Below are 144179 nucleotides of genomic sequence, written 5' to 3'. Positions count from 1 at the left end.
CCATCCAGCGGAAGCTCTGTCATCAGGATGCAGCGTCTTGGCGATCGAGCGAGAGCGGACTTGTATGCAAGTAAATTTAACATTGGCTATACATATAGTTTGGAACAAATAGGAAATGATCTGCATGTTCATTGTTCACCTGGACTTCGAAAGCTGGGAATTCGTAGGTTAGGCTTAGGTTAGTCGCGGAATGCATTTAGGCCCAAGTGAATTCAGAACCGTAACAGCACTTCGTCGCAGCCCTCCCCTAAAACGTTGGTCTTGCCCCCCCCCCCCCCCATAGTGTGATTAACCGAACTTCTGGGGGCTTCGATCTGTGCATATACAATATACATACCACGATGTGCATAAGCCGCTGAACAAGGAATGTGAAGATATAGCCTTACGGCTTTCTAAGTCTTGCACCACTCATACATGCTATCCCAGTAATGCATGAGCGCCAAGCAGGGAAGTTATGGATACCAGTGTTACCAATCAGGTCTTTGGTCTGACCCGGCTGTGGATCGAACCCACGACCAACCGATCGCGATGCCAGACGCTTCACCATTACGCTGTCTTGTCGTCGGAGGACGCCCAAATATCATATTTTTTTCTGAATTTGTTCTCTTTTTCCAAAAAAAGTATTAAAATACGAGCAAAAATTGGATTCCGAACGCCAGGGCTGGCAAGAAAATACGGCCCGACATTATTTCGGGAGCGAGATCGGAAAAATGACCTTTTTCTTTCAAAATGATCTGTCTTTTCCGGGCCTGACAGCCGGCTAGCTTTCCAATATTTTTGAAATGTGTCCTTTTATCGGATCTCAGAATATGGTAACCCTAATGTATATCATGTATATATAATTATATATCATTGGCATGTAGTATATCATTGGAGAGATGAGTAGATTTAATAAACCCAGTAGTATTCGGTCCGTCAAAAATTTCATCAATGGCTCATCGGCATAACAAGGTTTGTTTTGTCACCGCAGCGCGAATTTCGAATGTTGAATTTGCAGTATAGTCGGCTACAGTTCTAACCGCGCTTGACTGCGGCCTGCTGTGCGGGATGATTGGATAATATCTGAATCTGTACAAAACAAGCATGATTGCGATGCAACGAATATATGGGAGGGAGCTATATCATTGCCAAAGTATTGTGGTAAAATGAAAAGATAGTAGGTATGTACGGTGAATGAAAAATAATGGTATGAGATTACAGGAACTGGGAAAGCGATGAAAATGAAGGTGCATTTGTCGGGAGGCGAAACAGATATGTCTGATCGTAATCTTGGGTGCACCCTAGTATTTACTATTTATTATGACCCTGTATGAAATCGGTGGCCTGTGCTCACACTATATGTTTCATTTTTTATTAAATTACTTTAACTTGGAGAATCCTCTCTGCTCACCTGAAATATCAGGCAAAATGGCAAAATGTACTGAGATTCCAGTAAGGATTATGACAGGGTACTGATGCTGTTGCTGTAGCCTGCGAAAAACCACGAAGAGACTTTGATGCCACGAACCACGATTTTGTCTTCAATCTAACCCAAACCGCTCACAGACTCTAATCCCTCTCATAACCCTGATCTCATTTTTGATATGGCTATGCTATACTCAACCAATCAGAATTCTAGGCAACCTCTAGCTACCATCTAATCCTGCATAACATAGTTGCACTTGAAAGTATATATGTGGCAGTTAGCAGTAATATTAACTTGTAGCTCCCTTGCTGTCCAATATCCAATTCTCACAATTTACTAAATTTTGGTAAAAATACAATACTGATGTACTGTGATACAGTCAATATAATGATTTCGAGGCTACTTTGTAGGCTATACTCAGTTTGCATATTTATTAGATGTGGCGACTTAATATACGACAGCATTCTAATCATAACATAGCGTGCAACTGCGTTTTTTTCAGTCTGAATCGATCAAACAAGACTATTCTGTGAACATGATTGGATCAGAATTAAGCACTACTTTGTAAATTGCTCATTTATTCACTTCTGGGGTGTTAAGCAGGGAATGCTGACCTGTAAATTAGCAGTAGAGAGTCTGGAGGTGCAGAACTTTCAGCATATTCATGACTAAGTAAACCCAAATATTTTTGGCTAACACTTGTCAGGGGTAATCCTCAGCAACTATTAGAGTAAATACTGTGCTTTTATATTCGCTAAGGGGTAAGTCCATATCAGATCAACCAAAAAAATGAATTTGGTCACCACATAGTTTCAGATTTTGCTGAAATTTGGCTCAAAGCATCATAAAGTATGTCTGACTAAATCACAATTTATTTGAAATGAATTACTTGTGTAGTTTTCAAGATACGGCATTATGAAAAACAAGGTTTTCCTGCTCACTCAACCGTGAAATTAGTGAGATTTTTTCAGGCATATTTGAAATGGTCTGTAAATGAGCTTTTTTTACCTCAAGAAGTTATTCCTCTTGATATGTGGTAGATATTGATCTATTCTATTATGCAAGTGACAATTACTGATTTCTTGTGTACTGTCCTAGCAAATACCGCAAGTTAAAGGTCATGGCTCATGGTGATCACTCAAGCGTAACAATATTTCAGAAGCCTCCCTCTCATTTCTGTCTACTTGAAAATTTTTGTGAATGGTGTCATATAAAAGCTATTGTGATATAGATTTCAAAGAAAATGTGTTTTTAACTAATATTTACTTTCAAAGTTATGAAATCAATGTATCTTTCAGGTCATCGAAATTCACTGATTTTGTCAAAATTGTTGTTTGAGATTTTTGTTGCTGAGTACCGTAAGACATATTCCAGAGCTAATCATACCGTTAAATTGTTCTGCAGCGTCATTAGAATTGGTTTAGATAGATTGGTGAAGATGGTTGAGCTCCAGAATTGCAGTATTGGCCGTCTTTTAGAGAAAGCGAGTGATTGTCATAAACTCCATTTTGTGACAAAAAGGTCTCTGATTCAATTTGAAGATATTACTGATGAAGACAAAGACTTGGTTTTATACAGAACAAAATTATCAAGTTATGTTGCAGAAGTCACTACTGTATGTGAGCATCATAAGGCAGTTTTTTTAGATCACTTTGAAGCTTTGCAGAAGGCCTGTTGTGATCCGTTAAAAAGTCACAAAAAGAAAGTGCGAGCACACTTATATCCAGTCAGTGTTGACTTTGCTAAGGACTTGATGGAGCGTCACATCGACATACTTCCAGGTCAAAAGCTTTGCAACAATTGCAAAGCCAAGCTGAAAATCACCATACAGGACTGCTCAGACATCAGTGGAACCGATGAAGATGGAGAATGTTCAGAAATAATTTCAAATTCCGAATTGAATAGTAGTGTTATTCAGATTGGTCAATCGCCGATAAAACTGCATGCCATACCCAAGTCCCGTCGTCTGCAGTACGGTAAAAGGAAGCTCACAGAAATTAGCGATGCCGTCTCTAAACGGCTTACAACAGCATTGGATGTACAGATACCAGAACTTGAGAGAGCGGACAACATAAGTCTTTCTAAAAGCACAATAAAAAAGGCTGAAGATTTGGATATATTGATGGAGAAAATCCGGGAGAAAATTAGAGATGTAGATACAACAAGAATAGTGAAGACGCAGTTGCTGACGCTAGTTCCCAATTCCTGGACAAGAAAGGAGACATCAGATTATTTTGAAGTGAGTGATTATCAGGTCAGAATTGCAAGGAAAGTGGAAAAAGAGTATGGAGTTTTAGGAAGACCATTACCATGGAAAGGAAAAAAAATGAGTGAAGTTACCAAGCAACAGATTATTGATTTCTATTGTGATGATGAAAATTCAAGAGTAATGCCAGGTATGCGTGATAAAGTTTCGGTGAGGCGCAATGTATATGAACAGAAAAAATTGATTTTATGTACTGTGAAAGAGCTTTACCTGTCTTTCAAGGAAAAACATCCAAATGTAGCAGTAGGATTTTCAATGTTTGCCGCATTGAGACCGAAATGGTGTGTGCTGGCGGGGTCTTCTGGCACTCATTCAGTCTGTGTATGTACCATCCACCAAAATTTAATTTTGATGACCAAAGCGGCGGATTTTGAAAGAACTTATCAGGATTTCATCAAAATGATAGTGTGTGACCCAACCAGTAAGAACTGCATGCTGCAGCGATGCACCAATTGTCCGGGCCTAGAATGCGTTGTGGATTTCTTGAAGGCAAAATTTGAAGATGATGATGAGTTGATCACATTTAACCAATGGACTGCTACAGACAGAACAGAATTGATTTATCGGGTTTTACCTGCAAGTGAGTTCATCTCTGTCTTCATTGAAAAACTGACTAAGCTTCTTCCACATTCCTTTATTGCCAAAGAGCAAGCCAGATTTTTGAAAATTCGGAAGCTTTCTTTGGAGGAAGGAACCGTAATAGTTATCATGGATTTCAGTGAAAACTATGCATTTCATGTGCAAGATGAGGCTCAGGGGTATCATTGGACACATAGCAACTGCACTGTCCATCCTGTTATATGCTACTATAAGATAGATGACCAATTGAGGCACAGTTCTCTTTGCTTCCTGTCCAGTGACTTACGCCATGATGTGTGCATGGTTTACGAAATTCAAAAGGGGACTATTCGATTCCTAAAGGACAAATTGACAGTTCTCAACAAGGTGGAGTATTTTTCTGATGGCTGTGCGGCACAGTACAAAAATTATAAAAATTTTGCTAACCTGTGCAAACATGAAGACGATTTTGGTGTTGCGGCAGAATGGTCCTTTTTTGCCACGAGCCATGGCAAGTCAGCTTGTGATGGAATAGGAGGCACTGTTAAGAGATCTGCTGCCCATGCGAGCTTACGAAGAAGACCTTCCGAACCTCAGATTTTGAATGTGGGGGAAATGTTGCAATATTGCAAGTCAGCAATCCCAAGCATTCATTTTGAGGAAATTGAAGCTGCAGCACTGGAAAGGTCACGTTCCTCTTTACAAACAAGATTTGCAAGCGGATCAACCATTAAAGGAACCAGAAGTTACCATAATTTCAAACCTTTGTCGCCCAGTAAAATTGAGATGAGACGAATCAACTTTGATGAAAGTGCAAGTTATAGAATAGACTTTGTTCACAACAATTTACTGGATATTCATCCTGTTGAGGTAAAGCTTGGTAGCTTTGTAGCTGCTGTGTATGATCAGTACTGGTACCTCGGTTGTGTTTTGGAGACAGACGTTGAAAATGAGGACGCAAAAATAACGTTTTTGCATCCTAAAGGTCCAAGTGTATCTTTCCGATTTCCAAGAAGTGTGGACGAGTGCTGGGTGCCATATAAGCACATTTTGTGCAATATTGAAGCTCCGACACTATCATCATCAAGAGGCCAGTACCAATTGACTAAGGAGTCAGAAAATAAAATTTCAACATCCTGGGAGATATTCACTTCATACCTTGAATGAGCTTTATTACGGAATCAGGTGGTTATGAGACTCCAGCAGATTAATACCGTACTTTTTATCCTGTTTTGTTGGTTTCTTGTGTTTCAGACTATGTCTTCGTTATTCGTTACGTAAAAATCTTCGAAAGAAGTGATTGAAAAACTTACCACTAGTGTGTGTGATGAAAAATGCCTGACTTCTGAAAAGTTAATTTAGACGCACTAACAATCAAATATTAGTGAGTAAATCATGTCAGTTAAGTTGCTCTTGCAGCCAGCTTTCATATGATATATCACTTTCCAATTTTGGTGTAGACAGAATTGTGCTAGAAACATTTCAAATTGACGTTACGCATGAGTGATTTTGAAAACTATCAGGGGTTAAGCCTGGTTTTGACCCCTGACCCCAATTGATCGAGAAAATATTTTCTCCTAAACATCAAGAGTTTCTCCCATTCTATCAGTAGACACCATAATCTAGTCTTAATAACCTGGCAAAGATGTTTTATCACCGCTACCATCCCAGGCAATGTAAAAGTAGCAAAACTTCACGGTTGAGTGACCACAAAATCTCCATTTTTTAAAATGCGATAACTCCGCAAAAAGTAGACCGATTTTGATAAAATTAAGTTTGCTGCACTCTGGGCTAGACACCAATTTAACTCCTGGATCTTCATTGCAATCTGAGACCTAGTGGTGACGCCTCTGGTTGATTTGACATGGACTTACCCTACTAGTTGATGATGAATAACCCTGACGATTGGCAGCTGAAAATATTCGGGTTTATTTTGATATATACTGTACAAATTTGCAGAAGCCGTATTAATGGGAAGTTCATTGAATCCCTGTTTTTTAGCTCTCACCTTTGCTTCATTTATGTGATTGATTATGTGATATTTGGCATTCTAGCAATAATCTGATATTCAAACACCTATCTAGCTATAATCCTAGTTCTAATCTAATATGCAGCAAAATCATCATTTGAAGCACTTTATTTGACGGCAGAACTGGACTAAATATCACATTAGTACAAGACATTGTTATGTAACCAATCTCCTGAATGGACTACAAAGAAAATGCAGAAATACCAACCGGAGCACCGAAGCCGCCAGATGTGAATGACTTTCTCATTCTGAAGCCGATCTCGCAGGGCGCTTTTGGATGCGTCTTTTTAGGCAAAAGAAAGACAAACAATAAGCTGTATGCTATCAAGGTAATTATGGCTGGATTGCAGAACTTGTACTCCCTCCCAATTTTTCAAGTAGTTCTAGTTGTGATCGCAGTTTTTGAAAAGTGACTAGTTCAGTGTGAATTTTTAAAAGTCAGTAGTTCTAGCTCTATTTGCATATTTTGGAAAGTCAGTAAGTCTAATTCTAATTGTAGATCTTGAAAAATCAGTAGTTGGTATAAGTCTGTGTAGTGCGTGTACTTTTGTGAATAGTTTTCAGTTTCATTTATTATCCTCCGATATGAGAATTATTGAAGCCAGCCATCATAACCTACGTACGAATATTACAATGATAGCCCAGTTGTGGTTTGTTTATATTTTTTAAAGTCTCCAGTCTGGCACAACTACATAATTCTAGTTGTCTTATTATAGTAATTAGAATGGAATACAAGTAATAATTTGTGACATGCTCCTATGCTATAATTCTAATCTAGTCTCTGGTTTTCATGAGAACGCTACTGGAGAGCTGTAGCGTGCCAAACGAGCCAACAGCCAAGCTTAGTGTAGGCCTACAGATATTTGAGATTCTCTGATTTGAGTTTTGTTGTATTTATTTCTAATTCTGAATTCAAATTGATTTACAAGTCTTTGTGAATGCAGTATTTCTAATTCTAATATAATTTGCAAGAAACTGTAACTCTAATTCTAATTTAATTCTGTAGACTTTGTCGGCCTAGCTATATTTCTGATCCCAATTCAATTTTGAAAAATACTGTGTATTCTGATTTTAAAAAAAACTGCAGCTACCATTCTAATTGTAATGTAACTTTGAACTAATCTAGCTGTAAATTTTCTAGATGTCTGACTCTGCTCTCAAGACAACATTATTATGTGTATTGTTGAAAAAAGCTTTACTGCCAGCTAAATCTAGAGACCCAATATCATCACTCATTAACATATTTTTTCTGCAAGATGATGAAAAAAATCAACATGATCCGAAAAAACATGACGAAAAATGTTGTCTGTGAAAGAAATGCGCTTGCCCTTAGTAAAAGCCCGTTTATCGTTCATCTGTTCTACTCGCTGGAAACGCTCGAGGAAATCTATTTGGTGAGTGTGATTTCTCATTCTCATTTTTTACGCTTATCATGCTTTTTAGCAGGATTGTAGTGTAGTGACTTGAGTCGCAATTTTTCGATGACTCGACTTTATTAAAAATGGAAAATGGCTCGACTCGACTACATTTGTGTGTTGACTCGACTTGTACTCGGGTATTTGCGCATGGCTTGCCAAGTCATATGACTCGAGACATTCGGTATGACTTATTCAAGTCTCGTATATCAGGACTAATCACTAATCAGGTTTGTAGCCAGCCTGAGGGGGGGGGGGGCTGTCAACGAGTCCGTAAGTGCTGTCAATTAGCGAGTCCCAATCTCTCGTGAACAATTAAATACACGCTCTTATCAACGCGTATTCGCGTATTACGTTACCTCGGCGACGATTTGCGCAAGCCAAAATGTCCAAGTTGTTAAGGAATCTGTTCTATAAAGGCACCGATTTCAGGTGGTTCAAATCTTTCTCAACTTTCATAACTCAAGCCTTGACACGCATCTTCTGATGGTTATGTTTAAGTATTAGCGGAAATCAATCACGCATGCTCACACGCACATGTTTCTGGTCATTCGATGTCATACAGTTTTGCAATATCACTCTTTAATCTCAAATCGCTAATCAGTATACATGTAATCGGCATGGTCTCCGGGGTGGAGTGAAAAAAAGAAAAATTTGATATTTGTTCCCGATTCTCAAATGAATTACTTATATTATCATTTCAGGATCCTGCACATTCTAGTGGCCGTGCAATTTCACAGAACAAGCCTAAAATAGCTAATTTTGCCATATCTTGATAACCGCTTATGCTAGAAAGCTAGTTTTGGGCTTAAAAGCTGCGGAAGCAACATGTATCTATCTCACTTCCATAGAACTTTGTCTTGAAAATGTATGGAAAAAAATTTACAAGCCAATTATTGATTGTCCCTGACTTGGACTTGACTCGATGGTGAATTGAAAATGACTCGAGTCAAAAGTCAAAACTATGAAGGTCAAATTGACTTGTGTCTCCAAACCTTGTGACTTGGTTACAACACTGACTTCTACTTCTACTTTTTTGAAGTGCCCAAGTTGGTTTTGCCTACTTGTATACCATTTTTGCATGCTAGTTTTCAATTTTTCGGCTGGAAGCAGTTTTTACATGATTGTCATACAATCTATTCCGCTTAGATCATGGAATACGTCATCGGTGGCGACATCAAAAGTTTGCTAAAAATTGCCGGCTTTTTCGAGGAGGAAATGGCCGTTTTATATGTGGCGGAAGTTACCGTTGCGCTCGAGTATTTGCACAGCCATGGCATCATTCATCGGTAGGTTTATTCCCGAATATTGTAATTAGGGCTGGCCGGAATCGAGTGCCTGAATGATTGGATTCTAAATCGAGCACTAGGCGTTGAGTAGCACTCATTATGACGTTGCAAATGAATGACGTGTGATTTTCAAATCAGAGTTTGGCAACTAGAAAATTTTCGGCGTTTTCAGATTAAATTGGAATTGAAGATAAACCGTTTTTTCTGAACTAGATTGGAATTAGAATTATAGTTACAGCTACTCAGATTTTTCCAAATTAGAATTATTGAATTCGCAAAAACTTTTCAGTTCATATCATATCATAGTTGATACTCTTAAGCATGAGAATAGCAAATGTCAGATATTAGATGAAGAATCACAATAAGAGCACAGAAACATTTCATGAATGTATACTAATGTCACTTCCAGTACGGTAACGTGTATATTGTATAGCTTTTGTACTACATGTTTCGTATGCTGTGACACGGCCGAGGTTTCTAGCCTTCCACAGTGGAAAAAAAATCGAAACTCTAAATTTTGTTGATGAATTAACTCGAACTCAACACAAATCATTTTGTCCAGCCCTAATTATAACAGCTGAACACTCTTTAAACATACCTAACTGGCAGGGATCTGAAACCTGACAACATGCTGATCACAAAGGAAGGTCACGTCAAGCTCACAGACTTCGGACTGGCTTCGGTTGAGTTGGATCACGGTGAGTTAGATTATTTTATTCATTTCAAACTCATTTGTAATAAACAGACCACCAAGTAGCAGAGTCGGACAAATAGTAAATTTTCAGTTTTTCCAAATTAGATTAGAATTAGAATAAATTATAATTGCAATTATGGCTACACATTTTTTCCAAATCAGAATTTAAATTTTCGAACTTGGAAAACTTGGAAATTGCATAAAGTCCAGTCCAGTTATCGTTTCGCACTATACAGATCTCCTGTGGCATTTTCAGGGAAACCAGAATTTAGCTTAGAATCAAAATGAAAGCATTGAATTTTGAAACATTTCACTCATTGTAGGGCAAGTTTTTGCAACTTTTTTTACAGCTTCCTGCAGCTTCCTAAATACTCGTAAGATATGTAGAATGATGTTTCAAGCTGTTTGAAGGAATCTTATAGTGCAACTTTTTTCAACTTTTGTCCATATTTTTCATGCAACTTTTTGCAACATTTTGCAACTTTTTCGATTCTGGTGAAATACACGGCCAAATTCAACTGAAACACCGTAAAGCAGCACCGAAGTAACGCTTTTACGGGTATTTCGGGAGCTGAGCCGGAAAATTGACCTTTTCTTTTAGTCAACCGAGCAAAATGTGGTCAAAATGCAACTTCTGCAACTTTTTTCTAAAATGAATGAATAAATGCAACTTTCCACAGATTTAACTGCAACAAAAACTTACCCTACATTAGATTATAATTAGATTACCTGTATTTCGATCTAATTAGCTCAATTTGACAACTAGAATTATTTAATTACCCGAGTGTTCTTAGAACTTGTATCCAATCGTTTTAGAGCTGTGTAGCGCTGACCTCGTGAAAACACCGCCTGTAGGGGGGAGAAATACGGAATATTATCGGACCCCTGGTCAAGTCGTGTCTCTCACTTCAAATTTCCATTTTGTGAGTAGAATTTAGCCCCGCGTGTCGTAGCGTGTATTGAATATATGTATTTCAGGCCAATCCTACCGTTACTAGTCCGGAACTGCGTGGAACAAGAAAGCCATCACACGAGAACTCGCGATACGCGCCAACCGTCGACAGCCCACTGATTATTTTGCAGAGAAAAGTGAGTCAGTCTACCACAGACTTTACCAAACCAATGGATTTTTAAACCTTACAACTAGAACTAGACCTAGTCACTTTTCAAAATACTAAAACTACGACAACTCGCTTTTCCAAATGCGCAACTAGAACTATTCGGTTTTAAAGGCTCGCAACTAGAATTAGAACTGGTCAATTTTCAAGATGAGTAAATAGAATTAGAACTAAGCTACTCACTTTTCAAAATTCGCAACTAGAACTAGAACTAGCCGGTTCTGAAAACTCGCAACTAGAATTAGAACTAAGTCACTTCTCCAAATGTGCAACTAGAACGATAACTACTCACTTTTCAATATGTAGAATTAGAACTAGTCCGTTTCAAAATTAGCAACTAGAACTAGAACTATTCCCTTTTCAAAATGCGCAACTAGAACTAGAACTCTTGAACTACTCGCCACTAGAAGTAGAACTACCCACTTTTCAAGATGAGTAAATAGAACTAGAACTAGGCTACTCACTTTTCAAAATGCACAATTAGAACTAGAACTAGTCGGTTCTCAAAACTCGCAACAAGAATTTGAACTAAGTCACTTCTCAAAATGCGCAACTAGAACCAGAACTTATTACCTCTAAGAACCTGCAACTAACTAATTAAAAAACACAACTTTCTCATGACTGATAATTACGAATTTCTGAGTTGCAAATGAGCTAAGACTCCTAAGAGATATTGGAGATAGAACTGGCATTCCAAAAGGACAAGATTTCAAGTTTGATATGGGAGAGGCTTTGACCCTTGACACCCACCCCTGACTACGCCAATGTTAGTAGTAACGACTGAGCTAGCAATGGCTACAGATAACCGCCGATACTAAAAAGTTAGGTTTGGATTTAAAAGCTGCCGAAGTAACATGTGTCCTTATAATATCTACAGAACTTTATCTTAGAGATGAATAGAAAAAAATCTTGTTTGAAGTGTGATTTGAAATCTTTCCAGAGACCCCATTCCCAGGAAAGTGAGTCATCAGGCAACGCGACCCCTCCAATGACCGGGGCCAGCAGCGAAGTGTTTGAGACGCCGCCCTGCGGGGAGATAGCGAGAGAGAGAGGTTCAAAGGGCAAATCACGTGTTTAGAATGAAATTTAAGTCATTATTTTGTTTTTTAGCAGGATCGATGAACAGGAGCTGCATTCGGGACCTACGCGCACCCCTTGGGGATATCACGGGTGATTAGCAGGGGTCTTCAAAAATGACTTTTATTCTCAAATAGTACTGGTTACTTGATAATATTGTTAGGTTAAACCTAATTTAGGCCTACACACTAAATTTGGTTCAATTGCGGCCAGTAGCCGCATTGCTACAGGAGAAGAAAGTTTCTATTTATTTTATAAAAATAAGTAACAAGAAATTTGAAAATTTTCTGTTCACTCCATGAAAGTGTTAGGTTGTCTATAGAAACGATATTCACCAAATTTGGTTCTATTTCAACCAGTGGAAGCGGAGTTGTTGCTGTCAAAAACTTTGGATCTGAATAAAATAGTATTTATGGTGGTCACCACTATAATAAATCATTTAAGAATTGGTGACCATAAATACTACTTTATTCATAATCCAAATTTTTCGACGGCAATAACTCCGCTTCCACTTGTTGGAATGGAACCAAATTTGGTGAACATCGTTTCTATGGACAACTTACCACTTTCATGGGGTGAACAGAAAATTTTCAGATTTTTGTTACTTATTTTTATATAATAAATAGAAACTTTCTTCTCCTGAGGCAATACGGCTACTGGCTGAAATTGAACCAAATTTGGTGTGTAGGCTTAAATTAGGTAACCTAACAATTTTATCAAGTAACCAGTACGATTTGAGAATAAAACTCATTTTTGAAGTACCCTAGTGATTGGGTGTTTCGATTTAGGGAATGTCGCCGACTATTCTACTTAGCAACTCGTGTCTACCAGGAAATATTTGACTAGTCTACTTGATTAGCATCCATGGTGACTACTATCACTACTCAATATAGCAATAAATATTGAAACAATTCAAGTAAAATATTAAACAATTTCTTAGTAGAGTCGAAATAGATACGCCCGGTGATGGGTGTGTTCGTTTTCGGGCTAATTTTGCGTTCTTATTTTGAAATTTATCAGATGGAAAGCACCGATTGGTTCGGAAGAAATCGTTCGATTGGGGCGGTTCTGGGGATGATAAAGAGGTGACCCACCAGTTTTTAAATTTGCAATAGTTCTTATTTCTTCTACTTTTTATCAATGCTCAAGTGAGTTTTGCTGTTTGAAAAGTAGAATTCATTTTTGTAAAAATTTCACATCACTTTTAATACACAATTACAAAAAAAAATTCATATCGAAATGAACCCGAATTATTTTGGGCTGACACTTGTCAGGGACAATCGTCTGCAATAGTGGAGAATTGGAAAGAACTTTGTAAGTCAGCAATCTTATTATAAAATGTGACATCACCGGCATGAAATTTCGAATAATCAGGGCGCTTATGCTCAATGTACTATTTTTATACCTTACATGAACTCCTGTTGGCACAGCCTCGGTTGGTGGCTTTGCGCAGTGTAGCGCACCAACATTGGAATTCTGTTGTGATAAGCATGACTCAACGGCAGGCACAGATGATGCAGATTACAATATCCATGGTCAAGGTGACATGCGAGGCAATAATGCACTTTCGCATTGTAGTATGTATTGCCTACAGACATCAACGCCGTTATTGGTCTTGTATATCCAATTGATAGTGCACAACTAACTATATGTGTAATTTGCAGTGCATAAGGACAATGTAAGTAAATATGTATTGCCTTATTTGACACCACTCAAACGCGTGCGAGTTATCTTTTGAGATAAGGTATTTCTTCATTTCGTATCAATCTGAAACATCTTGCACACAACTGATGTGTCATATAAGTGATACAGCTATTCATTGAAGTCTGCAGTAACTTGACATGACATCTAAAAGGAATGATACGACTGTCTGTATGATGTTGGTATTACAGGACGCAGGTACGGTACTTGCATAGCTCACACATCCATTTGTGCAGAGTTATAACTGGTGCCAGGGAACTTATACAAGACCATAATCCGTGATAACGATCTTGTTGAAGTGGTAAGGACCCCCATCTAGCTATATGTGTAATTTGTACCAAATATATATGATAGCCAGCGCCCGTATTAACAACATCATACACACAGTTGTATCGTTCGATTTAGATGTCATACAATCTACTGTTGACTTCAATGAATAGCTGTATCGATAATCAAATTTTTGATTGGCCTTGCAAGTTTATAATAAATTACCTGGATAATTTATTTAGTTTATAATACATGTAATTTCAAGAATCGCCTCACAACTACTCATAATCTTCTCCCGGCCACTGTGAGTTATTTACCCAAAACTGTGCCTAAAATAACGTTTTTTACTAATTGAAAATCCCCGTTTGATTAGTAATTTATGTTACTTCTACCAACAATTACTACTTTTCACAGAACGAGCGGCACCCGATCTCAAGAAGCTGCCCAACCTCCCCGTTCAGCGGCCCACGTTTTCGAAATCGCGGTATGCTCATTGTACCGTCATAATCTCGCCTTTAACTCGTCCTTTTTTTGCCAAGCCGCCACAAGAAATCTGAAACCTCCGTCAAAGCGACGTAGAATTCTGCCGCTGGGCCGGTCCGGTCTGACCACCGAGATTCGAGACTTGAATATCAAGTCCTGGCCGAAGGAAGACTCGACAAAATTTCAGAATGACAGCGAGTTAAAACCGCATGCTGTGTCAGGTCAGCTCTTGACTATTATTGCGAATAAAATTCAAACCAGAAGTGGTCAGAAACGGATCATGGCTACGTTTTTTGAGTCTTGAGCAGGTCTTGAGCAATAGTTTAGTGCAAGAGATATCTAAAACTGATATCCCTGGTTTTAAAAAAAAATTATATCACTGTTATGTGTGAAAGGACATAGGAAACACATAAAGCCCTTTATCACGATAGCTGGAACTAAGTTACTAAAATTTTCATATTATCATGTTTATCAGACTGTTTCAAAGTTGATCATGGCCAAGATATGACCGAAAGCGGATAAAAACTTCGGTTAAAGTTAATTTTCTCAAAATATGTAAAATCGACATAAGGTGCTCAGTAGGGTGAAGTGAAAAAAAATGAATTTTCAAAAAGTGGTCTTCTGCATCTTTCAAGCCCACAACTAGCTTTCTAGTGTAAGCTGTTATCGAGACATGACAAACTTAGCTGTTTTAGGCTCGTTCGGTGAAATTGCACAGTAGGGATATTCAAAAATGACTTTTTTCTCAAATTGTACTGGCTACTTCATAAAATTGTCAGGTTACCTGATTTAAGCCGACACACCAAATTTGGTTCAATTCCAGCCAGTAGCCGCATTGCTACAGGAGAAGAAAGTTTCCATTTATTATATAAAAATGGATGAACAAAAATTTCAAAATTTTCTTTTCACACCAAGGAAGTGTTAGGTTATCTATAGAAACGATGTTCACCAAATTTGGTTCAATTCCAACCAGTGGAGGCGGAGTTATTGCCGTCGAGATATTTGGATTTGAGTAAAACAGTATTTATAGGTGGGCACAACTAATAAATAAGTAAAGAATTGGTCACCGTAAATACTATTTTATTCAAATCCAAATTTTTCGACGGCAATAACGCCGTTTCCACTGTTTGGAATTGAACCAAATTTGGTGTGTAGGCTAATATTAGGTAACCTAACATTTTTTTCAAGTAGCCAGTACAATTTGAGACAAAATGTCATTTTTGGGTCCGTGAAAAAGTAGCACCTCGCTAAGAAAGGAAAACCAGGAAATTCTAAGTGAACGATCATGAGAGCATGATAACAGTTCCCAAATTAGATTAGAATCAGATTACCGGCAATTTGCAACTAGAATTATGTAGTTGTCGAACTCTGCAATGCTGGCTACTTAGATCCGAATTTTGTCTTCCTTGCAGTGGTTGAAATGTCAGCCCACTCTGCGTCGGACGTCAGTTCCAATGCAGAGGATCTCTCGTTCGAAGACGCCAAAGGTTGGTTCCGGTATCATATCCTCGACGGATTATTGACGCGCTTATTTTTTGCAGAGAAATACGATTTGGACGCTTCGCGGAGTCCGGCCTCTTCCACAGAACTGCCTTTCTCCTCTTACTCTGGTGAGTCACCCACAGGGTTGTAGCCAAGTCGCAAGGTCCTGAGGCGCAAGGCAATTTTGACTCGAGTCAAGTTGAGTCACTTTCAATTTATCGTCGAGTCAAGTTCAAGTCGGGGAGCAGGGTCGTCGAGTCCGAGTCATAGTGTTAAGACTCGAGTCCGTATCGAGTCAGGTTTAACTCACTTCCTTGAAACTCTCGAGTGACATCGAAGGGCTCAAATGTATACTATCCTCATTTTTCTCACTCCAAACATGTTTATTCAAATAGATGAAGACATTTTCTGGGTCCATTTTTCAATTACAGGTCCTGCTATATGAGACATGAATATGTCGTAGAATGTCTCGAGTCATATCACTTGGTCGAGTCATGTTCAGCTATGAGTCGACTCGATACACAATATGACCCGAGTCGCGTCGAATCAGTTTAAAATTGCGAGTCTGATCGGGTTGTGACTCGAGTCATTTCATGGGCGAACTGATTAGAGCAGGGGTTCTCAACCTGGGGGGCGCGCCATTCCATATTCAAGAAAGTTTGCAAAATACAAACTCTAGCAACCGCGCTCAACGGAGTATAGTCTGATTTCAACTTCATTTGAGCAAGTTTTTGAAATTCTTTGGAGATATAGAGAGCAATTCCCACGTGTAAGTCATTTATTGCTTCATAGCTTTGACAGTAGCCTAAAGCTTGTCGCGCCGGGCAGCTCTTGTTAGTAGCTTGCGAACTGCACTGCCTAAGACAGACTTAGATGCAACATAGGTTGCCCAGTTTCGCCCTCAATTAGGCTACTCTAAATGAATACAATTTAATTAATTTCCAAAACTGATCAAATTTAGCCTGGCAGGACGGAACGACGCCTTGCTCTCTGTACTCACTACCAGCATCAGGATTAGTCTCGGGGTGACCTACCATGAAATTAATTAATGGATGTCTTGTTCAGTGTTTTTTTTGTTATTTTCAAACAAGTTTGGAGAAATTTGTCAGCAATGTAAAAGACTCAACAACTGGAATGCAGATTCAAAATTGGCGTAAGATAGACCTTATGTATACTATTAGATCAGGGGTGGGCAGCCTGCGGCCGTAAAAGGGAATTGGAGCGGCCGTCGACGCCTATTTCAATTAGTATGTGTTGGCGGCCGTAGACATGCAAATTGCAATTACGAATTCACTCCCGCATTTCCGAGAGATTTTAATTAATCTTGAAATTTTCTTCGCCCTCTGCGCAATTCAACAAGACTTCATTTTTCGATTTTAATGCAGTAGCGCCCTTCTTAATCTGAGCTGGAATGGGAACTGGCAAGAAATAACAATTCGTTCGCGGCCCTGAAAAATTGGAGCGCGACAATATGCACCTCCCGGCAACTATTCATAACATTACCACTCGCGATTTCGGTGCGTACAATAGGCCATTGTGAAAAGTAGATGTCCGGAGTTCACCGCGAATGGATATGGACAGTTTTCATAGGTATTTTGCGTCCAGATCGTTCATTGCGGCTATGCCCTGGAATGCGGCCTTACGCTACATAAGCAATCAAAATGCGGCCATGATTATCAAAAACGTTGCCCACCTCTGTATTAGATGATGTGCTCTTTTTGACATGACGATAAATGCAAGGGGGTCAGGGGGGGCGCAAATTTTTTGACCATCTCCAAGGGGGGCGCGTGTCAAAAAAGGTTGAGAACCACTGGATTAGAGCGATGTCTATTGTTAATTGTAATTCAGCAATTCTAATTGTAATCTAATTTATAAAAAAACTAGCTATTATTGTAACTCTACTATAAATTGGAAAAAATGGTAGAGCCATAACTCTAATCGTAATGCAATTTGGAAAATAACTATTGTACTAATTCTAATCTAATTTATCAAAGCTGAAAATTTTATATTTCGCTAGCGGGTCAATTTTTGTGTCGCAAACATGCATATTGTGATTTTCACCGCTGAGTAGCCGCAGAACTGCTTGATTGAAACCTGTGTACTTTTCAGACCGATCTCAATTTCTACTTCCAATAAAGTAGTTTTGACAAGTATTGGAAATTGCTACTTCTACTTCACTCATTTATTTAGCTCTATTTGAGTAGTAGCGTTAGTCGCTTTGACCACATTCGAATTTGCATTTCAGAGGAAGTGACTCAAAGGCCGACTCATTCGTCTCCTTCTATGAACGCGTCGATGGAAATCGCCCGAGGGGTCGGGGAGGATGAGTCGTTTGGTGCCAGGTTTGAGTCTTGAGTCATTTTAGATCGCGACTCGACTCGTTAGATTATTTGACTCAATAGATTCGCTGGAGCGCGTCGTTTCAGCATGGAGAGTGGATTTGTGCATCTGGAATCGTCACGGTAATGCAACCTATAATGCTCCGAGGCCCCCGTTGTCACAGACTCGGATTGCTACATAGTCTAATTAGACTAATCAAGAGCAGAATGACTGTAATCTGATTTGTGAAATGTTACTGTGGAAATTTTTCGTTCTCGTGCTTATGGACTGAACTTGATTCATTGTCCCAACTTTTCAAGAATTCAGTAATTCTAATCTAATTTTTAAAATATGCATCTATCCTTCTAATTCTAATCTAATTTGAAAAAACTGTGTGGCTATCATTCTAGCCTAGCTGTAATCTAATTTGGAAAAAACTGTTTAGCTGTCATTCTAATTGTAATCTAATTTGGAAAAACTGAAAATGTTCTAGTTGTGCAAGTCTGCGTTAATCCGTTTTTGCCTTTCAACAGGCTTTTGTTCCACGACGAGTCAAAACGAAGACTCAGCGTCGAAAGCGGAATCAGCCGACTAGAGTCTTCCAGGTGAGATTTCTTGGCCCACCCCAGTTTTTAATTTCAAATTTCTATTTTTCAAATGCCTGGGTCCTCTTAGTTAATTTTGATTTTTTTTAAATTCTTTACCCATCCCAGTTTCTCCTTTTTCAGTTTATTTTTAATAAGTACCGAAATACTTCTGCTTTATTCGAGAAGTCAAGTAGGTTTTGCCCCACTTCTACTATTTTATAGCTGAAAGTAGCTTTGGGGTAAGTCAGTCACTTTTACGAGTGAGATTGTCATAAAAACTAATCAACAAAAAACTACTTTTCCTCAAATAAGTTGGTGATTGCCTTTTTCCAAACGAGACTTCAACCTTTATTACAAATTTCAGGTAAAACTTCGGACTTTTAATCATAAGGATTTTGAGAATTACACACAATTTTTTTCTCAAATTTTAATTTAATTCAAATTTAATATTTATATTTTCTCCCATTGCCAAATAGTTGATTCCCCATTTTAGGTCGGTTTGAGTGCACACGTAGGTTTTGCGCTTGGTTTTTAGACAAATTACTTGATTTTAATAATCTGGATTTTGAATAGTATAGATTAGTTTTCTTTTTTTTATAGTATTTTTAATTCAATTTCATTATTTTCATTTTTCAAAAGTTTGATATTGTATCGTTTTAGGTCACTGTCTAAAGTGGATGAAGAATTGAACTCGTCTCTGGCCGTGGAACCGCAGAGCGTGGCCAACTTTCCCCTGCCCCAGGACATTCGGGTATCCCCGATCCGACCCCAACTCTCCCCCATACATCGGGGGCCGGTTTCTCCAAAACGCGAAAATGCCGAAAAAACACCCGAAAAATTTACCATGGCGACTAACAAAAGACCGAAACGTCCGCCCAAAGTGTCTGTGACGTTTGCCGACGAAAATTTGGTCCACTCGCCTGAAATTTCTGAAAGCAGACTCTCTCACTCGTACCATACTCCAACTCGGTCCGTGCTCGAGCACACGCAAAACGGGATCCCGCTTGCCATGATTACCTCGAGATGTTTGCCGGGTTTCTACACACCGGGTCACAAGGTGGGTTCGAGTCATTTTGACTCAAGTCGAGTCATTTCAAAATTAAATATGTTGAATCACGAGTCAAAGTCATTTGAAATTCGTGTCATTCTTTTTCAGGTTGTAAAATTTATAATGATATTTTCGTAAATTTCGTGTCTTTAAATCGTAAATTTTGACTCGAGTCGCGAAAATCTAAAAGTTAATTCGAATTTCATGTCGTCAAATTGCAAATTTTTACTCTAGTCTTTTCAAAACTATTCAATCTGAGTCGTCAATCATATCCCAAATTTTTACTCAAGTCAAGTCGAGTCATTTCAAAATTCAATATTTCGAACCATGAGTCAAGTCATCTGAAATTCTTGTCAATCTCAAATTCATTTTCAGGTTGTAAAATTGCGCATTTTGAGTCGAGTCCTTTCAAAATTATTCAATTCGAGTCGCAAGTCGAGTCGTCTTAACTTGGCGTAAATTTTGAGTCATCAATCAAATCCCAAATTTTGACTCGAGTCAAGTCGAACGGTTTCAAAATTTTCCAACTCGAATAAAGTCATTTGAAATTTGCGTAAATTTCGAGTTGGCAAATCCCAAATTTTGACTCAAGTCGAGTCCTTTTGAAATCTTTCTGATTCGAGTCGAGTCGGTCTGAATTTTAGGTAATTTTCAAGTCGTGAAATTACAAATTTTAACGCGAGTCATTTCAGAATTCATCAAGTTGAGTCACATTTCAAGTAATCCGAAATTCACTTGCATTTCAAGTCTTCAACTCGCACATTTTGACTCAAGTCAAGTCGAGTCATTTCCAAATTTTTCAAGTCCAATTTTTTCAGAACACAAACAGAAGGATACCGGCAGTAGACCGGGTCAGGTCGACACTACCGACACCCCAAATCGTCACCCCCGCCCGAAACGTGGGTCAGATGCGAACCCCCAAAAGCGTTCGCAGGAAGCAATCTGTCGCAGAAACCCGGATTTGGGGTCAGCATCCCAGACACAAACCTCTTCAGACCCCACTGAATCCTCTTTTTTGCAGGCACCCCGGATTATTTAGCCCCCGAACTGCTCCTGCGTAGAGACCACGATGAAGCCGTTGACTGGTGGGCCCTGGGGGTATGTTTTTACGAATTTCTGGTCGGATTCCCCCCCTTTTCCGACTCTACCGTGGAAAAGATATTCGATAACATTCTCCGGAGAGGTGAGAGATTTAATCACAATGTAGTCTAATTGGAAAGTAGAAGTAATTTACATTAGTCCAAACAGGCAAAATTGGGCTTATCACAGCAAATGCTGGTAATCGAATCTGTGAAATGTTTCTTTGCTGTCATTATTATTATTATCTAATTTGTTGAATGCTTCCTTGCTCTCATTGTAATCTAGTTTGTGTAATGATTCTTTGCTCTAATGCTTATTGTAATCTAATTTTTAAAGTTTTTATTTGCTCTAATTCTAATCTAATTTGTGAAATCTAATGCTAATTGTAATCTAATTTTTAAAGTTTTTATTTGCTCTAATTCTAATCTAATATGTGAAATCTTTCTTTGCTCTCATTCTTATTCTAATCTAATTTTGTGAAATGTTTCCTTGGTTTCATTCTAATTGTAATCTAATTTGTGTAATGTTTCTTTGCTCTAATTCTAATTGTCATCTAATTTGTGAAACAAAGGACGTAGTTTATTTTCCCTAATTCTAATCTAATTTGTGAAATCTAATGCTAATTGTAATCTAATTTTTAAAGTTTTTATTTGCTCTAATTCTAATCTAATTTGTGAAATGTTTCTTTGCTCTCATTCTAATTGTAATGCAATTCAAGCCAAGTTTGGTGTACTTATACAGACATTTCTCAATTTATGACCAACGTTTGTCATTTTTAATAATCGCCCTTATTATAACAACACCATCTTTTCTTTCAGAACTCGAATGGCCGGAAGGAGACGAGGCTTTGTCCGAACAATCCACCTCTCTCATTACGAGGCTTCTCTCTCTCAACCCAACTGATCGAGCCACTTCAAAAGGTTTGCGCCCCAATTTAGGGTGCCCCGGTCCGGTCGATTTCAAATCTTTTTTTCAGACATCCGGACCTGTCCAATATTTGGGACACTAAATTTTTCGAACCTCACCGCGACAAAACCTCTTTTTGTGCCTGACCCGGACGATGAAATGGACACGGCTTATTTTGACCCGAGAAATGAGGATTTGGAGAACTGCGTCAATAATCGATGATATCGTCGGTGATTTTCACTCCTCGCACGCTGGTACTGCTGACCCTGAACTGAAATACAGAATTACAGATGTAACTGGTTGTTCACTGATACAGGATGTAGATAGGTTAAGAAGTACTTCTACTTTTCAAATTACTTTAATTAGTATTTCCTACTTGTACTACTATCTCAAGTAGTTATGATTTACACTACTTATGTACGGATGCTGTGAATGTAAGGTTCGCGTTCTGTGTGTTAACCTCTGAAATTTGAAGATACGTGTTTGCGAACTAAGCTTCTTCATATATTACAATTTTTCACGTCATCATCACATCTTTGCTTGAAATCCTTTGCATTTCAATTTAATTTGTTGCAAACAATTTCATCATTTCAATACACAACAGGACTGCGATATGATGAAAGATAGGAAGGTGTCGAAACGACTTGGAGTAGTCTTTGAAATCCGACAGCCGTCGGGCATGTCCGCATTCAAGTCGAAATACAAGCAATTTCTTCTAAATGAAAACTAGCCAGCCTTCATGATTACCAGACCGCGACCTAACATCGACCTCGCCTTCCGCCACTTGCCATCTCATTTTGTCGCTTGCGTCTTATATTCTCTGCATTACTTTTCATTCAGTGTGCATGCCTCTTCTTTACTTCGCCTAGGCTGAGGTGGGTGTCTGATCTTGAAGGCTACTCTAAGTTGTTTCGACACCTTCCTATCTTTTCATTGTATCGCAGTCTTGTGATGTTTTGAAATTATGAAAATATTATTAAAACTGATTGAACAGTGAACACCAACCTGAACTAGACGATTTAAAAAGAAGTGATGCACACTGAATGAAAATTAAAAGAAGATACTATAAAAGGACAGGTGACAAAAACGATGCAAAACAAATTTAACGCCATAACAACCCGCAGAAGCGAAGTTATTTGAGTTCTTCGTTATTAACTCTGGGATTGCCTAGTCGCGGTGGCGTAACATCCACTTGGCGTTTCTGGCACCGCTGCAAGGGTGCTGTAAAATGGGGCTGCGGACAAATGACCAATTACTAGAGATTTTTATCAGCAGCCTTTGATGTTCGCTGCTTCGATGACGAAATCGTCATGTTTAATATGACAAGTGTCAAATTTTAGATCTTTGTCCGGTGTACGTAAGTAGGCCTACCGCTGGCCAAGCAGCAGCGGTCAAACTTCTTAGGCTTAACTAAGCATAACAAAACTCCGATATATTCGTTACTATGAAACTAGGCAGAGCGGTGCGAGTTAGTGGCTTCCGGAGTGCATTAATAACCTGATATAGATGTGTAAGGCAAGGCACGGTGATAGTGTTCTTACAATCACACTACTACATATACATTAGGGCTGTTCAAAAATAACTATTTTTTTCGGATTCCAGCCATTCACTCATTAAATTTTCAGGTTACCCTGTGATGACGATTACTATATTATCACGATTACCCCATAGCCTGTTCGACACGTTCCTATCTTTTTATTGTATCGCAGTCCTGTGGTGTTGATGAAAATTCTTAATAAACTGAACTGATGAGACCAGTGATGGCTTTACGATTGGGGCGGCTGGGCGAAACTCAGCCCCCCATATGTGTACAGAATCGTAGCTTCTGAGGGGCCCAGACCCCCTTCACACATCAGTACATCTTCTATATCATTTTGTAGAAATATTAAGACAAAAGTGTGGTTACAAACCAATTCGCCTAAAAACTGCAGGAATTAACATTTCCTGGTAGTAAAATCTGTCTTTTGCAGTAAAACCAAATAATAGGGGACTTTTCTAACGAATGCAGAGATTTAGATTTGACCCATCTGTATACACGGTATCATCTTCTTGATGGGTACACGGATTATCGCGGTTATTCGTCAAACGAGAACGTTTGGAAAAGTATGTAAGCCAAGAAGGGGGCCCTTATTTGAAAGCGGCGGGGGGGGGGGGGCACCCAAAAGCCACCCAAAAGCCACCATCGGATGAGACGGTCTCTCAGTCTAACATTCACCTCGGCGCTTTTGAAAAGTGGATTGACTCGTGACTCGGAGCAAAATATCCATTTCAGTTCTCTCTTCTTACTTAAGCCAAACAAACCTCTTGTTTTATTGGAATTGAATTCGAATATAGTTATAGATACTCCCCAACCATTGGCGCAGGCTCGAATTGTATCCTATCAATACGTAAATGGGTAATGTATTGCATCTTATCATTTCGTTTCTTAATTGTGACAGTTCTACGTATATGTGAGCAATACAGCGCCTTCTTTCGTGTATATTTAACTCTATATTCGTTCATCGGTTTAGAATCAATGACCACTCCATTTGTATTTCAGACAGCTAGCAAAATGCAATGACGTAATCATGCCTCACTTCGAAAAGACAACTTCACTTGAATTGTGACTTGACTCGTGACTTGACTCGAGTCACCTTTAAAAATCGAGTGACTTGACTTGAACCGAGTCACCTTCGAATATCCATTGACTTGACTTGACTCGAGTCAAAATGTGCAATGACTCGAAATGAGTCGTGACTCGAGGGTAGTGACTTGTTTCCAACACTGCGTTTTACACGGTATAGACTGGGAGACCCGATATGACCGAAGTCTTCAGGGCCGAAGTCCGATCCTAATCTCTCAGCTGTCTTCCTTCCTCTTTTCTATCGCTTGCAAACGCAGATGCAAGGAGCTTCTATAGCAATTCAATTTAATATTTATAATTTAATCAGATCAAATCGCCAGAAAAGCACGATACGACGCAAAGAACGGAAGCAGTGGCGACTCGCGAGCACTGAGAACTGTTTATATAGCTCAGCATACTTCCAAAAAAGATTTGAAGAGTGCTCCAAAGATCCCAAGAACACATGGAAAACCATCGGAGAAATTATCAACCTAACTAAAGGTAATGCTCCCAAGAGTGCTGATGACATCGAGCTACTCGAGAATGGCAGCATCATCAAAGACCAGCTTGCAGTAGCAGAAAAGTTCAATCAGTATTTTTGCAACATTGGTCCGGATCTTGCAGCTTCAATACCAGACTCCTCCGATGACTTTCTTTCGTACTTGAGTCCTGGCCCTCAGAAATCCATTTTTCTTGAGCCGACAAGTAAAGGAGAAGTTGCGATCGTATTATCTGAAATGAAAAGTAACAAAGCAGTAGGACCCGATCTCATCCCAACTCACTTTCTGAAGCTAGTCTTTAATATTATTGGTGATGTTATATGCATTTTCTTTAATGAGTCGATACGTCTAGGCATTTTCCCAGATGCACTGAAAACTGCCAGAGTAATGCCAGTGTTTAAGAAAGGCTGTAAAAAGCTAATTTCTAACTACCGACCAATATCTGTTTTGCCAAATCTTGCCACGATTTTTGAGAAACTGATTGACTGCCGACTAAAGAACTTTTTTGAATTGAATGCAGTACTGTCTCCGACTCAGCATGGATTCAGATCCAACCACAACACCAACCATGCAATACTATCAATTGTAACGGACTATTACAAAACCATCAAGCAAAAAGAAAGTGGTTGCAGCATTTTTATCGATCTCCGCAAAGCTTTCGACACAGTTAACCACAGAATGTTAAGATACAAGCTAGAACACTATGGAATCAGGGGTATTGCAGCAACTCTACTTGAAAGCTACCTGGCAAACCGCAAACAATTTGTTAAACTGGGGTCATTAAGAACGACTACCAGAGATATAACTTGTGGAGTGCCACAAGGTTCAGTCCTTGGACCGACTTTTTTCCTCATTTATATAAACGACATTGTTAATGCATCTTTATTCCGCACAACGCTATTTGCTGACGATACTCACCTCTTCATAACCTCCAACACTGTCGATGGTTTGCATGCATCTGTGAATATGGAACTCCCAAAAGTGTCGAGATGGCTCCAAGCAAACAAACTAAGTTTGAATGCAGATAAGACCGAGATGCTCGTTTTAAATAATGCCAGTCATAATTTCACTGTGAACATCAATCATAAACAAATCTCAATATGTGACTCAGCAAAATATCTCGGCGTCACCATTGATTCCAAATTGTCTTGGAAGCAGCATATTGAATGCACAATATCAAAACTAGCTCGGTGTGTGGGAATAATGACCCGTCTCCAATCTTTGGTTTCCAAATCAGTGCTACGAACCATCTACTTCTCTCTTTTCCACTCTCATCTGCAATATGGAATCGTAGTATGGGGAAATGCATGCACCACATTTTTGTGCAGAATTCGAACCCTGCAAAACCGTGCGATACGGCTGATCTCATCTGTACCTTTACGTACCAATTTATCGCCTTACTACCGTAAGCATCGAATTTTGCGAGTTGATGAACTATATCGCCTCGAAGTATCAAAAGTTGTTCACAAATATTTTTCCAATAGTCTGCCTCCTGTGTTTGATGACTTTTTCATACCTGCTAAACATGTCCATTCCCATTACACGAGATCCTCGTCTAAAGGAAACATCTACCTACCCCCACCCAATAGCAACCTAACTAAGAGATCTATCGACTACTCGGGACCTATCATCTGGAATGCATTACCACCACATATCCGTGAATTGCCCTATAATAGATTCAAAAAAGCCCTTCTTGATCACCTCTTGTCGTTACACTAACACTGTTGCCCTACCTCGCCCAGACATTGCTTCATTGATCATTTGCCACCATTGTTTAATTTTTTTTTCTATTTTCCTTTAACTAAACATTTCTTTACAGCCAGACTGTTCAGAGTCAAGTGTACCTGTTTGATGCTGGTGTGATCAGACTAGATGACCTTCACGGTCTTATCGATCATTCCTATCTAATACCGAATACTGTGCACGCATATTTTCTGTACCACCATCACTGCCGTTTGTTATGTATTTTGGTTCGATGAAAATAAAGACTCTCTCTCTCTCTCTCAGTGGTCGCGAGTCATTTTTATTTCCGTTTAGAGGAAATTCGTGCCGCACGATCACAGCAGCAGAGATGAGCATGGATTAGGATTAGGTTTTGAAAAAACAGGATTTGTGAAATTTTGTCGGATTTGGATTGGATTTGGATTAGACTTTTTTTCAGAACGGATTAGGATTTGGATTGGATTTACCTATTTTCTGGGAGATTGAAATGTAGTGTGGCCAGTGGTGGCCCTAGGATTGGGGGGGCCCTGGGCGAAACTACCAGGGGGGCCCCATATATCTATAAACGCAACTTCTGGGGGGCTTCGCCCCCAGACCCCCCTCCGCTCTCCATACAACTATTATGTATTGCATGTCTACAGATTCCGTGATACTATATGGCAGTGCTTTTCAACCTGTGTGACGGTTCGCACTTGTGCGAATGAAAAAAATTGTAGTGCGAATGACGAAGGTGGTGCGAATAGTGCGAATGAAAATCTGGATCAAGTGCGAATGACGAAGGTGGTGCGAATGGTGCGAATGAAATTTCGGATCAAGTGCGAATGAAAATCGTGGTTAATTGCCAACATTTCTGACGTGGAATAATTCAAATAAACCTTCTAGGAAATTTTAGGTCAGTGTAACTTTTTTATTTGCGACGCAATTGTAAAACTTAATACGACGCACTACCAATCGTAGCTCTCACGAGCCGTACAGCGAATTAATATTCCCGCACTATAATTATTACGTAACCAAAAGCTTGGTTTGGAAGCTGGTTTAGTGGCGGTATAGAGATCTCTGCAATTTCTCTAGTGGCAGACATACAGTATATCAGCCTGTCTGAGCCTGCGACAGGCTGAAAAAATGACTTCGAATTGACTTTCTACTCTCTTTCGCTAAACAATCATCGTATCAGACTGACATTTGCAAGTTACTGCGTTACGCAAAGTTTTACCTCTTTATGGGTTAATAAAGTATGGACCGCAAAGGGCACGATTTTGGGTCGACACGGTGCTATCAGTTAATATGTAAGTAATATTTATTGATTTTATTGCAAAAAATCCTGCGATAGTTTTTACATATCCGAGGTCACTGTGTTGGGTACTGTAGCCAAAAAGCGAGACACGCAGAAAATATGGCATATGGCATGGATTTCATGATCAGATTTGTCCGACTGTTTTTTTTTTCTGGAAAACATGGTCGAAGACCGTTGGGATGAATTAGTGTAGCACTGTAGGGATTTGCAACGAGCGAGTTCAGGCCTATGAGATTCATTTATTTCGAGGCTAACCCGTTCTGCGTCGGGCACATGAAGACGTAAAGTTTTGGCGAACAAACCGCTGATAAATGGCGGTGCTAAAAATATAAGCGGCGACAAAACCTCAGTCTAAAAATGATCGATGCTGTATGGTCAAACCTTTCGAGATGGGTTGGATATGCTCCGTTGTCGGCACGGAATAGTCCAGTTCTTGGAATCTGAGTAGACAGTATAGTACAACTGCGATACGCAGAGGAATTTAATTCGCCCTAATTTGAAATCGCGTGCGTCATACATGTTTTGTAGAACTGTCGTGGGTAGAATTGTGGTGTACACGTTCTGCATGTCATACATGTCACAAAATCGTAGCATACAACTGTAATATTAAAAATGAATTCCTTTTCATCTGTGAGGCTCGGGTCGCGAGATGCCATTAATACCATTTTGGTGGTAGTCTAAAAGCAGCTTTACCGTTATTAAACTGTTATGAATTATCAAGTTAGATTGAGCTGAAGAGTAAACCACATAGAGACAGAAGTTGGAGCAACGTATCATAAGGTAGCGAGCTCTAATGTACTTTGTTCGTTTTGCACCTTATGTTCCAAAGACATAAGGCAAAAGCCTCAACACAAACATCTTTTCTACAAACTGGGGCCTCGCAGGATCTTCGAGTCAGCTCTCAAAAACGATTTCTGTCGGAAAGCATTTTTCACTCGCGAAAAATACGGTGTATTTTGGATAGGAGTGCAGAACAGATTATAAGACCTGGCCATCCAAGCACTAGTAGACGTTCTTGTACAAATTCCCAACAACATTGTTTGGCCGGGAAGCGTTTTAGTGAAATAGTTGAAAGCAAAACGAGCGAGAAAAAGTTGCCTTTTTAATGAGACACTTGATAGCTTAAGCCACATAGTAGTCAATTTATTGCACATCTGAACAAAATGTTGTTAAGTAGGCTTACCTTTACCTTCTTTATGTATAACAATTTTCGATTAGTTTGTGCGAATGAAATTTATTTTCCAAAAAAAGTGCGAATGAAGCTCAAAAAGGTTGAAAAGCACTGCTATATGGTATGTTTATGCTGTGCAACTATTGACTATCAAATCAATCGCAATGTACACAGGCAACTGTGGCATTCAAGTTCAAAATGTGATTTTCATGCGTGAAAATAATCACAAATACAGTGGCAATGGAAACTAAAAGGGAAAAATTTCATACTTTTTCAAGGAAACGATGGCAGGATTTCAATGACTCGAGTCGTGATACTTTGACGACTCGACTTGGCACAGATCAAAATATAAAACTAGAATTGATATTTGACTCGGTTACATCCCGGAATGAGGTCCAAGAGCTAATCGATCACTAAGGTGACCAAACAATAAAGTTTATAGAACACATACATAGAATTGAAACTTCCAATGAATGAAGATACTACTATGACGGGACAATTGAATTGATGCAATTAGTTCTTTAAAAAAGTAGAAATCAAAATGATGATAGCAAATATGACACCAAAAGTAAAAAAGAACAACTAAATGGAAACTATCATACGGGTACAAAATAATATTGGCTTGGTGTAAACTTATTGAAGCAGTCGAGACATTATGATTCATGAATACTCAAAACAACAACAAACAACAATGACTTCCCTCCTTTGACAAGATGACTCAACCAAGAGGAGTTTATGGTCATCAATAATTATTACCAGATCACTCAACAAGGAATAACTCATGGACTATATTTGCACAGTGAAAGAAAAATGCTTTATTCCTAACAGCTAACACAGCAAAAGTACTTACAGAAAAGAACAAATACCGGTATATTACAAATCACCACTTGTCCCAGAAGTTACCTATAACCAAGACAGCTGCATGTTTGCGGTAAATTTTACAATGAATGCTTGCAATGGTACCGGTCATAAAACAGCTTAGCCTGACAACCTTGTCTAAACGCCTAAAGATAGAATAGAAGAAGCTCTTGAACCTGACAATAAAATGAGGTAAGGGGTCAGAACTAGGCTTATAATAATTTTCAAAATCAAGTCATACACAGCGTCAAATTCAAATATAGTTGGTGCAACACTGTCCACACGAAGATTTCGAACGCTAGTTTTAAGAGGAACTGAACATTATCCAAATCACTTACTTCTGCCTACAATATACATTGCTGTCACAACTTAAAAATTATATATTCAATAAAAACTCATTTTTCAGCATTCTTATAATAGCTTCCATATGATGACTAGTGATGAAAATTTTCAAGTTGACAGAAATGAGAGGGATACTTCGATGATTTTTATTAGCAAGGATTTTAAACTTGAATGCCGTACACAAAAAAGCTAAATTGCAACTTGAATGATATGTTAGATCAACTTCTACAAGATAGCTCATGTAGGCTACAGACCTACCAAACATTCTATCAATTTTACGATTGAATGAGCCGGAAAAGCTTGTTTTTTATCATGCGATGGCTTGAAAAGCTGGATATTGAATTTAAAAACTTGAAATTGTGATGTAGCCTACTCGGATATATTTCAAAATCACTTTATCCAAATTTCTGTCAAATCTAAAAACTGAAATAAACCATTAATTTGTTTTAGGGCTACTGTCATGGTCATGGAGTTAGCCCATTAGGCTACTGAAAATGAATGAGATACACCAGTCATTGAAAATATATACTTCCTGTATACACTGTAGTAGTTTCTTGTCAATGTTATTGTAATTGTAAAGCACTGAGAAAAAGGTGTTGAATATTATTCAAAAATATCATGGAAGTGATAATCATTCACGACAAAATTTTACGTTAGCGGATGCGATCGCGTCTCTCACACAAATCACCAATTTGATGATCGACAACCGTTTACGGTACCATATTTTACATGGGTACATATATTTCCACGGTTATTCGAAAAATGGTAACTATAAATTGCATAAATGTATAGCAGGGGCCCCCCTCATAAAATATAAGTAAGCTCTTATAACGCGTGCAGAAATATAATGATCGACAACTGTTTACAGTACCATATTCAACATGGGTTGGCCTGCATGTAATTTCAGTTATTTGCAAAATGATAACAAAAAATCGCGTAAATGTAGAAGCCCCCCCCCCCCCCCCCCCATCCCCCTTATCAAATCAAAGTAAGCTCTTTTAACCGGTGCAGAAATTTAATGATCGACCACTGTTTACGGTTGGCCTGCCATATTCTACATGGGTAGGCCTGCATGTATTTTCACGGTTATTCGCAAAATGATAACCAAAAAGCGCATATATGTAGGAGGGCCTTCCCTCATAAAATAACAGTAAGCTCTTTTAACGTGCGCAGAGATTTGATGATCGACAACTGTTTACGGGACCATGTTCTACATGGGTGCATAGATTTTCGCTGTTAATCTAAAAATGATACCGGTAACGAAAAAAATGAGAATTATGATTGACCCGACCTCTTTTTACGGTACTGTACCATATTCTTTATGGATACAAGGATTTACACGGTTACTTAAAAAATGGTAATAGTTGGGAAAAAGCGCATAAACGGGAGTAATAGTTGGTAAAAAGCTCGTGAATCGGAGAAATCGTTGGAAAAAAGCGCATAAACCGAGGAGGGGGGCCCTCGAAAGCGCGTAAATCAACCCGGGGGGGCCCTGGGCGACCGCCCACCTCGCCCACCCCAAAAGCCACCACTGAGTGTGGCGAATGGCGACAAACTTTATTCAGATCAGTTAATAATGTGCTTATGATATCTTGAATCAAGTGAATCGTTGGCTGTGAAAGAAAATTTTCGAATCCCTCCATTGCATAAATTAGTATTTTTTCTGAATTTCCAGTTGGAATCGGATTAGGATTGGACATGGACTTGAATATGAAAAAGTTATGGATTAGGATTTGGATTTGGATTTGAAGGTTCGGATTTGGATTAGGACATGGAAATTTCAAATCCGCTCATCTCTGCACAGCAGTCGATATTTTTGCAGCGCGCTGCTCCGCTGCTCAATGCAGAAAAATGAATTGAATACGTTCTCGGTCCGGTTTATTAGCGATTTTTATCAGTTCAATCACAGCAATTTACAACGTGGCTACGTTGTAAGTTGCTATGGTACAATACACCACAAAATTCCGATACAATGAAAAGATAGGATACAGTCCATCCTCAAGATTACCGGACCACGACTGACCTATCGATCTCGCTTCCCATGACATGCCGCCCTATTTCTTGTCGCATTCTTTTTCTATACTATCTTCTTTACCTTCATTCAGTGTGCATGCCTCCTCTTTACATCGCCTAGGCCAAGGTGGGTGTCAGATTCCATAGACTACTCCTTTTCGCTTCGACATCTTCCTGTCTTTTCATTGTATCGCATTTCTGTGGTGTATTGAACTGGTAAAATTGCTAATAAAACCAATGATGATGATGATGATGATGTGTCGAAACGACTCAAACGACTTGAAGTATAGTCTTTGGAATCAGACACCCACTTTGGCCTAGAGGCGATGTAAAGAGGAGGCATGCACCCGGAATGAAAAGTTTAAGAAGTTATATATATCTATAGATAAAAGCTAGCTAAAAATGGGGTGGTATGCCACGCAAGGCGAGATCGATAGGTCAGATTGTGGTCCGGTACTCTTGAGGACGGACTAGTAGAAATTTAGTAGAAATTGCTTGTGTGTAATTGCTTGCTTGTAAGTTGTATGTCGGTTGCATTATCGAATGTTGCATCGTATATAAAGCTATTAGGTTTCATTGACTGTTGATTGCATTAAGATTAGGAAAAATGAAATCAAATTAACTTATGATCAGGTAGCCTATTCAGGTATAGGACGTCTGATCAGAGTAACGATACCGTAAGGCAAGGGTAGGCCTATATCTATTACTTTATATCAGCTGTCTATAGCTGAAAAAGTGTACTAGTTAGTATTACATTTTGATTTTCATATATATATATTGGTATAATTGGTAGATGGCTCTCCATAGAAATGCGTTGGCGTATTCAGCAACGGGCTTGGCGTCTTCCATGATGAACTCTGTGTTCTTTTTTTACTACGTCAAACTCTTTCTGGATAGGTACAAAGTTTCTGAGGAATGGTTCCAGACAGCGCAGGTGCTTGAGTTGATATTTTCTGTACGGTATGTGTTGTTGATCTGATATGGACAACTCGACTAATTCTAATGTCTTGAGAGCGAAATGCAGACAATCTAATACTAATCTAATTTTTTAAATGTTTCTATGCCTAAATTTGAATTATAATCTAATTTCTGGTTTCCCTGAAAAGGCTAGAGGCCTACCTGCGTCATGCGAAACGAGACAACCTTGCTGCACAGACATTGGAAGTCTGATTTGATGTGATCTAAGTCAGTGGTTCTCAACCGCCGGTCCGCGACGACATTCCTGCCGGTCCGCAAGGAATATTACAATTTTATACTTTAATTTCAAAATGCAATGTGCAAGGCTTGTCCTTTGATAAAATCAATAAAACATCTAATTTTAAACTGATTCAAAACTTCGTGAGGTAACATTAGGGCTAGAAACATGTTCGATTTGACTTAAAGTACAAGACGTTTCATTTGACGACATGCGAGGTTGCGAGCGACAAATACAGAACAGATACGAGCTCACTCATCGCTAAGCAGCGCAGTTTGATCATTGGTTTTCGATTCATTTATTTTGTGCAGGACCGCAACTGGGACACCCCAAACAGCCCAATTGGAGAGGTGCCGAGCTTGAAAAGGGCCCAAAATTATTTCGCAAATGAATATAAATCATAGCGTTTTATTTGAAAATTTTTCCAACATTTTTCAATTTCTTTTCGGGCTTTGCACGATTTAGTGTCCCTAAATGTCTTGCTTATTAGGTGCCCTTCTCCGAGAAATACGCATGATTTATAGGCATTCCGGCTTCAGCCATTGCCGCACCGCGACGTATCCACACATAATGAAGTTTAGGTTAACTTATGGGACTCCGAAATTTGGGCCTAAAATTCGACCGCGAGAAAAGCGCTTTAGTCGTGAATGATCGAAAATTGTCGCGATAAGCTACGTAAACTCTCTGCTTACGCTGAGTAGAATGGATGTGTGCTTACGCTGAGTAGAATGGATGTGATCACAAGTACAGGTGAAAACATCCACCCAAGTGTAGGGTCTTGGGGCGAAGCCCCCGGAAATTTGGCTTATCGCCCCGTGGGGGCCCCAAGATCAACGTTTTTGGGGGTGGGCTGACGAAGTGCTTTTTCGGCCCGGATTTGCGGATGGCCGGTGAGTAATTCCCTCTCAACATGCAAACGCCCGTCTCCACACCCATTTCAGATCAAATTGAAAATTTTCACATCGATCAGGCATTAAATTTGGTGCATAACAAACTTTGTTTCAAGAAAATCGGACAATCCGTTACAGAGTTATTGCAATTTGAAAAATGACATTTTGTGCTCACTCGGCCGTGACGCTATACCGCTTGGAACCTGTGTGTAATTGTAATTATCATTATAGTGATCAAATTACTGCCGGGCAGACTTAAATTTCTGTAGTAAGATATTTTGGTATATGCTTATTGTGATGGACCTAAATTTTTAACTTTACTAATGGGGGTTAGGGGTCAAATGTCAATTCAAAGTCATCATGTTTTCAAAATCAGCCATGCGTGACAAATATGCAACTCCGCCTAGCGTAATTCTATTCAAACAGATTTTTTCGAGGAAGGTGTCAAATGGAAGCTTGGAAAGAGTAGAACATTGCTGAATTGGTATTGCATGTGATATTTGACTGCCACTTGTCTAAAATTTAATTGAAAAGATGCGCTCTAAATAGTGCATGACGTTTTCTGCATAAAGTGTCAAAGTATATTTTTAACCGTGGTCCAATCTTATATTCAATTTATAACCAAGTCTGATGGATTCTAATTGGTAACAGCTTTCATATGACACCTTACTTATGAATTTTGAGTTAGATAGAGTCGTGCCAGAGAGTTCGGAAATATCGTCACGCATCACTGATTTTAACATACTGGTATGTCAATTTTCAAATCAAGATTTGAACCTTGATCCTGTAATGCGGAGGGGAATTCCTAGTGAGTGAAGAACATGTATTACCAATCATTGCTTACCAGCATTACCCTGATTGGAATCGCTGGCCTTTTTGCCTGATATATCAGCGGACCAGCGATGATTTTAAGTTGAAGTAATTTAATAAAAAATAATTAAAAAAATAAATATAGTGTGAGCACAGGACACCGATTCCAAACAGGAGCATTACTACCTGCAGCCTGTATAAGTATGATTTTAGCAGTTATAATTATACGCAAATTTCATGGTTGAGTAAGCACGAAATCCTCATTCTTCATACTGCTGCAATTGCTCAAGAACCGATCAATAAAGTTATATTAATTATATTCTATTCTACTCAGAATTGAGTACTTTAGTTGTACATGATATTGCAGAGAAATCTGAGAGGGTGTGAAGACGAATTGAAATATTATTTGGATGTTGACTCGAATTACTGATAGTCGGTAAACCCAGAAGCACCCTTGCAAGCATAATGCACAGGCAATAAATAAAGGTACTCTCTGAGCATGGCAATAATTATCTACTGAAACACATTATCATATAACGAGTAGAATAATGGCTAAATCAGATAATCACTGAATTAATATAATTAAAATTAATTAAAAAATGACCTATTTTGCATTATGCACCATATTATATTTTTAACCATGTTGCTGTCAAATATCAATAATAAAACTATGTTTCGTGCATTCTAGTTGGAAACAGCTTTCAAATGACACCTTGCTTGTGAATTTTGGTTTAAATAGAATTGCACCAGATGAGTTGAAAAATATCGTTATGCATCACCGATTTTAACATATGCCAATTTTGAAATCGCGTTTTGAACCTTGACCCAATACTGTAGAGCGGGGATATTCGTGGTAAGGGAAGAACATGTACCAGCAATTATTGCTAAATAACATTCAAACCTTTACTCTACGTAACCTCTGAGCTATATCAGTTACAATCATACACAGGTTTTGTGTTACCAAATTTCATGGTTGAGTAACCACAAAATCATCATTTTTCAAACTGCAATAACTCGAGAGCCGTTCAACGAAATTGTCTGAAATAAATTTCGTTGTACTCAGAACTAGATACTTTAGTTGTATGTAGATTTAGAGAAAAATCTTGAGGGGGTGTGGAGACGGATTTAAAAAATATTTGCATGTTGACAGGGAATTACTCCGGTATAGCTGCTGTTATGTGTTTTCTTGCGGCACGCACTGTATTCGCAGTTGTCGGAGTAGCCTGCGTCCGGTGGCAGTGTGCAATGAGCAAGGTAGCACGACAAGGTGCTTGGTTCGACTCCGATACGCTTCTTCTCTTGATATTCTCGGTCGGTATTGAGTTGGCGTGGCCGTTTAAACCCACGGCCTTTGGCGCGAAAGACTGTAAACGACTCTCAGCGGCAGCACGTTTATCTGGACAAGGCAATTTTACCTCGACTTGGCAGACTCACTACCATAAAATCACATGGATGCCATCATGAATATTATTAAATACGATCAAAACCCTCCAAATGTCACTCTCCAGCATCTTATAATTGCCAAAAACGGTTGCATACTTTACATTTTGGCTTCATTTCAATTTTGTCAGTTCACCGGTCCGCCTGACATTTTTTGAAATTTTACCGGTCCGCGAGGCAAAAAAGGTTGAGAACCACTGATCTAAGTTATCACAAATCCAGTAGGCCTAATTTTAATTCTAATTTCAAAAAGGCTGTGTATAGCTATATATTAATCGGGTCAAGTGTCAAATACAGCCACCTCGAGAAAATGATCCCCATGACCATCACTGATCAATGTTTCACATTACACTAACAAATGCTTCCCATGTGGGTCAGGGATATTAGGAAGAGGGGATATTATTAGGGTTGGGGTGATGGATATATATCTTCCAACCCTAATATCCCCCTCCCACAACCCTAATATACCCATCCCACAACCCTAATATCCCCCTGAGGCCCGGACCCTAATATACCCGTCTCACAACCCTAATATCCCCCTCCCACAACCCTAATATCCCCCCTCCCCCAACCCTAATGTCCTCCCTCCTCCAACCCTAATATCCCCCCGACCCTAATACCCCCTCCGGCAACCCCAATATCCCCCTCCCACAACCCTAATATTCCCCTCCCACAACCCTAACCCGCCAACCCTAATATCCCTGTCTCCCAGCCCTAAGTAATATCCCCCCTCCCCCAACCCTAATATCCCTGTCTCCCAGCCCTAAGTAATATCCCCCCTCCCCCAACCCTAATATTCCTCCAACCTTAATATCCCCATTCGGTCAACCCTAATATTCCCCTCCCACAACCCTAACCCACCAACCCTAATATCCCTGTCCCCCAGCCCTAAGTAATATCCCCCCTCCCCCAACCCTAATATTCCTCCAATCTTAATATCCCCCTCCGCCAACCCTAATATCCGTCTCTCCACAGGCAAAAAAAAACATAATTTATTTTGTCGTGTTTATGTGAAGCACTATGAGTTAGACATGTTCATGTGCAGCATTGATCGGTGATGGTCATGGGGATCACTTCCTCGAGGTGGCCGTATTCTACACTTGACCCTATTAATCTAATTCTCGATCTAATCTGGAGAGAACTGTAGCTTTAATTCTATAGTTGTAATCTAATTTGTAAAAGCTGAAAATGTTCTAGTTATCAGCTGTGGTTCTGATTGTCCGACTCTCAGCACTTTTGGTATCTCATATCGGCAGAGAACCATGATTTTTAAAAATATATCTCTTCCAGATAATTTACATGATCTGGAACGCGATCAACGATCCCTTGTTCGGATATTTCCAAGACCAGTCGACATGGGAGTTCTGTAGCAACCGTCAGAAGGCGATTTTGTACGGCGCCCCAATATGGGCTCTTTGTTTCTTGCTGCCGTGGTTCCCCTGGTACGAACCAGGTTAGTCAATTTCTGCATAAAGCTTGTGCTGTACTAGAACTACTCAGTTTTTAAAACTCACAACTAGAACTACTCAGTTTTTAAAACTCACAACTAGAACTACTCAGTTTTTAAAACTCACAACTAGAAGTGGAACTATAGAACTACTCACTTTTCAAAACTCACAACTAGAACTACTCACTTTTCAAAACTCACAACTAGAACTACCGTAATTTTCCAAGTATAGTACGCCCCCATGTATAATACGCACCCCTAAAATAGCATATAAATTCTGTGAAAAAGCCTGTACCCATGTATAGTACGCACCCTGCATTTCAGTACATGGATAGTAGGGTTGTCCATAATTTGGAAAATCTTACAAATCCTCGGTTGTAATGTCTTATTCGATAGATTATTGATAAAAAACGACACTGAGCCTGAAAGAAGCTCACAGAAAGGCCGTTTAGATTTCGTACAAAGCGTTTGAAAGTAGCTGCCGAAGAATGGGCGTGCCACCGACCATAGAACGGCGAGAAGACTAGTAATCAAGAAACCACGGCTCTGGATTGGATAATCGGCTATGCTTCAATGACCACGTCAGCAGCAGCTTGCTGATTAGGTGAACAAGGAGTCTGCTACTGGCGGCGATTCTGAAAGCGCATTGTATGTAGGTTGACAGATAATGATTTAGGATTGATTAAGGGTATGTTGAGGTACGAAATACATGATGAACAAACAACAGCTGCTTCACAAAAACGTCTAAAGCATGACTGCTTTATTGTGAAAGAAACCGCCGTAGCCTATATGCCTTGTTTTCAACGAGGGAAAGCATAGGCGCTTATGCAAGTGGCGACGGATTCCTAGTTTCAAAAATAATATATCATTATTGAATACAAAGATAAAGCTTAACAATGACACTATAGTTTGTGTGATCTCATTGGGTTCAGGTTGTAGTACATAGTTGAAGTTTTGAAAGCTCTAAGGGTCGGCTGAATCAGCGGGTTATGCTTGGCACTTGTCAGATGCTTGCATCAAACTGTATTCACTTGCAAGTGTTGTCAGAGTCCTTGATGATGACGCAGAAAAGAGGCGTAAAAGTAAGCACATAATATGCCGGATATGATATGTCAAATTCCTTAATAATCGTGCAGAAAAGGGGTGTAAAGGTAAAAACAGACAATGCTGCATAGTGCATAGTATCCAGCGTAGTTTGCATATCATATCAAGCAGGGCCTGTGCATGCATTTAAACCTCGTTTCTGCGACATCATTAGGGACTTTGAAAACATTTACAAGTGAATTCAATTTGCTGCAAACATCTGATGAGTGCTAAGCCTAACCGTCTGATTCAGCCGATCGCTAGAGCATTCAAAACTTCAACTATGTACTGCAACCTGAGCCCAATAAGATCACCTAACTTATAGTGTCATTGTTAAGCTTTATCTTTGTATTCAATAATGATATATTATTTCTGAAACTAGGAATCCGTTGCCACTTGCATAAGCGCCTATGCTTTCCCTCGTTGAAAACACGGCATATAGGCTACGGCGGTTTCTTTCACACTAAAGCAGTCAAGCTTTAGACGTTTTTGTGAAGCAGCTGTTGTTTGTTCATCATGTATTTCGTACCTCAACATACCCTTAATCAATCCTAAATCATTATCTGTCAACCTACATACAATGCGCTTTCAGAATCGCCGCCAGTAGCAGACTCCTTGTTCACCTAATCAGCAAGTTGCTGCTGACGTGGTCATTGAAGCATAGCCGATTATCCAATCAAGAGCCGTGGTTTCTTGATTACTAGTCTTCTCGCCGTTCTATGGTCGGTGGCACGCCCATTCTTCGGCAGCTACTTTCAAACGCTTTGTACGAAATCTAAACGGCCTTTCTGTGAGCTTCTTTCAGGCTCAGTGTCGTTTTTTATCAATAATCTATCGAATAAGACATTACAACCGAGGATTTGTACGATTTTCCAAATTATGGACAACCCTAATGGATAGTTCCGATTTCGTATACGATGTCATTCTGTCTTGCGATGTCACTCTTGAACAATCATTACAGGACGATCGCTAATCATTATACAATTAGCGGGATTGTCTTTAAACAATAGTAGATAGCAGTCAAAGCCTGCGAGGCGGGCGGCGCGATACTTCAGGCTAGCGACACGACATCTCGAGCACGAGGAGACCTTTTACAGATGCGATCGCTAATCATTATACAATTAACGGTATTGTCTCTAAACGATAGTAGATAGCAGCCAAAGCCTGCGAGGCCGGCGGCGAGTTAGTTTAGGCCAACGAACCGACATCTTGCGCACGATGCCTATTACAGATGCGATTGCGCCTAGGCTAACGGTTATGTCATGCGCAACAGGTCTGTTGGAGATGCGACTGATTACGCAAGCGATTATATCATGCGCTCATGGCCTCTTGTACATGCGATTGTTCGGGCCTGTCGTTGACGCGATGAATTGCCGCGCGCGAGTGTCTATTACTGACCTCATTTCGCTTGCGTACAAACGGCAAACCAACTCAGCAGGAGATTGCGTGATTGTGCACACGGCTCTCCTTAATTAGCAACGCGCTTCCCTTAATAGGCAGCGCGTCACACTCTGTAATACGAATTACTACCCGCGATGGCTGAAAGTGATGCGCGATTGGAAACAAACATGAAGAAAGGTGTGATTTCAAGTTTTTTATCGAGGGATATTTTTTCAAGCGTGTTGTTCCCATGTATAATACGCACCCCCCCCCGATTTTAGGGTAAAAAATCGTGTAAATTTTGCGGATTATGCATGGAAAATTACGGTACTCACTTTTGAAAACTCACAACTAGAACTAGAACTTCTCTCTTTTCGAAACACGCAACTAGAACTCACTTTTAAAACAGCACAACTAAAGCTACTCATATTTCAAAACTCACAACTAGAACTAGAACTTCTCTCTTTTCAAAACACGCAACTAGAACTCACTTTTCAAAACACGCAACTAGAACTACTCACTTTTCAAAACTCATGACTAGAACGAGAACTTCTCTCTTTTCGAAACACTCAACTAGAACTACAACTAGGCTACTCACTTCTCAAAACATTAATTTTCAAAGTGCTTTTTGAGTTCAAAGATTGCTGTTGTATTCCAGGGGCTTGGATGGCCGGGGTGCACCTGACTGTGACCCTATGCGCTTACGACGCATTACTGACATTTGTGCTGCTTTCGCAATGCGCGATATTTGCCGAAATATCTGTCGATCATGAGGAGCGTTTGAGACTCGTGAAATACAGCCAGGTGCAATCAAACGGTATCTTATTCAAAGCAATTTGTGAAATGTATATATGTTCTCATTCTAATTCTAATCCAGTTTCTAGTTTTCATGAAAATGTTACAACAGAACTGTGTAGTGCGAAACGAGGCATTCTTGCTGTACTTTGCGGCGATGAGCATTGATTAGGATTAGGTTTTGAAAAAACAGGATTTGTGAAATTTTGTCGGATTTGGATTGGATTTGGATTAGACATTTTTTTCAGAACGGATTAGGATTTGGATTGGATTTACCTATTTTCTGGGAGATTGAAATGTTGTGTGGCGAATGGCGACAAACTTTAGTCAGATCAGTTATCAATGTACTTATGGTTACTAAGTTATCTTGAATCAAGTGAATCGTTGGTTGTGAAAGAAAATTTTCGGATCCCTCCATTGCATAAATTAGTATTTTTTCTAAATTTCCAGTTGGAATCGGATTAGGATTGGACATGGCCTTAAATATGAAAAAGTAATGGATTTGGATTTGGATTTGAAGGTTCGGATTTGGATTGAATTAGGACATCGAAATCTCAAATTCGCTCATCTCTGGTACTTTGTACATACATTTGTCATTCTCGTTCTAATAAGAATGAAATCTGGTTTGATATGAACTGAAACTGATGCAATGTCCTAGTTTTCTTGAATCCAGTAATTCTAATCTAATCTGATTTGAATAAATTTCTAAGTTTTCTCAAGTTCAGTAATAATAATTCCAATTTGGAAAAGCTGAATATTTTCTGGTTATACAACTCTGATACAAAGTTCTTTCGAATTTTCTACTAAATGCTGACGATTACCCCTGATGAGTGTCAGTCGAAAATATTCGGGTTCATTTCAATATGTATATGCTATTTAATTGTATTAAAGTTCTGTAGAGTTTCTTCAACCAAGTGGCCTAATAACTTTTCAGGTTGCCTCGGTGATAGGAAACACCAGCGTGTTTTTCTCTGGGGTTGTGTCCGACAACATGGCAAACCTTTTTCACCTGCAGCTATTCTGCGTATTGATTGCTCTACTAGCGTGGGCGTGTATGAGGTAACGTTGAACCCGGGTTTAGTGTATTTCCTCATCCATAACAACATGACCGTCACCAATCAGGCAGACTTGTACACACTATTTGAAAAACAAGAACACAACAAGAACTAGAACTGCACACTTATCAAAATCCGTGTGTGGAACTAGAACTACTTGCTTTCCAACACTAGAAACTAAGACTACTGGAACTACTTACTTTTCAAGACTCATAATTAGAAGTAGAACTACACACTTATCAAAATCTGCAAGTAGAACTAGAATACTCGCTTTTCAAAAGACACAACTAGAACTACTTGTTTTTCAAAATGCGCAACTATAGCTAGAACTACTCCCTTTTCCAAATCCGCAGCTACAACTAGTACTACACACTTATCAAAATCCGCAAGTAGAACTACAACTACTCACTTTTCAAAATACGCAACTACAAGTCCAACCAAAACTTTTCAAAACTGAAAACTAGAACTACTTGCTTTTCAAAACACGCAACTGGAACTAGAACTACTATACCACAACCCTAATTGTGTGATTCTTGAACCCTAATGTAAACCAAGCCACAACCCTAATGCTAAACTAATTATAGACGCCATAAATTTTGAGATGCTCACGGGGAATATTGATTTTTGATGGTCACATTGTTTTGAGAAGAAAGTAGACCTACATAAGATCTGAAAACGCAATGAATGAAATTACATTCAAAATCTTTGCAATCTTTAGATATTCCGCTCTCAATGTTCGCACCATGTACGACAAAGACGTGTCGCAGAAAAAACCGCTTTTAGATGAGGGTAAGAATGACATGAGCATGAGAGACGCCTTTCGAATCACTTTGGAGATTTTAAAGAACAAGAATTTCATCGCGTTTGTTGTCATGAACTTCTGTCAGGTCGGTTCCAGTCATGCAACTTACGACTACTGCCTTGAGGTATAATGTAGTGTTGATTTCTTGTACCAGCAATATGGGCTTTTTGATACAAACTAGATGATATTAATTCTAGTGATATGTTGGTAATCTAATTCTAATCTGATTTCCGGAATGTTACTATGGTCTCATTTTCATTCTAATTTAATTTCTGGTTGTCTGTAAATGCTACAGGAGAACTATGGCGCAGGGCTGTAACTCATTACCCACAGAAACCACTGAAGCATAACAGCAATATTTCAATGGTGTCTCTCATTTATGTAAAGGGTTTCGTATGAAAACTGGTATAACATTGAATTCCAAGGAAATGAGTCGCATGCAGGAATCAGTTTTAAGGTAACACAGCAAATGAAATACCAAACATTATTTTTTAGCAAAATCACTACTTTTTTATGACTCGAAGTATGCCCTGTTTTCACAACTTTGTAAGTAAATATTGCATAAAAACTTTTTCCAAGGATTCTCTGTTATAGCAGCTTTCATATGCCACCCTTCAAAACGTTTTTCAAGTAGACAGAAATGAGAGGGTGACTCCTGAAATATTGTTATGCTTGAGTGATTTCCGGGAGCACTGTCTTAACTTAACCGGAATCGGGAAGCGAGGTCACTTTATTTTCCTCGACATTGTGGTTGGTTGACTGTAAAAAAAAAGTTTAAACCACGAATTTCCTATTTAGCTATGATGCCCATTTTCACTCGAATCTAGCTGTAAAAGCTGTACAGGAGGACGAATTGCCAAAAGAGAGGACATTTTCAAAAACCTGAAAAATTAGGACAAATCCTCTTGAAGGAGGACGTATGGTAACCCTATGATAGAATCGATCAAATTATTCAAGATAAGAAACTAACAACATTCTAAGGTCAAGAATGCTTATTTACAGACAATTCAAAATATGCCTAAAACAGCCCTTCAATTTCATGGTTGAATGAGCTGGTTTTTCATCATACAACTGTGTGCTTCAAATAAATATGTTTCGTATATTCAGACGTCTGTACCATTTGCTATTTCTTACGCGACATTTTCTGTTAAGGTCCTGCACGTTACGTTTTGCGCCAATTTTCTTCTGATCTTTGCCAACCATTTGATACCCGCGGACGTCCTGCCTTCTGTAGCACGTAGCGCAGTTTATGGCGCGTCGTTCATCTTACCTCAGGTGAATTCTGCTACCTTATCTCAGCAGCATTATCGTTACGAAATAGTTTTCCGAGTATTACTTTTCTTGAAAATAAGATACCATTTATGTGGAAATTAAGAAGTCTTGTATTATTACAAAGCGAATTCTGTAGCTGCATTTTTTGAACTACACGGGCGTGTATTGAAAATCCACGCTGTCGATTTGATACGAGGGCTGAAAATCCATCTCCACAAAGATAGGTGATGGGATGGCGAATATAATAATAACGCTAACGCATTCGACAACACCTTTGGGTATGATTGCAACATATATGGGACCAAAATCGAGCATCAACATATTTTTAACGAATATATAACGTCCAGCATAGTCATTTCTATTTACTAGCTCATCTTGGAAGTTATTCTGGAATAGCGGATATGTATATCACTGGAGAAAAATGGATTTTTACCAAAAATTTTTTCCAAAACCCCAACAAAACATCTCTAAACAGCAATATGTTTGTATCAGTAGGCTCTTGGCAATTTGGCAGTTAAAATGAGTTTGCGCAGTACAATATTTCATCTCAGACGGCAATTCTGTTTATATGAGTCTTGAAGTTTTCGCAGCTATGAAGCGAAACTGCCTCGTGATCTGTCTAATTTTCGAAATACAAATTTTTTATCATCCAACCATTTTACAAATTTGGAGGATTCGCGGACTCCCGGCTGAGAACCACTATACTGGTGCAGTGGTCGGCATCCTTTCCAATGCAGCGTGCCAAAATATGTCAATATTAAAATATTACCAACTCGCGTGCCAAGCATTCTTGGTTATGTCACTTCCGCCAACCGCTTATCTGAAGCTGGCTCCACGGCAAATTTGGCTCAACCAGTGGAAGTGAAGTTATTGCAGTGGATTATTTTGAATTGGAATAAAATTGTATATGAATTCAATTGTATAGTGAAGTTCTGTACCTCCAAGAAGCTCTTAAAATAGTATTTACGTTGGCTAATTCTTTGCTTATTTTTTGTAGAATTAGCCGCTGTAAATACTATTTTATTCAAGTCCCAAATTTTTTGCAGCAATAATTCCGCTACCACCGGTTGGAGTTTAGCCTTGAGTTGAGAACCCTAAACCAAATAATTGTACTGTTTGTTAATGACTCTTTTCATCTTTTTTAGCTAATGATTCTGCTCGGCGGCGGAATTATATCGAAAATCGGCTCATACCGCATTATCATGGGCTCGTTCTTCGTTCAAATAGTACTCGGAGTGATGTTGTATCTCATCGGGCCAGAGCACTACTACTTTCTAGCGTTGTTCTTCATTTTAGATATGTGAGTAGCATGTGTTATTTCTAGGGCTGGCTGTGATGAATGGAATGTTAATCCTAATGATTCGAGTCAAGTAGTGAGAGATGATTTTTGTCGAGTGCTAAAATTCTACACTCGTTGACACTAAAAGTTGATTTATCAACGAGAATTTTACTTTCGATACTATTTTTCACTGTGGAATCCTTGAAATCTTGATTGGTCGTATCGCAGCATTGGAGACATGTACATTGTACATGTACAAAGCTACGCAGATTAGTGGAAATGACATATCACTTTTTAGCCTGCTTTATAGGCTACTGTTTTAGATACATTGTCAACTTACTGTGAAGCTTTTAATGTCAAAATTTTCAGTTTTTAGACTAAATTTTTCCACCCTAGTGGTCAAGTTATGACGCTGTAATCAGTGATACTCGAATACTTAGCTCGAAGCTTAATACTCTATTCAGGAACGGAGCACTCAAGACTCGGGACTCGATTTTGCCCTGCCCTAATTATTTCATGTAGACCTAGTTATAGTTATCATTCTATTGCAGGAGTATTCCGCATGCGGCTTTCAGCCTGTTTAACATTCCCCTTTCCGATATCATCGATGAAGATGTAGCGATCCACAAACCCAAGTGAGTTGAGATTTTCTCGTTTGTTTGCTGCCGACCAGGGTTGTAACCAAGTCACAAGTCAATCTGAATATTATATTTTTGACTCGAGTCAAGTCAAGTCATTTTCAATTCACCACCGAGTCAAGTCCGAGTTCTAGTCCTAGTTGTAATGACTTGAATCATGACTCGACTCTAATCACAATTTTATGGTGACTCGACTTGACTTGAGTCCTTTTTTCAAATGCGTGAAATGACTCGCGTCGAGTCAATTTGTGTATTGACACGACTTGTACTCGGGTCATTGTGCATGACTCGAACCAAGTCATATGACTCGAGACCAGGACGGCACGGACAGACCTTTCATTGTAACTTGGAAGAATAGTAAAGTCACCACATGATTGGTATTTCGTCTACCAGTCCTGATACTTGGAAAATAGGGCCAGAAACTGTTAAGACTGAGGAATATTACGATATTATGAATGCGAGCCATTCTATATCACTCGGGCAGACTGGAAAAGAGTGGGTTGAACTCAAAACTGAACAGTGAACATAATGGCTTGGACTCGAGTCACGAAACTATGACTCGGTGGTGAATTGAAAATGACCCGACTTAACTCGAGTCAAAACTATAAAAGTGAGGTTGACTTGTGGTTGCAACCCTGTCTGTTTGCATTACTTGGAGCTGACCAGGGGTGACCAGTAATGAAGCACTTTTACTTCAAGTAGATTCTGCCTGCCTCCATTACATTTTCGAGTGGTTATGTTTTAGACTACTTTGAATTCGCAGTTTTCAGGTACTTTTTGACAAAACTGGGCTTAGAATACTTACTTTTTAACTTGTTCAGAAATCGCTGCTTCTACTTGTACTCGAGTGTACTTGAGCCACGTGACTTGTTCGAGTTAATTCCCTGAATAAGGAACATAACCGACAGACTCTTGTTTCTGTTTTCAGGCTGCCGCGATCTTCCATGATATTTGGTACAAATGCCCTCATTACAAAGCCCGCCAACTCTTTGGCGCCAATGATGGCCGTCGCAATTCTGAACAGGTGAGATGTTTTGGTAGCAGACATGATTGCTGGAAAGTCCCGACGTTTGTTCAAATGTTTCATGTTATTAGAGGTTATGAGATGAGATTATTATCATTTCTTCAAGTGTTGAGATAATGCGCTCCTTTCCATTAAGAGTTCATTTGTCGATGAGAAAAAACTGAACATTTTTAGAAGTCCCACTCTAGACTCGACGTCTAATGCTCGATTCAGAATCGCATCACTCGAGTAATCGATTTAATTAGTCGAGTTACCGCTCGACTAATTTATTTGCTACATATCTGGTGAAAGGTTCCACTGATATTATATTTTATTTCCTGCTCAGGTACGGTTACGAGACGTTGAAAGAATCTGCTATTCCCGGAGCCACCGTTCCAGACGGCCAAGAAGCCCCGGACCACCGACAAGTCTTGGAGCTGCATTCTAGCATGTTCTCTCTGATGTGCGCTTACCCGATATTCCTGTCTGTAGTACAAATTATATCTTGGAGTCTGTTTAAATTACGTTCGTCACATTCGACAGAGTCCAAATACGTAGACATGTAATGTCGTTATGTCGGATAATGTTGATTGTATCTTTCGCTATAGATGGCAGAAGGACACTTCTATGTGAACCTGGCCTTGAAAGTTGCCGAAATTTTTTCGAAATTTCACAGAGCTATGCAACTTTTGGCTGCAAACCTCCCAACTACATGCTACGGTCGGAAATATTGGAAAGAACAATTTGCGACGTATATTTTCACAGGCTATTTTGTTGATTTAATTCACAGTAATAGTCATGTATGGTGTCTTGTTCCAATTGCTCTTCGTATAGTTGAGCACTTCTTGGAGGTACACAGCGTAACACACAATTGAATAGTATATTGATATTGAAACGAACCCGAATATTTTCGGCTGACACTCGTCATGCGTAATCGTCAGCAACTTGTAGAGAATTGGAAGGAACATTCTATATATCAACAATCTTATCACCAAGTATGACATTAACCTAGTCCATATCTACAGAAGGATATCGTGTGCCATGTATAAAAATAGTGCATAGATCTTTAGTGATCTCTTCACCTCTATTATCTGAAATTCCATACCGGTAACGCCAGATTTTGTGATATAATTGTTGCTATGCAATGTTCTTTCCAATTCTCTACTAGTTGCTGACAAATACCCCTGACGAGCGTCACCCTATAATACTCAGGTTGATTTCAATATCGATATATTTTTCAATTGTATATGCTTAAATATTTTCCATCACGCAATGACTTTTAAATCAGTTCCTGGCTAAAGTTTTAAATTTCGGGAAATGTAACCATGTGATGAAGGATATTTTGTGCAAGCGGCCATGCAGGTTTTGACCTTGAATGCCAATAGATGTTTGTATTATGTAGATTGTAGCAATTTGGTATCTATTTCTACTATATCAGTGGTTCTTGAGAGATTGTGCCCAAAATATATTACAATTTTATACCTCATGTGTAAGATGCAAGAAGCTGAGCACTTGTCTATTAATTTGAGAAATGAAACAAAGTCTGAAATTGATTGTGAAATTTAGATGTTAGCAATCAGCAGTCGCAGTTCATTTAGCAGGATGTGTATTGGTCAGTAATGAAGCACTTCACCTTTTTAGAAGCACTGAAGTAGTTTTCGAACAGTTCTGACTACTTGCACTTGAAAGTTTTTGAGCTTTTTACACAAAACTAGGCCTATGCAGTGGTTCTCAACCATTCTGTCTTGACAAGCCCCTTTTGAACCTACATGGAGTTTTGGGAGTCAATTTTATGTTGCAATCTTCATCTTGCCTTGTGCAGCTGTAGGCTAGTGATAAACAGCAACAAAATGAATGACAATTCTACAGCGAGGTTTCAGCCACTATATTTGTAATGTACAGATTAGGGAAGTCTTGTGAATTTTTTTCGTTTACGACAGTTCACTGATTTGCTAAAACTGACAACTTCAAATCCAAAATCTTTTGCAAACATTTTAAAGCGTAGCTGACCTAAGTATTCCCACTTTTATTTTTCCACGAACTCCAACAAGACACTCTGAACAGCAATACGTTAGTATTAGTATTTGCACAGTGAGATATTTCATCCAAAACGGCCATTCTGTTGATGCGACTGCTGACGTTTCAGCAGTTATGAACCGCCGTGATTCCTATAGTTTGAAAAACTTACAAATTACGTTCCAGGGCATTTTGCAAATTTAGAGGTTTTGCTTGGGTTACCATACTTCCTCTTTTAAGATGTCTCTTTTTAAAGTGTCCTCAGAGGACGCCCGAATGTCCACTTGATCTTTCGTCCTCTTTTTTGAGAATTTTGGTTAAATATTGGGCAAAATTCGACTGAGACAAAGTAAATCAGCACTGAAGTAACGCTCTGGAGGGGATTTCTGGAGCTGGGCTGGAAAGTTGACCCTTTTTTAACCAACCAAACACGTGAGAAAAATTTACCAATTTTTTCAGGATTTACCTCCGATATTGCAAGTCTGAGATTTTGAAGAAGTCCTCTTCAGATTTTCAAAATATGGCAACCCTAGGTTTCGCGGACTCCCAGTTGAGGACCACTGGCTTAGAATATTCACCAATTTTACTGACTTTGGAATAGTTACTGTTATAGCTAATTCTCGAGTATGAAATTACAGCATTCTACTTCTACTCATGTGTGAACAACTACTTCCTCCACCTCTACTCTTAACAGGCATAGACAGTTTCTGGCCCGATTCCAAGTCAAATCACCAAAAAGTTGAAACTCCAGTCTTTACAACCCCGCGCTCCGAGTCCCGTCATGTTTGACGAGTTCAGAGCACAACCGACGGGCAATTTATTTCAAGAAAAGATTTATTTTACAGTCCCAACAGTTATCTTAATGCTTGAATAGATCTAATTCGTCGATTCCGTATTTGTCGCCTTCAATAACGTCCAATTTGTAGTGTCGTCCGGTGATGGGGCATCTTCCGCCGTTTTCCTTCGTCACCCAGAAGCCAGGAGGGGGTCCGCTGTCTCTTCCCACTGTGAAAAGTAAAAAATTATTGAAGTACAACCACGGTTTTCAATATTAGAAGGAAGAATGCTATTTGCTATAACTGGTTGTTTTATATAAAGAGAGGCATACATATACTGCAGCATAACTCTCATATTCGCTGAACAACTAGAAAATTTTTAGCTTTTCCAAATTAAATTTTATCCAATTTTTTTGCAATTCCAAATTAAAAAGAAATACAACAAGACATGTTCAGTTCGTATCAAATTATAATTTCTTCTGCGCATAGGACTGGCAAATATCTGTACTTCAAGTTGGCTTGTTTTGTTTAGCAATGTACAATAAATTTGGATTTGAAAAGAATAGTGTTTACGGTGAAAAATTCTTCAATTACTTATTATAGACATACCCACAATAAATACTATGATTTGAAATCTTAAATTTTGAACATGTAAACCACAAATTAGATTAGAATTAGAATGACAGAACAGAACCATTTCACAGGTGAGATCAGAATTGAATTGCCGGCATTTCACCCTAATTAGACAACTAGCATTAACTAGAATTATCTAGTTGCTCAAGGCTGTCCCGCTCCTCTCCTGCTTAGATGGAGTATTAGTGTGTCGTAGTGTGGTTTTAGTGACAACAGATATGTGGGACGAGCTAATATTAAGTGAAGTTGTTTCTCGCATTCAGAACAAGAAGGAGCATTTATAACTGTTGAAATAGATTTATACTTCGAAAACAATTTCGGACAGGTGTGTTCATTGACGGTTTGAGGGTTAATATTCAGCGACGGAAAGTAGCTGTGACGATCACCCGCCCCCCAAACAGTGTCAGCCAAAGTATTCGCGTTAATCTCAATGTCACTATATTCTGCCATTCATCATCAGTCAACAATGAATTACAGCTGAGCAATTTGCCAAACTCTGAGGTCACCATAATTTGAGGTCCGAAAAAGAGAACACTTTCAAGAATGTTTCGAACAATAGTAGGCCTACTGTGTTGACCAACTTTGACTCCACTACTGAAATACCCAAAATCCCCCCAAAAGAGGACATTCAAATGTCATCTGAGGACACTTACACTATACCGGTAATCCTCTCAAGGGGACTAGCAAGTCAAAACTTAGAAAAAATATCAAAATTTTCAATTTTTTTTCTTGGCTTGAAATATCGACATAGTACCTATACTTTTCCCTCATCTTACTCAAAACATAACTAATAACTTCATAATTTCGATTTTCATCGGCACCGGTTTATTATCTTTTATTACCGGTAAAATTTTTATTAAAGTTTTTCTTCATTGTAAAATTTTGTTGAACAGCTTCATGGTAAATCATATATGTCGTTCATGAGGGTTTTTTGAAAAGCTAACATAGAAACCTGTGTTATGCTAAAAAACGTTTGGCCTAGCTCTACCTTGCTCTGAATTACAGAGCTTCACAGCAAACTTTTTGAAAAAATGACTTGAAACTTGAAATTTCAAAATGGGATTTCTCTTAGAGGGGTTGCACATATCCCTTCAAATTTTAGCATAACACAGCACTGTCCTAGTACTTCCTGAAGAAGGCGTTAGATTGAAAAAAGGGCTTCACAATATTGAGATTTTGCATTCCCTGTGTCGGTGCATTTTTTCTCCTTCAAATCCACAATCTGCAGGGTAGAACGTTACAACTTTTTGTTTTTTGTATATAGCATAGCGACATCTAGCAACTGTGAAAATTTCATGGTGATGGGGGTAGCCATCTGAGAGTTAAGTTTTTGACTTGCTAGTCCCCTTAAAAGAGGATGTATGGTATCCCTACCAGACACATTATTCAGGCATTCACCCTGACAAAACAAACTGAACATGATAACGATAATGAACTATGCAGTTCATAAAAACACTGTCAGTCACGCAATGAAATATTAAGATTGCGCACAAAATTCAACTTACATTCAACCATGACAAGTCTCTTGGTGTTGCGCGATTTCACGATGAAAGGGTCAGATTTCGTGCCGGAGCCTTGAAATACGGTTGGTTCGTCACGATTTTCGCATTCAAATGGGTCTTCTCCCGCTTTTTTAGCTTCAAGTCGAATTTTTTCGTATCCAACATTGAAAGCATTTGCGTCTGGCATCGGTTTCTCTGAGAATATGGAAAAGTGTTTATAAGCATTTTATTATGAAACTTGTCATAAAATGACATCTATAGTGTCAGTGTTAGGGGCTGGACAAAATTGAACATCTGAGTGACTCGATTCTGGATCAAGTATCACTCATCATGACGTCACAACGGTATAAAAGATGCCAAAAGCTCATATATGTACCTTTTATGCATCCAAATAATGGGCTATTTGGTTCCATAAAGATTATTTGCTGTTTTTGTCGATCATACCTATTTCATTGCATGCACTCTGTAACAATGCTGTGTGTCAATCACGACTTCCCAGTTATATCATTTCCACTTATGTGTGTGGCTTTTTATTACATGCTTCGTCGAGGTTTACAGCTTTACAGTTGAAAAAATATAAAAACTACATTTCTCGTTAATAAATAATATCACAGTGGCACTGGCAATTAATGAATCATTTCAGTAGGCTATCGGTGCTCGAAAAAATCATCCCATAATACTCGACTCAAAAATCGTCAGATAGTTCTATCCGATCAAGACGCACACACAAAACGATGTAGCCTACGGCATACATTCTATGCCTGTCAGGTCTTTTTTCTGGCCTTCTGCCCTTCTTTGTCACGTACGGGTACAGAGGAGCCAAGATAACCGATAACGGCTGAAATCGAACACGGGTCATCGGCGCAAGTAAACGGCATTGAGCCATTGACGCTCACGATCACCACCACGGCACTAAGCTGGAGTTTTTTGGAATCAATACTCCATTCAGATTCAAGTACCCAATCATTGTTCCCAACTGTATAGAAAGCGAGCAGCTGGTAAATGACTTCCATTTCCCGTTTACATATATGAATGATTGAGTAAGGCCCATGACACAAAATGATTTTGTTTTCAATAAATTTTACAGTTTTTCCACAACATACCGTACCGTACATATCTGGTAGCCTACGGTATACAGCCTATACAATTTCATCAGATCACATCACAAGATTTACCTACAACGCAAATATAGGAAGGTGTCGAAACGAATTTGACTTTTTTGTAACCAAACACCCGTTCTGGGCTTGCCTAGGCGATGTAAAATACGAGTCATGCACACTGAATGATACAGAAGATGCATGTAACTGGACTCACTTAAGCTCATACACGGTGCAGCCTGGTGAACATTACGCGATACCAGACGACCTACTGCTAAGAATCGCGTCATCCTGTTAAGCGCCATGCTTAATTTATAATCCTTTCGCCAACCCGTATCAAAATATGAGTGACTTTGCTACAGTTCTTTCCTGTCGACGAACGAGATTTTGCTGAGCAGAGAAAAGGTCACGACTTTTACAGACTTCTGCCGGAATCAATACTCCGGTGTTGTAGATCCGGGTATGATAGCTCCGTTTCATTGTCTTGTTTCATCAATTATCATCATCATTGGTTTATTAGCAATTTTATCAGTCCAATACACCACAAAAATGCGATACAACCAATAGACAGGAAGATGTCGAAGCGACTTGGAGTAGTCTATTGAATCAGACACCCACCTTGGCCTAGGCGATGTAAATGGGAGGCATGCACACTGAATGAAAGAGAGAGAGAGAGAGAGAGAGAGAGAGAGAATCTTTATTCGTATACATTACATATCAACATAACACTAAAAAAATGTAACAGTGAAACGTGACATGCTAGGTGGACGGGAGGCTCGATATGACATAGTCTTCAGAGCTGAGCCACCCGGGACAGGAGCAATTTTCACATTCGATAACTAATAAAGTAAAGTAAAGAAGACAGTATAGAAAAAGAAAGCGACAGCATCAGTTGGGTATCAGTTTCAATATTAATTTTATCAGAGCATTATACAACATGATTAAGATTCAATGAAAAGATCGGAAGGTGTCGAAAACACTTGGAGTCTTTGAAATCAGACAACGGCCTGGGCAGAGGCGATGTAAAGATCTCGCCTTCCGTCACATGCCACCTCATTTTGTCGCTTGTCTTTTTGTATTATTTTGTACTGCGTAGGTTAATAATCCATATCCGTTTTCGTACTGAAATAGAATATGAACATACCATTGATGAGTGGAAAGAGTTGGGGAAACACTATGATAAACGCTTCAGTGGATATCACTTGTTTTGCTTTTTGATGTACCGTGTTCGTGCTGTTAGCCAGTGCTCAGTGTCCGCTGTTGTTGTAAATACAAGATATCTTGAAGTGGCGTGAAGGTCATGGAGACCTCTAAAAGTACAGAAGAAGTGAACCAAGAAGAATATACTGTGGAGTCCTCGAATAACGGCAATGTGGACTCTGCTGCGTCAGATAACGAAGACAAACCGAGCACCAGCAGCGTCTTCAATGCTGCGCGAACTGCGGCTGCGGGAAGCTCAAGTAATTCACAGCGTTCTGAGAAAAAAGCACAAGCTGATGTAAACTCTAACACCGTCAAGAATTCAGCACAAGGAAAAGTCAAGAAACGACGGTATCGTCTCAGGTAACAGCAGCATGTTCCTCCTTCATAACTAGGATTTAAAAGCACACGAATCGAGTGCAAAAATTGATGAAGCCAGGGTTGTAACCTATATAGTAACAAGGCTCCGGGTCACAAGTCTATTTTTCTTTTATAGTCATTTTCACTTCGCCAACGAGTCAACAAACAAAGGGTTGAGTGCAAGTCATAATGTTCAGCTGTTTTGTATAAAGCTCAAGTCAAATTTGACTTGCAATTTCGAAACTCTGGATCATACTGAAGCCCAAAGGCCTGCCATTCATAATATACCCATTTTTCTGGCTCCTAACCTGTTTATTCAGCCTATTTTTCAATTATATCGACCCTGATAAACGAGACTTGAAACTATAGTTATATGGAATGTGTCGAGTCACATTGCTTAGTCGAGTCATGAACAATGACTCTAGTCAGGGGCGTTATCTAGCCGAAAAAAAACGGGGGGTACCTTTAGAATAAGGGGGTGTTTTTAAAAGGAGAGTGTGTTCCTAGTTCTAACCGATTGATCAGCTTGAATGTATGCAGAAGTGCAGATATTACCACGGTCAGATAATCTTACTCGTTTTTGTGACTGCCTCTTTCGCGTACACAAAACTAAGTACAACTAAACATAACATTTTAACCCGTAAACGAAGATAACAGCATAAAGAGAGACTGCGAAGTATCTTGACCTTAATTACCAAAGCGAGGATGTTATCACGAAAGTGCGCGCAGATCATATTACAGCACATCGGGAGATCTCTCCATTTTGCGCTCATATACGAACACTCGAACAGTGAAGATACGCAAATGAATGTTTTCGTTTGTATCAATTGTTCAGCCTGTTTTTGCACATGATCTGGAATAATTTTGTTCTAAATCAATATGATATCTACTGCCTGCCAATATTTTGGTGTGTGGAGATGTTAAAGACCAATTAACGATTGAGCTTGTGCGATTGCATCACGTGAATAACAGTGGCCCGGCGCAGGCTTAGGCTCGCATTCAAAATGCATTCCTAAATGCGTTTGCGGTTCAAAATTGACAATTGCGAATTGTAGAGACAAAGAGTATAGCTTCGCGTCATTACAACATTACGTTGCACAATGATATAGAACTATTACGCGCCGCAAATTACAGAGCGGCCTAGCCTCCAATGTTTTTACTACTGGCCAAGCGCGTTAAAACAGCACAGCAACCGAACTAAAGCATCGCAAATTTGATCAATGCATGATAGATTCCATATAGGACATTTGATTGGTACAATCTGTTTTGGTACTGTAGGGATCCGCCATCTCTAATGATACAAGCCTAGCACGCTTGTTCTAAACGTTTGTTGATAATAAACTCGCGCAGTATCGAAATTTCATGGCGTTTCTTGCGAATGTTCAGATAAGACAAGAGAGCCATGTGACGATGCGCTTCTCGGGCTTCCGTAGACGAGAGAACAATACGAGAAAAAAGCATCACCTCACTGCATTGTTTGCTCGATCGATGGCATGATGATGCCGCGCGGCAATACGGGGATTATCCATAAGAAATATTAGATCAATGGAAATAGATTTAGGAAGGGGTACATTCGAGCTTGGAAACGGGGGGTACCGGACACCCATTACCCCCCCCCCCTAAATACGCCCCTGACTCTAGTCGTTGTCGAGTTGAGTCGTTTTTTTAAAGAGTAAAATGACTCAGGTCAACAAAAAATTGAAACTTGCGTCGAGCCATTATACAACCCTGTCTTCAAGTTGGAAAATGACTAATGATTTATACTATGCAAAGGGCTGTTAAAAAAAATTCTTTTTTTCCTGAATCTTACTGGCTAGGTGATTGAATCGTTAGGTTGCTTTAAAAAAAACGACGCACACCAAATTTGAATTCATTCCAACCGGTAATCGCGGATTTCTTACAGTTTGAAAATTTTAAATTATTAAAAAATGCCAAAAATTTTTCTGTCAACCCATGAAATTGTTGCGCTGTCTCAATTCCAACCTATAGAAGCTGAGTTATTTGATTTTTTCGTTGATAATTCTGTGATTATCCACTAATCAAGGATAATCCCAGAATTATCGAAGAAAAACTCGAATAACCCTGCTTCTACCGGTTGGAATTAAGTCAAATTTGTTTTGCATCGTTTTTGAAGATAACGCAACAATTTCATGGGGTTGGCAGAAAAATTTGAAAAATAATAATTTTGCATTTTTTAGTAATTCAAAATTTTCAAACTGTAAGAAATCCGCGATTACCGGTTGGAATGAATTCAAATTTGGTGTGCGTCGTTTTTTAAGGCAGCCTAACGGTTTAATCACCTAGCCAGTAAGATTCAGGAAAAAAAGGGCACGCATGCAAAGCATTCGATACCACCCATGAATAGTAAAAAACGTAAGGTGAACAGTATGACTCGGACGCGAGTGTTAACACAATGACTTGGATTCAACCCTTTTCACCGTGACTTGACTCGATAGTGAATTGAAAATGATTCAACTTGACTCGAGTCAAATCTATATAGTGAGATTGACTCGTGACTAGGGCTGGGCAAAATTGAGTACACTAGTGAGTCGAGTCTGAATCGTGTACGGTACTCAAACACCACTGATTTTGTGTCACAACTGTATGAATGGTGTTGGATGTTCGAATACCTACCTTTTACGTGACCACAAAGAATATATATAATGCCACTTCTACATCACTTAAAAATTATTTAAAATTATTTTATATTTTTTTGCCTATACGCATTTTATTGCACTTTCTGACAATGCTGCGTGTTGATGATGACTTTGCAGATAAAATGTCATTTCCAGTAGCGTGTGTACTGTGTAGCTTTGTGCTATGGTATATGTTTTGCATGCTGCGGTATGACCAATCGCTGTTTACGGCCTTCTACAGTGCGAAATAGTATTGAAACTATCATTCTCGTTGATAAATTAACTCTTAGGGCGGAGATGATAAAGTTGGATTAGCAATGAAGTCGATTATCGTTTAATACAGGATTAGCATTCTCCCGGATCAGCCAACTTTATTATTTCCGCCCTTAGTGGCGAGGTGTGTATCATTTCAACTCTCGAAAAAATCATTGGAATTAACACAAGATTCACATTGGAGTAGGCCTACCCAAATCATTGTGTAGAGGCCTAGTTAGCATCATGTCATCATTCAGGAGCAGTAAAGATGACCCAGAAGATGATGACGATGGTTCTATGCAAGTTGAGAGTAAGACACGCCAAGAGACTGATAATAAACATGCAGCTGTCGAAAGTGGCAGGTCAAAACGCTTGAAAAACAGAAAAAAGCGTAAAACCGCCGAAAAAGATTCACCTACCGCTTATGAGCCTACAACAAGCACACCCTTGCATGGTAATGGCACCGTGGGAGATGCTGGTATGGATATGGATGAAGATGAAAGCAGCGATACCTCAACGCCATCTAGTACCACAAGTACATCATCCTCAATGTCTTCGAGTAAGTACGAACGTGAGGAAGACGAAGTACTAACTGATGATGAAGAATGGCTCGCGAAACACACGCAACCTCTAGGAATGCCAGCATGGTCTGCTGTAAAAGAGTTGTGCAAGAGGCAGTATGGATGTCGGAGTCATTACTGGCAGTCTAAGGTGAGTTGATATGTGCTTTAGTTTTGGATATGATTGAGATTTGATGGAAAAAATGGTTTTTGGATAATCCTATTGTAGGGTGTGTCTATCATGTAAATGTCGACGATGTCTCCAACTATACTCCAGTAGCATTGGTGACTATCTTGACTCTGCCAGTAAATATTTGATTTTTCTTCTGGAGTAGCATCAATTTCGGCAACCATCTCAACTCTACCAGGAGATAATTCATTATAACACACCTATACACCCGCAATTAGTCGTGTAGTAAATCAAACAGTCCTTGAATGCATTTTAACATAATCGTATACCCGGTACTATTTTTTCTAATTAGGCTAGAATATGGTTTTGAGTGCACTGTTCAAAGCAGATATAGTCTTTTGTATATAAACTTTTATTGCATTGCCTATCTGGTCACAATGATGTTTCAGGTGCAGGCGTCAATAGGCCTTGTGCAGAGATTAGAGAAACAGCACACTTTGGACGGTCATCAAGGTGAATATTGTTGCTAGATGGCTGCAGTGTACGGTTGTTCAAAAATGAGTTTTTTCCAAAAATTTTCTGGCTATTCAATAGAATTGCTAAGTTGGCTAAAAAACCGCTGCACACCAAATTAAGCCCAATTACAACCAGTAGAAATTATAAATATTCATTGAAAACGATTTTTTCTTCCTAATATTACTGACCCCATGAAACCGTTAAGGTGCCTAAAAACAAATTTGTCCCGATTCCAACCAGTAGAAGCAATGCTATCGGAGCAATAAATTTTGGATTTGAAAAAATAGTATGTACGGTTAGAAATTCTTACAACTATTAATGATAGAGCTGCCATGATTATTGCAAATCCAAAATTTTGAACAATAGTTTTGTTTTTGCTGGTTGGAATTTAGACAATTTACCAATTTCATTGGGTTGACAGTTGAATTTAAAAAATATTCTTTTGTTGTTCAATTTATAAAATTTTCCAACTTAATTTGGTGCGCAGCGATTTTTTAGCCAACCCAACAATTTTATCAAATAGCAAGTACGATTTGCAGAAAAAAGTTATTTTTGAAAAATCCTACTGCGGTGCTTGTTTGTAATTATGTGTTTTCGCAGGCTGCGTCAACTCTCTCCATTTCAATCAAACTGGGACATTGCTTGCGTCCGGCAGTGACGATCTGCTTCTCAATGTTTGGGATTTTCACTCGGGGGACCGAGAGCCGTTTATATCTTACAGCTCGGGACATCGGAGCAATATATTTCAATCCAAGTTCATTCCCAATTCGAGCGATCTCACCCTGGTCAGTTGCGGCAGAGATGGTCAGGTGGGATTTGCTAGCAAAACAATTGGCAGAGTGCTCGATCTGAATCACGTATTCTGATGATTCAAGCCTAGTAGTGAGGGTGAGGGATGAGTTTTTTAAGTAGTGATATTACATGCTCTTTGTCTCTATGATACAATTGAATAGGATAGGATATTGATATTGAAATGAACCCGAATATTTTCGGCTGACACTCGTCAGGGGTAATTGTCGGCAACTAGTAGAGAATTGGAAAACATTATATATTAACAATAGTATCACACAATATGACGTCACGGTTATAATGAAATTTTGAATAAGAGATCGCCCAATGTACTATTTTTAGATGGTACACGAACTTCTTCTGTAAGCACATACTCGGTTAGTGTATTTTGATAAAAGTCAGCTTCAATGCACCCAAATGAAAGCATGAACAATAGGGGTGTTCAAAAATAACTTTTTTTTCCAAATTTGGATTGAGTAAAATAGTATTTACGGTGGAAACACCTATAATAGATAATTAAAGAATTGGTCACCGTGAATACTATTTTATTGATAATCCAAATTTTTCGACGACAATAACTCCGCTTCCACTGGTTGGAATTGAGCCAAATTTGGTGAACATCATTTCTATAGACAACCTAACACTTTCATGGGGTGAACAGAAAATTTTGAAATTTTTTGTGTGTTTATTTTTATATAATAAATAGAAACTTTCTTCTCCTGTAGCAATACGGCTACTGGCTGGAATTGAACCAAATTTGGTGTGTAGGCTTAAATTAGGTAGCCTTACAATTTTATCAAGCAGCCAGTACGATTTGAGAAAAAAAGTCATTTTGGAATACCCCTACTGACCACCTCTACCACGTTACAGGTTCGGGTCGGGTACCTTTCCTCGACCGGTGTGTGCCGGGACACGAAAAAGCTGGCGCAACACCGCGGTTCGGCCCACAAGCTAGCCCTCGATCGTGCCGGCGGAAATTCGTGCTTTTTATCCTGCGGCGAAGATGGCGTCGTCAAGGAAATTGACTTGAGAGATGATGCGTGAGTACAAAGATCTCGCTGGTCTGCGAATTTCAAAAAAATCTTGCTTAAAAAACTTTGATGATCGATTTAGGCTGATTATCGGTTGCTGAGTCCCATTCTGAGCTCAGATTTTTTTGCTATGAATTTTGCTCAATTTCATCAATTGATCAAATGCGACTTTAGACTGACATTACAGTGAGAGTATAACAACAAATTTTGAATATTGTTATTGAGATTATCTATGATGAATAGGGCGTTTTTTTTTGACAAGTCACAAAAAGTCAAAATCAGGGCAAAATTGTAGCGTCAGGTCAAAAAATGTCAAAATTGTTCACAAAGTCAAAATTGTTTTGCAACCTGCATTTCGTTTGTATCGTAGATTTTGCACTGTCGGTGAACTTATCATTTGACATTTTACAGCTTGTAGGATACTTTATAGGCCTACCGTTGTGGACGGTCCATTGTCTGGTCACTGTGAATCATAAACATTCAAATGAAACAAATAGGTTGACATGGTGTTATAGCCAACGTACCGCAATATCCTAACTGAAGCAAGACTGCGTGGGCGTTGCATGGTTCTTATATTAAGAAGCGCATGATGAAAAATTGTGATGTAGACCAGTGGTTCTCAACCTTTTCCACCTCGCGGACCGGTAAAATTTCAAAAAGTATTTGGCGGACCGGTGGACTTTCAAAAACTGAAAATCAACTCAAAACGTGAAGTATGCAACTGTTTTATGCAAGTATATGGTGCTGGAGAGACATTTTGAGGGTTGTTATCGTAATTAGTTATTTTCATGATGACATCCATCAGATTTTACCGTAGAGTCGAGTTAAAATTGCCTTCATAAGGAAGATAAACGCGCTAGCGCCGTGAGTCGTTTACAGTTTTTCGCGCCAAAGGCCATGGATTTAACCAACCGCGCCAACTCGAATATTAATATTCTCTTCGACAATATCGAGAGAACAAACGTTTCGGAGTCGAGCCAAGCACCTTGTCGTAGTACCTTGCTCATTGCCCACTACCACCAGTCAAAGGTTACTCTGGCTATACTATGAATACAATGCGCCGCATGAAAACACCTGACAACAGCTATACCTGGATATCCACAAAATCAGGGTCGATCGTCAGCCTAACTGCCCAAAAACGGTGGTCTTCGGACCCACAAGGTGGTGAACCAAACTACTGGGAGGCATCGCCCCCAGACCCCACAATTGTTCGGTTGTTCAACATCATCATTGGTTTATTAGCTGTGGAGTCTGTTTTCGCCAGTATTTGTGGACACATTCAATCTACTGAGTGTAGGCAGAGAGTTTTCTATAATTCATGACTGAATCGGTCAATAAAATTGGTATTTGCATATATATTGCTGTAAATTTTTCGGTAGAGTTGATTGAGGTGTCATGTTCGAAAATTAGGGCACGAAATTAATAATAATTAAACATATTCTGGTGGGCATGTTGGAATAATTACTTCATTGCATGTAAATATTTCGTCACCTAATGTCTGTTATATAGTGACTAGATATTGAAATCGCTCAAGCGTACTAAACTAAACGAGGCGCACGATTCCAAATTGGTATTTCCTCACTGGCAAATAATTTTTCTCTGTGGTTTGGCATTTGCGCTGTGGGGAACAGATTGCCAGGACAGTGATATTAGGCGCCAGCCATTTTGGAGCCTATGGACAATTAGACATATGTATATAAGTTTTCGGCCAAGGTTATCCCACTGGTGAGTTTTTCGCACACTTTTCAGATTCCTATGGTAGCCTAAACTTCATTGTGTGTTGGCGCGTCGTGATGGGGTAATGCCTACCGCCGAAATGCCGATTTCTATAATTCATGAGTAGTTGTTGGGGGAAGAGCGCCTAATGATCAAGACATTTAGTGACACTAAACCACGCTAAGCGGCGCGAAAAAAATGACAAAAGTTAGATAAAGATTCAAAAAATTGCTCTATAATCGATATTCATTCACGTAATAATTTTGGGCCCCCTTCAAGCTCGGCCCCGCTCCAATTGGGGTTTAGGGCCCTTCACAAAATGAATGAATCGAAAACGAATAATCGCGCAAACTGCGCGGTTTAGCGAGTCAGCTCGTACTTGCCCTTGCTGCTCATATTTCGTCAAGACACGAGTTGAACTTCAAGTCAAGTCGAACATGTTTCCAGACCGAATATGTTACTTCAAGAAGTTCTGAATGAGTATAAAATTTGATGTTTTATTTATTAATGGACAAGCCTTCAACATATTGCATCTCGAAATTTAGTTATAAAATTCCAATATACCTCGCGGACCGGCTGGTTAGTCGTCGCGGACCGGTACCGGTCCGCGGACCGGCGGTTGAGAACCACTGATGTAGACACCATTGCCAGAATGAAGCAACACGGTTTGTCACCAGCAGTGCACGCACAACTTTAGTGTTGTCAGCCAACAACTGCTGATGTCGAACGTTTTTTCTCCATTCTTGGCAAGCTACTAAGGACAGACACGTTCTACTCGAGAATGTAGGAAAGTATCTTTCGCTGTACAACAAATTTTTTTAATTATTTCTACCATAGTGCGTAATGTAACTACTGGAATTCTCCATATGGCTAGATTTCGTTAAAATAAAGGTTTTTCATGTAAAAATTTGTCAGTATTTTTGAGGCAAAAAAGTATTTTCTCAGGCCAAACTACTTCGTAAGGACCGACAGTTCCAACCAGAAATAAAGATAAGTAGTACAATTCTAACATTATGTGCGAAAACATACGTTAGGTCAAATTTGGTCAAACAATTTTTATAGAAAAAAAAAGTCAACATTTTGATTTTTTAGGTCAAAACTTCCGTGTTTTAGGTACAAAAAATTCGCCCTAATGATGAATCCTGAGCTGTTGTAGAACAGAATGAGTTTTCGGTGAACTTTAATCCAGTGGGACTCAATCTTCTTCAATCTGAACCTCTTTTCAGCTTGTGAAAATACAGGTGGAAGCAACCATTTTTAGTTAGTAGCAGTCATCATCTTTATACATCTCTGTGGTTTAAAGATTGCAGTTACTAGGAGGTGGCTACATACGAAGTCGAAAAATGTGGCATCACGTCTTACACAAAATGACTATAAATGATACTGACAAGTACATAACTACAGTGTCCAATTATATGTTATATTCATAATTATATTGTCACCAACTAGTAGAGAATTGGAAAATAATGTTTATATGCAATATTCTGGTGTATTTCAATATGAATATATATTATTCATTGTTTTGTGGCTAGTTGTTCGAGAAATCTTGTCACTGTGAGAGAGGGCGACGCAAAGATCGCGCTCTATTCCATCGATTCGAGTCCGAGGCAACCGTACGAGTTTGCGGTCAGCGGCAGGGAAGAATGGGCTAGGATCTACGATCGGAGAATGTTACCCGGTGACAACCCGCAACATACCTCTAAATACTCGCCTCATCACTTGCAGTATTCGAGGACAAAAAGTAGTATGTATTATGATTATATCTCTATCTGTTCTTTTGGTAATAAAAATTGTGTTGTGTTGATTACAGAGGGTAAGTCACTTTGCGTGCTCACTCGACTTGTACTTGAGTCATTGTGCATTAGGGTTGTTCAAAAATAACATATTTTTTCTGGATTCCGGGGATTTACTGATTACATTGTCAGGTTGCCGATAGAAAGGCTGTACACCAAATTTCGCTTGATTCCAACTAAAAGATGTATACGCACAAAAGCAATGTTATCAATTTTTGCTCAGTGTAATTAGTGAAGCTCCGGAATATGGAAAACCATCTATTTTTGAACAATCTAGTAGTCACTAATCAGTAGCCTAACTAATTATACGTACAATTGTTTGGTGACTCAACTTGACGCACTTTGTGGGTCACTTGAACTGTACTCGAGTCATTGTGCATTGAACAGTTATAAACAGTATTACTTGGACCAGAGTCAAAACTATAAGATTTACTCGGAAACCCTGTGGCTCAGTGACAAACCTGATTTGTTCCTTGTGGCCTTTTTTTCAGCCAACATCACCTGCCTGGTGTACAATCATGACGGCACGGAGCTGTTGTGCAGTTATAACGACGATGATATTTATCTTTTTGATTTGACGCACTCGAGCGAAGATGACTTTGTGAAAAGGTACGTCAAAAATTGAGTATCTCGGTGATTTGATTCTGAATCGAATATTATGCTTGAAGTATTCTATGAAATATGTACCTTTTATGCGACCACAAATAATATGATGCCAATTCTACATCACATTAAAGATAATTTGGTATTTTTTACCATACCGTTGCACTTTGTGACAATGCTGTAGCTTGATTGCGACTTCACAGACATATCATTTCCAGTGGCAGAGAGCATAGAATTTCAATACTCGCAAAAAGCATCACTAGTCAACTTGAACAATGAGAATTAACACTCGATTTAGATTTGAGTGCTCAAGTAGGGCTCTTCAAAAATGACTTTTTTTCTCAAATCGTACTGGCTACTTGATAAAATTGTTAGGTTACCTAATTTAAGCCTACACACAAAATTTAGTTCAATTCCAGCCAGTGGAAGCGGAGTTATTGCCGTCGAAAAATTTTGATTTGAATAAAATAGTATTTACGGTGAGCTCTATAATAAATGAGCGAAGAATCGGTCACCGTAAATACGATTTTATTCAAATCCAAATTTTTCGACGGCAATAACTCCGCTTCCACTGGTTGGAATTGAACCAAATTTGGTGAACATCGTTTCTATAGACAGCCTAACACTTTCATGGGGTGAACAGAAAATGTTCAAATTTTTTATTATTTATTTTTATATAATAAATAGAAACTTTCTTGTCCTGTAACAAAGCGGTTACTGGCTGGAATTGAACTAAATTTTGTGTGTAGGCTTAAATTAAGTAACCTAACAATTTTATCGAGTAGCCAGTACGATTTGAGAAAAAAAAGTCATTTTTGAAGAGCCCTAGTACCCAGTCCTATCGGCAATGTCATGTTACAATTCTGATTTTAATCTAGGTTCAAAGGGCATCGAAACAACGCGACCGTAAAAGGTGTGAATTTCTACGGACCCAATTCCGAGTTTGTCGTGTCCGGAAGCGACTGCGGAAATATTTATTTGTGGGAGAAAGAATCGTCGCAGGTCTTACAATATGAATTTTTCGCTCATCTTTTTTTTTTGCAAATTTTTTGCGGTTGATCGCATTGCTATACTGCAGAATGCAGAGTATGAATCTGACCAGATGCACTTCTACATCAAGTAGATTTTGCCTAATTGTGCTACTTCCTCGAGTGCTTATGTTTTAAACTACTTCTACTTGACACTTTTCAGTTTTCTAGGCGAAGCTAGACCTAGGATGCTTACTTTTCTACTTGCTTGGAAATCACTACATCAAACTGACGCTTTTTAGTTTTGTAAGCAAAATCAGGCCTAGAATACCAAATTATTATCTACTTGCTCAGAAATCACTACTCAAAACTGACAGTTTTCGGTTTTCTAAGCAAAATTAGGCCTAGAATACATACTTTTGTACTTGCTCGGAAACCACTACTCAAAACTGACAGTTTTCGGTTTTCTAAGCAAAATTAGGCCTAGAATACATACTTTTGTACTTGCTCAGAAATCACTACTCAAAACTGACAGTTTTCGGTTTTCTAAGCAAAATTAGGCCTAGAATACATACTTTTCTACTTGCTCGTTAACCACTTCTCAAAACTGAGAGTTTTCAGTTTTCTAAGCAAAATTTAGCCTGGAATACATACTTTTGTACTTGCTCGGAAACCACTACTCAAAACTGACAGTATTCGGTTTTCTAAGCAAAATTAGGCCTAGAATACATACTTTTCTACTTGCTCGTTAACCACTTCTCAAAACTGAGAGTTTTCAGTTTTCTAAGCAAAATTAGGCCTAGAATACATACTTTTGTACTTGCTCGGAAACCACTACTCAAAACTGACAGTTTTCGGTTTTCTAAGCAAAATTAGGCCTAGAATACATACTTTTGTACTTGCTCGGAAACCACTACTCAAAACTGACAGTTTTCGGTTTTCTAAGCAAAATTAGGCCTAGAATACATACTTTTGTACTTGCTCAGAAATCACTACTCAAAACTGACAGTTTTCGGTTTTCTAAGCAAAATTAGGCCTAGAATACATACTTTTCTACTTGCTCGTTAACCACTTCTCAAAACTGAGAGTTTTCAGTTTTCTAAGCAAAATTTAGCCTGGAATACATACTTTTGTACTTGCTCGGAAACCACTACTCAAAACTGACAGTATTCGGTTTTCTAAGCAAAATTAGGCCTAGAATACATACTTTTCTACTTGTTCGGAAATCGCTACTTGTGTATTGAGTCGACTTGTACTTGAGTCATTCTATTCAAGTCTCATATACCAGGACCGTAAATGAAAAATAAGCCTAGAAACTGCTTTTTATCTGTTTGAAGACCCATGTTTAGAGTCAGAAAATAAGTAGGCTATATTATGATTCTAAGGCCTTTGATATCACTCTAGAGTTTTAAAGAAGTATTTAAATCTGACTTGAACTCGAAACTGAACAGTAAACACTATGACATGGACTCTGACTTGAGGTTTAACGCTATGACTCGCACTTGACTCGAGTCAAAACCTCTAATTGACTCAGGAGTCGGAACCTTGTGACTTGGTCACAACCTTGGTTTCACCTCGTCTAGATCTGATCAAATCATTTCAGGTAGTGCGCTTCATGCACGGTGACGAGGGAGGGGTGGTCAATGTGTTGGAACCCCATCCAAACTTGCCGATGCTAGCCACCAGTGGCTTGGACAGTGACATCAAGATCTGGGCTCCGTCTGGCGACGGCGTGCTGAACCATGAGCAGCTGAAAAAGGTCCGACTTGTAGTTTGCATGACTGGAATTCAGGCTGATTAATTTAAGGAAAGGAAAGGCCGTAGTTTATTTTTGTCCTTTATGGTTTTGCGGCATATCCACCGACTCATGATGGACATACACAAGATCTGTGCATATGCATACCATACGAGTGCATGATGTGCATATGCCGCTGGACAAGGATGGTGCAGATATAGCCTTGTACGGCTTTCTAAGTCATGCACCACCCCTCCATGCTATCCCAGTTATGTATGAGCGCCAAGCAGGGAAGTCCCTGATACCAGTGTTACTAATCAGGTCTTTGGTCAGACCCGGCTGTGAATCGAACCCACGACCTACCAATCAAGAAGCCGGACGCTTCACCATTACGCTATCTTGTCTGTGTTGCGGCCTGGTAGCAAAGTTTTTCTATGCAGAAGCAGACTTGTACAACTAGAAAATTTTCAGCTGTTTTAGAATTACAGCGATAAAGTTACCGTATTTCCAAATTAGACTAGAATTTGAATTACAACTATAATGTCATTTCCAAATTAGACTAGAATTAGAATTATAAAGTTATCTGCAAATTAGACTAGAATTAGAATTATAATAAAGTTATCTGAAAATTAGACTAGAATTAGAATTATAGAGTTATCTGCAAATTAGACTAGAATTAGAATTACAACTATAAAGTTATTTCTAAATAAGACTACAATTAGAATTAAAAAGTTATCTGCAATAAGCTAATTGACTAGAATTATAATTTTTACTGCGAGTACTCGAATGATTCGATTATGAATTGAGTATATTAGCATCATTGATTTTATGACGTCACGACTGTATTGATGATGTGGACAGTTCAAATATGTACGCTGTGCGACTAGAAATAAGATGATGCCAGCTCTACATCACATCAAAGATAATTTTGTATTTTTTCGACCATACCTATTTCATCGCACTTTGTGACGATGCTGCGCGTTGATCATGACTTCACAGTTATGTCATTTCCATAAACTTGGTAACTTTTTAGGTAGCTTTTTACTTTGTATGTTGTGATACGACCAGCTGAGATTTCAAGACTTCCACAGTAGAAAATACCATCAAAGCTAGAATTATTGTTCATAAATTAACTCTCAGTGGCAAGGGGCCCATGATTTCAATGCTTGATCAAATTATCTTGAATCATAAGAATAAATACTCGATTCAGGTTTGAGCTCTTGAGGGGACAGCCCTAGTCATCACCGATTCACTAAAAAAATATGTGGACCCCCGACCAACTAGAATTTTCAAACCACAGTTTGGCTAGTATTAGTCATTACTTGTACTTACATGTGCGTATGGCGTCACTTCTACTTGATTAACAACTCTGATTGCTATAACTACTCTGCAGCTGATGCTCGAAAACCGCAAGGACAGGCATGATGACATGAACAACCAGAGCATGGACAGCCAGTTGCTGTGGTTTCTTATGAGAAGCCTGAGGTTCGTAGCTTGCATAGTAGCACGTGTTAGTGTCATGTGCAGCACTGTTTCGATCCCGGGCGTATATCGAAGAAGCGCCAAATTTCCAACCGTACATAACCATTTTTTCAAATCCAAAATCTTCCACGCTAGCAACTCCACTTTCACGGATTGGAATTCACAGCATCATTGTTCCGGCAGCTTACACAATTATATCGACTAGCCATTAAAATTTAATAGGAAAAATATTGCTTTTTGAAAACCCCTGTGTCTGACTTGAACGGACTTTTCGATACTCTCCACTAAAACCAGAACTACCAACTTCAAAACTCAACTAAAACTAGAGCTACTGACTTTTGAGAAGTTGCAACTAGAACTACAACGACTCACTTTTCAACAGTACTAACTTTTCCATACTCACAACTAGAACTACTCACTTTTCAAAACTCTCAACTAGAACTACTCGCCTTTCAAAGTCAGCAACTAGAACTATCAGTTGCTAGTTGACCGTCAGTTAACTAGATTGTTAGTGTATACATCTCTGAAAATAACCGATTGATGTCCTCCAGGAGCAGACACCAGCGAGAAACGGCCCATTCTCCTGATGACACTTCTTCAGAATCGTCAGACTCGGACCCAGACCGACCCCGCAGCAGAGTCGATTGCATGCCGTCCTGACCCCAATGGGCCGATGGCGTTCATTTCTAGTGTTATTTTGCTTATTTTTGTCTTTCTGTGCAACACGATTGTTGATCATGCAATTATATGTTGGTTTGATTCAGATTTGATCAAGTATAAGGCTTTGACTCAAGTATTTGAATATTTCTAACGGTGACGCCACCATAATATGGACGAAGTTGGAAACTGCAAATATATACCTTCAACTTTCATGCTAACACAATGAATATAATTCCAGGAATGGATGATGTAGGAATTATAATTACAAATCCTACTTATGCGTTCAAAAGGGCTGCTTGCACATTTATCGCACAGCCTTCAATACCGAAACATGGGTGGCATGAATCTTCAATAGGGCTCTTCAAAAATGACTTTTTTTCTCAAATCGTACTGGCTACTTGATAAAATTGTTAGGTTACCTAATTTAAGCCTACACACAAAATTTGGTTAATTCCAGCCAGTAACCGCTTTGCTACAGGAGAAGAAAGTTTCTATTTATTATATAAAAATAAATGATAAAAAATTTGAAAATTTTCTGTTCATCCCATGAAAGTGTTAGGCTGTCTATAGAAACTACGCTTACCAAATTTGGTTCAATTCCAACCTGTGGAAGCGGAGTTGTTGCCGTCGAAAAATTTGGATTTGAATAAAATGGTATTTACGGTGAGCAGAACTATAATAAATAAACAAAGAATCGGTCACCTTAAATACTATTTTATTCAAATCCAAATTTTTCGACGGCAATGACTCCGCTTCCACTGATTGGAATTGAACCAAATTTGGTGAGCATAGTTTCTATAGACAGCCTAACACTTTCATGGGGTGAACAGAAAATTATCAAATTTTTTATTATTTATTTTTAGATAATAAATAGAAACTTTCTTCTGTAGCAAAGCGGTTACTGGCTGGAATTGAACCAAATTTTGTGTGTAGGCTTAAATTAGGTAACCTAACAATTTTATCAAGTAGCCAGTACGATTTGAGAATAAAAGTCATTTTTGAAGAGCCCTAATCTTCAATTTATATCAAACAATAATATCCATCCAGCACAGAAAAGTTTAGCAAATGGATTGAGTCCAGTCAGTTTTCCTAGATCCACAAAGTGTGAGATAGAGTCTTTAATTTCATCCAACCAAAATGCATAACTGACGGCAATGATGGTGGTACAGGGTCAACTTGTCTGATCACGCCCGCATCTAATAGGTACACTTGACCTTATTCAGTCTGGCTGTAAAAGTGTTCACGGATTCAAAAATCTGCTGATTACCATTGGATAATATATTTTGACCTTTTAAAACTAGTCCGCGGACCCCAGTTAAAAATGCCTGGGTTAGTATGGCAAGTGCGTGATGCACCCTAGGCCAAAGTTGTCTCATTTAGGGCGGAGATCGTAAAGTTAGCTCATCCGGGAGAATTATAATCGTGTGAATAAAATTGTTAATGGTGGTGTGAGAGAGAGAGATATGATATTCTTTCTCGCCTGCACCATCGAGATGCTTTGGCGACGGAGTTGCGATACGGCCCCATGAGGTCATCTAGTCTGCGCCCCCGTTTTTTGGTGCATAAAGTTGGATAAGATTTCCTGCGAGGACTATCCCGAGTCGTCTGGTGAAACTTTCAATCCGTCGAAGTAGGTTGCCACGATAAACAGTGTTTAATCAGACGATTAACATTCTCCCGGATAAGTTAACTTTATGCTCACCGCCCTAAGACGTAATTTCTAAACCGTCCTATCGCTTTATACGTCGCAATCTTGTGTTTTTCAATAACCGGCTATGACCAAATGGACTTAACAATGTTCCTTGTCGGGGAAATATCGAAACTGCAATTCTCGCGGGTAAATATAACTGCTAGCGCATATAATTTCTGCAGGACTCGACTATCACTGCTGCATACAGATTGGAGTTCACGAATCATCGTGCCCAGTCTGCATTCGTGACTTTCCATATTAATTATGAGTGAGAATTCTGTCGGCAGTGCTACTTCACGTGGCCATTCGCTTCATTGACAGTTTTGAAATCAAAATGCTTCATATTTTTAATTCTTGACGAGATTCATGCACCTTTAGCAGTGAAATCATGAAAACATCGAACGCCTCCATTCCATAGCAGTGTTAAACAACTGAACTAAGTGTTGTTAATTATAGCGGAATGATGGTAATTTAACTCGAATCTAATTTGTGAAATGTTTCCATGCTCTAATTCTAATCTAATGTCTGGTTTCCTGAAAATGAACGTGTTGCGATAACTCTAATTTAGTTTGCAAAGGCAGAAAATATTCTAGATGTCCAATCGTCCAACACTGCGATGCTGACCGTTGAGGTGTCTTATCCAGCACAGTAACTGCCGCACCCATACCCCCCCCCCAATGGGGGAGGAGCGAGCTCGAAGGGGGCCCAAAATTATTTCGTGAATTAGCATAAATCATAGAATATTTTTTGAAAATTTATGCAATTTTTTCAAAAAATTTTCGCGCTGGGCGCGAATTCAAGCAGCCGTTTATCTTTATTATTGGGTATTGGGCCATTACCGCGCCACGACCCACCAAGAAATACAATCAAGTTTTAGGCCATGCGACTATGCGACTCGAAGAAGTGCGCCAGAACGATCGGCAGCGAGAAAACCTTGGCCGAAAAGGTCTATGCCCTTATGCTGACCGAAGACTTCGTTACAAAATACGTATAGGTTTAATTGTCCATAGGCGCCTAAATGACTGGCGCCGAATGTTCATGTCTTTGCAATCTGAACCTCACAAGACAAATACCATCCCGCTGGGAAAAATTTTATGCCAGTGAAGAAATACCAATTTGAAATCGTGTGCGTCTCTCAGTTTAGAAGCCTACGTTTGGGCGATTCTATATTTTTTGATATAGCAGACTGGAAGTCACGAAATAATTTCGGCCTATAACTCTATGGGGGGCTCAAGATCAAAGTTTTTTTTTTTTTGGGGGGGGGGGGGCTGACGAAGTGCTGTTACAGCCCTGGTCTTATCGAATCCTTGGAATTCGCCACTATTTGTACCCAAGCAACCAGAATGATTACCTCGTCTCCATAAGTGGCAATATCACCAGTTACACTGAGCTATCTCAACCCTACTGTGTCAACACAAGTTCAATCAACTTCAGTACTCGTGTATTCAATCGGGAAGGTGTAATACATCAGTCCCAAACACCATGAATATTTCAAGCAACATACAAACAACTCAATCTTCGTATACAATAGTGAAAAAAGCGAGCATTCGATACACAATGATGAGTATGTTTAACTTGACAGGTAGAAGGTAAGGACCAATGCACTGCTTCGAGATACGTGCTTCATTCAGGCTTCAAAAACAGGCTGCATTTTATCACTTGTATCGAAAATTCACAGTTCGTCTTTTTGATTGGTCTGTTCGTTCACGAATTTCAGTAAATCATCCAATTCGCGTCCTCCTTGGTATTTTTGAGGTTCGTTTTTAGAGTCTTTCGGGGCCCAGTACAAAGTCGGGAATCCTTCTACTTTATAATTTGCATTCGGGACATCGTTCGCTACAGCATCCATTTTCGCTATCACTACATTCTTCTTATCTTTCAACTTTTTCCCTAATTTTTTGTAGATTGGTTCCAATTTTTTACAATGCCCACACCACGGCGCGTAGAATTCGACTAGCACATCTTTCGTATCATCCATTACAATTTTTTCGAACGTATCAGCGACTACGACTTTTACGGGCCCGTTGTTTTTCTTGGGAGGGTTTGCAGACTTATATTTCGGTTTTATATCGCCTGATTTGTAACTTTCAACAAATTCTGTTAGTACTTCGCTGTCAAATTCTTCCGTTGGTTCTAGAGGGTATCTGCGATCATCTTCATCAAAAATGATGACGTTTATGTCTTCCGGGGAGTCACCGAGACCCGCTTTTTCCAATTCATCATTGAATTCGTCTTCGTTTGCAATCGCGAAAGTAACATCTTTCATGTCCTTTGCTACGTTCAAGACTTTTTGTCTCCAGATCTCTGTGTTTTTTCTGTAATCAAAACTGAAATCCACAGTATAGTACACTACGACTAACGGGCGTTTTGTGTATCTTTTACGAGAATTAACGCCCGTTCTTTGTCCCACTAATGGAACTGCGTTATCATTCACGAATTGCTCGATATCAGATGCTTGCGTGTCTTCGTTTATTGACATACGTCGAATCGGTTTCTCATATTTTGAATGAAATCTTTCCGCGTGTACTACGACAACAGAACCGAGTTCTGACTTCAAAAAACCAGCAATAGACGAATCAAAAGTGTGTCTAAAAGTGAAATCTTCACGGATGTTATTTGCCGCAGTTTGGAAAATCTCTAAAGCCGGGTCGTCTACGCCCGAAAATAATCCGATAATCGTGATATCACCAGCTTGATGTAGTAGATTTTTGGTGCTTTTTAAATCAGCGAGTGCAACAGACGGAGGAGAGCTTTGCTCGATCATGTACGATATAATTGAACCTTGATCTCTGCCGCCTTTGTATTCGTATTCTTGCCCTTTGCGGAATAATTTCAAAGTAGGATAACCGCTGATGTCGTATTTAGAAGCCACTTTTGTTTCGGCTGTAGCGTCGAGCTTAGCGAGCGGTATGGGAGGGTCTTCCTTCTTCAGTACTTGGGCCGCACTTTCATATTCAGGAGCTAATTTCTTGCAGTGTCCGCACCACGGAGCATAAAATTCGACCAATATTAAAGGAGCGTTATCTACGATTTCGTTAAAATTTGAATCTGTTAAAGTGATAACTGCTTCTGGGGGTGGTTTCCAGTTTGGATCGGCCAGTTCCATGACACGAGAAACCACTGCGTCTTCCGTTCTTTGACCATCATATTTTATAGGTTCTCCTTTTTTTAGTATCAAAACTGTCGGATATCCGCTAACATCGTATTTAGAAGCTACGTTTTTATGCGCGGTAGCGTCGATTTTACAGACTGGAATATCTTCTTTTTTTAGATTTTGTGCAATTTTTTCATAAGTCGGCGCAAAGCTTTTACAATGTCCGCACCACGGCGCGTAGAACTCCAACAGCACGACTTCTTTGCCTTTAACAAAACTATCAAAATTATCATCCGTTAATATGACGACCCCGTTTTCTTCCTCGGGAGTATCGCCGTCTTCATCTTCATCATCAATGTCATCATCATCCGCCAAAGTTCGATGGAACGAAATTACAGAAAACATGATCAAGGCCAACAGCAACCATTTTTTTAAACTTTGGGTCGCTGTCATGTCTCCCAAATTATACTATACTACTATAGGAAACTGGAAAAAATCACACGAAGACTTGAACTAGATACCGTAATTGTAGTTTCTATATAACTAGACCAAGGTTTCAAGGTAAAACACCGATATTTTAATTCTGACCAGAGTTTCCAAATAGATTACAATTATAGCTACACAATCTTTTCCAAATGAGATCAGGAACAATGAATTTGCAGAAGAAATACAACAAAAATCTAATTCTGTTTATATCATATCTCAATTCATTCTCAAAAGCATGAATGAGAGAATGACAAATGTCTGTACACCAAGCTTGGCTCGTTTTGCACTACACACTTCTCCTGTAGTATTTCCTAGATATGGACATACATTAGATTAGAATCAAAAGTAGTGCAATAGACACAATACACGATTTCGATTAGAATCAAATTCACAGCATTTTCCTCTAATTGGTCTTTTCAGACATCAAGTTAAATTATAAAGTTAAGTCCAAGTTCTAAATTTGTTCAAGGTTTTGCTATGCTCTAATGTTAATTCTAATTCAATTTCTGGATTTCCTAAAAATGCTACAAGATAACTGCGAATAGCTTGCTGTACAGGCATTTGCTATTCTCGTGCTGATGAGAATTAACTCTGATGCAATATGACGAGAACTTGATTTTCTTTGCATTCAATTTCCATGTTTTTGCGGATTCAGTATTTCTAATGCTAATCTAAATTGGAGAAAACTGTGTAGCTATCATTCTTACCTAATCTACTTCGAAAAAGCTGAAAATTTCCACTCCAACTCTGCTCACAGTCGCAGGCAAACCGCACAGCTTATTTGCAAACCTAAAATGCAATATCGCCGTCGGCATTCAAACAACAGCGCAGAGCACACGTCTGTTATTTCCGGGTTCACGCAACTCGATTCATATCAAACAAACCAAGCTTTATATGGCGCGGCAGATTGCGATTGGTCAGTAAGGCGGACGTTTATGACCTACGGTTAAAGCCTGCCAGATTTAATCAATAATAATCACTGAACTACATATAAGCTTGTGGCTCTGCCAAAAGTCATAAACCAGAACCAATGCATGTATTGTATATCAATGGCCAAGTCAAACTTTCGCACATAAGTTTTTCGTATCAATGATATCTCCACTCATTTGTGTAAGATTCAACCAGCTATGTTGCTCAAGTTCAAGTTCAAGTATATTCATAAAATTTAATCACTTCAAAATATCACAAGACTGCAATACAATGAATGATAGGAAGATGCCGAAACGACTAGGAATAGTCTTAAGATCAGACACCCACCTGCGCCTTGGCAAAGAGGAGGCATGCACATTGCACATTGCACAAGCACACTGAATGAAAGTAAAAGAAACTAATATAAAGTGGCAAGTGACGGAAGGCGAGATCGATACGTCAGGTCGTGGTCCGGTAAATGATGAGGGCTGACTAGTAATCACTCAGCAGCAGCAGCACTCGATTTTTTTTAATTATTTTCATCACTTTTAAAACAGCACAAGACTGCGATACAATGAAAAGATAGGAGGGTGTCGAAACAACTTGAAGTAGCCTTTAAGATCAGACACCCACCTTAGCCTAGGCGAAGTAAAGAAGGGGCATGCACATGCACATGCACAATTGCACATTGAATGAAAAATAATGCCGAGAATATAAGACGCACGCGACAAAATGAGGTGGCATGTGGCGGAAGGCGAGGTCGATGTTCGGTCGTGGTCCGGTAATCCTGACAGTGTTGGGATCAAGTCACTATATACCTTCGAGTCACGAGTCATCTCGAGTCATTGCAGATTTTGACTCGAGTCAAGTCAAGTCAATCGATTTTCAAAGGTGTCTCGAGTCAAGTCAAGTCACTAGTTTTTTGGAAGTGACTCGAGTCAAGTCGAGTCAAGTCAAGTCAAGTCACGAGTGAAGTCACAATTCAAGTCAAATTGAATTTTCGAAGTATGAGTGATGATTCAAAGCCATTACATTTTGCTAGCTGTGTGAAAGATAGATTAATTGATCATTTATCTTAAATCAAGTAACAAATATCTAGGTAAATATACATGTAAAAAGACGTTGTATCCCTCGTGCACTATTAAAACTGCTAATAGAATACGCGAGTAACTGTACAGCTACATGCTACAGTCAGTTATTATCAGCCAAAATATAGGACCTAATGCGAAGCTTCGATAAGTTGAAACAAATTGATGTGATACAATAGCCTGCATTACCCATCTACACGTCCGTGAGAATATAAACGCACAAACCGTATTAGTTTGATTTAAATCATACAAGAGAGTTGGTAAATGTGAGCACTGCGCAACGTAAGCATTGAGCCGTCTAAGAAACAGAGGCACATTGCTATTTAGATTAATCTTCTACTACTACTTCGACAACGTAAGCTGTGATCGTTTCGTTTGCGTTCAGTTTATTTGTGATGTAACGATGGAGGATTAGTGTAACCTAGAATCATTGAATGACTGGTTGCTCTCACAAGTGACACCGGTGCATCTGGAACAATCCGAACATACACAAGATACAGCGATTTATTTGACACATGTTTACTTTATGACTTGAAATTGACTCGTAAATTTTACTCCGAGTCACGAGTCAATGCACATTTTCAAAGCTCCGAGTCAAGTCAAGTCAAGTCATTTTTCCAAAGTGACTCGAGTCAAGTCAAGTCATACGAAAAATTTGACTCGAGTCAGACTCGAGTCATCCCAACACTGAATCCTGAAGGCTGGCTAGCATTGCTAGGATTAGGGTTGTGTTTAAAACAAAAATCAATTTAAAACACACATGTTTAAAACATGACCCTTGTTTGAAACATGTTTTTTATTGTTTTTTTTTGTTTTTTTCTACCCATGATATCCTAATGATGACGAAAACCTTCTAAAATGAAGATACAGTGATTACTGCGACTGCACGGCATGGAATGCTCGAAGAAAATTATTGTATTCAACGAATATTTTATTGAAAAAAAATCACTGAGCGGCTTCCACGGCACACTGAGCAGCATAGAGCAACAACTGCTTTACTTTTACGACATCATCGTCAATATTGTCCATAAATAAGTCATCCTGCATCATGGACGGAGTTATGAAATCGTCCCGCTCTTCAAGTCGACTGAATATACCATTTACACGACTCAAAAGAGTCGTAAGGTATGTATCATCATCGTCAGTTTCGCTGGGTACTTCCTCGGCTTCGCTGATTTCATCGATGACCTTCTCAGATTCTTCTTCCTCCACAAGTATTCTATTAAACTTCCTTAATAAGTCTTTCGATTTCTGACAGTCAGACTTTCCAAACAAATGTTGACCAAACAAATGGCAGACGAGCGAATTTGCATTTGCTGTTGCACTCCTGAGTATGCTTCATCATCCGCAAAATTGTCCTTCAACTTCCTTGACACAATAATTACATTTCGCCTTCTTTCGTACCTGTACAGGGGTACACTCGAAGAGCTTGCACAAACTTCTTGATATAAACTCCAGAGAGCATGCTTTCTCAGTCCGGTCCGCATACCATGTACTGGTTGCAGCGAAACAATATCCAGTATATTCACACAACAGAAAAACACAGCCAGACCTGTTCATTTGTGTTCGCTAAATGGTGGCCGTCGGACCATTGTCAAGACTCAAGAGCGTGACAATATCGCTTTTAATTTTACTATATGAAACAATGGAAGTCGGCGACGATCATGTTTACACCGACCGAAGTATTTATTCGGCCTATTTCTATCGGTCTACCTCATCATGCAGAATTTTTATGGAGTAGGGCCATCATCATCAAAACATCCAATCGGTTCAAGTGATATACAGCCTGCATGTTATAGGCCGTATTGCTGAAGCGGTGACGATGTCGAGGGTTCCATTCCTACCATATTGTATGCGTCGACTATTTTGTGTGCAAATCGCTTTATGATTTTCGAACATATCAAGACAGGTTACGATATAATTATATAACTTTTGGAAAAAAAAACACAATTCTGTTTTTTTCTAAATTGCATTTGTTTAAAACAATGTTTAAAACATGTTTTAAACTAAGTGTTTTAAACAACCGTTTGTTTTAAATGCAACCCTAGCTAGGATCATTTGGAATCAATGCTTTGATTTTCGGATCTCAAATTACCGCTAAATTGTATTTGCAATGGTTTCCAGATCAGTGCTACGAACCATCTACTTCTTTCTTTTCCACTCTCATCTGCAATATGGAATCGTAGTATGGGGAAATGCGTGCACCACATTTTTGTGCAGAATTCGAACCCTGCAAAACCGTGCGATACGGCTGATCTCATCTGTACCTTTACGTACCAATTTATCGCCTTACTACCGTAAGCATCGAATTTTGCGAGTTGATGAACTATATCGCCTCGAAGTATCAAAAGTTGTTCACAAATATTTTTCCAATAGTCTGCCTCCTGTGTTTGATGACTTTTTCATACCTGCTAAACATGTCCATTCCCATTACACGAGATCCTCGTCTAAAGGAAACATCTACCTACCCCCACCCAATAGCAACCTAACTAAGAGATCTATCGACTACTCGGGACCTATCATCTGGAATGCATTACGACCACATATCCGTGAATTGCCCTATAATAGATTCAAAAAAGCCCTACTTGCTGATCACCTCTTGTCGTTACACTAACACTGTTGCCCTACCTCGCCCAGACATTGCTTCATTGATCATTTGCCACCATTGTTTAATTTTTTTTCTATTTTCCTTTAACTAAACATTTCTTTACAGCCAGACTGTTCAGAGTCAAGTGTACCTGTTTTATGCTGGTGTGATCAGACTAGATGACCTTCACGGTCTTATCGATCATTCCTATCTAATACCGAATACTGTGCACGCATATTTTCTGTACCACCATCACTGCCGTTTGTTATGTATTTTGGTTCGATGAAAATAAAGACTCTTTCTCTCTCTCTCTCTTATTTTGTTTATTTTATTTCTAATTGTTTCACGATTCTGTATGTTGTTGTTATTTTTGTTGCCCCTACCTTTTATTTTTTTAAAAATTTTTATTGGTAGGCTATCTACTGTGGTAAATTGCTCATTGCCAAAAGCGCACAAGTACAACACGCGCGTCCACGTCGTCCAAATATCATATGATCGACCGAAAAGATCATCGCTCCATCAAATATGCCGGACCTGATGTGTGGAACAGTATCCCGCCGGCCATCCGACAGTCGACGAGCATGTCCACATTCAAGTCGAAATACAAGCAATTACTACTAAATAAATACAGTCCATCCTCAAGATTACCGGACCACGACTGACCTATCGATCTCGCTTCCCATGACATGCCGCCCTATTTCTTGTCGCTTTCTTTTTCTATACTGTATTCTTTACTTTCATTCAGTGTGCATGCCTCCTCTTTACTACGCCTAGGCCAAGGTGGGTGTCCGATTCCATTGACAAATCCAAGTCGCTTCGACATCTTCCTGTCTATTCATTGTATCTAGGGTTGCATTTAAAACAAACGGTTGTTTAAAACACTTAGTTTAAAACATGTTTTAAACATTGTTTTAAACAAATGCAATTTAGAAAAAAACAGAATTGTGTTTTTTTTTCCAAAAGTTATATAATTATATCGTAACCTGTCTTGATATGTTCGAAAATCATAAAGCGATTTGCACACAAAATAGTCGACGCATACAATATGGTAGGAATGGAACCCTCGACATCGTCACCGCTTCAGCAATACGGCCTATAACATGCAGGCTGTATATCACTTGAACCGATTGGATGTTTTGATGATGATGGCCCTACTCCATAAAAATTCTGCATGATGAGGTAGACCGATAGAAATAGGCCGAATAAATACTTCAGTCGGTGTAAACATGATCGTCGCCGACTTCCATTGTTTCATATAGTAAAATTAAAAGCGATATTGTCACGCTCTTGAGTCTTGACAATGGTCCGACGGCCACCATTTAGCGAACACAAATGAACAGGTCTGGCTGTGTTTTTCTGTTGTGTGAATATACTGGATATTGTTTCGCTGCAACCAGTACATGGTATGCGGACCGGACTGAGAAAGCATGCTCTCTGGAGTTTATATCAAGAAGTTTGTGCAAGCTCTTCGAGTGTACCCCTGTACAGGTACGAAAGAAGGCGAAATGTAATTATTGTGTCAAGGAAGTTGAAGGACAATTTTGCGGATGATGAAGCATACTCAGGAGTGCAACAGCAAATGCAAATTCGCTCGTCTGCCATTTGTTTGGTCAACATTTGTTTGGAAAGTCTGACTGTCAGAAATCGAAAGACTTATTAAGGAAGTTTAATAGAATACTTGTGGAGGAAGAAGAATCTGAGAAGGTCATCGATGAAATCAGCGAAGTCGAGGAAGTACCCAGCGAAACTGACGATGATGATACATACCTTACGACTCTTTTGAGTCGTGTAAATGGTATATTCAGTCGACTTGAAGAGCGGGACGATTTCATAACTCCGTCCATGATGCAGGATGACTTATTTATGGACAATATTGACGATGATGTGGTAAAAGTAAAGCAGTTGTTGCTCTATGCTGCTCAGTGTGCCGTGGAAGCCGCTCAGTGATTTTTTTTCAATAAAATATTCGTTGAATACAATAATTTTCTTCGAGCATTCCATGCCGTGCAGTCGCAGTAATCACTGTATCTTCATTTTAGAAGGTTTTCGTCATCATTAGGATATCATGGGTAGAAAAAAACAAAAAAAAAAACAATAAAAAACATGTTTCAAACAAGGGTCATGTTTTAAACATGTGTGTTTTAAATTGATTTTTGTTTTAAACACAACCCTAATTGTATCGCATTTTTTGTGGTGCATTGAACTGATAAAATTGCTAATAATAAACCAATGATGCCTGGGTGGCTCGGCTTTGATGACTTCGTTACGTCGGTCCTCCTGTCTACCTTGTATCTGATTATATTGCATTTCACTAGGGTTACCATACGTCCTCCTTTAGGAGGATTTGTCCTCCTTTTTCAGGGAATTGAAAAACACTTGCGCGGACGCCTACATGTCCTCCCTTTTGGCAATTCGTGCATTCGTCCTCATGTACAGATTTTGCAGTTAGGCTAATGGACAGGATCAATTGAAAATCTGCATTAATGACGCTACGATTACCGGACCACGACTGACCTATCGATCTCGCTTCCCATGACATGCCGCCCTATTTCTTGTCCCTTCTTTTTCTATACTATCTTCTTTACTTTCATTCAGTGTGCAACTGTGCATGCCTCCTCTTCTCATCGCCGAGGCTGCGGTGGGTGTCTGATTCCATAGACTACTCCAAGTCGCTTCGACATCTTCCTGTCTTTTCATTGTATCGCATTTTTTTTGTGGTGTATTGAACTGTTAAAGTTGCTAATAAACCAATGATGATGATGAACATTGTCTGTACATCAAAGTTTGTTGCCAACGTTGTAATGCGAATGACATGATCCGTGATTCTGACTGATGCTATGATATGTCACACTGTGCCATCTTGGTTTTACTTTTGAATATATCGTTGAGATTGTAGGAATGAAAAGAATCTTCAAATTATGTACCACCATGGCCATGGTACCACATACCAGTTCAGGCGTTTGAAATATAGCAGAAAGGTGAGGCTGATTTTGGATTTTCAGGACAGCGACTATTTTCTACTGTGGAAGCCTTGTCAGCTCAATTAGTTATGGCGCCGCGTACGAAACACGTAGTACCAAGCAACGCACGTTAGTGGAGTCAGTGACATATCTGTGAAGTCGTGGTCAACAGCATTGTTACAAAGTGCAATGAAATAGGTATAGCCGAAAAGATGTTAAATAATCTTTTATGCCCTGTAGAACTGTTACTGAAATTCTTTATGCTTGCGAAACGGTATATACTTGAACTTTATACATCATTCATACTGTTGTGAGTCATAAAAAGTGATATTGGAATGCTCAAAGCCTAATAATCAACTCACTGAGGCACTCAGTTTAACCCAAGCCTATTTAAGATCACAAGTCGCAATTCAATCCAAAATTTTATTCGGCAGGGTGTCTGAATTCCAGCGGATCACAAGCGACGCCTTGACACTCCGAAAGTTCTTTCATAAAGCAGCAAAACCACGAGAGAGAATGCGACACTGCGGCGAAGATAGACATCTTCCCGCTGCCGCATTTGTCACCCCAGCTTGTAGCCCCGAATAGGACCCATCTGTCGTTGTCTTGGCAAGTGAATGGCCCGCCGCTATAATGCAAACAAGAGTTGTAACCATTGTGTTAATGACTCGAGTCATTTTCCTAATATTGCATAATGACTTGACTCGAATTGAGTCGATTCGTGTATTGACTCGGCTTGTTCTCTCGGTCATCGAGCATGACTCAAGAGAAATTGGGCCACAAACTGTATTCATCTGTAGTCTGAATAAACCCGTTAAGAGTAGAGGTGGCTAAAGTAGTTATCATGAGCACTCAAGTAGAGCGATGTAAATTCACAATGAAGTACAAGTAGAAGTAGTCATTTCCAAGTAATTAAAAAGGAAAGTATTGTATGGCGAAAAAAACGGACGCTGTGAAATAGTCCGAAATCAGAACCACTTCAGGAAGTACGGTAGGGTAAGTAGACAAAACTTATTGAGTACTTTGGCAAAGTGGAAGTAGCCTACTTCTTTACTGACAATATCCAGTCAAGAGTGAGACAAATGAGTATATGATTAGGGTTACGATCAATGATTACTCCAATTTTTGACGAGTCCGCGCACACTCACCAACTTACTGCGCATACCCTTGGACAACTGTGCGTAACGACTAAAAAAAATAGGTCATCACTTCGTATTTCTTGTGTGCAACTTAGATTTTCTGTGCGCGGTGACCATGTCAGCACTGCGCAGCTTAGAGGGAACATTGGTTACCATACGTCCTGTTTTTTCAAGAAATTGAATTACCTCGAACTATACACAAGTTGAGTCAATACACAAATTGACTCAATTTGAGTCAAGTCATTATATAAAATTAAGAAAATGACCTGAGTCAAGTCAAGTAAACAAAATTGCGACTTGAGTCGAGTGATTACAACCCTGCTTAAGAGAGAATAGCGAATTAAAAGACGAGACCCACCCATCACCCTTGCAAGTGTCTCTCCCCATTTCCTTCCCAGCGCAGATGACGTATTCTTCATCAATTGTTTCGCTAACAATCGGATATTGCTCCGCGCATTCTTTCAAAGCCCCCACTTCGAGCTCAACCTGATGAAGCTGAGAGTTCGTTCCTTGCCCCGCCATTGTGTTGCCCCAACCGTACGCCCAGCACTTGCGCCCTTTTAGGTAAAAGCGAGCGGCTCAGACACCAAGGGGTTAGAATGAGGATCACAGTTGACCAATGACCATGACCAATTGACCATAGTAGTCAACAAACACCATGAACGGTGAACACCCCAAGCAAACAAACACCCGTTGCCTTGTACTACAATAATGATATAGCCCGATTGACATACTGAATATACTGTGAAAAGAGTTCAAGTGATTCGATTTTGAGCTAGCTTTCCACTATTATCAATTTGAAATTCTCACAGACCTGGAGATAAGGTTTGATCCATTTTAGGAAGACAGGCAGGTTGGATTTTGTCGTTGAACATCAGTTCGTTCTGAAGCGTTATCAGGATGAAGTCGTAATAGGTCTTGGTTCCAACGCTGCCGTACGGGTGGGGTCTGATCTTTGCTATCTAAACAACATAGGTAATCACCAGAGGTTAAAGCACCGTACATTTGTGCGTTGAAAAGTTTGAGTGCTCGCACCACATCCTGAAGGTACATTGAAACAGATAAATGACGGTGTCCGGCCCAGTTTGTGTTGAGTTAATACACAATGTGACTCAAGTCGAGTCAAGTCATCTTCCATAATAAAAAAAATGACTCGAGTCGAGTCAATAGGCCTACACAAAGTGACTTGGCTACAAGTCTAGCCAATACAAAAAGTGACTCAAGTCAAGTCGAGTCATTTTCCATGTTTAAAAAGCAACTCAAGTCGAGTCATCTCCCATAATTAAAGTGGCTCAAGTCGAGACGAGTTATTTTCCATTAAAAAATGACTCGAGTCGAGTCAATAGGCCTACACGACTCAAGTCGAGTCGATTTCCATTTTTGAAAAAATGACTTGGCTACAAGTCTAGCCAATACAAAAAGTGACTGAAGTCAAGTCGAGTCATTTTCCATATTTAAAAAGCGACTCAAGTCGAGAGAAGTTATTTTCCATATTTAAAAAAGTCACTCAAGTAAAGTCAAGTCAACACACAAAGTGACACAAGTCGAGTCATTTTCCATAATTAAAAAGTGACTCGAGTCGCCGATTCATTACAAAGGAGGCTAACCGATTGTTCAGTTCCGGGTACGTTCTGATTTTGCTTTCCGACCGCCAGCTTATAGTACGAGCTCCTTTTGTAGCAATGCAAGGCTGATATCGAATGTCTGGGCGAGACGATGGTCGCTCCACAAACCTGTTTCAACAGGCGACTGTTATCAAAAGCTATAGTCGACATATCACACTTGTACAAACGACTGGATTTTCAAAATCCACAACTACAACTAGAACTACGATTATCAACTGCTCAAAACTTGCAACTAGAACTACCATTACTCACTTTTCAAAATGCGCAACAAGAGCTTGAACTACAATTAATCACTTTTCAAAACGCGTAACTAGAACAAAACTTCTTTTTCAAAATGCACAACTTGAACTACAGCTAGAACTACTCACTGTTCAAAATGTTCACGCAACTAGAACTAGACCTACTTCCTTTACAAAATATTAAACTAAAACTAGGACTACTCGCTTTTCAAAATGAGCAACTAGAACTAGAACTATTCAAACACCAGTTGCTAGTTGATTATATCAACCAACCAAATTGGTAGTTTGTACAAGACTCCGTACCACATACATACCGGGTAGTAATACTCCAAAATCATGGACTTCTTCAGGAGATTTGCAGCCCACGGCCAGCTGTGAGTTGTGGCGATGCCCCCGCCTGTGATTTTAAACCAGGGTTGTAACCAAGTCACAAGTCAATCCCACTTTTATAGTTTTGACTCGAGTCATTTTCAATTCACCATCGAGTCAAGTCCGAGTCCAAGTCACTGAGTAGGGGTTCGAGTCCGAGTTCAAGTCATTGTATTCACTGTTCAGTTTTGAGTTCAATCCAGTTCAGCCCACTTTTTCAACTCTGTTCGGGTGATATAGAATGACTCGCATTCATGATTTTCCTCAGTCCTAACAGTTTCTGGCCCGATTTACCAAGTATCAGGACTGATAGGCGGGGAAGATAGCATAGTGGTAACGATAAGCGCTCACCAATCTGACGGACCTGGTTCGATTCCCGCCGGCGGTTTATCTGGGCCCCTCTTCCCCCGCTGTTGCTGTTCTTACGACGACAAAAAAGCCCAGAAAAAGACCCGACGAAAGAAAGAAAAAAAAGTAAAAAGGGCTGCGGCTTCAAAAAGATCAACATCGAAAAGAACTGTGACATCGGGCACTCTAGGCCGAGGTGGATGTTTGATTACAGGGGTCGCTACTGATGCGTGTCGTTCGACATACTCTTATCTGTTCATGACATCGCATTGTGTCTTATCGCATTGTACATTGTGTGTGACATGTTCAGATGAAAAATATAACCCAACGATACCAATAACTTGGCGACTTTACTATTCTTCGAAATTACAACAAAATGTCTGTCTTGGCCATTCTAGTCTCGATTCATATGACTTGGTTTGAGTCATGAACAATGAGTACAATGAGTACTCGAGTAGAAATCGAGTCAATACCAAAATTGACTCGAGTCGAGCAATTCAACATATTTGAAAAATTAACTCGAGTCACCTACAAATCATATGACTCGAGTCATTACATTACATTACATTTTAAACACTTACACTAACCGGCTTGCACCGGTGGGTTTTTCCTTAAAATTTGCTTCACTTTTCAAAACTGTAAAATTCGACTTCCGATTGATTCAGAATTTCAACACCTAACCAACTATGCCACGAAGCCAGACGAGAACAGGACAACCGAGCATGCATATAATCAAGAAGGCGAGACAACATTATTGCAATAATAGACAAGCTTTTGTTAGTTCCTTATAGAGTCCCTAACGTTAACGTATACATTAGGGTTGTCCATAATTTGGAAAATATTTGAACAGCTTCTCTGAGGTACAGAACTTCAATATACAATTGAATAGTATATTCATATTGAAATGAACCCGAATATTTTCGGCTGACACTCGTCAGGGGTAATCGTCAGCAACTAGTAGAGAATTCGAAAGAACAGCATATATCAACAATCGTAACACAAAATATGACGTCACAACCACGAAATGTCGAATACGAGAGCGTTCAATGTACTATTTTTAGATGATACACGAACTCTTTTTGTTGACACAGCCTTGGCTGGTGTATTTTGATAAAAGTCGACTCCAAGGCACACAAATGAAAGTGTGAGCGACCCTTTCCGAAAATATCCTTTGGAAAATATCCAAAATAATGCGTGTGCATGTTTAATTCTATAGATTTTTATTGATAAAAACGCCATTCAGCCTGCGATAGCAAAGGACATAGTTTATTTATGTCCTTGATGCTTTTGCGGCATATACACCGACGCATGACACACATACACACGATCTGCGCATATGCATACCATGAGTGCATGATGTGCATATGCCGCTGGACAAGGAAGGTGCAGATAAAGCCTTGTACGACTTTCTAAGTCTTGCACCACCCACCCATGCTATCCCAGTAATGCATGAGCGCCAAGCAGAGAAGTCATGAATACCAGTGTTACTAATCAGGTCTTTGGTCTGACCAAGCCGGGGATCAAGCCCACGACCTACTGATCAAGAAGCCGGACGCTTCACCATTACGCTATCTTGTCGGTTAAGGTCATGGGGAAGTCATTTGTCTAAAAGCATTTGAAAGTAGCTGCCGAAGAGTGAGCGTGCCACTGACCATAGAACGGCAAGAAGACTAGTAATCACGAAACTGGTGCATAGGTGCTGGATGACTGAGAACGTTGGTGTTTAATGATATTACCAAAGTACGAACGTACCCATTATTCTGAGGCTTGGCTTGATTTTCTGCACGCCGCATTTAAAATAATTATTTCTCCACAAATCTTCAGGAAGTAGTCTCGTGTCGAAGCTGTCTGCGATTAAAACGCGTATCAATTTTGAAGCAAAAATGAAATGTAGCTGTCATGCTCACAAGTTGGTCCCCGGACAGATCCATAGACAGGTTGGTACGCTGCAACAAAAAAAGCTATACTGATTTCGTGAAATGTTTCTATGCTCTCAATTTCATTCCAATCTAATTTCTGGTCTTCCTCAAAATGCTACGGTAGAACTTTATCGTACATACACGAGCCAAGCTTGCCGTACAGGCATTTGCTAGGATAATAACTATGGGAATGAAATCTGATTTAATACGGACTGGACCTGATTCAATTTCGCGGATTCACAAATTCTAATTGTAGTCCAATTTGGAGAAAACTGCGTAGCTATAATTCTAGTCTAATTCGGAAAATAAAATATATAGCTATAATTCTAATTTCCAAATGACCTCGGAATTAGAGTCTAATTTGAAAGAAAACTATATAGCTATTTAATCTCCAAATTACCTTGGAATTAGAACCTAATTTGCAGGGTTGTAACCAAGTCACGAGGCTCCGAGTCACAAGTCAATCTCACTTTTATGGTTGATTCGAGTCAAGTCGAGTCATTTTAAATTCACCACCGAGTCAAGTCCGAGTCCAAGTCCTTGCGTTGACTGCTCAGTTTCTACCCACTTTTTACAACTCTGTTTGGTGATATCGATTGGTTCGCATTTATAATATGCTAATTTTCCTTCCTTTTAGCAGTTTCTGGTCGCATTTTCAAGTACCAGTACCGATAGGCAAAATCCAAATAGTGTGGTTTATACCATTCTTCGAAATTACAATGAAATGTCGGTCTTGGCTGTCTGAGTCTCGAGTCGTATGACTTGGTTCGAGTCATGCACGATGACTTGAGTCCAAGTCGAGTCAATACACAGATTGACTAGACCTAGAGTCATTTTCGTATTTGGAGAAAATGACTCGAGTCATTACAACCCTGTTAATTTGAAAGAAAACTATATAGTTCTAATTCTCTGTACAGCAAGCTTGGCTCGTTTCGTACTATATAGTTCTCCTGCAACAATTTGAGGAAAACCAGAAATTAGATTAGAATTAAAATGAGAGCATTGTAACATTTCACAAATTAGAATAGAATTAGATTACAGGCATTTTGCTCTATTACGTTTAATAAGACAATTAGAAAATATCTAATTGTCCACGTACACCCTGAGCTGTCCAAAGTAGCAATAAACCCTAAGGCAGCGATGACAGTCAATTGGAGTCCTCACCTTCTGGACCAGATGCGTAGCCCACAGAAACGCCTCCAGTCGGCTGGGAATTGGAAGGAACTAAGTTGCCTGCATTTGGAATGTCAGCTGTCGAGTCATATTTGTCCGAGTAAGATGGCGATAAGGATCCCACGCTGCTTCCTTCCGAAGACGGTGATTGATCGCTGTGGATGGCATATAAAATTTTCAGCTTTTCCAAAATGGATTAGAATTAGAATGAGAGTGAGTTTTTTTCCACATTAGATTGCAATTGGAATTAGTGAATTCGCAAAAACTTGAAAATTGAATTAATTTCTGGATCAGAAAGAGATACAAAAAAAATTAAGTTCAGTTCATATCAAATCAGAGTTTGTTCTTATGTGCGCGAGAATGGAAAATGTCTGTACAGTAGGGCTCTTCAAAAATGACTTTTTTTTCTCAAATCGCACTGGATACTTGATAAAATTGTTAGGTTACCTAATTTGAGCCTACACACCAAATTTGGTTTAATTTCAACCAGTAGCCGCATTGCTACAGGAGAAGAAAGTTTCTATTTATTATATAAAAATAAATAACAAAAAATTTTAAAATTTTCTGTTCACCCCATGAAAGTGTTAGGTCGTCTAACGATGTTCACCAAATTTGGTTCAATTCCAACCAGTGGAAGCAGAGTTATTGCCGTCGGAAAATTTGGATTATGAATAAAATAGTATTTACGGTGACCAATTCTTTAATTACTTATTATAGTGGTGCCCACCGTAAATATTATTTTATTCATAATCCAAATTTTTCGATAGCAATAACTCCGCTTCCACTGGTTGGAATTGAACCAAATTTGGTGAACATCGTTAGACGACCTAACACTTTCATGGGATGAACAGAAAATTTTAAAATTTTTTGTTATTTATTTTTATATAATAAATAGAAACTTTCTTCTCCTGTAGCAATGCGGCTACTGGTTGAAATTAAACCAAATTTGGTGTGTAGGCTTAAATTAGGTAACCTAACAATTTTATCAAGTAGCCAGTGCGATTTGAGAAAAAAAGTGATTTTTGAAGAGCCCTACTGTACAGTGCAGGGTTGTAATGACTTCAGTCATGACTCAACTCAAGTTGCGATTTTCTGATGACTCGACCTGACTCAAAGTCATTTTCTCAAAATTCGGAAATGACTCAACTCGAGTTAATTTGTGTGATAACTCGACTTTGACTTGAGTCATTACGCATGACTCGGACCAAGTCATATGAGTCGAGACTCAGGCGGCCAAGACCGACATCTCAGTGTAATTTGAAAGAATAGTAAAGTAACTACACTATTGGCAGGGGTACTTAAAAATGCAACCAGAAACTGTTACAAGTGAGGAAAATTAGTATAATATTAATGCTATTCGTTCGATATCACAGACCACAGTTATAAAAAGTGGGTTAAACAAGACTTCAACTGGAAACTGAGAAGTCAACGCAATGACTTGGACTCGAGTCATAATACAATGACTCGGACTCGAACCTCTGCTTGATGACTTGGGCTCGGACTTTACTCGGTGGTGAATTCAAAATGACTCGACTTGACTCTGCAAAACTGAGATTGACTTGCGACTCGAAGCCTTCTGACTCGGTTACAACCCTGGTACAGCGTACAGACTTGTTCAAACTGCTGGATTTCAAAATGCGCAACTGGAACTGAAACTAGAACTACTCGCTTTTCAAATCTCACAACTAGAACCAGAGCAAGCGACCTATAAAAATCCAAAAATACTGTTGTTGTTTCAAAATAAGATATTCGCTTCTGCCCGAGAGCCTAAATTACTATTCCTCACTAGCTGAAACGGCTTAATTGTTCAAAATAAAATGAAATTGGATATCATGATATTTCTTGTTGTATTTGTACTACTTTCATAAGTATTGCTTCTTGTGTGGTACCTATAACAGTCGAGCATGGTGTTGTACTGGCGTAAAGTTTTTAAAATGTGGTTGCTAAACTGTCTGGCATTTTTGTTTCAATATTGCAGTCTAGCAGCCCGCGGCCTCTACGAAATTTGAAGAGGTCCGCAAACCGTTTCGAGTCGGAGACAACTGATCTAGAGCTAGAACTACTCAAAAAACTTGATAGTAGGTACAAGTCTGCCGCCAAGCTTATACAGTATACAGTTCTCCTGTAGCATTTTATGCAAAACTAGAAATTAGACAACAATTCAAATAAGGCTATCGTAACACTTCATAAATTAGATTAGAATTAGATAACAGAACTTCTCTCTGATCAGTCTTAATTAAACAAATAAAATCATCTAGTTGTCCAAATCTGCTGCCATCGGCTCATCTATTGTTACAAACCCAGGTAAGTAGGTCCCGTAATTTGAGTCGTATGGTTCTGAGAGACTGAAACTTAATCCATTTCCGTAGTTTGACGCGTAAGATGATGGTAGGAACTGGTTGGCTGGTGGGGCAGACCCGTCTAGTTGGACAGCAACTGGGAACATATAAATGTATTAATTTGACGGAAATGACTATATATTGGCTTAGAATCCATGACAAGGACTTGTTTTGTAAGCAGGGTTGAGCAAAATGATGCGAACACTCGAATCTGAATCAAGTATTCATTCTAATGATTCGAGTCGAGTAGGGAGATGATTGTTCGAGCACCGAAATCATACGATCCTTGTCAGTATAAGTTAATTTATCAACTAAAATTATAGTTTCGATATTATTTATCACTGTGGAGGCCTAAAGAACTCATGAGTCAATTTTTCGTTGCCTTGACTCCAAAATGGAAAATGACTCGACTCGAGTCAATTTGCGTATTGACTCGATTTGTACAAGAGTCATCGCCCATGACTCGACCAAGTCATATGAGTCGACGCATTCTGCATGACTTATTGACGTCTCGTGTATCAGGACCGCAAACGAAAAATAGGCCTACAAACAGTCTTTTGTCTGATTGAATAAACATGTTTAGAGTGGGGAAAATGAGTATATTATGAATGTGTGCCCTTTGATGTCATCCAAGAGTTTCACAGAAGTGAGTTGAACCTGAAATATACTTGATACTGATCAGTAAACACTATGGCTCGGACTCAATCGGTTTCTCTCTGACCTGACTCGGTGATGATGAATTGAAAATGACTCGACTTGACTTGTGACTAGGAACCTTGTGACTTGGTTACAACCCTAGTGGAAATGACATATCTGTGAAGTAGTGAGCGACCTACAGCATTGTCACAAAGTGCAATCAAACATGCATGGTCGAAATAATACCAAGTAATCAATAATGCGACATAGAACAGGCATTATATTGTTTATTGTGGCATAAAAGCTAAATATCTGAACTTTCCACATCTTTCATACTGTTATGATGTCATACACAACGACACTTGCATACTTAAAGCCTATTACTCGATTGAGAATCAAATCAATCAGGTACTCAATTTTGCCAAGCCGTACTCATAAGTCACCTTTACCCGAAGTAAAGTAGGTAATGTAAGACTTGAGTAAATTACTTGCTTGTTCTTCGAAATATAACCTGAGGTCTTCGTCTGGAGTTCTGATGTCTGAAAATGTTGTAGTACTTGTAACCAGAGGTGGTCGGAAGGAAAGGACGTTACCGGTATGTATTTTTGTCCTTTATGTTTTTGCGGCATATACAGCGACTCATGATATACAATACATACACACGATCTGTGAATATGCATACCATGAGTGCATGATGTGTGTATAAGCCTTAGAAGTTACCATACGCGCGCGCATCACTCACTAGCCATGACTCACTCTCTCGGCGGCCTGCCTCGAGCTGACTAAAACGGTCGGTATTGTTTCGATTAGAAATTAGCGCCTGCTAGACGTAGACCGTCGACTCAGGGCTCTCTAGAACGATGAATTCTGAGCCTACACAATACACCAGACTGTATGGTCGTCGAATACCTATACTAAGGTTCATAAGGTCCGCAATTTAGCATTTCTGTTTCCAACCAACGTTTTCTCGGCTTGCTCTTGATATAAGTGGCCAGACACAGAGCTCGAAATGATTTGAGTGGCGCAATCGGATCCGCGTTGAAATTCTGAATCGAACGCTACCTTGTGTACCGTGCTCCAATCCCATTAACGCACAGTTTTTCGATTTTGAAAATTGAAGTAAAATTTTTCGAAAATTGCAGCCGGTGCCATTCGGTTAAAGATTTTGCCCCATACGGTGCCACCAGGTGACAAGAAAATTTCAATACGCAATATCTTTCGAACTGTTGAAAATTTTTCAAATTTTTTTTTATTCACCCAGAATTAAAAAAAGAATAACCAGTAGATATCGAAAAATTCTGAGCGAATGCATTTCAAATGTCAAAAATATGCCAAATTATGAAGGAATTAGCCTTATGTCGATTTTTCGAACTCAATTTTTCTATTTTTTCAGCCATATCTTGGCCATTCTTATGATTGTCACATTGTTTCGAAGTTAATCATGGCTGAAAGAAAATGAAAACTTTACTTAAGTTAATCCTCTCCAAATACATAAAATGGACATAGCTACTTTTATTCCAGAGTCACGACTTATACCTAGTGTTTTTAGTCATTTTGCATGTTGCAAGAGATGTAATTTGCAATTTCGGATGTAGAAACCTCCGGCTAGCTAGGGTCTGACCAAAATTACATACTTGATTATATTCTACTTGAACTGTCGGTAGTTTTGACATGCCTTGTAAATATCTATTTGTACTAGAGTAGAAATTTATGGTGTTACTTGTACATCTCCTTGAGTACCAGCGCTGACTGTTTTGAGCGCTTGTTGGTAAAAGACTCTTGGTGTTAGATAAGATTCTCAATCATGCTTACCTGTAGAACAGGAAGAAGTTGTGACAAACAATACTATCCCAGTGGCAATCAAGGAAACATCCAAAATTGCGAGCCCAATCACTACTTTCCTCTCTTTATGCGATACGACTGAGTTTTGACCTGTAATTCAAAACAAATCGTATATGTAGCCTACGCATGGTAGCAGACTTGGTAGTTAATTCTAGTTGGCCAATTAGTCCACCGGTTCTCAACTTTTTTGTCGTCGCGGACCCCTTTTGAACTGTCACGGACCCCCCAAGTTTTAGTTCAAATTTAGCTTAATTAGCATAATCATTTTACTAACATTTTTATCAAATCAATACACCACAAGGATGCGATATAATGAAAAGATAGAAGGGTGCCGAAACGACTTGGAGTAATCATTTAATCAGACACCCACCTTGGCCTACAGCATGTAAATAAGAGGCATGCACACTGGATTTAAGAAAGGATAACATAAAAGTAATCGACATAAATGGATGCTACATTTTGAGGGCTGACTAGTATTGATTCAGTTGAAATTGTATTTTGATTTGAATGTTGACATGCTCGTGCAACCGTCATCTGTCTTGTGCAAATATTAATTGTGGACTATAGTGATAAACAACAAAAAATGACGTGAAAATGATATACTATTTTTGTTCTGGAATAGCGGTTATGTATATCACAGGAAAAAATGGATTTCTGCACACATTTCGAACTCGCGCTGATAGAACTTACTATTCAAAATTTATATTTTTTCCACATACAGCAATATGTTTGTATCAGTAGACTCAATTTTGCAATTAAAATGAATTTTCACAGTAGGATATTTCATCCCAGACGGTCATTCTGTTGGTGTGAGTCATGAAGTTTAAGCAGTAATGAAGCAAAACTGCCTAGCAGTTTTCTAAATTTAAAAATAAAATAAAAATTGGGGTATCAACGATTTTGCAAAGTTAGATATTTTACAGACCGCCGCTTGAGAACCACTGAATTAGACTAATTGGAGGAAATTGCCGATAATCTAATTCTAATCTAATGTCAGGTTCTCCTGAAAATGCTACAGAAGATCTGTGTGATGCGAAACGAGCCAAGCTCGGCGCATAGGTCGTTGCCATCCTCATTCCTCGGGCTTATGAGAATAAACTCTGATTTGATATGAACTTCAGTCGATTTTTATTGTAGTTCTTGGTCATTCGGAATTTAATTCAATTGCCAAATTTTTGCTAATTCAGTCATTTCAAGTCTAATGTAATTTGAAAAAAACTCTGTAGCTATCAATTTCAATCTTTATCGTATCTCAAAATATGGTAATTCTGCATTCAAAAAATTCCAGTAAGATATGTGACGATACGTCCAAAACTCCAAATCCAAGACTTCAACGAATTACTATACTTTCGACAACACCAGACCTGGGCATAGTGCTGCCCGTGGGCCAAATGCGGCTGGCGAAAGGTTGCTTGGAATTCAAAACGTAAAACTTGCTTTTTGAATGACTTAAACTTAAGGCTGTATCAAATGAACAGGAAATTCGTTGACTTTGAAGCCTGTTCATCAGTATGCCACTATTGCGCTGCATATGTACCTGGCATGCGTAATCCAGATTCAAAATAAAGGCAATGTGCCAAAGCATGAGTAGCAATTGAAGTCACAAGAAATAATTCTTTCCATATAGTCAAGTTCAAACCTTCCTTGTTGACATTGTCACATTACGCATTGTACGGTCGGTATGTGTTTCAATTTGTGACGTGATATATTTCCAAATCCCTAATTCGTAAAACAAGACAATCAGTGTTCGTGATTGCGATATGACTCATCATATCTATCACCCATAAAGTAGGCCTATTAACGAGCATGCCAAAAAAAAGAAAGCGGAAAACTGAAATTCAAAGAAGGTTTAGGTTTAGAATTTAGAGCTCTAAATATTCGCATGCTGGAGCCAGAGGTAAACCCCTCCTTTCAGTTTTTGCCGATCATGTTTCCTAGATTAATGATTTTAATTAAAGTCTAATGACAAAAGCACGAAACGCTCGGTCAAGGGAGGGCGAAGTTCAGAAAAACTGCAAGCTTCACTCAACATAAAGGCTATTTAACCTGCACACTGCTCGGAAGGCAGTGACCAAGAAAATAAGCTTTGTACTATTGCATATACATTTCAGTGCATTGGTTCTCGAACTGGGAGACATGAAAGCATCGGAAGGGTGGCGCGAAGCTGAAGTTAATGGAAAAAAATTTTAGCGCACTGCGCGATATATACCATATATATTGAGTTCTTGCATGTGTATTGTCCGACTTTAATATTTCACAATTCATCATTAGCCATAATCTTCCATGACATCAAGCTATCTGTTGGAATTGCTAGCATTCTGGTTGCACTTTTTAATATTTTGTGATATCATGATAGGTGGGCAAGAAATTGCTCACTATCATAAAGGGAGGCGTGCCTAAAAAAGTTTGAAAACCCCTGTTTTAGAGTCTTAATAGAAGAACGTGGACAGGGGTATAAAGAGAGCTAAAATGTATCATGTTTAACATCGTTACGAATCATGACAGCTAATGCATATTTTTTAAATTAACCGTCACTTTCTCATTACTTAATATTCAACACATTCATTGAGCAGTATTTATTAAATATGTAATTTACAAATTTAGAAATAAAATTAAAATACGTTGGAGAATATAGCTAAAAAATTTTCACTCGGCCCGCCGACGTATTTAGATTTTTCATTTGGCCCGCGGAGGAAAATAATTGCCCATCCCTGGACAACACCAAAACACCAGCCTTTGCTTGAAGTATGCTGACAGAATCTTCGGTAAATCGCAATTGTAAGGAACAGTCGTACCGGTACAGCACATTACATTACCTCTGTCCACCTTGCGTTTCATGTCTCTGAGCAATTAGACCAGGCAGGAAAAGTTGATGCCCCCCTATTAACCAATTTCGACACCAGCTTTATGAGCTACCAAATATCCCATCGCAGCAACGCCTAAATTAGAAGGCAGTTTAATAATCTGTCTAGGTCTACTACTACGACTAGCACCGTGCTCCATGATCAAAATTATGACGTAACAATAGCGTGTCTGGTAGAATCACTGGTGCGTTGATTGTTGATTGATTGATCGACTGATTTATTGTTGTTGGGATTTGGGGCCACTGGTGAGTTTGTTTGTGAAGAGACTTTTTAGGGTAGGAGAAGGTGCGGCGCAATGGGCCAAAAAATACTTCAAAAAATATTTCAAATCCAGAAATACCAATAAACTTTAGAAAAATGATAGACGAGCATAAAACCATAGCAATTTACAACGTTGCGTACGTTGTAAATTGCTATGATAAAACCATAGTCTTATAAAGACTATGATAAAACACACCGAGCAAGATTTTCCTCAATTTATACAGTTCCGGGCCCTGTATTCCAAGTATTGGGACTGATAGACGAAATCCAATAATGTGGTGACTCTACTATTCTTCAGAGTTATAACAAAATGTGTTTCTTGGCCGTTCTAGTCTCGAGTCATATGACCTGTCAGCAATGTTCCCTCTAAGCTGCGCACGTGCGCAAATGCGCAGTGCAGAAAGGGTCTCTGCGCACAGAAAATCTACGCTGCGCACAAAAAATCAGAAGTGATGTTTTTTTTATAGTTGTTGCGCACTGTTGTCCAATGGACCACGCAGGCGCGCAGATTCGTGAAAATTAAGATGGAACATTGCCAGGGCCAAATAGTGTAGCAGACCGCTGGTCCTTTTAATCCAATGTCCCTAGCTAACGCCAGGTATCTGTTATGAAGGAAATATACCGTGCTCGTATTAGGATTTTAGTATATCATGACAACTTGTAGAACTCTACTATCTCTGCTAGTGTTGCGCAAGCTTCGTAAGCATTGTTACGCCAAACATAGTCCTAGCTAGAGTGCTGCCTTTTTCCTGTCCTGTCCTGACTTCTCAATTCTGAAAGTATTTGGCGAGAACATATAACACGTTGCGCTATATGCCTATATTTTATCGCTGGTGTCACAAAGCGACATACCAATCAAGAACGTGTGTAGCCGTTCGGTCGTAGTCCTCGCTATCTAACTGAATGCGGCTATATTACTTCAGGTTCGACTGGATCCAGAGACACATTGCAGATTCGACGGATATATTACAACGAAGGCAGGCACAATAAACACATCAATACTTCCAATCCAATCCAAGACTTAACACAGTAACAACTCCACACAAAGATACTCCAAGATCAACTCCAATCCAACTACAATCACAAGACTAACTCCAATCACTTCCTCTTTTCCAATACCACATGCTACCTTACGCATGACTGGTCTTGCAACCAGATAGTCCAGAGTCATTATGGCTCCGGAACCGAGCGGTTACACATCCCCGTTCCCAAGTTGAGTGATCTAGTAGCAAAGATCACTCACAAGCGACGAGAAGGAGCACAAATAAAAAAAATAAGCAAAAAAAATGCAGAGTATAAAAAATGGCAACAAGATGTACAAAGAATAAACAGAATCAGGCAAGGCTTGTTATAACGTTCTACAACCACCAATAGTAAATACAACACATCAGTGAAATCCACCAACAACACAAAGAAGGCCACCACAATATCTCCAAAAGTTCTCTCAACTGTCAACAATACAAAATAACACACACACAAATCCAATAACAATTACGAAAAAGCAACCATTTGCCACAGACAGCTCTCCACAACATAACCCGGCATGCGCAAAAACCGAGCCAATAGCAGAAACAAAACACGAGGTATCAATACCCATAAACAATAGCAGGTCACTATCGAATCAAGATCACAGTTCTAACATCTCAATATCAGGGGCATAGTCCAAGTCCGGTGTCAAATCCCAATGACCCATCATATCACTCAAATATCTCTCGAAGTAAAAACTTTACGGTGCGACGGCTCCTTTATATTCACAGTAATACACTCAATGGCCAGCTTACAGTTCACCAAAGGCTTCAAAGTTCCAAGTATATCCGATACATTTACTTCTCTACCAACCAAGTTCCATAGCGAGTTCTTGTTTTCAATAGATGAAGCCACCGGAGCACTATCATCTCCACAATCCGCAGCCAAATGTCCTTCCATCAAAGAGTCATCCATCACGCTTCTTTCTTCCCCACGAACATCATCATTCATCTTGTCACACGACTTCAATGGTACCATGACTACCATCCCTGATCCAATATCTTCAACAACCGGCGCAGTAATAGTCTCTTCAGAAACCGAATCCGTTTTACTCTCACATGCCAACATATCATGAACGAATTCCTCTACATGCGGTTTTTCAAAATCCTCCTCTTCCAAGGTCACATCAACAACAGAGTTTTCAACAGACGAGCATACCGAGACCGACACATGTTCCAAGCCACCACGTGCCACATTATCCACTTTCCCAACAGTACGAGTGTCCAATAACTTCACAATTTGTCGTGCTTCCTTCCCAAGCGTTCCTTTTGCTAACTTGTTAAAAAACCGTGCAAGTGCAACTTCTTCTTTCCTCTTCAATAACTGTCTTGCTTCAAGTCCACCGCACCCGTCTCTTACTGCAAGCGGCATCTCTATATCGGATCCAGCATCAGGCTGCGTGCTCGTCATTTGTAGCCGTTCGGTCGTAGTCCTCGCTATCTAACTGAATGCGGCTATATTACTTCAGGTTCGACTGGATCCAGAGACACATTGCAGATTCGACGGATATATTACAACGAAGGCAGGCACAATAAACACATCAATACTTCCAATCCAATCCAAGACTTAACACAGTAACAACTCCACACAAAGATACTCCAAGATCAACTACAATCCAACTACAATCACAAGACTAACTCCAATCACTTCCTCTTTTCCAATACCACATGCTACCTTACGCATGACTGGTCTTGCAACCAGATAGTCCGGAGTCATTATGGCTCCGGAACCGAGCGGTTACACGTGTTACAGCTATGGCGTTGTTTGTAATTGTGAATGTCACTTTCACGGCAGTTTATTTCGCGCCGTAGATCAGGAAAACGGTGCGTATATATATTTGATAACTACGTTGTCATTTACGGTCATCACAATGTCTGCTATTCTCTTTGATCAATCAACGTATGGTGCAATCCAAGATTTCGAGTCGGGTACATCGAATTCGCGAGTGATATTGGTCGCCGGCGCGACAGTAACTTCAATTTGGGGATTTTGAAAAGGGCTGTCCGAGGCCCTAACCATAAAGACGGCATTGTCTTTACCTTTCAAAGACATGTTCAATTGTTCATACGCTCACGAGAATAATTATTGTGGTCGTGATGAAAATTTACTAACAAGTTGCTGCAATATTGATCAATTCAGTAAAAAAAAATCTGGCAAAGAGCCATATCTTATACCCAAAAGAGCCATATATGACTTGCGAGCCATAGGTTCCCGACCGCTGGCAGGGGCCGGGAACCTTTTTCGTCCGAAGAGCCGTATTGACCCTATTTTTTTCATTTCCACTCCCAAAGAGCCATACATGTCGACCAACTGTTACGTCATGTTTGAAAATTCGTGACGTCATCGTAGCACCAATTCGAATTTCCTAAGTGGGACTCGTCGTGTGTGCCGATTTTTCTCTGTAAAAGCTGGTACTACTGAGGATGATTGCCTGATTTGAGCATGCGAAACTTGAGTTACATAGATCTTTTACACGTTTCATCTTTTAATCGTAGTACAGTGAGAGCCATATCATACTTTTTAAGCTCAAGACAACTGTAATGCCACTTCCACGGCAGTTCAATTCGCACCGTTGATGAAGAAGACAATGTGTATCTGAAAACTGCGTTGTGATCTAGGCGTCGCCATATCTGCTGCTCTCCTTGATCAAGCAACGTATATCCAGCAATTCGAGATTTCAAAACGGGTACATCGAATTCTCAAATGATGTTGGTCGCCGGCACGACAGCGACTTAAATTTGAGGATTTTAAAAAGGGAGTGTCTGAGCCCCCGACCCCGAATGCGGCATTGTCTCTCAAAGACATGTTTATTCTGCAACGAGAATAATAATTCTGGCCGTGATAATAATTTACTAGTAAGTTGCTGAAACATATCGATTAAGTACAAAAATGGCAAAGAGCCATATCTTATACCAAAAAGAGCCATATATGGCTCACGAGTCATAGGTTCCCGATCCCTGGTATGGGGCGATAATTTCTTGACGGAAATGACATTCCATGAATATTCGTAGCCTTGTGCAACATGTTTTTCGATGCCGAGGAAACAAACTATTGAAACTATATTCATCGCTTATAAAATATAATACGACTCCGGGTATTTGGTGCAAAGGCATATATATCATCGTCACTACACTGTTCGACTTGGTAATCGAATTGTATTCGAGTATACTTGAATCGTTGGGGTCACGGGTCACCCTTGTGAGACCTGGCATGCATAAAATAGATATACCCTCTGGAGCAAGACAGACAGATTGGGTGACGGCGTGCTGGACATAAGCAATTTTGTATTATGAATTCAAAATAGCTATGTGTGTCGTACCTGTGCCCGAGATAAAGAAATGATTGAAATATTCGGGGCAATGACCGCAGTGGAATGATAGCCTACATAAACAGGACACCGCATCTCTTCAGCAGCGACTTGTTGGATGAACAACCAGGCCCCATTTGGGGCCCTAGCTATGATTCGGACTGAGCTATGTTGTAGAATGCCATACTGTGACTTCGATTGGATTATGGATTTAAAGAGTAGCAGAAGAACCCAGGCTGGCATGAAACTAGGGATGGTGTGAACGTGAGGTTCACGTTCGCGTTCTGTGTGTGAACCTCGGAAATTTAGAGGTTCGTGTTCACAACAGAACCTTGGTAGGTTCTGCACTGTGAACCTTTTGGTAAATTGTAATTTTCACTCCATTATAAGATCTTTGGCTCAAATTTATTGCATTTCAACTACGGGCCACTCCATGCATGGTGCTGGCAGCATAAAAAAACAACGCTTAACGAGCATGCACCATGCACCTCGACAACCTTAAAAGTTTTAGTTGCTTTGTTGCGAAAATTTTCTCGGAATAACCAGCTTTCCGTTTGTGGATATTTAGTGACTATCTGCTGTGAGCTTGACCCGCAATCACATAACATCACGAGCGATATACGTAGTCAGCGAATGATGCTTATATTCAACCAATCAATGACATTGATATCGTCTTCTGTTTCATTTTATAACTTGAAAAATGTGCTCTCTTTTTCTGATATTCAAATATGGTCACATTGGTCACCCTATAGTTATACCTTCAGCATGTCGTATAATTTTTATCGTTAGCTGTTCTCTGTACGCTGATTTCTAAGCCATTGTCGACTCATTTCCGTAATACATTTGAATAATACATCTATTCAGATTTATTACCCGAATATATTATTCAAATGTATCATGAGGTACTGTGACTCATTTAGAAGCCTTTTAGCTCTTCCGAGTCACTTTCGCTATTCTTTGTTGAATATCCGTAGTTAGCCTACCCTAACCCTGACTCTGCTGGGTGTTCCTATCGCCTTTTCGTCGACTTATAGGCTACTTCGATGCGATGCTGAGACTTATGTACCACAAGGTTAAACCTATCAAATACATGACAACTAACAGCTTGTAGCAGATACGGTTGTTTTAATATCAGGACATATATTGCTCACACGTCCACCCTAGAACACCGGCACAATTGAATCCTTGCCCTTACGTTACATTTTTCCCGCACGGAAATCCACAGGCGAAATACATTATAATCTGTTCACAATATAGTTTTATCCCTCCTGCTAAGATTGACGTCGTAGTCGAGTTTGTCTCCATTCACGCCCTCGAAAAATGAAATCGTCATCCCGGTTGTAGAGACGTCTGCCCTCGCAAAGCATCCTTTGTAGTACATGAAATTTGTTGTCGCCTCCGCAAAATTATTCGGCCATCTGCAATCAAAGTGATTATAAGAATGATAATGGAAAATGGAGAAACCGTCGGCACTCAAGTAGCAGTAAAAGCGACACCGCACATTCTGCTCAAGTACAAGTAGAAGTAGCATTTACAAGTAAGTAAAAAAGTAAGTATTCTAGGCCTGATTTTGTCTAAAAAACTGAAAACTGTCAAGTAGAGAATTAGTCTGAAATCATAATCCCTTGAGGAAGTAGTGCGAGTAGGCAAAATCTACTTGAAGTGCTCCGGAAAGTAGAAGAACTTCATCAATGACCATCTATGGGCAAATGTCCATTGTCCTTACACCATATTGGCAAATTAGCTTGGAACTAGATGACCTGGATTTTGCGTTAATAAGTGGAATTAGACAACTGGAATTATCTACTTGTTTTGAACTGCTGCAAAATATAGGATACACTCACTTATATTTGACCGTGAAACGATCGTCTTCGAGATTTGGATACCGTGTAGTCATGTCGCTACTGCATCCGACGATTACGTGCTGCGTCACCGAACCATCGTTTGCCATGATGTGCTGGAATATTGATGTTTTTATTGGGTTATTTTCAGTTCCATATGGGATTTAGGTGATGATTCCATAACTAACATGCGAACGTTAGTCAATGGTGTTGGTATTGCTTCAGAGTTTGCTCACACTTGCGATATTTGCTTAAGCGGTTATATTTTACACGGCTTCCATTTCAACTCATGAGGCGAGATTACGTACTTTGAAATCGATCCTTCAAGTTCTACCTGAGCACCAACATGACTATATAGACCACTAGGGCGGGGCACAATGATTCGAGTACTCGAATCTGAACCGAGTTCAGGGTTGTAATGACTCGAGTCATGACTCGACTCGAGTCAGACTCGAGTCACGATTTTTTTATGACTCGACTTGACTCGAGTCATTTTCTTGAAATGGGAAAATGACTCGACTCTACTCGAGTCAATATTTGGATTGACTCGGCTTATTTTATATGACTTGAAGATGAAGAAATTTGCAAATCATAATGGCTAGATCAACGCATCCGACGAATTCTGCCGACATCGCTATTTGTCACCACTGCTTTCGTTGCACTTGTCTGATATATCAGATATGCCGCCGTAAAAACAACAGAAAATGATACATAGTAGCAATGCATTGTACAAAATCGTCCAGTGATGAAGAGGTAATAGATCCTCCGCAATTAAAGTACTCAAGACTTTTCAATTATACAAGCAAACAATTGAATCAAAGTTCAATTAGAGCCAATGAAATGACTCAGATGGTGAAGAGACTGATAAGCTCATGTGTAGATTTGAAGGCGATGATTCTTTGCATTTTTGGGCGACTAGAAAGAATGAGTATTCAATGCTCTTCAGTGTGGTTCAAAAATGCTTGTCAATTCCTGCTTCTAGTGCACTAGTGGAACGTGTATTCAGTAGATGTGGATTCATTCTACGGCCATGCCGCTTTAACATATTTGAGGATCTCCTTTCCACATTAGTATTTTTGAGGTGTAACTCATTGATTTGATATGCTGTCTGTGAAAACACACAATGCCCTTCGTCCATTTGACGTTTTGTTAGGTATGTGCATTGTGCACGTGAGTAATAATGAATGGCTAATGTTGTGTGATGTTTGTACAATATGGCTGTTCTAAACTAATTTCTTTTTTATTTTACTGGGTGGTTACATGATAAAATTGTTATGTTGCATAAAAGGAACACTGAATCTGGCTTAATTTGAAAAAAGTGGAATCAATGATCTGAGAGGAGAATATTCTGGATTTGAAAATAAATGGAGTATTTTAGTGAGAAATTCTTTCATATAATATAATTACATAGTAGTAAGCCGACTATTTTTTCATATCCAAAACATTCTACTCTAATAACTTCACTTTTTCTAGTTGGAATTGAGTCAAATTTGCTATGAATCATATTTTTACACAATGTAACAATATCATGAGATAGCCGGTAAAATTCGAAAATCTCTATTTGTAATTAGTCTAAAATTTTCTTTCATAGCATTGCTTTCTACTGGTTGGAATTGAGCCAAATTTGATTTTTAGGCAATCTAGCAATTTTAAGAAGTAGCCAGAAAATTTGAAAAAATGTTTTTGAACAGCCCCATTGTACAATTATTTCTCCAATGCTGTAACTGCGATGTAGTCGGTAATGCAATTGGGAAAACCTTTAGTATAATCAAAAGGTATCTGTTCTGTTGTCACTGCACAATACACATAGTTGCATGCACGCTTTTACAGCATGCTGGCCTGTTGTAAATACCTCTACATAAACATGCATCTATTGATTCTCTATAAACTAGTATCTTGACGGGAATTTGTTGGTTCTCTATCAGATAGTATGTAGACGTGAATTCGTTGGTTCTCTATCAGCTATTCGTGAGCTATCGTCGATGTGTTCATAATAAAAACTGAATGCTTGTATTGGTGATGTATCAGACTGACAAGAGAGATATTTGATTTTCAGTTCTAAGATTAGTAAAGTTATCTTTAGCATCGGTAAATGAGGCCAGGACCTGTCCGTTATCTGCCTAAATAAACACGTGCCAAGACTATGATAGGGACAAAATGAGCATGTTTCGCAAACAGGGAATTCGATATCACCCAAGCAGGATTGAAAACATGAGTTTAACATGACTTCAATACTGTGACTTGGACTCGACTCGAGTCATAACACCATGACTCGGACTTGACCCTTTAAACGGTGACTTGGACTCGGACTCGAGTCTGTGATGAATTGAAAATGACTCGACTCGACTCGAGTCAAAACCACAAAAGTATGATTGACTCGTGACTCGGAACCATGTGACTTGGTTACAACCCTGAGTCCGAGTATTAATTCTGATGATACGAGACATGGTTTAAACCAGCACTGAAATGACATGCTCCTTGCCCTTAATAGTTAATGTATCAACGAGAATTAGAGTTTCGATACTATTTTCCACTGTGGGAGGCCGTTAACTACGATTGGTCGTATCGACCATACGAAACATGTAGTACAAAGCTGTTGAAAATGGAATGTCTATGAAGTCGTGAACAACCCACAAGTGTCAGTAGGTATTGTCAGAAATACAAAATAATCTTAAATGTGATGTAGAACTGGCGTTATATTCCTAGTGGTTGCATAAAAGGTATACCTAATCGCAGTGGCGGCTCGTGACAATATCGGGTGGTGGGCAAGGGCCGCAAGCGACTTGTTATCAATATGACGTCACAGTAGCGTTTTTCAACGTTCATGATGGCCACATGAATTTCCCGTAAACAATGATTTTTAACGTAGGTGCCGCGAGAGGTTTGCCGGTGGCGTGACTTGAAGTGCGGTAACAAATGTTTTATTCATTGTTTTTCATTCAAATGATTATTTTACAAAATGTACGCAAACTAAGAATCGTTCCCATGCCACGAATCAATCATCAGGTTATCCTTAGTAGCATGCGTTATGATTTCGTGGTAGAGATTACGCAAGCGCCGAGTAAGACTATACCAAAAATACACAGACCAACTACCTACAAAGAGCATTCGCATGACACCTTGTGGTGTTTTAATCGTTCCATGCTTCCAATAAAAGACAGTAAAAGCAAAACAAGGCGTTTTTATCCTCGCCATAAGTAAGCCATTCATTTTTATCGAAATGCGCTGAAGAAAAGGCACGAGTGCGCTTTCCTCCGGCGTACGATTGGATCAATGGGCAATTTCTAGGCTGATACGGACCTAGTCGCTTTACCTCTAATTTTTGCTCTAAAGGCAGCTGGCTAAACGGCGTACGGAGCAAAGATTCAACACGATTCATGTTCGCACTTGACCTGACTACTTATCTGCAGAAATGGAAATGACTATAAATCGAGAGATTGCGTATGCCTAACTGGAAAGGTCAACGAGTTCGGACACATACGCAATTGTTATCTCATACATTGGACAAGGAAATGTCATATTGAATCCAAAACATCATTCTGAAGAACTACGGATAGCAGCCTCGGAAATTCGGTCCCGGTACAGCTTGGGAGATTCTGGCCTTGAGGCTGGAGACTGTCACACGACACATACGGCTTACGGTCTATAGTGTCTATATGTCTGCTGCAAAATCGCCTTCGGAAAATATATTACCGAATAAATACGTGGATGAAAGCCGAAAACTTGGTACACTGTTACATGAAATCATCGAGAAGTATAGCCTCATGACCGTTTTCGGTATGGTACACTGTCAAAATTAATACGAACAGATCAACGCCGAATTTTGCGTAATATTTACTGAGGAATCGGCTGATCAAGCGATCAGCTGTTAGCCGCCATCGAAAACGAAACAGCTATCGCGCTTGACAGGGGTTGTAATTGTGAGCAAATGGCCCGAAGGCCACCATTCCACGGTGAAATTGACATTGGAGAATATAAAATAAAACTAAATATTTGAATGCAAACCGAGGATGTTAGTAAACTGTTTCATGATATCATCATCTCATCACCTATCTCAGTATGGAACACAGATACACCGGCTTTTGCGTGAAATCCGCAATGCGTTAGGTAGGCTAAGTGTCAGATCAGCGCACATCTCTACCATACTCGAACTTAATAACGAAATTGCTGCCCTAATCATTGAGTGTCAACCTTGAGACTTGGCACAGCGTTCGATACTAAAATCAAGACATACCATGTAAAAGTTCATGACGGATCTAGCTAAGGAGCATCGTTAAAATCAATGGAGACCAATACCGGCTTTGCGTGAAATATGTTTGCGATACATGACCGATCAGCACACACTCGACTTTGGAAACGGAATTACTACCCTAAACTTTGAGTAGAAACCCTGAAACTTAGGACAGTGTTAAATACCACCATCACGACATGACATACCAAGTTTCAAGAATTATCATGGTGTGAAACACCATCAAAATCGACCTGTACCAGCAACGGTCGACTCAACGCATATCACGGTATCCGAGTTCAGATATAGATACGATTGTTACATCACACCTTAGGGGCTAGCAAGCATATTTGCCCCGGTTGCTCGGCCATTTTACGAATAGGAGAGAGTAAAGCAACGTTTCTTAATTGTGCGCAGCTTTGAGAGAATAGATAGTGAAAGCTTGTTATGAGCGCTACCGGGGCAAGCCCCGGCTAGGCATTCACAAAGCGAAAACACAGAAGAGAATTCGATTTTCGCGGAGACTTCGCTATGTATGGGCATTTGCAAGCGAAAGCACAAGAAGAACGCGGGTTTCGCTGTGATCTCGATATATATTGAGCGCTGTGCGTCTATAAATGGTTAAATTGTTATTGAACAGAATTTTAGGTGGGGCAATGCCCCAGTTGCCCTATAGGACGAGCCGCCACTGCCTAATCGAATATTGCCAAGTCCTATTGACCACCCCTGCTCAAAACTGCCACCTGGTGATCGCGGTTAGGTAATTTTACCTGCACGTTGTGATCGTGACCTACAATATAGGCTGAAACTCTGTACATATCAAACATTGGCATCATCCTCGTCCTCAGGCACTCAGTTGTGGGTCCCGCCACCCCGCCACTGAAGATCGGATAGTGACCAGTTACGATAAGGTAGTCAGCGCTGAAAGAAATAGAAGATTGATGATTAGACCAGGGTTATGAAAACTTAAGTTACGACACAACTCGAGTCTCAATTTTACGGAGTCTAGACTTGTCACGAGTCTTTCGTATAAATGAGGAAAATGACTCGACTTGATTTGAGTCACTTTACGTATTCAGTATATGTTTATTCATAGTTTCATAATTTCAAAACACCACAAGACTGCGATACCATGAACTTTATCGACTATTGACTCGACTTTGTACTTAAGTCTTTCGCTTGTCTCAACTAAGCCATGCGGGTCGACACAAAACGAGCAAGAAACTGTCTTATCAAGGCCTATTTCTGCGTAAAAACGCAAAACTGTGAATTAGAAGAGGAAATAGTCTAAATTAAAAGTATGTAAAAAATTAAGTATTCCAGGCCAAGTTTTGCCTAAAAACCGAAAACTGTGAAGTAGAAATAGCCTAAGAATTATAACCACTCGGGGAATAGTGCAAGTGGACAAAACCTACTTGAGTGCTTAGACTGAGTAGCGAAGTACTTCTCAACTGACTATCTATAGTCGAAACTCTAAATGTAAGCTTCACTTGTTACTTTGTTACAACCCTAGATGAGTCTTTCCCACAATATGCAATCGCATAACTCACTCTTGGCCTTCAATGAGTTGCTGTTCGAGCCATTGCCATTGCTGTTCCGCCATCTCCTCGTCCAAAGGAACACCGTCCGGATTCAATCCTATTCCGCATGGTATGGTCGTTTCGAACATCACGATTCGGATCTTCACGTTGGAAGGTGTCAGCGTGTGGTCCAGAGTGTACCAATACCACGGGAATGTCCTGGCACGAAACAATGGCACACGAACGCTTTTATACAATAATTGCAGGTCTCCGTCGATGGGGCTAGCTAATCATTTTTAATCCGTATAGGACACGCAAGGTACAATGCAGAGCTGGATAACTGGAAAATTTTCAGCTCTCACAAATTAGATTAGAATTAGAATGATAGCTGCACCATTTTATCCAAATTAGATTAGCATTAGACTTACAGAATTCGTGAAGACTTTGAAATTGAATTACATTCCGAATTACAACAATGCAACAAAATCAAGTCCAGTTCATTTATCAAATCAGAGTTCATGAGTTCAGAGTTCACGACAATGGCAACGTTTCGCATGATACGGTTCTCATGTGGCATTTTCCGTAAAACTAGAAATTACATTTCAATTAAAATGAGAGCATAGTAACATTTCGGAAATTAGATTAGAATTAGATTAGCGGCATTTTGCCCAAATCAGTCTTATTATCCATCTATAAATATCTATAGTTGTCCAAGTCCGGTGCTCTCACCATCTGGTTGAAATCTTGCTGTAATCGATTTGCGCTTGCACGCTGCCGTGCCAATCGTGGTTCCCGGTAGTAGGATACCACGGAATGTACAGAGCCGGGTCGCTGTAGACTTCTTCGAAAGTGCCCTGCGTGATGAAATCGTATCGTGTCAAGTCGAGTCGAGTACCAAGCTCTACGCACTTTAGTGTTGGGAGATAGTGTAGTGGTGACGATAAGCCCAGGCAGACAGGGTTCGATTCTTGTCGGAGGTTATTCTAGCCTCCTCTTCCCCCGCGTCGCTGTTCTTGCGGCGACAAAAGCCTAGAAAAAGACCCGGCGAAAGAGCGGACCCACAAATAATGGAAAGAGCAAGAAAGTGACGCGGAATATAGAGGTTAACATCGCAAAAGGGACTGTGACATCGGGCACTAGGCTGAGGTGGAAGCCAGTTTCTGGAGACCACAACCGCAACTGGTAGTTCGGCATCCTCATAGCTGTTCATTACATCGCATTGTGACTTATCGCATTGTGTGCGTCTTGTTCAGATGCAAATATAATCTGACGATTAGTGATTAGTGGAAATCGCATTTATTTTTGTGAAGTCATGATCAACCGACAGCACTAGTGCAATGAAATAGGTATGATCGAAAAATACTAAATAATCTTGAATGTGATTTAGAACCGGCATTATATTATTTGTCGTCGCATAAAAGGTGCATATTTGAACTTTTCACATCATCCTTACTGTCGTAACGTCATAATCAGTGATACTTGAATACTAGACTCGAAACCAAATACTCGTATCAGAATCGAATCTCTCGATTTTGGCCGGCCCTAGACTGCATGAAAAGTAATGAAAGATAATATAAAAAGGACAAGCGATCAAAATAATGTGGCCTGTGTCTGTAAAGGCGAAGATGATATATCACAACGTGCGCTCGACTAAACGCACCCTCCATCTTCTATCGTAGATATCTTTCACTCCGAGAAAGTAGAAATTGTCACCGAGCTCGAGAATGAATTTGCAGTCGTGGTCTCTCGACTCTCTAGCCATGATGGCGGCTACATTGCGCTGAGCTTTTGTTGAGTAAAGAGGCTCCGGCAGACCTCCGTTGTCGCCCGCAATGAGAAAGCTGAAAGTGTCTCCTTCAAATGACTCTGTTCAAAATGAGTGATTCATAACAATTCGTATTAAAGTTGCGTATACAATTGCGGTATTTGCATGAGAATATATAGATAAGCAGCTGCTGCCTTTTTAAATATTATACGTGTTATACGTGGTTCTGTTAATGCTTCTTCAAGAATCAAGGCGACGTCCAATTAAAAACCACTTGTTCGATTTCTTTTGAAATAAATGCTTGTTTGCCGTTTGCTAGCCTCTGTCATACTGCCAAATACCGCTAAATTGTACTGCCAAAACGTACTTTGTTTAAAAATTCTTCTTATAATAGCTTTCACATATGACATATATGTCTTAAACGAGTCGTAGGCTAATTTGAAACAGTTTCGTACAACGCTCGTAGCATTTGTGACGTACGATTAGTTCAAAGTAAGGCCGTGAACGACACCATAGGTAGGAAATATACTTCCATATTTTCGAATCGAGATAAAATTGGATGTTTCGTTTAGACAATTAATGAGCAATCGTCTAATTACTTGTATTTTGGAATTGAGATATTGTGTTTTAGTGGTATTCGTGAAGTTTTTCGATCGCAACGCGGCCATTTACACCAAACCGATGTTCTTGATTATGATTCCGTATCTGCCGACTTGTAGCGCGGCCCATTTCTAGACTTTTTTTATGACAAAGCTTGCGCAGAATTGAGGTATAAAATTGGTATATATTTAGAAGTAAATTTGACACGCACCGTCTATCGCGACGTAGTTTCATCTGTTGCTGTAAGTATAAGAACCCCATTTCACCTGTTATGAGCGTCTTCGGTTCAACTTCACGTCGTAACGGTTCCGGGTCACTTTGTAAGACTTTGTATGCGTACGCAACGCAGACAATACATGATAAGAAGACTATAATGCGCATATTTCCGCTCCTGGTAATTCTGGAGTTGCCTCTATGTATAATCGTATATATTTATCGTCGATTAAAACCCCGAAAAATGCTACATGCATTTCAACTACTTTTCCAATTACTACAACTAGATATTGTCTACTGTACTAATTAATCAACCAGGTATGTATTTTACCACTTCCGATTCTACTTGACAGTTTCTGGTGAAACTACACTCTAAGAAGCGATAAAAAAGTGTTTTCACACCCAAAGGACCGGAAAAGGTGGTACACGATACAAAACTTAACTAAGAATTATATCGCGACCATAAATCCTTAGTGCATACATGCATGTATAATTTGGATTAAAATGTTGTAGCCTACTTGATTTATACTGCAGTCTGAACTGAATTCGGTTCAGGTTTCGTGTGCCATGGGCGTATATTCACACCCGTATATCAGGGGTGTTATAGGGGTGGAAATACGCATTCTTTTCGCGAAGAGTGTAGCTCGGATTTTGAATGGTAGCAAGTAGTTTCGATATGAGTCTGCGTCACTTTTACGAGTGAAATCATCATAAGAATCTTGTGAAGAAGCCTTGCTTTGCTGATTTGCTTCACAATTAAATCCATTTTGCTCAAGCCTGTTGGTCCTATACTTTCTTGCACATGGTATTTAGAATTGTCTGCACATCATATTGTGATAGCTCTGTGTCCAAGCTAAACCAGACCTTACATAGAACTTATCCCGGCTTTGCCCACGCTGACTAACATCCAAATCGCTTCGTATCATTCCAGAAGATCTCGTGCTTAAAACTCTCGCATTTAAATGACACCATCCCTGCATGTTGAGCTTAGAATATATTAGGGTTAGTATACTCCCGCCTTTAGAAAGATTTTTCATACTTTTTGAAGAAATGTCTGTTTTGGTTCAAAGGTCCTCCTTTTAAGCCTAAAATGCCCCAAAAGACCACGAAAGACGTTAAATTTCGGCCTTAAAATCTGAAAAATCACCTTCATTTTAGTCAACACCACATAGGAGTAACGCAAAAAGTATGTAATTCGGGAGACGAGTCAAAGTAATGACCTTTCTTTTTTCTTTTTAGTCAGCACCTCAGAGGTATCGTAAAAAGTGGGTAATGCGGGAGTCGAGCCAAAGTGGTGACCATTTTTTTAGTCAACACTACAAGATTTCCAGCAAATCTCACAAAATTAGCTGTTTTCAATTTCTGTAAACTAACTTTTATGGTTTGATAAAAGTTTTCTCCTTTCCCGATTCCAAAATAAGGTAACCTTATATTATATTGAAATTCCCTTCTGCCACACAGCTGTTTGTGCACTGTCAGCGTTGTTATTACGGCAGAAAATGACCACGTGTCTTTACGAAAGACTCTGTCCTGCCCGACAAAGTTCGACAACAAGAAGATTTTTTGCATGTCCGAATTAGATTAGGATTAGAATTATATCTAATCACCTTTTTTCCGAATTGGATTAAAATTAGAATGTATGAATTCGCAGAAACTTGGAGATTGAATTCAATTCAGAATTGGAAAGATATGCAACAAAATCGAGGATTTAGGGTTCATATCAAATCAAAGTTTATTCCCATAAGCGCAAGAATGGCGAGTGTAAGTATAGCAAGCTTGACTCGTTTCGAACGATACATTTCTCCTGTAGCATTTTCAGGTACACCAGAAACTGGATGAGAATTAAAACAACAGCTTAGAAACTTAAATCACCGCTATTTCGCCCTAATTATAGACAGCAAGAATATTGCCTGATTATCTAGTTGCCATGTCTGCTGCTTTCTGCACTACCGAATGCAACTCTTTACAACCGTAAGCTTCCTATCGAGCAAATACAACTAATTCCTTTGTCATTGATATTCACAACCATCAACGCGTATGGGAACACATCAGCTGCGCGCAAACAATAACCGAGGCACGAACATGATAGAGAAAACATTACAAAATAAAGAAAACATCTACTTGGTTTTGCGAGCGAAGTATTCGTTGGCACCTTCAAATAGAGCCGACCGATTATCGGTTCGCCGATAATATCGAGTCGTTATCACACTTTAAAAGAAAAATCGGTATCAACCATTATAGGTGAAAGAATATCGGCACTATTCGTGACGCCGGAGCATGGTAATGGGGAGTCAGAGCATTATATTCTGCGACTGACAGACCAGGAATATTGATCTATTTCATATAGCTTGCAGGTGTTCAGACGCAGCATTTCTGGTTTACGTCATATCGAAGCCCAACAACAGCCGTGAAGCTGTTCAAATGAAAGCCATAAAGTTTTGGAAATGCGCCATAAGCTACATCCCATATATTTTGAATATATCGGGGTTATCGCCGAATTTATTGGTATCGGCCGGGTTATACTTTCAAATATTTCGAGACACTCATTTTGTCAGACCAGCATCGTCATACGTAACAGACGTCAAATACTGGTGACATGCAATGCATTCGCTATGTGGCGATATGTTCTACAATTTGCTACTGTACAGTGTCGGAACTTGCGCCATGATATACTAAATCTCCACAGAGGATGTTCTACTCAAAATCGAACATTACCATGCTTGGGATAGTGGCGATGTTCGGGTCTTGGACTGAATCGCTTGGAACTTTAATGAATTGAATGCGTTTGAGTCAGACATAAAACGTAGGCCTATATCAGTGTAAAAAATAAACTCGTGTACTCTCGCTTCTGGAACATTAGAGAAATGATGGTAGCGAATCAATGCCAGAAACCGTCTTCGAGAATATTATTGCATAGCTTCTTCGTACAGTTCCTGGTAGAGGTATTCATCCGCGGTGCTCTCACAGATCGGCCTCTGAACTGCTGCCGTCTCTTCCCTGTATGTAAAGAATTATGGACTACGGATTTGAAGACTAAACGGCGAGAAAAATTTTCAACTATCGTTGTCCATATCATATATAGCAATGATCCTCTGATCAGGAAAAACTTGATTCGATCGAGAGAATGGAAATTCGGACTGAGCAAAACTTTGACTTCATAATGAATATTCACTGCAAATCAATGTAACCTTTGCTGTACGACAGTCTTGAACTCCACAGAACCGCTGAGACTGGCTCTGCGAACCTTTGGAGTTCGTGTGAACTCCGATTAACAATCACTATTCTAGCCAAAGGTAGGTGTCTGATTTAAAGACTACTTCCTGGTCTAGAAGTTACAATCAGGCGAAGCGCAGTATCTGCCGCCCAGAGGCATTTAACCGTCACCAATACCATATTTTGGAATCGGGAAAGGAGGACACTCGTACAAAATCAGGAAAGTTAGTTGATCAAGACTCAAAACAGCGGATTTTGCTATTTTTGCTGGAAAATTTGTGGAGTTGACTAAAAAAAAACTTCATCACTTTCAATCGACTCCCGAATTACCCGCTCGAACGTATGGTAACCCTAATTTAAATTACGGAATGGAACCACTATCATTGAACGAATAGAACTATTGAAAGGGCAAACGAGTTCCAAATTATTGAATTGTTTCTCTTCTTCCAGCGGGTACGAAGTGAATTGCAAATATTATTTCTCACCCTCCGCCTTGAACTACGTGAAGAATGGTGACTTGAAGGATCTGATTTCGGTGATACTGCCTTCAAATGCGGTTCGTCATAAAAATTCATCTGAAGAAGTACATATGCGTCAAGGAAAATCGTGTGACCATAAGCCGGCTGCCGGTCAAGGCGATGACCCACAGAACAAATCTGATCTATACGATGTCGTTGTTACAAATCGATTCATTTCTGGAACCAGCTAACGGAAGTCTTGTTGTATTTCCGGCTGCTAACTACCACGTCACTTCCTCGTGGCTGCGAGCGATTCGCAACCCGAGCGTAGTAGTATAGTGGCAAATTACTGAGCGTCGCTACTCAAGTAGAAGTTGAGTAATGCCGTAAATTCCTACTCAACACAAAAAGTAGCGATTTATAATACTCGTCAAAACTACTTCAAGTTGAAGTAGAAAATGAAAGGTCAAATAAGGGATAAAGCAAGTAGTTTCTAATAGTAGATTTATCAATTCAGTCAACGTCATTCAGGGGCTATTTCACGCGATTTTTATGACAATTTCACTCTTTAAAAAGTATCGCAAATTATCCACAAAACTAATTTCTACCTTTAAAAATCTGAATTGTAAAGAGCAAGGCATTTTTCCTAAAAATTGCGCACATAGAAGTAGTCTAAACTAGGGGTTTCCAAGCTAGGGGTCACGACCCCAGTGAGATGGTTTTCCTGTTCTCGGAGGTCGTGGAGACGAAAATGAAATACCAATGACTGTTATAAGAATGCGAATTAACCGGATGCTATCGGCGGCTCATTTCTGAATATTTTAGTATATTTTCAAAATAAAAGAAACCACGACCTAGGAATGGAAACCCGGTAAACAAGGTATCAGATCAGCCAAAGTGTCATTTAAAACGCAACCGACTATAACTTAAGGTTGGTATCTGGCCATTAGTATGGATATTAAAGTGTCGCGAGCATAGAAACCAATAGGGTGGCTATTTTTCCTTCCGGGAAAATTACAAGTGACCGGTAGTGCTATGTGTTAACAGAATACATACACATGCACTCGGTGCGGTTGAATTACTTAAAGATCGGGATCTGTATTTCACGTGGCAATACTTGACTGCTTTGATTAGATATAGATAGAAATCGTTCCAAAAAGACCAATACGTTGATATAGTCTTGATTGAGTTTCTTAATCTACGGACGGAGGTAGGCTAGTTCAAAATGTCATAATTGCTGTACTGCGCACATCAAGTCGCCAGCTTTCCCACATGGGTATGAGTAAGTTTGGGCGAAGATGCTGACCAATTCTTTAGTAACGAGGACCCAAATTGAGAGGTGGGGTCGCGGAACATTTTCAAATCGAAATTTTGTGTCGCGGCCATAATAAGTTTGGGAACCCCTGACCTAAACTAGTAACCACTTCAGCAAGTCAAATTTTAAAAATTATGTACTTTTTCTGAAGGAGATCAATCCCATTCCTACATACTCACATTGTCGACACCTCGACCTCTTGGCTTTCTGCTTTCTACGCCTCTGCCATGTTCGATCTCAGTCGACCAGAAATCGGCCGCTTTTGACCTGTTGCGCCGTCGAACCAATATCACCACGACCACGATCATGATGACCAACACCAGGAAACATATTAAGATGATGAAGACGAACAGCCAAGCTGAAACAGAACGGAAATAGTAATGACTACGCGAGACCTGTAGGCCTACTTACTAGCACCTATCTAGTTCGTTGGCGGTAACTTAACTGCTGTATTTTGGTAGTTCTAGTTGTAGCTGCGAATGTTGAAAAGTGAGCAGTTCTAGTTTTAGTTGCGTATTTAAAAAATTAGTAGTGCTGGTTCTAGTTACGAATGTTAAAAAGTGAGTAGTTCTCGTTCTATTTGTGCATTTTGAAAAATGAGTATTTCTAGTTCTATAGTTGCGAATTTGAAAACAGCGAGTAGTTATAGCTCTAGTTGTTGATTTTGGAGAAGTTAGCATTTCCTAGTTCTAGTCGCGAATTTTGAAAAGCGAGTAATTTTAATTTTCGTCGAGGATTTTCAAACGTGAGTATAGTTCTAGTTCCAGTTGCGGATTTTGAAAATTCAGCAGAACTAGTTCTAGTTTTAGTTCCGAATTTTGCAAAGTCAGTTTCGGATTTTGACAAGCGAGTAGTTTTAGTTCTAGTTGTGGATTTTGAAAAAAGTGAGTAGGCTAGTTCTGATGTTGCGGAAATTGAAAAGAGAGTAGCCCTACTTTTAGTTGTAGTCGCAGATTTTTAAAAGTGAGAAGCTACAGTTCTAGCTGTGGATTTTGTAAAGTGAGTAGTTCTAGTTCTGGTGGCGGGTGTTGCAAAGTGAGTAGTTCTAGTTCTAGCTCTAGTTGCGCATTTCGAAAATCCAGTAGTTTGTAGAAGTTTGCAATCCACGAGTGTATGGTATATCATCTGAAAACTTACGATTGCTGCAGTGCTGTCCGGAAAATCCAGTCATACAGGTACACGCCCCGACCTGCGCTTGACCTATTGCGCTCGCCAGGCATTTACCGAAAGGTGCGTTGCAATCATCGTCATTTTTGCAAACGATTTCTGTAAAGGAACAGATTCAGTTCATATCCCGACTTCGACGATCTGCTGCTTTTTATTATATTACATTAGCCTTGTCAGTTTAGAAGACAGGTGACTTTAGAGGCTCAAATGGCAAATCGATTTCATCAGTTTCCAGTACTCACAGACTAGAGGTGGTTATGATTTTAGAATGACAGTCTTCAGTTTTCTAAGTAAAACTAGACCTAAGATGCTTACTTGTACCAACGACTACTACTTTGTCCACCTCTGTCACAGACAATACGCGATTTCTTACTTGCGCAAATGTTCCTATAGAATGGAGTGTACCCAGACACGCATTGACACCTCACTCTCCCCGTAGTCGAGTTGCAGACCGTTGAAGTTTTGTCGCAGAATCCGACGTTGTTAGGCAAGGAACAGATGGCTTCGTTGCTTCCTGTTGAAAATAACACTTGACTATTATGTAGTTTAGATATTTCATGTCGCGCTGTAAACAACGAACCCCCAACTCCGCTTAGAAAAGCGTTCTTGTCTATTGGAAGAGTTACATCACCAGCTTCGCAAGTCGCTTTTTCGTCTTCCCCGGTACAAGCATCGTCCTGTAATTAACACAGGGTTGTAACCAAGTCACAAGGTTCCGAGTCACAAGTCCATTCTTCTATGGTTTTGACTTGAGTCAAGTCGAGTCATTTTCAATTCACTACCGAGTCAAGTCCGAGTTAAAGTCAGGCTCAACTCGCTTCTGAGAAACTCCTCTTACGATTCATTATATACCTAATTTCCTCACTCTAAGCATGTTTGTCATCTTGAATAAACGAATAACCAGGGTTGCACTGTGACAGGTTTGAAACCAAGTCACATTAAGGTTCCGAGTCACAAGTCAATTCTTTTATAGTTTTGACTTGAGTCAAGTCGAGTCATTTTCTATTCACCCCCTTGTCAAGCCCGAGTTAAATAAGGCCAAGTCCGAGTCATACTGTTTAGTGCTATTCAGTCTTAGCTTCAAGTCATGATCACCCTATTTTTTACATGAAACGAATCAGTGAAGATTTATAATGCTCTTATCATGGATCCGGTGCAAAATATCTTCATATGTCGAGCACTAATTTTAAACTCCTATAACAATAAAATCAGGAAAGAAGTACTTCTACTTAATCGAAATATGTAAGAAGATTTGCCTACTTGCACTACTTCCTCGGGTAGTTATGATTTTAGACTACTTCCACTTCACAGTTTTCGGGTTTTTAGGCAAAACCTGGAATACTCAATTTTTACTTAAAGAGGCACTGCACTCTAAAAATGATGTGGTCTCAAATTGAAGAGCAAAACGAAAAAAAAATTGGCCGCAGCCATTATCTTCAGAACGTCACCGTAATGGAGCTGCAATTTATTGAAATTTCCACCGGGATTTCACGCTCCAGCAGTCACGCAGAGATCAAACTTTAAATAGTTGTCACTGTCAGCCGATGTTCTGAAGGAAATATGTCGTACAGGCCAAGGTGGTTTAGATACCGCGCTCAACGGAAGATGTCCAGTCAGGAGATTTATGTCAAAATCGGGCCTATAGTGTATTCTACTTTTTTAGGACAGAAATAGATCATGTCCTATTCTTTATGTATAAAGAAATAGAATACACTAGGCCCGATATTGACATAAAATATTCAGACTGGACATCTTCCGTTGCACGCGGTATCTAAATCACCTTGGCGTGTACGACATATTTTCTTCATGACATCGGCTGACAACTATATAACATTCGATCTGTGCGTAACTGCTAGAGCGTGAAACACTTGTGGAAATTTCAATAAATTGCAGCTCCATTACGGTGGCATTCTGAAGAAAATGGCTGCAGCCAGAAATTTTTTTCATTTTGCACTTCAATTTGAGATCACATCATTTTTAAAGTGCAGTGCCCCTTTAATCTCAAATCGCTACTTCTACTTGTACTTGAGTATGAATTTACGTCGTCACTTCTACTTGTGTATCAGCAATGAGTACGTTGATCGCCTCTACTACTACTTCACAGGTTCATTTTTAACAGATGATAGTCCGTTTACGACCCGACTTCTCTCAAGTCTCAAGTCATACGACTTGGCGAGTCTCGAGTTCAAGTCCAGTCATTTTCCAAATGTAAGAAAATGATTCGAATCTATAACCCTGCATGATGGCGCATTCTATCTAACTAACAGAAATGACGGCATTTGAAATTTATATGTCCTAATCCAATCCCAATCCGAATCCGAATCCGAATCAAACTGAGAATTCCGCTTAGAAAGTCTACATCTTATGGCTATAATTCTGTAATAATAAATAAAACGCTTAGTGAGTGCCAAAATACAATACAATCCTTATCCGCCAAAATTCCCCGCATCCGGTTTTCCCAAATTATAATCCTAATCCATGCTCATCTTTGCTAACTAACCAGAGCGCCAGACGCGTGATCCTTGAGTTTATTCGGACTGTCATTGGACGACGGGTCCACGTGAATCACGTAATCAACTACCACGCTTCCCCTGTGGAATCCGGTTACGTCGATGGCCAAAAATCCATCCATTCCAGAGAAGATCCCTGTCAACTGTTGCAAAGTAGATGCATAATGATTTGGCATTGCTAGAACAGGGTTTCACAAAAGCTTACGAAGGATTTAGATTCTTTCTCCATTTCTTTGTGCTCTGTCGAATCCGGATTATCTAATTGAGGCGAGTACGTCTCGACGACACGCATGGAGGAGCCGATGCTGTTTACTGCGAAATAAAGGGGGGGGGGGGGGGGTAAATGATAGATAGATAGATCGATAGCCTACGTAGGTTACTTATTTGCCGACTGGTGGTTTTGGCACTGGTGAATCCTTATGGTAATCTACAGGCATTTGGAGAACCCCTAATTTTCGTCGCGTCACAAAATAAACTCTACCAAACTACACAGTAGGCATACACATCTAATACATAATACACAATACAATACACATTTAACTATACATTACACATCTAATATGGATATAGCCGATGTATATCGATATGGGATGGTTGGAACCCTCAAAATAGTCAGCTCAACAGCAATAGTACAGATATTTCGTCAAAGGAGCTATATTTACCCTATATTTTCAATTGTCAATGTCAAATCCACTATGACGTCACCATTGAATATCCCTGACGGCATGACTTGAAAAACAAAACAAAACAATAAAAAACATGTTTTAAACAAGGGCCTTGTTTTAAACATGTTTGTTATAAATTTATTTTTGTTTTGAATGAAACCTTAAATGCACAATTGCACATGAATAACTGTGTGTATCAACATAGTTTTGAAAGAACAAAAACATTAAAGTATATTTTCACACAAAACGAAAACATTATAATGAATGTCAACACAAATTTGCGTGTCTTCTGCTGTTCTCTTTTATATCGGTCCAAACAGAACAACGTTTTACCAATTGCTTGATTTCAAATGGACAAATAAACATATGAGACAGGATCGACGTTTCAGAAGTTCGGGGTTTCGATGTCGAAGACGGGCGTGTCATCATGAATCGTCTCTATGAGTTGAGGGTGTGTCTTGACCTCCGGTGACTGACACAGGGAACCTCGCTCAAGAACCACCGCTACAGGCAAATCGAAGAACTCTCCTTCGAACTTATTTGATTCAATATTACTCACCAACAACGCAAATGCTATCCCGTTCAACAAAGCCCGGACTGCAGGGACATAACGACCCGTCAGTTTCAGTGAACCGACAGTAAGAGTTCGGTTTGTTGGAGCAGAAATTCAAGTTCCCACATTCGTTGACTGCAATGCAATAAACCACTGTTATTGTTGTACTGCTTTGCGTAAATTATGGTCTTTGTGTAAGTTATGCGTCGTCTGTAACGCATTGTAGCAAACACAAGTCTAGGAAGGCAACGAACTCTTTCGTCCGATTTTGTGACCAGAGTTGGATAGCTAGAAAATGTTTAGCTTTTCCAGGTAAGATTAGAACTAGAACGATAGCTACACGGTTTATTGCAAGTTGGGCTAGAATTTGAATTATAGCCAGACAGTTTTCTTCAAATTAGATTAGACTTAGAATTACTCAACTTGGAAAACTTGGAAATTCAATCAAGTTCAGTTCACTTCATAAAATCAGTTTTCATGTTCACTTTTATAAGCATGAGAATGGCAAATGTCTGTGCAGAAAGCTTGACTTGTTTTACTCGATACAGCTCAATGTCCTGTCGCATTTTTGGAAAGTCAAAAATTAGATTACAAGTATATTGAGAACACGGAATCATTTCACGAATTAGATTACAATAAATTACTGACATTTCGCTTTAATTAGTCTATTTAGGCAACTAGAATTATTAGTTGTCCAAGTCTGACTGTAACCGACTTGATCCCGAAGCATAACGACTCCGGAATCTCCTGTGGACCAGATCAGTCATCCGTACAATATTTGTTATTGTTTGTGGTATTCATGGTGTTGGTAGACTTTAGACCAGTGGTTCTCAACCGCCGGTCCGCGGACCGGTGCCGGTCCGCGACGACATTCCCGCCGGTCCGCCAGGTATATTACAATTTTATGCCTTAAATTCCAGATGTAATGTTGAAGGCTTGTTCATTGATAAAATACAAAACATCAAATTTTAAACTGATTCAGAACTTCGCGAGGTAACATTATGGCTGGAAACATCTTCGATTTGACTTAAAGTTCAAGACGTGTCATTTCACGACATGCGAGTGACAAGTACAAAACAGCCACGAGCTGACTCATCGCTAAACTGCGCAGTTTGCGCGATCATTCGTTTTCGGTTCATTCATTTTGCGCAGGACCTTCACTGGAGCACCCCAAACCGCCCAATTGGAGAGCTTGTGAAGAGCACAAAATTATTTTGCAAATTAGCAAAAATCATAGCGTCTTTTTTATGAATCTTTTTCCAACATTTTTCAAATTCTTTTCGCGCTTTGCGCGATTTAGTATCACTAAGTGTCCTACTTATTAGGTGCTTTTCTCCGAGAAATACGCATGATTTATAGAAATAGGCATTTCGGCGTCAGCCATTACCGCGTCACGACGTAGGCCTACCAACACATAATAAAGTTCAGGCTAACATGGGACTCCGAAAGGTGTGCCGAAAATTCGGCAGCGAGAAAACCGATTCATTTGAAATGATGAAAATATTAATAAAGTGATCTGATCGAAAATTTTTGCTATTGGCGCGATTAAGCTACATAAACTCTCAGGTGAAAACATCCGCCCAACTGTAGGGTCTGGGGGCGAAGCCCCCGGAAGTTTGGCTTATCGCCCTGTGGGGCCCAAGATCAACGTTTTTGAGGGTGGGCTGACGCAGTGCTTTTTCGGCACGGATTGGCGGATGGCCGGTATAGTTGCTGTAAGGTGTTTTCTTGCGGCACGCATTGTGTTCGTAGGTAACACTACAAGGTGCTTGGTTCGACTCCGAAACGCTTCTGCTCTCGATATTGTCAAAGACAAGAATATTATTCGAGTTGACGTGGTCTGTTTAACCCACGGCCTTCGGCGCGAAAGACTGTAAACGACTCTCGGCGGTAGCACGTTTATCTGGACAAGGCAATTTTACCTCGACTCAGCAGACTGCTGACTACCATAAAATCACATTGATACCATCATGAAGATAATTTATGACGATCAAAACCATATAAATATCACTCTCTTGTACCATATAATTGCAAAAAAAACGGCTGCATACTTTACATTTTAGCTTCATCTCAATTTTGAAAGTTGACCGGTCCGCCAGACGATTTCTGAAATTTTACCGGTCCGCGAGGTGAAAAAGGTTGAGAACCACTGCTTTAGACTACTACCATAGTGTCCTATATGGTGTCGACTCAAGCAAATCTCACGCCTCAGTGAAATTGTATCACGTCACAATTTCAATTTGTATACAGGCAATTTGACGGTCATTTTTGACCGGCTTGCCGAGCATTAAATTTGGTAAAACTGGTATCAATCGAAAGCTGACTCTGCACTGATTACGAAAATATAAATTTCATTCCTCTCGCGGCCCTGAAACCCCCACAACCAGCCTCGAATTTTTCATTGTTATGGAGATTGCCATTCAGACGCAACAATGCTGTCTGGCGAAACAAGAGATTGGCATTGGGACGCAACAATGCTGTCTGGCGAAACGAGAGAGTTGCTCTCTCGTTACTCTCTCGTTTCGCCAGACAGCATTGTTACGTCTCAATGCCAATCTCCATAACAACGAAAAATTCCAGGCTGATTGTGGGGGTTCCAGGGACGCGAGCGGAATAAAACTTATATTTTCGTAATCAGTGCAGAGTCAGCTTTCGATTGATACCCGTTTCACCAAATTTAATCCTCGGCAAGTCGGTCAAAAATGACGGTCAAATTGCCTGTAGCCAAATGGAAATTGTGACGTGAATCAATTTCACTGAGCCGTGAGATTTGCTTGTGTCGACACCATATAGGACACTATGCTACTACGGTCATTGGTCATTTACAACAGGTCAATTTTCGGCGCTTCTTCGACAGTAGGAAGAAATCGAACAATGTTCACCATGACCAACAATCAATGTTTCTCATGAACACGTCAAAATTTATAAACGTTGGGGGAATATTAGGGTTAGGGTCAAAGTTGGGGTGAGGGTATCCGACGATTAGGGTTGGAGGAAGGGTATATTATGTTTGGAGGTGGGTTAGGGTATCCCAAGATTAGGGGGTATTAGGGCTAGGGTCAAAGTTGGTGTGAGGGTATCCGAAGATTTCGGAGGGGACATTAGGGTTGGATATCGTGTCCCTCTCACCAACCCTAATATTGGGATACCCTAACCCCAGCCCTAACATCCCCCACCTCCAATGCTAATATCTCCCCTCTTCCAAGCCTAATCTTGGGATACCCTAAACCACCTCTAACCCTAATATTCCCCCAACCCTAATATCCCCCCGCCTCTAAAGCAAATATTCTTCAACCCTAATATCCCACCTCCTCCAACCCTAATCTTGGGATACCCTAAGCCCAACTTTGACCCTAACCCAAATATCCCCCCTGTCCGCAACTCTAATATCCCCACCCCAACCCTAATCCCAATGCGGAAAAAGCAGTTTATTTTGACGTTTATAAATTTTCACGTGGTCATGAGAAACATTTATTGGTGATCATATTGTTCATGTTGTCATTGTCATTGTTCGATGTCTTCCTAGCTCAGACTACTCAAGTCTATCGAAGAAGTGCCTAAAATTGTGCCGGTGTTCTTTGCGATATAACAGTCAAATCTGCAAGTGTCTTGATTCTGGTAAACCATGAGCATAGTAAGGCCTTCCTCTTTTCACAGTTAGATAAAATAACGACAGAACGGTTACTACTTGCTATACCTTTAATGTCAGCCGGTGGCAGCTCCGCCGTAGTTGTGGATTCAGTGGTTGTTGTGGTAGTTTCTGATTGTGTCGGTGTTGACCTGTTGGTAGCAAGTTCTTCGACTTCGGTGCTCGATTCTAGTTCAAGAGTTGTTTATTCAGAAGATATTTAAGATTGCATTGCATGCTGACTTTGATCAGTAATGGATTCGCATAAAGCAATCATAATGGCGGTAACCATAATCACTCGCTCAGGCAATTATGGATAGAACATATCTGATGTGACATGCTAACTAGATTTGCCGTTCAAGTTATCTCTTGGTTTACAAACACCCGTTAATCCATTACCTGTCTTGACAGTTGTACTCTTGCCGAAATCCGACCCAATCGTAGTTGCATCAGAACCTGCATCTTTGCAAAACACAATACACGATCAATCTATTCGTTTCTATTCAAATTGCACTGTGATTCGACGAAGAAGCAAAAGGTAGAGACGTGGAGTAGTTGCAGCATTACGAAAGGCTACACAACAGTAGACTAAATAATAGTAGGCGTCACCAAGCATGCAATCAGCTTTATGAGGTAATCACAATCTACCTGTGGACGCATTAAATGGTGTCTTGATAGTGGGTATTCCTTTGTCTGAAAGAACATCACAATGTTAAACCACAGAACCCGGCTACTATTTGCGGTACTGTATTACAACATTTAGTTACAGTCAGTCGTGTTATTTATGATGGCGTGGCGAAATCGAAAAAAAGCGTAGTGGACAGTAGTGTGCTGAAAATAGGATGCTTTATTAATACTTCATTGGCTTGAAGAGGTTGATGTATTAATTGTGCATGTCTGCGTTGTAAGATAACTGTCAAATCTGCGAGATTCTCGATTCAGTTGAACCTGGAGGATGATATCCATCCTTTTGACGATTTTACAGTAATATAGAGCAACGGTCGCACGCCTAATAATAATGCATTCTTGAACTAGGAATCAGTTTTGAGTTGTGTTTTTACCAGTGTTAACGGCCATATTTATGATTTCATTGATTAGATTATCAATGTCATCATGGAGCCGTATCATCCATATTCGATTATACAGTATAAACATATGCTGGATTTTGAGTGATGCAGGACCTCGGCGTCTCCTCGTATTCTGAATACGGGGAATCGTTTTGTAGAATGTCACTCTTACAGAAGCAGTTCAAACTTGGACACTGCGTGAAAGCGAAATTCCGCGATCGCCCTGGGCCAAACATGAATCGACTCACCTTTTTCTGATGTAGTGGTGTTAGACGGCCGAGCATCATCTGAGGTCGATACGGATGTGGGGGACACTTGTTGATTAGTTGTGGTTACTACTGACGTGAGACTGACATTCCCATTTACACTGGATACCAGTGGTAGTCTAGTACGGGGTGCTTCTGTGATATCGCCATCATCTGGCGTTCCAGCTGTTCTGTTCTCACCTTGTTCATCCAGCGAATCCAGAGTTGTATCGGACAATGTGGTACTGGTATCTTCGGTATCAATGGTCTGGCCCGGTTTTGTAATTAAAGGCACTGCTGTCGTACTACTATCATTCCCCCTATCACTGGTTACGAGTGATCGTGTAGTATGGGGGGCTTCTGTGGTATCTTCATCATCCGGGATCCAAGCTGTCCTGTTCCCATCTTCTTCAACCATTGACTTGAGAGTTGTTGCCTCAGACAACGTAGTGGTATCGACGGTAGGATCTGGTTTTGTAATTGAAGGCATTCCTGTCGTACCGCCAGCATTGCCATGTGGTAGTGTGGTATGAGGGGCTTCTGTGAAATCTTCATCTGGGATCCCAGCTGTGCTGTTTTCGTCTTCTTCAACCTTTGAATCTAGAGTTGCTGCATCAGACAACGCAGTGGTATCTCCTGTGTCAATGGTTGGGCCTGGGTTTGTAATTGAAGGTTTTGTCGTACTTCTCGTATTGCCATCTACGCTGGTTACCAGTGGTAGTGTACTACGGGGAGCTTCGGTGATTTCGTCATCATCTGGGATCCACGACGTTCTGTTGTCTTCTTGTTCGGCGATTGAAATCGTAGTGGTTACATCAATCGAGTCAGTGACCCCTGGGTCAATCACAGTAGTAAAAGCAGTTGGTGCTATGACTCCCTTATCTGCCTTGGTCGTGGAATCGATTGGCACCATTACCTCGACTGAGTCCGTGATCCGTTGGTCAGTCTCAGCCGTAGAATCGATTAGCGCTGTTACATCAACCGAATCAGTGATCTCCTGGTCTATAACAGTTGTTGAATCGATTGGCGCTATTATACCAATCGAATCAGTGACCTCTGGGTCTATTACAGTCGCAGAATCGATTGGCACGGTTACATCAACCGAGTTCGTGATCCGTTGGTCAGTCTCAGTCGTAGAATCGATTGGCGCCGTTACATCAACCAAATCAGTGATCCCCCGGTCTATATCAGTTGTTGAATCGATTGGCGTTATTATATCAATCGAATCAGTTACCACTGGGTCTATTACAGTCGTAGAACCGATTGGCACCGTTACATCAACCGGGCCTGTGACTCCTTGGTCAGTCTCAGTCGTAGAATCGATTGGCACCGTTACATCAACCGAGTCAGTGACTTCTGCGTCTATCACTGTGGTTGAAGCGATTGGAGATGCTACATCCACTGAATCAGTGATCCCTTGGTCTATTACAGTCGTAGAATCGATTGGCACCGTTATATCAACCGAGTCCGAGATCACTTGGTTAGTATCAGTCGTAGAATCGATTGGCGCTGTTACATCAACCGAGTCTGTGACCCCTGGGTCTATCACAGTGGAGGAAACGATTGGAGATGTTACATCGACCGAATCAGTGATCCCTTGGTTAATAACAGTCGTAGAATCGATTGGCGCTGTTACATCAATAACATCAGTGACCACTTGATCAGTCTCAGTCGTAGAATCGACTCTCCTTGCTCTGTCAATCGAGTCAGTTACCCCTTTGCCAGTCCTAGTAGCAGAATCGATTGTCACAGTAGCATCAATGGAATCAGTGACCGCTGAGTCTGTAACAGTGTTGGGATCGTTAGTCGTTGCCAAATCATTCGATTCTGTAGTTCCAACTTCACTTCCAACTTCAGTGGCATCTTGGTCTGACGCAGTCGTATAACCGATTACATCAGTTTCATCAGTGACCCCTTGGTCTACAACAGTTGTAGAATCGATTGCCACCGTTCCATCAGTCGAATCTGTGACCCCTTCGTCTATAACAGCCGTAGAATTGATTGGCGCAGTTACATCAGTTGAGTCCGTGACACCTAGGTCGGTTTCAGTCGTGGCATCTATTGATACTGTTCCATCGGTCGAATCCGTGACCCCATCGTCTATAACAGCCGTAGAATCGATTGGTGCCGTTACATCAGTTGAGTCGGTGACACCTATGTCAGTTTCAGTCGTGGCATCTATTGATACTGTTCCACCAGCCGAATCTGTGACCCCATCGTCTATAACAGTCGTAGAATCGATTGTCGCAGTAACACCAGTCGAGTCGGTGACACCCAGGTCAGTTTCAGTCGTCGAATCTATTGATACTGTTCCATCTGTCGAATCTGTGACCCCATCGTCTATAACAGTCGTAGAATCGATTGTCGCAGTAACACCAGTCGAGTCGGTGACACCCAGGTCAGTTTCAGCCGTCGAATCTATTGATACCGTCCCATCTGTCGAATCCGTGACCCCATCGTCTATAACAGCCGTAGAATCGATTGGTACCGTTACATCAGTTGAGTCGGTGACACCTATGTCAGTTTCAGTCGTGGCATCTATTGATACTGTTCCATCAGCCGAATCTGTGACCCCATCGTCTATAACAGTCATAGAATCGATTATCGCAGTAACACCAGTCGAGTCGGTGACACCCAGGTCAGTTTCAGTCGTCGAAGCTATTGATACTGTTCCATCTGTCGAATCCGTGACCCCATCGTCTATAAAAGCCGTAGAATCGATTGTTGCAGTTGCATCAGTTGAGTCTGTGACACCTAGGTCAGTTTCCGTCGTAGAATCGATTGGTGCAGTAACATCAGTTAAGTCCGTGACACCTAGGTCAGTTTCAGTCGTGGAATCTATTGATACTGTTCCATCAGTCGAATCCGTGACCCCATCGTCTATAACAGCCGTAGAATCGATTGGTGCCGTTACATCAGTTGAGTCGGTGACTCCCAGGTCAGTTTCAGTCGTGGCATCTATTGATACTGTTCCATCAGTCGAATCTGTGACCCCATCGTCTATAGCAGTGGTAGAATCGATTGGTGCAGTTACATCAGTCGAGTCGGTAACACCTAGGTCAGTGTCAGTCGTGGAATCTATTGATGCTGTTCCATCAGTCGAATCTGTGACCCCATCGTCTATAACAGTCGTATAATCGGTTGGTGCAGTTACATCAGTTGAGTCGGTAACACCTAGGTCAGTGTCAGTCGTAGAATCGATGGATACTGTTACATCAGTCGAGTCGGTAACACCTAGGTCAGTGTCAGTCGTAGAATCGATTGGCACTGTTCCATCAGTCGAATCTGTGACCCCATCGTCTATAACACTCGTAGAATCGATTGGTGCAGTTACATCAGTTGAGTCGGTAACATCTAGGTCAGTGTCAGTCGTAGAATGGATTGGCACTGTTCCATCAGTCGGATCTGTGATCCCTTGGTCTGCAACAGTCGTGGAATCGATTGACGCTGTCACATCATTTGAATCACTCACCCCTTGGTCTACCAGGGTGGTTGAATCAACTGGTGCTGATATATCAGTTGAATCAGCTGTAGACTCGATTGTCGATATAGCATCAACAGAGTCAGTCACTCCTTGGTCTATGACTGTCGTAGAATCGATAGACGTAATCACTTCATTCGCATTTGTGACCCCTTGATCAGCCGCTCTCGTAGAATCGATTGACGCTGTCACATCACTCGAATCAGTGACTCCTTGCTCTACAACAGTTGGCGCTGTCACATCAATCGAATCAGTTGTATGCTGGTCAGTCTCAGTCGTAGAATCGATTCGCGATTCTATGGCAATCGAATCGGTGGTGCCTTTGTCAGTCTTGGTCGTGGAATCAACTGGTCTTGCTATGTCAATCGAGTCCGTGGTGCCGTGGTAAGTCTCGGTCGTGGAATCGGCTGGTCTTGTTATGACAATCGAGTCGGTGGTGCCTTGGTCAGTCTCAGTCGTAGAATCGACTGGCTTTGCTATGTCAATCGCGTCAGTCGTGCGTAGGTCAGTTTCGGTTGTAGAATCGATTCGCGATTCTATGTCAATAGAGTCAGTCGTGGCTTGGTCAGTCTCAGCAGTGGAATCGATTCGCGATTCTATGGCAACCGAGTCGGTGGTGCCTATTTCAGTCTTAGTCGTAAAATCGACCGACCTTGCTATGTCAATCGATTCATTGGTGCCTAGGTCAGTCTCAGTCGTAGAATCGCCTGGTCTTGCTATGTCAATCGAGTCAGTCGTGGCTTGGTCAGTCTCAGTCGTAGAATCCCCTGGCCTTGCTATGTCAATCGACTCAGTGGTGCCTTGGTCAGTCTCAGCCGTAGACTCGATTCGCGATTCGATGTCAATCGAGTCGGTGGTGCCTAGGTCAGTCTCAGTCGTAGAATCGATTGGTTTTGCTATGTCAATCGCGTCAGTCGTGCCTAGGTCAATCTCGATCGTAGAATCCCCTGGCCTTGCTATGTCAATCGACTCAGTGGTGCCTAGGTCAGTCTCGGTCGTAGAATCGACTGGTCTTGCTATGTCAATCGAGTCAGTCGTGGCTTGGTCAGTCTCAGTCGTAGAATCCCCTGGCCTTGCTATGTCAATCGACTCAGTGGGGCCTTGGTCAGTCTCAGCCGTAGACTCGATTCGCGATTCGATGTCAATCGAGTCAGTGGTGCCTAGGTCAGTCTCAGTCGTAGAATCGACTTGTTTTGCTATGTCTATCGCGTCAGTCGTGCCAAGGTCAATCTCGATCGTAGAATCAATTGGTCCTGCTATGTCAATCGAGTCAGTCGTGGCTTGGTCAGTCTCAGTCGTAGAATCCCCTGGCCTTGATATGTCAATCGACTCAGTGGTGCCTTGGTCAGTCTCAGCCGTAGACTCGATTCGCGATTCGATGTCAATCGAGTCAGTGGTGCCTAGGTCAGTCTCAGTCGTAGAATCGACTTGTTTTGCTATGTCTATCGCGTCAGTCGTGCCAAGGTCAATCTCGATCGTAGAATCAATTGGTCCTGCTATGTCAATCGAGTCAGTCGTGGCTTGGTCAGTCTCAGTCGTAGAATCCCCTGGCCTTGATATGTCAATCGACTCAGTGGTGCCTTGGTCAGTCTCAGCCGTAGACTCGATTCGCGATTCGATGTCAATCGAGTCAGTGGTGTCTTGGTCAGTCTCAGCCGTAGACTCGACTGGTCTTGCTATGTCAATCGAGTCCGTCGTGGCTTGGTCAGTCTCAGTCGTAGAATCCCCTGGCCTTGATATGTCAATCGACTCAGTGGTGCCTTGGTCAGTCTCAGCCGTAGACTCGATTCGCGATTCGATGTCAATCGAGTCAGTGGTGCCTAGGTCAGTCTCAGTCGTAGAATCGACTTGTTTTGCTATGTCTATCGCGTCAGTCGTGCCAAGGTCAATCTCGATCGTAGAATCAATTGGTCCTGCTATGTCAATCGAGTCAGTCGTGGCTTGGTCAGTCTCAGTCGTAGAATCGCCTGGCCTTGCCAGGTCAATCGACTCAGTGGTGTCTTGGTCAGTCTCAGCCGTAGACTCGACTTGTCTTACTATGTCAATCGAGTCCGTCGTGGCTTGGTCAGTCTCAGTCGTAGAATCCCCTGGCCTTGATATGTCAATCGACTCAGTGGTGCCTTGGTCAGTCTCAGCCGTAGACTCGATTCGCGATTCGATGTCAATCGAGTCGGTGGTGCCTAGGTCAGTCTCAGTCGTAGAATCGACTGGTTTTGCTATCTCAATCGCGTCAGTCGTGCCTAGGTCAATCTCGATCGTAGAATCCCCTGGCCTTGCTATGTCAATCGACTCAGTGATGCCTAGGTCAGTCTCGGTCGTAGAATCGACTGGTCTTGCTATGTCAATCGAGTCAGTCGTGGCTTGGTCAGTCTCAGTCGTAGAATCCCCTGGCCTTGCTATGTCAATCGACTCAGTGGTGCCTTGGTCAGTCTCAGCCGTAGACTCGATTCGCGATTCGATGTCAATCGAGTCAGTGGTGCCTAGGTCAGTCTCAGTCGTAGAATCGACTGGTTTTGCTATGTCTATCGCGTCAGTCGTGCCTAGGTCAATCTCGATCGTAGAATCGACTGGTCCTGCTATGTCAATCGAGTCAGTCGTGGCTTGGTCAGTCTCAGTCGTAGAATCGCCTGGCCTTGCCAGGTCAATCGACTCAGTGGTGCGTTGGTCAGTCTCAGCCGTAGACTCGACTGGTCTTGCTATGTCTATCGCGTCAGTCGTGCCTAGGTCAATCTCGATCGTAGAATCGACTGGTCCTGCTATGTCAATCGAGTCAGTCGTGGCTTGGTCAGTCTCAGTCGTAGAATCGCCTGGCCTTGCCAGGTCAATCGACTCAGTGGTGCCTAGGTCAATCTCGATCGTAGAATCCCCTGGCCTTGCTATGTCAATCGACTCAGTGGTGCCTAGGTCAATCTCGATCGTAGAATCCCCTGTTCTTGCTATGTCAATCGACTCAGTGGTGCCTAGGTCAGTCTCGGTCGTAGACTCGACTGGTCTTGCTATGTCAATCGAGTCAGTCGTGGCTTGGTCAGTCTCAGTCGTAGAATCCCCTGGCCTTGCTATGTCAATCGACTCAGTGGTGCCTAGGTCAATCTCGATCGTAGAATCCCCTGGCCTTGCTATGTCAATCGACTCAGTGGTGCCTAGGTCAGTCTCGGTCGTAGAATCCCCTGGCCTTGCTATGTCAATCGACTCAGTGGTGCCTTGGTCAGTCTCAGCCGTAGACTCGATTCGCGATTCGATGTCAATCGAGTCGGTGGTGCCTAGGTCAGTCTCAGTCGTAGAATCGACTGGTTTTGCTATGTCAATCGACTCAGTGGTGTCTTGGTCAGTCTTGGTTGTAGAATCGATTGGTTTTACTATGTCAATCGACTCAGTGGTGACTTGGTCAATCTCGGTCGTAGAATCGACTGAACTTGCTATGTCAATCGACTCAGTAGTGCTTAGGTCAGTCTCGGTCGTAGAATAGATTGGTCTTGCTATGTCAATCGAGTCAGTCGTGGCTTGGTCAGTCTCAGTCGTAGAATCCCCTGGCCTTGCTATGTCAATCGACTCAGTGGTGTCTTGGTCAGTCTTGGTTGTAGAATCGATTGGTTTTACTATGTCAATCGACTCAGTGGTGACTTGGTCAATCTCGGTCGTAGAATCGACTGAACTTGCTATGTCAATCGAATCAGTGGTGGCTTGATCAATCTCGGTCGTAGAATCGACTGGTTTTGCTATGTCAATCGAATCAGTGGTGGCTTGATCAATCTCGGTCGTAGAATCGACTGGTCTTGCTATGTCAATCGACTCAGTGATGCCTTGGTCAGTCTCAGCCGTAGACTCGACTGGTCTTGCTATGTCAATCGAGTCAGTCGTGGCTTGGTCAGTCTCAGTAGTAGAATCCCCTGGCCTTGCTATGTCAATCGACTCAGTGGTGCCTTGGTCAGTCTTGGTTGTAGAATCGATTGGTTTTACTATGTCAATCGACTCAGTGGTGACTTGGTCAATCTCGGTCGCAGAATCGACTGAACTTGCTATGTCAATCGAATCAGCGGTGGCTTGATCAATCTCGGTCGTAGAATCGACTGGTCTTGCTATGTCAATCGAATCAGTGGTGACTTGGTCAATCTCGGTCGTAGAATCGACTGAACTTGCTATGTCAATCGAATCAGTGGTGGCTTGATCAGTCTCGGTCGTAGAATCGACTGGTGTTGCTATGTCAATCGAATCAGTGGTGACTTGGTCAATCTCGGTCGTAGAATCGACTGAACTTGCTATGTCAATCGAATCAGTGGTGACTTGATCAATCTCGGTCGTAGAATCGACTGGTCTTGCTATGTCAATCGACTCAGTCGTGGCTTGATCAGTCTCGGTCGTAGAATCGATCGGTCTTGCTATGTCAATCGAATCAGTGGTGGCTTGATCAATCTCGGTCGTAGAATCGACTGGTCTTGCTATGTCAATCGACTCAGTCGTGGCTTGATCAGTCTCGGTCGTAGAATCGACTGATCTTGCTATGTCAATCGAGACAGTGGTGGTTTGGTCAATCGCACTCGTAGAATCGACTGGTCTTCTTACATCAGTTGAGGGAGTGACCTCTTGGTCAGTATCAGTCGTTGAATCGATTTTCCGTGTTACATCAATCGAATCAGTAACCCCTTGGCCAGTCTCCGTCGTGTAATCGATTGGCGCTGTTACATCAATTGAATGAGTGGCCGTTCGGTCGTCCATCACAGCAATTGTTACCGTTGAATCTAAAATGAGATGATTTTGTTAGTACTGATATGTAACAGAAGGAAACAAACATTTTGGTCGATATGTACCCATGCAGCGATGCCACCCCATGCAAAAGCCACCGAGACCAGAAAGAAGAAATCATATAGCGCGATCCAAAGATATTCCTACCGAACGCCGGAAAACGTTTTCAAATACGTTACCTTCTCTCTTTGTAGTGTTTTCATCGTACGTTGAAGTATTTCTCGCTTCATCTGTTGACGCCAGAATATCTGTCACAAAGAATAAATCTTTTTGGTAATAGAAACTTGGTTATACTGAAATGATTCCTCAACGACAGTCAGGATATGCGTGACACAACCCGATTTTTGCATGTCATTCTCAATCAGGGGATACCACTCACTCAATATCAGTGAATGGTTGTGACCAAGTCACAAGTCGATCATACTTTTATAGTCCTGGCTCGAGTCAAGTCCAAATCAGACTGCAAGGGGACGAGTCTGATTCGTATAGTCTGTTAATCACTGTTAGGTCTCGTGTTTAAGTCATGTTCAACTCATTTTTACAACTCCGTTTGGGTGTAAGCAGTTTCTGGGCTAGCACAAGTCGAGTCAATACAAAAATTGACTCAAGTCAAGTCATTTTCTAAAATTAAGAATCGAGATTGTAGAGAGGATATGATTTCATCAAGTTGACATTACAGCTGCTCCTTCATCAGCGTACGCCTGTAGTGTGTGTGTAAGTGGACGATAATGTAGAGGAAATCTCACTTTTGCGAAGAAAGCTTACTGTTATGTTCGTGCATATTACGTTAGTATCGTTTGTCTCTTGTTTGTCTAGGATTAGTAGTTGTCACCAATCATTATTTCCTTGTGTGTCCAGCTTCGGATATATACCCTTGAGTTCTGTTGTCTACGGTTTTCTGTTTTAACTACGCTCTGGATCATGATCACCCGTCTTAGGTTTCGGCCGTATGATATACTGTCTTGGAATACCGTCGTATTAGATCGTAACAAGTGGTAGCAGAAGTGGATTCGAACCCACGTCTCCATGGTAACCCGCCTCCTAGCGATGACTTCAAATCAATAGTGTTGATGACTCGAGTCATTTTATAAAAGTTGAAAATGACTCGACTCCACTTGAGAATGACCCGGGACATTCTACTTGAAAAATAGGCCCAAAACCGTTCTTTATATGTTTGAATAAACGTACGTGTCAAACGTGGAAAAATGACTATTACAAATGCAAGCCTTTCGATATCACCCGAATGCTTCAAAAAAGTGGGTTGAACATGACCTAAATTCGAAAATGAACAGCGAACCAAAGGGTTTTTGTTCGAACTCGAGTCTTGACAGTATGACTCAGACTCGACTCTTGCTCCTTGATTCGGACTTTACTCGGTGGTGAGTTGAAAATGACTCGACTCAAAACTATAAAAGTCAGATTGACTTGTGACTTGGTTACGATCCTGTGCAAATCCGTATAGGAAAACAGGGTAACACACCTTGAATATTTGTAGTTAATTTGTCATACTGTGCCGTGGTTTGATCCAGAGATAACGTGTTACCGCCCCTTGTTACGGCTGATACTTCTGAAATTGGAAAGAATTTGGTTATTGACTATATGAGCCAATTGTTCGTACGCATATAATACCATAATCGGTGACCGATGCGTCTGATATAGTAGTGTCCTGGGTGTCCGCTATGCAGATTAGCACTACCAACAGGAAGACTGATACGCCAATCTTATAGTTAATCATCCTAAGACTGACCACGTGCTGCAAGAACATTAATCGATTTCACCGTGTCAATACGAACCGGCTGTATATCACCAATGTGTGATCGTTGAGTGAAATATATTCCAAGGAGTAATACAATTCTTGATCTTATCACCAACATACATACGTTTTATAGGGGGCAGGGCCATATGATTTCGTGTAGGACTAGGGCTTGAAAAATCGACTACCTGACGATTATATTTTGAATCCTGTATTAGGCTTCAAGTCGAGTATCGAGTCCTCAAATATGTACCGTTTATGCGACCACAGAGAATATAAGCTGCCAGTTATATGTCATATTTTTAAAGTGTGATAATATTTAGACCATGCCTATTTTATTGCACTTTGCGACAATGCTGCAGGTCAGTGGTTCTGAACCGCCGATCCGCCGCCCGTGGTAGTTACCTGCCGGTCCACCAAATATATTAGAGATTTATATATTAATCCCAAAATACAAGACGTTACAAACGTAAAATTTTACATTGATTACGAAGTTGGAAATGTATTTTTCTGCACGGTGTCGTAATGTTGTGCGTCGAGCATACATCACAATGTTGCAAGTGTTACACGAAACTATTTAAAAGTAATAGCCTAAAACTCGTTTACCACTGGCTTAGGACAAAGTGGGTGTCTGGTTTCACAGACTACTCCTTGTTGTTTCGACACCTCCCTATCTTTTCATTGAATCGCAATCTTGTGGTGTTTTGAAATGAAACAGATACTGCCTGCTATTGATTATATTTGAGGGACTTGCATGGCTCATCAGAAAATGGCATGGTGACTAATGACTATCGTATTGTAGAAACATATTCAAAAGCACTGATCCCAATAATACCTTAATTTTATGATTGTTCTTAACGTGCGGTAGGCATGAGTAGGTCCATGAGTAGCCATACCGACTAGTAGCCTAATCGATGACAAAATGTCTCGGTCATATTAATGTCAATACGACTCCAGTACACTTTTGTGCATGGGGTGGCCAACCTTTTCAGCCAAAAGGCCACATGAGATTTACGAACCATTGCGCTAGCCACTTGAATGTTGATGCAATTTTTTTAGTCGTCCGATAGGAGCGAGCCGAATTAGGTAACGTTGAAAACAAGACTCATATTACTACGCTTTAAAATTGATAATAATTATGTAATGAAAACTCTGTGTGCAAAAGGTAAAGAATGAATTCGATCAATAAATATGTTACTTGCATATATTGGGGGTCACCTCTGTATACCCCCTGGCTCATTTGGCAAGGACAGGATTATTCGGCATTTAGACAAAGCAATATTGAAGGTTTCGGTGAACATGCCTCGTCATTTTGAGCAAATGTTTCATCGCCGACGATCTCTCTGCGAGCTCACAAGCAAAGTTGCACGTTATCTCCTAATTGCGAATATAGTTAGACCCAATTCTATGAATTACGCGTATTTATCATTTTCAGGAGGGGGCTTCAATGCTAAATGACAATAAATCATGCGAACTGCTAAGAAAAATTTCAGGTCAAATATATCTGCTACGAAATAGTCTACTTTATGGTCATATACGAAGATCTGCGATAAATGTGGCTGGCCCCGGGTGACGCCAATGCTTCGGAACTGATGTTTTAGTTATCAAATTTCGCGGTCAGACTGATCAAATTTTGGTTGGTCTTGCAATTTTACCTGATGTTATAATTAATTTCGATAATTGCCTCGCAGGCAACACAAAACCTTCTCGCGGGCTACATTTGGCTTGCGGGCTCCGGGTTGGCCGCCCCTGCTTTTATGCGATTCGTTATAATTTAATTCATTGTACCTTTCAACCATGTCAATACATGACTTTATTATAAATATATCTATCGCAGTTGCGATTTGAGAAGATTAGAACCCATAAACGCTCTGGTCTGTTTCTGATTTCTTGTTTATTGCTCGATTTTTACTATTCTCTTTTGTTGCTAAACCTGACTCTCGATATCATCTCGTCAGCAGTTTCACGTGACGTTAAAGAAACCGGAGCCATACTATCATTTTTACGTAGTAAAATATCCATGCGCTTGTCACACAGCTGATGCTTCATAATCTATTTATCCTACGGCAATGGCGATGTTCTCGTGATGTCTTCACTAGCTGGTGTGTAGGCCTACTTGTGCAGTTTATGTACGCAATTGCATTGTCTTATTTCAATCTGTGCAAACAAGTTATAAAATCGCTTATAGAATGATCATAAATTGACAAAAATCATCATGTCGCTAGGCACAATGATAGGGTTGTAAGTGTAATCAAGTCGTCGCAAGTCAATCTCACTTTTATAATTTTGACGCGAGTCATTTTCAATTCACCACCAAGTCACGTCAAGTCATCGTGTTGAATGTTCAGTTTCGAGTCTGGGTAAACCGACTTTTTTCAGTTCTCCTTGGTGATAATATAGTAATTCTCCTCACTTTAGCAGTTTCTGGTCGCAATTTCAAGTTCCAATAATGTGGTAACTTTACTATCTGTTTGAATTGAAGCTACCGACTTAGTGGTCGTGATTAGGGCTGGGCAAAATCGAGTACCTGAGTGATTCGATTCTGAATCACGTAATATGCTTCGAGTCGAGTCGAGTAATCGAATATCACTCATTGTGACGTCATAACATAATGGAATACGTCGAAGTTCAAATATGTACCCGTGCCGTTTATGCCAGCACAGAGGATATAATGCCTGTTATCAATCTCATAAATGATACTTTGGTATTTTTTCGACCATACCAATTACATTCCACTTGGTGACAATGTTATGGGATGATCATGACTTCGGAAATTTGCTACGTCCAGTAACCTTCGTACCTTTGTACTATTTGTTTCGTATGCTACGATACCGCCAATCAAAATTTCAAAGCTTCAACAGTGAAAATTAGTAGCGGAACTATAATTCTCATTGATAAATTAACTTTTAGTGGCGAGAAGCGTATAATTTCAGTACTCGAAAAAAATCGTCTTTTACTACTCGACTCGAATCAGTAAAATTAATACTCGATTCTGATTCGAGTACTCGAATCATTGTGCCCAGCCCTAGTCGTGATAGGTTGATTCTGGCAAATATTCCATGCGAATCGAGGCTTGGTTATTTTTATATCACCCCGTCCTGATTTTTCAATTGAATATATGTTTCTGTTTGGCAAAATTAATATATTGATTGGTACTATATTGAAGTAGGCTACTGTACTTCTAGAAGACTATTTGAATTTATGTTAGCTAGGGTTACTATATTTTGGGAATCTGAAAAGAGGACACTTTTTAAAAAACTTCCAGACTTACAATACCGGAGTAAAATCTGGAAAAATTGGTAAATTTATTGCGAGTTTGTAGTTGATTGACTAAAAAAAGGTCATTTATCCGACTCAACTCCAGAAACACACATGCACTTTCATTGAATTTTCCTTTGGTTGTCTAAAAAAAAGTCGGTTTTCTGGCTCAACTCCCGAAAGACCCGCCGGACCGTCACTTGAGTACTGATTTCCTATATCACAATTGAATTTTAACATAGGCTACATTTAACCAAAATTTTCAAAAAATAGGACATTTGGGCGTCTTCCGAGGACGCTTTCAAAAATGTCAAAAAAGTGGACAAATCTTCTTAAAAAGAGAACGTATGGTAACCCTAGTGTTAGCATCCCATCATTTTGAAAGCGAACTGCTTGGCGATTACCATTGGAAGTTAATCGTTGTTCGTTTCAAGCCTTTATCGATTTCCCATTAATGGTAATCAGAGTTCAGATTTAGGGCAGCTTCAATTCGGACTGACGTGGGACTTCGTTAGGCTACAACGTCGGTTGCAAAATCTCTATTACGCAAAAGAAATGAATCAAATCGAATATCTTTTTACCGCTATCTGGAATACTATGCTGGGCGAAATTCCCGATGTTATTTTACGCTTCATTAATGTGATTCATATAAAATCTGTTGTATCTGTCGCTGACTATAACCGATGCTTCACCCAAGCAATAGGAAACTTTATGAACAGCATGCTCGCACTGTACCTTATAATCTCGAACTTATACTATTCAGCGTCTTAAATCTACACCGCCTTCGGGTACGGGTTCAACGACATTGATGCTAAAATCATACACAGCCTGGAGGGTGAAATGGTAAATGAGATGGCGCTGTAGAGTAGTTGTGATTCCACTTACTTCTTAAACGTTGATTTTACGAAAGTGCCTGCGCCCAACTGTATAATTTACTCAACATCTGCGTAGGATCCCTAGCGATTAGTATATGTAGTATAGAGTGTATGCATTTTCTCAAATTTTATATTCGACCCCATGAAATTGTTAAGTTGTCTAAAAACACTCTTTATAACAACTTAAGCTCAATTCTGAAGCGAATATATTCGACCACAAAATTTCGGATTTGACAAAAACCTTATTTATGATGGCAATTTATTTAATATTATATTATATAACTATACGCACCGTAAATATTATTATCTGAAATCCAAAATTTCCGTGCTCCAATATTTTCGCTTCTACTGGTTGGAATTGAGATAATTTTAACTCCAGCAGCTTCTATGCTACAGGTTGCAATTTAGCCAAATTTGGCGTGCAGTGTTTTTAGCCAACCCAGCAATTTTATCAAATAGCTAGTAAAATTTGAAGAAAAATTTATGTATGAACAACACAAATGTATATTGTATATATTGTAATATATATTATATTATTATATTATATTATGTTATATAGTGTATATTGTATTGTACATATGTATTTCCTTAAATTGCATCCTTTTTATCTCACTTGATATATCTGCTGTTCAGCAGTCTAAAATGAATTGTGCACTGCATGGTCTTATGACTTTGCCGATAGCTCTGTAACAAACCCAACATTGGCCGCTATTAATATCGTATATGTATATTATCTACTCTGAAAATCGTGAAGTACATCACTTTTCTTGCACTTCATATCAGCTGTTAGGCGTAGAAGCGAATACCGCAGTTCATGGTTTGATTTAAATCAATAGTTCCCGATTTATTATGTAATAGACCTTCCCTTGACCAAAAATTCATCCCTACTGCTTGGAGAAACATGAGATATATACATCAATTCGATTTGAGATTCACTCTTATTTGCAGTCGGAAAGTCCGTAAATGCGAGGGTAAATTTATGAATTAGCGTTAGGTTAACTTCAATTCATAGCTAGCGGGTGAATTATTGCGAAATCCAACATTGACAAAATATCGCGTGTCGCGTAGAAACGTGATATGATCCCACAAAGTTTGAAAGGTAACCCCAGAAATGTCAGTAACGAGAATGCCAGCGAAAGGCCATGTGGCCAACAATATTATTTGATGACCATTTTCATATTTTTCTTGTATCATCATTGTACTATTGTACCATTTCTACACCATTCCGTGAACTACGTCATCGGCAATGTTTACGTTGTTTGGAATTTGAGATCGCAAAATTACGGTGCCACGTGATATGCTGCGCGCTGATAGATGATAGTCACCGGTTTGCGTTTCGGTGATCATATATGTTAAATATGGATTATCGTATTAATGCTATTTATAGAGCAACAATCACGGTGATATTGAGAAGTGATGCTGCATTTTGTACTCGAGTACGAACCAAGTGTGACCGAATTTGAAATATTCAAATCCAAATCATGTTTCGGCAATGATGAGATTCAAATCAAAGTACAAATCTGTATGAAATAAAGTTTATTCGACAGTGGCACATAAATTGGGCAATATAAAAAAATTAAAGCCCAATTCAAAATGTGTAAACCTAAATCCAACCCGTATCCACCTAAAATCTTCAAGTCCGAACAAATCCATTTTCATCTCTGGTACTAACTTAAAGATGACATTATTGTATTGTTGCATTTCGCGACTACTTATTTATGCCGAACAGGAATTTCAAGTCAGCTTCATAAAATATCATTATTGCCTAAGACCGAGTACTTTTCCTTCATTGCACTGGGTATTGATTTAAAAGTTTTAACAGCAAAAAGTTTTGAGAACCACTATCCTAACGCAGGAGTCGCTAACTCAAAACTGGTCGCGGGCCACTTTTCACGCGTCTTAGAAGCCGCTGGTCGCAAGAGTGCATGCAGTGTCGCAAGAATGCAGTGTCGTGATAAAATAGGCCACATGGTTTAGCAACTGCGTTTTAAAATCTTTACGTCAATACACCGGTGTGCTCTCTAACCACAAAATAAGCAAATCAAGAAATACAAATACAACAAAAATATCATTGTCATCAATTTCATTTTATTTTGAGCTATGAGCTGCTCTCGAAACTTGACAACGCTTTCCGGTGACTAAGGAATTTATAATGAGGCTAGTGAGCTACGACAGTAGCTGAAAGACTTATCTCCTCGAAAAATTAGAACTTGTGGGGAAGCCATGAACCGATTTGTAAGCGTCGTGGTTATGTCAGTGCCTGATCACGGGAGATAGTATAGCTTATTCTCAACGACAGCAACAACATTTTCAAACTGAAATTAATTTCAGCATTTCGAAATATCTTACCAGGAGTTTTTCCGAATCTTAAATCTGATCGCGGGCCTCAAAATATGATCTCGCGGGCCTCGTGTTGGTGACCCATAATCTAACGGATGGGTGGTGCTTTGAAAGTCTCATGGGAATGCTGAATCATTTAACATTCGTACCGTGCAGTGAAGTAAATCGTGTTCTTAACACACTCGAAATCGGTGCCACAGTACTAGACAATGTTGGCCTCAGTTGGACGTGTGAAAACTACCGATGTAGTTAGCTGACGGTCAACGAACTACCGGTTATTTGAGTAGATCTACTTCTAGTTGCGGATTTTAGAAAAGTGAGTAGTTCTAGTTCTATTTCTAGTTCCGCATTAAAAACATTGTTGCCGGACCACTATAAAACACGTTCTGTCGTGTAATGTTCTTGCAGCCATTGCTAGCTCAGAGTCATCAGTACTAACCGTGGCGTAGCCAGAGGTGGATTTTGAGATTTGAAGCCCCTCCCCTTTTAAACTTGTACTTATGTTCATTTGGACGCCGTTCCGATTTCGATAAAATAAACATTCATAAGTTAGATCCAGTTAGCTGTGTGTTAGGTAGTTCGTTAGTTCTATTTCTAGTTGTAGCTGTGCCATTTGAAAATCTAGTGGTTTGGACAAGTCTGGCCTCAGTCGTGGGAGGCTGACTGTCGTCGGATTTGCAGGATGATCGCAGGAATCGCACGATGCGTCACTGCTGATTACCGAATTCCAGCCTTGGGTGCCGTTCTACCTTACAGTCTGGCTGCTTGCGTCATGCCTCGGCCCTTCCTACGCGTCCCCGCAGGCGAATTTGATGCGCACGCTGCTACATTTTCGATCGACCGACGGATTTTTCAAATTAGGACACATGACGCTTTTTATATCTACTGTCATATTATTTAGATCTGGTAAAAGCGTTCGAACTCCACAACAACCAAAAATACACGAGTTGTAGGCTATACTAAGAATTTTCCGCGATTCGGATTAAAATATAATCCCTACGGAACCATATGCAATGGCGCCCTAACTATGTGTAGCAAAGCTGCACAACAACAATATTTTCAGCTTTTCG

General features: G+C 40.0%; 8 protein-coding genes and 1 long non-coding RNA gene across 11 annotated transcripts; 3 read left to right on the top strand and 6 right to left on the bottom strand.

Annotated features, from left to right (window-relative positions):
* Window positions 1–6352: 6352 nt before the first annotated feature.
* On the top strand, window positions 6353–22020 carry LOC145448227 (serine/threonine-protein kinase greatwall-like). Of its 3 annotated transcripts, none has more exons than XM_080326586.1 (21): window positions 6353–6587; window positions 7515–7652; window positions 8823–8962; window positions 9572–9660; window positions 10473–10579; window positions 10635–10745; window positions 11715–11826; window positions 11888–11944; window positions 12872–12936; window positions 14234–14303; window positions 14359–14523; window positions 15712–15789; window positions 15844–15912; window positions 18030–18126; window positions 18187–18246; window positions 18637–18708; window positions 19351–19747; window positions 20557–20704; window positions 20760–20921; window positions 21637–21738; window positions 21795–22020. In XM_080326586.1, the coding sequence occupies exons 1-21, from the start codon at window positions 6435–6437 to the stop codon at window positions 21944–21946; spliced, it is 2544 nt and encodes an 847-aa protein (XP_080182712.1). In that variant the 5' UTR covers window positions 6353–6434; the 3' UTR covers window positions 21947–22020. The 3 variants fall into 3 exon arrangements, with proteins under 3 accessions (XP_080182712.1, XP_080182713.1, XP_080182711.1); XM_080326587.1 differs by having other exon boundaries at window positions 11885–11944; window positions 15715–15789; XM_080326585.1 differs by having other exon boundaries at window positions 11885–11944.
* A 2725-nt stretch (window positions 22021–24745) lies between these two features.
* LOC145447915 (uncharacterized) lies at window positions 24746–26830 on the bottom strand. Its single transcript, XR_013917747.1, has 2 exons — window positions 25745–26830; window positions 24746–25058 (listed from the first exon to the last, which is right to left on the bottom strand). It is a non-coding gene; the product is annotated as an uncharacterized LOC145447915 (long non-coding RNA).
* Window positions 26831–32964: 6134 nt separating this feature from the next.
* Window positions 32965–48449, top strand: LOC145447913 (solute carrier family 68 member 1-like). The gene is made up of 10 exons (XM_080326185.1): window positions 32965–33160; window positions 37852–38014; window positions 41130–41275; window positions 42201–42325; window positions 43040–43208; window positions 44276–44398; window positions 45541–45695; window positions 46226–46309; window positions 47241–47336; window positions 47662–48449. The coding sequence occupies exons 1-10, from the start codon at window positions 33020–33022 to the stop codon at window positions 47879–47881; spliced, it is 1422 nt and encodes a 473-aa protein (XP_080182311.1). The 5' UTR covers window positions 32965–33019; the 3' UTR covers window positions 47882–48449.
* A 1675-nt stretch (window positions 48450–50124) lies between these two features.
* On the bottom strand, window positions 50125–53741 carry LOC145448418 (uncharacterized). Its single transcript, XM_080326802.1, has 3 exons — window positions 53557–53741; window positions 52246–52437; window positions 50125–50336 (listed from the first exon to the last, which is right to left on the bottom strand). The coding sequence occupies exons 1-3, from the start codon at window positions 53642–53644 to the stop codon at window positions 50191–50193; spliced, it is 426 nt and encodes a 141-aa protein (XP_080182928.1). The 5' UTR covers window positions 53645–53741; the 3' UTR covers window positions 50125–50190.
* Window positions 53742–54505: 764 nt separating this feature from the next.
* Window positions 54506–69859, top strand: LOC145448417 (DDB1- and CUL4-associated factor 8-like). The gene is made up of 11 exons (XM_080326801.1): window positions 54506–54902; window positions 58048–58501; window positions 58930–58993; window positions 59597–59805; window positions 60656–60825; window positions 64065–64276; window positions 64817–64934; window positions 65807–65930; window positions 67500–67655; window positions 69025–69116; window positions 69665–69859. Exons 1-11 carry the CDS (start codon window positions 54640–54642, stop codon window positions 69771–69773), a joined length of 1971 nt encoding a protein of 656 aa, XP_080182927.1. The 5' UTR covers window positions 54506–54639; the 3' UTR covers window positions 69774–69859.
* A 3028-nt stretch (window positions 69860–72887) lies between these two features.
* On the bottom strand, window positions 72888–75074 carry LOC145448524 (protein disulfide-isomerase A4-like). The gene has a single exon (XM_080326931.1). The coding sequence runs from the start codon at window positions 75008–75010 to the stop codon at window positions 73136–73138; it is 1875 nt and encodes a 624-aa protein (XP_080183057.1). The 5' UTR covers window positions 75011–75074; the 3' UTR covers window positions 72888–73135.
* A 7922-nt stretch (window positions 75075–82996) lies between these two features.
* Window positions 82997–97193, bottom strand: LOC145448746 (spermosin-like). The gene is made up of 12 exons (XM_080327207.1): window positions 97033–97193; window positions 94187–94306; window positions 92863–92913; window positions 91700–91835; window positions 89391–89554; window positions 88215–88253; window positions 88060–88155; window positions 85905–85987; window positions 85334–85459; window positions 84541–84688; window positions 84085–84283; window positions 82997–83215 (listed from the first exon to the last, which is right to left on the bottom strand). The coding sequence occupies exons 1-12, from the start codon at window positions 97052–97054 to the stop codon at window positions 83011–83013; spliced, it is 1389 nt and encodes a 462-aa protein (XP_080183333.1). The 5' UTR covers window positions 97055–97193; the 3' UTR covers window positions 82997–83010.
* Window positions 97194–102915: 5722 nt separating this feature from the next.
* LOC145448946 (tartrate-resistant acid phosphatase type 5-like) lies at window positions 102916–112049 on the bottom strand. Its single transcript, XM_080327400.1, has 7 exons — window positions 111895–112049; window positions 110924–111129; window positions 109993–110117; window positions 109294–109482; window positions 108514–108664; window positions 103519–103631; window positions 102916–103092 (listed from the first exon to the last, which is right to left on the bottom strand). The coding sequence occupies exons 1-7, from the start codon at window positions 112007–112009 to the stop codon at window positions 102921–102923; spliced, it is 1071 nt and encodes a 356-aa protein (XP_080183526.1). The 5' UTR covers window positions 112010–112049; the 3' UTR covers window positions 102916–102920.
* A 2511-nt stretch (window positions 112050–114560) lies between these two features.
* On the bottom strand, window positions 114561–138584 carry LOC145448752 (uncharacterized). The gene is made up of 16 exons (XM_080327212.1): window positions 136513–138584; window positions 136364–136450; window positions 135063–135131; window positions 126666–134879; window positions 125999–126043; window positions 125750–125812; window positions 125420–125539; window positions 121729–121857; window positions 120710–120816; window positions 120495–120647; window positions 118575–118671; window positions 118310–118508; window positions 117965–118110; window positions 117007–117185; window positions 115540–115629; window positions 114561–114838 (listed from the first exon to the last, which is right to left on the bottom strand). The coding sequence occupies exons 1-16, from the start codon at window positions 136646–136648 to the stop codon at window positions 114803–114805; spliced, it is 9870 nt and encodes a 3289-aa protein (XP_080183338.1). The 5' UTR covers window positions 136649–138584; the 3' UTR covers window positions 114561–114802.
* Window positions 138585–144179: the final 5595 nt, after the last annotated feature.

Source organism: Botryllus schlosseri, chromosome 10 (assembly GCF_051294905.1).
Source record: "Botryllus schlosseri isolate E-star chromosome 10, Bs_hap1, whole genome shotgun sequence".
NCBI classification, from domain to species: Eukaryota; Metazoa; Chordata; class Ascidiacea; order Stolidobranchia; family Styelidae; genus Botryllus; species Botryllus schlosseri.
The sequence above is the reverse complement of the archived record's forward strand: the minus strand, read 5'-3'. Positions and strand labels throughout refer to the sequence as shown.

Excerpts from the sequence above, each read along its gene's own strand:
- LOC145448946 (XM_080327400.1), bottom strand. The coding sequence starts at position 112,009 with ATGCGCATTATAGTCTTCTTATCATGTATTGTCTGCGTTGCGTACGCA. Across the intron at positions 110,118-110,923 it reads TCTACGATAGAAGATGGAGG|GGCACTTTCGAAGAAGTCTA; the intron begins GTGCGTTTAGTC and ends TTCATCACGCAG. Across the intron at positions 109,483-109,992 it reads AGCAAGATTTCAACCAGATG|GACATTCCCGTGGTATTGGT; the intron begins GTGAGAGCACCG and ends GTTTCGTGCCAG.
- LOC145447913 (XM_080326185.1), top strand. The coding sequence starts at position 33,020 with ATGGCTCTCCATAGAAATGCGTTGGCGTATTCAGCAACGGGCTTGGCG. Across the intron at positions 41,276-42,200 it reads GACTCGTGAAATACAGCCAG|GTTGCCTCGGTGATAGGAAA; the intron begins GTGCAATCAAAC and ends ATAACTTTTCAG. Across the intron at positions 47,337-47,661 it reads GCCGTCGCAATTCTGAACAG|GTACGGTTACGAGACGTTGA; the intron begins GTGAGATGTTTT and ends TTTCCTGCTCAG.
- LOC145448752 (XM_080327212.1), bottom strand. The coding sequence starts at position 136,648 with ATGTTCTTGCAGCACGTGGTCAGTCTTAGGATGATTAACTATAAGATT. Across the intron at positions 125,813-125,998 it reads ACCATTTAATGCGTCCACAG|ATGCAGGTTCTGATGCAACT; the intron begins GTAGATTGTGAT and ends TGTTTTGCAAAG. Across the intron at positions 118,509-118,574 it reads TTTTCTAAGCGGAGTTGGGG|GAAGCAACGAAGCCATCTGT; the intron begins GTTCGTTGTTTA and ends TATTTTCAACAG.
- LOC145448227 (XM_080326585.1), top strand. The coding sequence starts at position 6,435 with ATGGACTACAAAGAAAATGCAGAAATACCAACCGGAGCACCGAAGCCG. Across the intron at positions 6,588-7,514 it reads ATAAGCTGTATGCTATCAAG|ATGATGAAAAAAATCAACAT; the intron begins GTAATTATGGCT and ends TTTTTCTGCAAG. Across the intron at positions 20,705-20,759 it reads CGCAGAAACCCGGATTTGGG|GCACCCCGGATTATTTAGCC; the intron begins GTCAGCATCCCA and ends TCTTTTTTGCAG.
- LOC145448524 (XM_080326931.1), bottom strand. The coding sequence starts at position 75,010 with ATGACAGCGACCCAAAGTTTAAAAAAATGGTTGCTGTTGGCCTTGATC.
- LOC145448746 (XM_080327207.1), bottom strand. The coding sequence starts at position 97,054 with ATGAAACGCAAGGTGGACAGAG. Across the intron at positions 92,914-94,186 it reads AACTTCTTCCTGTTCTACAG|ACATCAGAACTCCAGACGAA; the intron begins GTAAGCATGATT and ends CAACATTTTCAG. Across the intron at positions 84,689-85,333 it reads TACCCGGAACTGAACAATCG|ATAGCAAAGATCAGACCCCA; the intron begins GTTAGCCTCCTT and ends TATGTTGTTTAG.
- LOC145448417 (XM_080326801.1), top strand. The coding sequence starts at position 54,640 with ATGGAGACCTCTAAAAGTACAGAAGAAGTGAACCAAGAAGAATATACT. Across the intron at positions 58,502-58,929 it reads GTCATTACTGGCAGTCTAAG|GTGCAGGCGTCAATAGGCCT; the intron begins GTGAGTTGATAT and ends ATGATGTTTCAG. Across the intron at positions 58,994-59,596 it reads CACTTTGGACGGTCATCAAG|GCTGCGTCAACTCTCTCCAT; the intron begins GTGAATATTGTT and ends GTGTTTTCGCAG.
- LOC145448418 (XM_080326802.1), bottom strand. The coding sequence starts at position 53,644 with ATGGCGCTTAACAGGATGACGCGATTCTTAGCAGTAGGTCGTCTGGTA. Across the intron at positions 52,438-53,556 it reads TGCACCGTGTATGAGCTTAA|AGAAACCGATGCCAGACGCA; the intron begins GTGAGTCCAGTT and ends CCATATTCTCAG. Across the intron at positions 50,337-52,245 it reads GAGACTTGTCATGGTTGAAT|TGGGAAGAGACAGCGGACCC; the intron begins GTAAGTTGAATT and ends TACTTTTCACAG.